At 37.1% G+C, this 144,179-nt stretch overlaps 5 protein-coding genes across 11 annotated transcripts; 1 reads left to right on the forward strand and 4 right to left on the reverse strand.

Annotated features, from left to right (window-relative positions):
• Nucleotides 1–768: 768 nt before the first annotated feature.
• On the reverse strand, nucleotides 769–52,120 carry LOC109095698 (cytoplasmic protein NCK2-like). 3 transcript variants are annotated; one of them, XM_042763384.1, is made up of 5 exons: nucleotides 51,909–52,120; nucleotides 50,573–50,655; nucleotides 10,730–10,971; nucleotides 3,466–4,256; nucleotides 769–2,356 (listed from the first exon to the last, which is right to left on the reverse strand). In XM_042763384.1, exons 3-5 carry the CDS (start codon nucleotides 10,953–10,955, stop codon nucleotides 2,162–2,164), a joined length of 1,212 nt encoding a protein of 403 aa, XP_042619318.1. In that variant the 5' UTR covers nucleotides 10,956–10,971; nucleotides 50,573–50,655; nucleotides 51,909–52,120; the 3' UTR covers nucleotides 769–2,161. The 3 variants fall into 3 exon arrangements, with proteins under 3 accessions (XP_042619318.1, XP_042619319.1, XP_042619317.1); XM_042763385.1 differs by lacking the exons at nucleotides 50,573–50,655; nucleotides 51,909–52,120 and adding an exon at nucleotides 44,248–44,591; XM_042763383.1 differs by lacking the exon at nucleotides 50,573–50,655 and having other exon boundaries at nucleotides 770–2,356; nucleotides 51,909–52,119.
• Nucleotides 52,121–65,181: 13,061 nt separating this feature from the next.
• On the forward strand, nucleotides 65,182–72,987 carry LOC109095905 (four and a half LIM domains protein 2). Of its 2 annotated transcripts, none has more exons than XM_042763387.1 (6): nucleotides 65,182–65,333; nucleotides 69,291–69,467; nucleotides 69,657–69,831; nucleotides 70,862–71,031; nucleotides 71,294–71,480; nucleotides 72,417–72,987. In XM_042763387.1, the coding sequence occupies exons 2-6, from the start codon at nucleotides 69,312–69,314 to the stop codon at nucleotides 72,566–72,568; spliced, it is 840 nt and encodes a 279-aa protein (XP_042619321.1). In that variant the 5' UTR covers nucleotides 65,182–65,333; nucleotides 69,291–69,311; the 3' UTR covers nucleotides 72,569–72,987. The 2 variants fall into 2 exon arrangements, with proteins under 2 accessions (XP_042619321.1, XP_018965113.1); XM_019109568.2 differs by lacking the exon at nucleotides 65,182–65,333 and adding an exon at nucleotides 67,559–67,910.
• A 671-nt stretch (nucleotides 72,988–73,658) lies between these two features.
• On the reverse strand, nucleotides 73,659–76,490 carry LOC109095906 (ashwin). 2 transcript variants are annotated; one of them, XM_019109570.2, is made up of 4 exons: nucleotides 76,327–76,490; nucleotides 75,953–76,104; nucleotides 74,632–74,986; nucleotides 73,659–74,517 (listed from the first exon to the last, which is right to left on the reverse strand). In XM_019109570.2, exons 1-4 carry the CDS (start codon nucleotides 76,459–76,461, stop codon nucleotides 74,461–74,463), a joined length of 699 nt encoding a protein of 232 aa, XP_018965115.1. In that variant the 5' UTR covers nucleotides 76,462–76,490; the 3' UTR covers nucleotides 73,659–74,460. The 2 variants fall into 2 exon arrangements, with proteins under 2 accessions (XP_018965115.1, XP_018965114.1); XM_019109569.2 differs by having other exon boundaries at nucleotides 73,659–74,520; nucleotides 76,327–76,487.
• A 2,513-nt stretch (nucleotides 76,491–79,003) lies between these two features.
• LOC109096145 (high-affinity lysophosphatidic acid receptor-like) lies at nucleotides 79,004–83,270 on the reverse strand. 2 transcript variants are annotated; one of them, XM_042763388.1, is made up of 3 exons: nucleotides 82,952–83,270; nucleotides 81,703–81,854; nucleotides 79,004–80,644 (listed from the first exon to the last, which is right to left on the reverse strand). In XM_042763388.1, exon 3 carries the CDS (start codon nucleotides 80,521–80,523, stop codon nucleotides 79,396–79,398), a length of 1,128 nt encoding a protein of 375 aa, XP_042619322.1. In that variant the 5' UTR covers nucleotides 80,524–80,644; nucleotides 81,703–81,854; nucleotides 82,952–83,270; the 3' UTR covers nucleotides 79,004–79,395. The 2 variants fall into 2 exon arrangements, with proteins under 2 accessions (XP_042619322.1, XP_018965359.2); XM_019109814.2 differs by lacking the exon at nucleotides 81,703–81,854.
• A 12,562-nt stretch (nucleotides 83,271–95,832) lies between these two features.
• On the reverse strand, nucleotides 95,833–98,837 carry pou3f3a (POU class 3 homeobox 3a). Of its 2 annotated transcripts, none has more exons than XM_042763389.1 (2): nucleotides 96,975–98,837; nucleotides 95,833–96,760 (listed from the first exon to the last, which is right to left on the reverse strand). In XM_042763389.1, exons 1-2 carry the CDS (start codon nucleotides 98,199–98,201, stop codon nucleotides 96,650–96,652), a joined length of 1,338 nt encoding a protein of 445 aa, XP_042619323.1. In that variant the 5' UTR covers nucleotides 98,202–98,837; the 3' UTR covers nucleotides 95,833–96,649. The 2 variants fall into 2 exon arrangements, with proteins under 2 accessions (XP_042619323.1, XP_018965116.2); XM_019109571.2 differs by having other exon boundaries at nucleotides 96,575–96,760; nucleotides 96,935–98,837.
• Between the last annotated feature and the right edge of the window lie 45,342 nt (nucleotides 98,838–144,179).

The raw sequence follows: 144,179 nt of genomic DNA on the forward strand, positions 1-144,179 counted from the left end.
ATATATATATATATATATATATATACATATATATATATACAATATATATACACTTAATGAAATATATATTATGATACTGAAGAGATAGCCACTCGCAAAAAAACAAAAACAAAAAAAGAGGGGGCCCTGGTAATAGATGGTACTTGTAAAGAGAAGATAGATTTCCTGCATTTCCATCTTTAAAGACCACATCAAAGACTGCATACTGCGAGCAGTTCAAAGGTAAAACTCCGTCCACCATCACAATAAGTTACAGCAGATATCACAGGACCACCTGCATTATTGTCACTATTCGATAAGCAGCAGCCATTATTACGATAATAATTCAAACGTCTTAATATTTCTGACACAAGAAGTGAAATTAACTGTGAATAAATACCCGGTAAAGTAACATTGCATTTGCTTATTACAGTAAAGTAATATGATAATGGATGCTGTAACTGTTTAGATAAAAAGATGGCGCTTGGCATGTCTTCATTTATCGCTGACAATAGCATAAAAAGGGGTGACCTGGCTGAAATCCACTGGTGAACTGCACACATGGCAAGTATATTTTGTAAAAATGAACATTTATTCAATTCACAACAGAAATCAGAATTGATGAAAAATGAGAAAAATGACCAGCACTGAAGTTCCTTTTAAAAAATCAAAAAAGATCATTATACATTTATTCAATTCACAACAGAAATCAGAATTGATGAAAAATGAGAAAAGAAAGCACAGGCAACAGCACTGAAGTTCCTTTTAAGTTATTTAGCAAAACTTTTATTGAACAAAAGTATTTCAATTCTCACCACACTGTCCTCAATACAGTACCATAATGCTGGATCTAAACGATTCATATATGCACCATATCTTTTTTTTTTAATATATATATGTACATACAGTGGAAAGAGGAATTAAATAACATTGCTCAATAACATTCAGACAAATAGAAAAAAAAAAAAAAAAAATTCCTTGACCAACACGCTTATTGGTAAACAGACTTAGAGTAATTGACAAAGGTAAAGAAATAAAATCATTTTTTGTTTATTACTCTTGAATTAGTGTTCACAATCAGCTATGTGTTACTGAGAGCAGAGAAGACGTGTTGGTGAGGTGTAATAAGACATCAATAGTAGCAGAACTGGAAGTGGGTGGCACATTTGGCTGAAAAGACACACATTCAAACTCTGTCTACAGAAACTATTCTCTTAGAAGCTACAATTTCTCTCTTTTTATCCCCATCTCTTTTAACTCCTGTAATAACTGTGGCATTTATCTCCCTTAATGAAGTACCCTGATTCTGTGGAAACCCTGAAGCGACTCGGATCCAAGAGAAATACCTGGAAAGCTGTGCATGTTCGCATTGTAGGAGCAGAGAAGTCCAGACACTGCCTTCATGTATGCAGGATGGGAGTGTAGATGCAAAACAGTGTTTATAAAGGCTCAGAGGATGGGACAGCACTGTTTTACTTCAGGGTGAAATCTGACTGTCATCTCAGCTGTTAGTTTGGATTCAGATTCAGCCAGTGTAATGCGATAGGCAGCTGCAGTGTGAACATACATAGAGAAGTTGCATGGCCTTCGGATGAGCTCTACGAATGAAGACATATCATCTGTTGGGAACCCAATCACACTCCTTGCTCTGATGGATCAGGGTTAAGACATGCATATGAATCTATTCCCCTCTGTTAATTCAGTACAAGAGTAACAAATGTACATACTGTAATACTCTTTTGGGCAGACAAAAAAGTAAACCAATATAATGTGGGTTGAGGTTGTGGATTAACCAGCAACAGGAAGAGCAGAAGAACAGCTGCCCAAAGGCTGGGAGAGAGTTCAACAGATGTTGCTCAGTGAAATACCATTCTGTTTTTCTTTTGTTCCAAAATCTCCAAAACTGTAAATCATTAAAAAAAAAAAAAAAAAAAAACGGGGACGTATATCAAGAACGGACATCTCTGTTTAAAAGAATGACAAATTGCTATTGCTCCCTACAGGAGTGGAGGCAATTCTGGGCTCTGTAATGTCCAATAGTCCTTGAAGTTGCTTCTGAAAGGAGCTTTTTCCTCTCATTCAAGAATTTAGTAAAGTCAGAGGAGTGTGCAGAAAGAGAAAAAAGAAGGGAACCAAGGTGCACAGACGGAGAGGTAACGTCTTGTTTGAAAAAGCGACAAATTCAGGCAAGGGGCTTGACAAGATAGAGTTTGTCTCCTTGCTCACTGGTGAAGATGGGCGCTTTCTTGTAGTGCTCTACAAGCTCATCCATACTGCTAAAACGCCGCTGACCGATGCAGTACACTCCGTCCTGCAGCTGCACCTTGAAGTGCTTGTTCTTCCCCACAGCCTTCAGAGAAATGGAGAAATCACTGGGCTGAAAAAAAAGACAGAGAGAGATAAATTGACATTGTTGCTACTGCTTTTCCATATCTAAACACCAGATGGCAGCATTGATTTGAATAAAATAAGGCCTGACACCAAGTCACACAGTAGCTGAGAGGATATCGTCTTTTTGGGCAGTAAAACTTGATCCAAGATTTCCTTATTGAATTAAACAAAAAATATTTAATTATTCTTTGTGATTTCCAGGTTTTATCCTTCTAAGATCTTGATTCTTGTTCCTTCTAAGATCGATTTCTTGCTATGATCCTTCATAGGGGCCTTACTGTATAGCCATGTAACATATGAACAACAAAAAAAATCACATTTGGAAGAACACACGGGACAAAGACTACAAGCACAAAGCAGAAACACACAACCCCCGGGCGATATTAGTGTTTATCGCAAGACAGCAGAAATGTCAACTGGTGGAGTTTCTGCTTTACCATATACCACTGCATGATTTTAAAAATCCCACACTATTCAGAAAAAACGTCAAATATTGTCGCAGAAAAGTTATCTGCCTGGTTAATTATAATAGAAATTACTTAGTTTTTCATATTGCTATGTGCCACACACATCTTGTGTATATTTATGGTTTCCAAGCAATATGTACCAACTTTGAACATATTTATTTGTAATGAATTATCTTATCTTTTCATGCCTTTTCACGTTCCAGTTAAAAACTCCACAAAATGTTTCAAAGAAAATAATAGAATGAAATTCAGTACCTTTCATTCATAAAGTATTTGACCACATTATTAAAATGCTTATGCAATATTAAATATTTTTGGAATTAATTTCTATTTGTAATAAGTACCAAACATATATTGCATTACCATATATATATAAGTACGGTTTATTCAGTAAGTTTAGCAAGTTTCTGGTTTGTTCAACACTGTCCAAATTGGTCACACAGTACACTCAGTGGGTTGTGCAAGTAAACTGATCCACTATCCAGTGGGTTGCACAAATAATTGGTTCTCACTGTGCAGTTCAGTTGGCTAGTGAAGTTTCTTTCCACTTTGGTTTATGATACAGTGCATTACATAACTCAATAAAGCAGCCTGGCATGCAGATGTGAGGGAAGTCGGTTCAACTTACCGATGATTCACTGTCCCGTATCAGAAAGTCCCCTTCCACTCCTCTCTCATTAAGTGCACACTCAGCTTGGTGCCGTGTCACGTTACCGTAGTACCAATCCTTTCCAGCAAATTTTCCTGTACGTGACGGAACTGTGTGACTGATGTGAGGAGAGCCATGACTTGACCCCAAGCCCTTCGCAACTGGCCCATCACTGAGCACTACAACATAGTTCTTGGGCACAAGACCGACCATCCCTCGACTGTTTTTACACCTCCACCACTCTGGGTCATTCTCTGGCTTTTCCAAAACTTCCATCGTCTCGCCCTTCTCAAAGTTCAGTTCCTCCTCTGTGACTGAGCTGAAGGGGTACAGAGTCTGGACCACATGCAGAACGGAGCTCCCGGAGCCTCCCGGCCGGCCATTGGCCATCGCCGCCCCTTGCCCCACCCTCAAGGACCTGAAGCCCCCCAACGAGTCCCCAAAGACCCCATCATGGTCTGTGTATCCCACCTCCTCTTGGACGTAATTGGATGGGAACCAACCGACATGGCCGGCATGGCTCCCCCTCCACCAGCCGTCACTGCACTTCTCCATCACGACCACCCTCTCCCCTTTAATGAGGTTGAGTTCATCTTCACGCTCAGCTGCGTAAGTAAACTTCACCAGTGCGGGAATGTTCAGGTCATAGATCCGCTCGGCCCCGCCCACTCCACCTCCTCCTGAGCTACCATTGGATGGGTACTCTGCCTCTGTGCTGGGTGTGGGAGATGGATCACGAGCACTAGTCTTCCTTTTCGTTTTTCCCAGGCCTAAGAGGAATAGAGAGATACAAAACAGTAAGGAAGTAGAAATGTGGAAGAAAGCTGTCAAAACAGAAATAACTAGTGATTCACTAGAGACATGACAGATCATTATACCAATGAATCATTAAATCAATTAGTCTAACATTTCCTAGTCTCGTGTAGCCAGACCTTCAGATTGACGGCAGAAGGTCTGGGAACCTTGGCCGCTTTGAATGGCTAAGGACCACCAAAGAGGACATATGACTGACAGATAAAACAACCAATCACGTTTCGTTTTGTGCTGCGTCATGTTTAGGGGTGTGGAAATGTCCCCACAATAACAGACAGTGTGTCTCAGTGTGTTATTTTTTTATTTTTTACATTTATTGGTTTAATTCCAAATGCCACAGAGGACAAATCTGGTGATGCAAGTGACACAGAAATCACACACAACTGCTTTAAATTCCCTTATGCTCCCTGATGTCTTAAAGCATAACATTTTCTCCTACTATAGAAAATTGCTACCACTTCTGGGCAAATAGAAGCTGATCTACTCAAGGCTAGTGATCTGAGAGAGCAGACTGTGTTAGAGGCCAAGAAAGTAAACACTTGAGTCCTAGGGGTGCACTGGGAACTGTGAAAGGAAAGAGAGATTAAGGAAGGAAGACTTCCAAATTCAGTTTTAAAGAGAGATGGGATTACTCTGATCTGGTTATCTAACAAAAGAACAAGTAACCTAAGAAACAGACAATGGTTTGAGTGCAGAAACTTCTGTCTCATAAATACACAGACATATACTTTCACCACTAGTAGAAAAAATAATCTTTATGAGTTTAAAAAATAAAAACTAGGGAACGAGTCAAAAACACAGATCAGTACACATATGTCATTGTCCACCAGTCCAATTTTGCTCTGCATGTAAGACTTTACCAGCATTCTGGTGGCTTATTCAATGTGTGTATGTCTTCTGCACGACCCAAAACCAAAAAAAACCTTATGGTTTCAAAATCTTGTTGAGTTTTTATAATGAGCTGATTTTTGACAGTTATCAGCATTTCGTTGTACGTGTAAACACATTCATTCTCTAAATGCCAGTGAAACAGACAGGTGCCCTGCAGTATTCTAAGTAGGACCCTGGTTTGCATCTCAGTGTCTTGACAGGCAGCCAAAAATAAGCCCTCTCACTTGTTCCCAGGTAACAGAGGAGATCTGCCATTGCCAATGTTCCTGCCTCCTGTACTGATCCCATGTGGCCACGTCAGAAGCTTTATGTGTGCATATGCACGCTTGGTGTGCCGTCACTGCGAACAGAGTATACAGAAAATGAAGTGAGGTGTGGACATTGAGATGAGGCCTGGTAACTCCTTGCAGACTCCAAACCCCAGCTGTCTATGAGCACTTCAAGCACAATTGGCCTCCCAGCCAACAGAGGCAATATGCTGGAGCTGCCTCATACTGATGACTGGAAAAGGTGCAAGAGGAGGACGAGAAAGCACTCGAAAGAAACTCAATCTGACGTGAGCTGACAGGAGAAAGAGTATTCAATCTGGCAAGAAATGACACACATTAACAGAGCCGTGGGAATGCAAGAGAACATTTGATGTCTGTGACAGTTCTATATGAACGGCAAAGCTTTCTCACATGCATCCATGCGTGCTTGCACACACAAGCATCTCTTGCACACACAAGCATCTCTTGCACGCGAGCCACTTTCTTAGGCTCTAACAGATATGTGTGAAGACCAAAAAAGAAACCATTTTCCATCAGTCCTCAACTCCTGGGACCTTGACCACTGAAGTACACTTAACAGGTCCTTCCCCTAGGGATTGTCAGTCTCACACCACATTGCAGATTAACCTGAATATACCCCTACCAAAGGCTTTCTGAGGTGAAAATTAGGTGGGTTTGAGTACCTGACCACTCGAAAGAGACTCCAATAATCAATCATGATATAAAGTTATTAACATGAATTAAGCTTTAAGCGAATGTAGGTGATGATATACAGTATATGTTAGCAAAGTATTAGCATCAGTGCTCTACACAGTGACTTGCTGTCTGGAGTAGTTACAGCACTCACAACTCTATAGCCCCTTTCACACTGCGATTCTGGAAAATACACGGGTAATGTGTCCCGGCAATTGTTCCCGGGTCACTAGATTTTGCCCCTTTCACACTGCCAAGGATTTCCCAGAATATGTGCGTGCATTCACACACAACCGGTAAAGGTCCCTTAATGACACATGACATCTGGGTGTGATGTGTAATGTACGCAAGGCACATTAACTTTCACTTAACCCATTGGTTCTGGTTTTTGTTCACACAGAGCTCGCTCTGGGACTGAACCCGGCAATGTTACTAGGTCCCCAACCTGGGATCAATCCCGGAATCAATCCCGGGACATGTTTGCGTTCACACTGAAGGCGATCCGGCAATTTTCCGTGACCAACGTGCAATGTGAAAGGGGCTTATGAGAGTGACCATGACTGTAAACAAAGGGAGCTAAAAGTCAATCTTCCAGTTCAAAGGGAGCAGAAACTTTTTCCCTATGCTGGAAATCTGAGACTGTGTTGGCTGAGAGTGGTGTGTTCTTCTGAGGCTCCGGCTGACAGGGAATGAACACTGCAACACAAACAGAACAAAGATCTTCTGGGAAATCTAGAAATAGAAGCACGTACCACCACCAGTGACAAATACGTGAGAGGAAGGCCTGAGAAGGCTTAAAAAAAAAGGAGAATGAACATGTACCATGACAACCACAATGAACAATGAACCATGTACAAGATGACACAATGTGAAGCCTCTTTTCAGAAGTCCCAGAGAGTGATGAAGCTGTTGACTTGAGCAGAGGAGATTTGAAAAGCTGATCTCAAGTGACCACAACTTGGCACCCCAAACTACTACAAGCAATACAATAACGAAAACTCCCGCATGGCCATTCTGATAAATTCATTCCAATACAGCCAGACACGCATATTCATACACAATTGCATAAAGGGACTCGCACAACTGCACACCCACAAGCTCTCATACTTCTTTTCCTTCCTTCATTTAAAAGCTGGAAATATAACCGTCCATTAACTCACATTTCCGTTAAGCAATCACCCCTTTCTCCTTAACCCTTACACTAACAGTTTACCTATGTCCAATATAAAACTGACTTGTTAGCAGGTAAAGTCATCCAACCATCAAAGCTGCAATAATGGCGCTCCCCTACCATTATGCTGTCCATTAAGCTCCATTCCACAATAATACCCAAATATCCCTTCATTCAGTTAACTCCCCATCTATATAATTAGCTTGGAACTTAACCCACAGTAAAGCTTCAGGCTCCATTTGCCATCCATTGCCTCTCGCTCTATTGGGGAAATACAATGTTCCACAATCAGAATGTTTTCAGACAGGGAGACTGTTCATATCATATACCTCAAGGTCCACATATTGAGTTGCTGATATTTTAGAAGTTGACAGAACCCCCAACAGTATCAGTCAGAGGAACAAGCTAAAATAAATATAGGAATATAAAATTTGTAAGATTTATGTCAAAAGTAGTGCTAAACTTTAATAGTCGGTATTAAAGTTAGGAAAAATGTTTTGCTCTTGAACAATCACATGTATGTGCGCGCACTGTGAAGAATGCTCAAGCTGTGCGATAATGCATGTGAAAACGATCAAATGCATTTCTTCAAAACGCCCCGTCTTAATGTGGTTTTAACGTAAACACAGTTGGCTGCTCAAATGCCGAATTTTACTATTTGAAATCCATGAGACCATAGGGTGTCCCATCTGTCATTTTATGATTCATAAAGCTAGTCATGAGTCTGTTTGAGACCACTTTGCACCCTTGAAGCATCCTTTTGTAGACTCCACAGCAGACAAAGCAGAAGTCAATAATGGGAGACATTTTAAACAAGTAAAGTTGTGTTTCAAAATATCTGCCATTGGTTGAAAAACAGATATTCCTGCCAGAAATGTATGTTATTGTTGGATCCAAGGGGTCAAGGTTTGATGTTGTACCTACACCATTATAGGTATTATAGGTTTTTCAAAAGCATCTTTTTCCACTGACAGCCATTCAAAAGTACCCATGTACATCAGCTGAGTAACTACCATTAAAAAAGGACAGACTTTCTCAGTCAAGCTAATTTTGCTATGTTGGTCTGGTCGGGATACCCAAATAAACAGCTATTAACACAACAGAGACACATTCTTTGTACTTTATCTTTGTTCTCCTGATGGAATGGTTTATTAGGAAATGCCAATTCACAGCACAACTCGTGTGAGATGCAAGTGTGTGCGCGTACTGAAACTCAGAGTTGCCAAGAGGAAGTGTGTGTATGTGTGTGTGTTTGAGTAAGCTGACAGATCTTTAGCGAGATCCTCTGATCTTCAAAGAGTGACAGGTTTTGAGCTCAACAGGATGGAGAGAGGGTTTGAGTGCAGGTATCCGTGACAACCACCAATCAGAGGTCCCCTGTGGCCTCTCAATGGGAATTAATTCCCAATGCAGAATTAACTTAGAAGGTCACTGGCGCATATTCATGACCTTCCTCTTGGTACACAAGTAAATGGTCCCATTTTCTTTGTTTCACAGATTATTTAGGAATACTGATATAACCAGAACTCCAAATAATTTCACAAATAAAAAAAAAAGTTAACCTCATTACATTAATACAATACTACTGTTCATTATCCCAAAGCCAAAGGCTTTGCTGTGGATGGACAGATTAAATCTGAATGAGGAGTTTCGTTTCAACACTTGTCTAACCTGCTTTAACAATTCTACAGTTAACCTACCTGGAATTCACACACATTCACTCACACACAATAGAACACAATGGAAAGAGAGCAAATAAGTTAAAAGTAACACCATTTTCATGAAAGCTGAATGATGGCTGAAAGGTTGTCTCAGCGATCTGCATGGGGAAAATGCATTGCATTTAACGGCTTCAGTAGCTATTAAACCTCTCAGCGTCTCTACCCCATCCAGCCGAGGAGGCATTATCGATCCACTGCTTCCTGTTGTTCAGATCTCATTAACAAAATAACAAAATGTTATTCAAGCTCATTAACTCATGATAATCACATATCGGATGCACAAAAGCATAAACAGGGATAAGCATGCTTTTTATGTAGGCCTACTTGTGATTTGTACTGATTTAAAAGTATACAAATATACATAGGTCAGAGTGTGGATGGAATTTTAGATATAAGACAATCCAATGAAATCCTGGCCTGACAATGCAAAATATTTTTAAGGTTTCCATATTCTCTTTCCAAAAAATTCCAAGTTATGTTGTCAACCAATACCCATCAATTATTTTCCTCCATCTGCAGCACATGGAAATGGAAATGCTCTGGCCTAGAACTCAGCCATTTCATGAGAAGGAAAAAAAAAAATGGGATGCACAGGAGCTAGAAATCCATTAATCCTCACACCTGTAGTGTCTCACCCATATGTAGGTCTTGAAATGGCCCATGGGAGAACTGACGGATAACTTGCACTTGTAGAAAATACTTGCCAGTTGTGGCAAATATGATTCTGCACATAACAGGATAAATATTAAATAACTGTTTAGCAAGATACCACATAAAATGTAACAAGCATCTCTGGATATTTCCAAACAAAAGGTAAAGCGTATGAGGATATTAGGGGATTTGCTGTTGGACAGCAGGGGGCACCTGACTTTCAGGCCACACCAATTTGACTTAACCAACAAAACAATTCCAAAGAATCCAATCCAAAAAACAGTGACCTTTTTCATTTAAATAATTCCCAGGAATCCTGTCCTAACAAAACAATGTCATACTGATCAACTTAAGGCAGGAGAGTGTTGAGATGCTTCACTTGCCTTTGGTGTTGTGGTAGATATTGTGTCATTAAAATGTTTCATTGGAACGAATGAAGGAGGGCCCCACAAGGTGATTTTTGATCAAAGTATCTCAAAAATAAATTCAGATTTTTAAAAATCATAACACATGCAATCAAAAGAACTCCACTGGTTCAGCTGCTTCCTAAATCCCAGTGTTCGTTTTGTGTTGTTGGCTTATACACAACTTGCTGCAAAAAAATGACAGTCCCAGGAGTCTTCCTTAGTGCCTTGAGATGACAGATTGAGCGTTAAAGGCATGAAGCTCCGGAGGCGTATGGGGGAAGTAGGGCATGGCAACTGCGAGGGCGTTTCATACACATCATCTACTGAATAGTATGAGGTCTAGACCTGCGCAGGCTCTTCTCTATGACATTTAGATCAAAACAACAACATTTACCTAATGACCCAGCCAATCTTAATTATAACCTTAGATTTGACTGGTCTACTTCGCAAATGCCTGTCGTCAAATTCAAAACTGAATGAAAACAAAAAAAGCAAGTTTTTCAATATTCTACTTCCTGAGGGTGATGCCAAGATGGCTGCATAAACTGACTTGCCATAAAAGGACTTTTCTAGTTTGGCAAGACTGTGGATTGGTGAAATGTTTCACTGAGCTGTGAGACTTCTTACCGAGAGTGTCCTTCAGGTTCTTCACTAGAGAGGTTTTCTTCAGACTGTTTTTGCGCTCCACGTAATTAGAGGGGACGTAGCCGGTGCGGTTGGATGCGTTGCGGACTCTCCACCAGGTCTTGGAATCATCCAGCAACCACAAGCGTTCGTTCTTCCGGATGTCCAGTTCCTGGTCTTGCTGAGCTGTGTAGTCCCACTTGGCTATAACAATCACCTCCTCTGTCATCTTTCATCGAGTCCCACTGCCAAAACAGAGTCAGAAAAAAATGATATAAAAGATTGTAGAAGAGCTAACTCAATAAAAAACTTTCGAGAACCAAAATAGTTTAATAAATAACAAACTGACCAATTATAGCATCAATTAAGTGCCAAAGAAAAACAGATATCGAAAACCAAATATAGTTTTATCCATATTTAAAACTTTATAAACAAACTGACCTTCCGCTAGAGACGTACATTCATATTTGCATTTACAAAAAGAAGCTGTTCCAGCAGATGAATGTAGGACGTACTGTAGGATAGCTCCAGTGGGAAGTGATGAATGTGGAAAGCAGAGATAGAGCAAAACACTGGTCACGAATAAGACGTAAAAAAAGAGGATTTGTAAAGAAAAAGAATATAATAAATATAATAATTTAAATAATATGTCATTAAAAAAAGCTAAGAGGAGACTGATTTCCTTTGTTCAAACCAAAGGCTTTGCTTCCTTTGCACCTTTAAAAAAAAAAACCTATTAAAATTACGAGATTTTTTTTCACTGGAGCTTGTCGTCAAAGCCGGAACAGTGCTCTCTTTTGATTACAAATTTATATTAATTTAGAATTAAAGAGATTACAGTTTATAATGTTTTAAATATGGAGTTATTTTTCTTGCATCGATTCACTTCAAGAGGCTTTTATTTACTTTTTATTAAATTAATTTTTTTTATTATTATTTTGTCTTAAAGAAGAAATTCATATACATCTAGGATGGCTTGAGGGTGAGTAAATCATGGGTTAATTTTCATTTTTGGGTGAACTATCCATTTTACAAAGGTCTGGACCTTCTCCTGCAGTAAGACATTAAGTCAAAACTCTATGACATATGCATGACTCAGACAAGAGACAGACATGATTACATATGCTCTATTTAACACATCTTAATCAGCAGGTGAGCTCACACTCCCTTCACCCAACCTATTAACCAGAAGGAGGAAGAACACGTGACAGACTGGAGGAGTCAAGAAAACAAAAATAAGTTTGGAGGATAGAGTAATATTTCATTTAAAACCTTAATGGTGATAAATAGTAAGCCATTCACATGTTCTTTTCCCTAAAAATTGTAAACACTTCAGCTCTGTAGTGCTATCAACACATTGTTCTGTTTGTTTGAGAAGAGGTGCGTTCTCCGTACAATGATGCAACTTGCTGCTTAACTAACAGTACAATGTATCATTGGAGAAAATAACTAGCTAGTCACAACTGTTTCCTGAAACCACAGTAACTTTGAATCACCTGTTCAAACCAGTTTTTTTTGTTGTTGTTGTTCATTCAATTAAATTTGATACATACAGTATATGGAATGAAAGCTCTAGTTTGCATTCCAAATGATGCACTATACATTATGCACTTATGTCAGGGGCTCTCAACTCTGGCCCTCGAGGTTCACTTGCCTGCTAAATTTAGCTCCAACCCTAATCAAACACACCTGAACAAGCTTACTCAATGTCTTGAGGTTTACCAGAAAGTCAGGCAGGTGATTTTGATCAAGGTTGGAGCTGAAACATCAAAGTACTACAACACCAACTTCACATAAATAAATCATGCAACATCACAGTTTGACAGTCCTACTGTTACATAAAGAAAGCTGTCATAGTTGAGTACATGAAGTGTCCAACATTCCACATGTAATTTTGGTAGATTCGATAATGCCTTTTTTTCTGGGTATTTGAAGTGTGCTTTTTCTTTCTGGTATTTTTAGTGTGAAAACACTGCTCACACTCTTTATATTATAAAATGGCATAGAACAGGGCATAAGTATGTCAACTGGGACACACCTATAGATTGTGCTATTTTGCTCAAGAGCATGATATATTAAAGTCTACATGTCATACTAACAAGAAACTACTTCTTACCACTGGTTAAGAGCTGTAGTTCTGACCACATGACTTTGCAATGCTGTTTGAGAATGTTTGTTGAAAATATGGTTTAACTATGTTGCTACTGATGGAGACTGCAACTATAGTTGACTAACAATGCTTTAGGAAACAGACTCCAGCTTGATACACCAACAGTGGCTCAACAAATGTTTGCTGTAGTGAGTTGACCAATAGCAGACAGGGTTAATTTGTTTGAAAATATTATTTTTGCAATTCCAATGAACAAAAGCAATTTTTCAAGTTTAAGTTTAAATTACATCAATATGTTAATAAACTGAGATAGATATTGCTTAGATCAATATTTGATCATATTTGATTATATATAGATCAGCGCACAATTACCTTCTTGGATGATATTTGGCTCCCCTTGACTATTTTTTTATTTGATTCCAAAACTTCAATGTGTGCATTATATCACATTATTACATTATATCGACCTGTTCTGTAGATATCAGTCTTAGCCATTAAAAACCCATAATGGTTGACCTCTAAAACTGATAAAAACTTCCTCATTCCATGAAACGGTGAGACCAGATGCTTCAAAATATAGCTGACAGCAGCACTACCCTTACGTCACAAAAATATATGGGAATATACAGCAAAATATAATATGATATATTACATAATACATTTCCATATGTGGGAAACTAGTGCTTATATTTTTCAATATACATTAATACATGCATTGACAATGTATGGCTATATGATACATACAAAAATATTTTGAAATAAAGACAAAAATACATCTCATGTTCATAAAGTTTGTTCCTTTATTGAGTATATATTGCACATACAATTTCCCATATTAATGTGAATGTATGTACACACATAAACACACATATTCACGGAATGAGTTACAGCAGATTTCTAGTTCCCAGCATGTTTTGCTTCTGACTGTCAAATGTAAAATTATTTCATGTTTATGTTCATTATTATTATAGTAGGAGAACATCTATTATTTAATAATGTATTATTAAATAAATAAATAATTCTTTCTGGTATGTGTAATGCTTGTGGGGTTACCATTGTGCTGAAGAGTAGAGTCTATGGCTAGGTACATTATAAGCAAAACAACACTACAAATGAGTAAATATACTGTATGAGTAAATATACTGTATAAGTGCTTTAGTATGAGCAGGTGTGCTTATGCTATTGTAAACTAGCTATATTATAAAATATGAAACATGTATATTGTAAATGATCGTTAAACATGAGAAATATATATTTCCATGTATGTGTGTATATACTGCATGAGTAAATATACTGTATGTTCAATATATGTATACACATGCAGTTCCATATTTTATTGCATGTGCATCTATATATTATGAAGTGTATTACTGAATATAAAATTACATATACTGTGATATATTGATATTTTTATGAAAGTGGCAATTCCTTATGTATTATTCAATATATTGTTATATATTTTACACAATATATTATTCTGTACATACCGTCATATAATTTATTATATATTGATCATTCATATATTAGGAAATATATTTTCTTTGTGTATGGGTAACAAGCCTCTAAAAACAAAGCAAACAATGAATCTGAGGATTTAGAAAGAGTGTGAGTAAAAAAAGCAAGCGATATAGGCAGGAAAGTATTTTCGTTTACAGTCGCAATGGTTAAGCCACTTAATCCATGCCACTGGTCTTATTAAATAAACAGCCAAACCTTCAGACAGAAAAGCCATTAAAAATGACTGACACTGACAAAGCCTGAGCAGAAGGTTTCAAAATACATGAAGCGTTCTTGTTCCTCCGAGCAAAATGACAGAAATGATAGTAGGCAGTTGTTAAACCCATAAATGAATAAGTAGGCGGGTTTATTGGCATGGCTGATTTTAAACGCCTAGTCTGAGATGTGAGAGAGAGCTGCCGAAGGATTAAATATGCACTGAATAGTAATGGACTGATTAAGAATTGATGGTGTTTCAGGCAAGCGCACTTAAAAGCTCTGTGCTCCGGCTTTAGGCACGGCTACTAAGTCAAATGCACAGCCATTAGAAGAGAAGGGCAGACCTAGTGAGTCTGAGACTGTATGTGTATGTGGGTGTGTATGCGTGAGCAACAGCTTTCATTTCATGCTTTGCCTAAAAAGAACAAGTGATGCAGATCCCATATGCATACAGTAGCTTTCTCATTTCTGAATGCTGTAGTGAGACTACACTTTTAGTGGTATTCTTTACCACTCCTTTAGTGTTTGTCTATAAATGTTATTCTCCTGGTATACTTTCATAAATACAATATTACCCTAGACTCAGCCTCAGGCAGCACACCAACAGACCGCCCACTGTATGTCCACTGACCATCTGATGCATATTGCACATAAAACCGGCAAGCACTATTGAAATGCACATCAAAACAAAAACAAAGCATGGTTCAGATGGTCTCCTTCTAACTGAATGGGAGCTTCTTGGCCAGAGTAAGCTGCAGTGTGGACCAGACCTTATGTTTAAATCAAACATCTGGCAACACAAGACTAATCTGACCCGTGAATTATGGGCTCTAATCTCAAATGCAGATAAACACACTGTAAATTGATCTACAGAGGACAGAGCAGCTACAGCTTCTTTTACCTGTTTTATGTATTTAATGAAGCGACAATTCTAATATTAACACCCATCACACCTGAGCACATAACACATTAGATGCCTCCCACACACAATTACACCACATAAAGGATTTCATTACCTCTGGTGAGATGAGTTTCCACGCTGGGCTGTATTTCATAAATGCAAATTTGGCAACTTAAAGGCAGAGCTCGTTTTCTTTAAAAGCGGTCGTTAAATGACAGTTCAATTAGGAAAGAGGCTGGCCATGACAGTGCAGCAGCTGGATAGAAATGTCCTTGTGCTTTAAATCAGTCATTCCACTCTGCTGGCTGCGAGCTTCGGGTTCATTCATTACCTGAAGCACATGACCTCACTCGCTGTGTTTCGGTAATGGGTGGGAAAGATAGCCACGGAGAACAAGGAGCTGCTAAACGAGATTCTCCATCGGGCAAAAACAAGGGAGGATGGGAAATAAGGTGGAGAGAGCAGGTTAAAGCTTGTCACTGAACTGAATATTCTGCTGCAGTGAGAACTGATATCAGAACAATTGCCACATTCACGACACTGAAATGGAAAAATTAAGCACAGTGAATGATAACATGAAATGATGTTTGTAACACCATCTGCTGAGATAAGATAGGTGACAGATTTATGGATATCAGCTTCTGATATAATCACACATTTACTAATTAAGCACTACACTGCTATCATCACTCAGTGGTTCTGCGGATCAGGACAGAATCGTGGTCATTGTGTCAGAGGACGCTGTTAAAGGTCGCCGTCCATCTCCTTCCTCTCTGTCCTCTTCAGAGAACACAGGAGGTCTCTGTCCCGGCAGCGCGGTGATAGATTACACCCATTTCGCTAATCGGAGCCCCGCCCCCTGTAATATCCACACAGCTTAGACCTCCTTACTAATCAAGGCTGTTAAGAAGACCGATGGCTCTGCCACGGGAAAGCAGATCAATCCTCAAGACTCTGCGTTCGCTCAGACGCCGGAAAGCTGCTTGGTAATGATCAATCTTACCCAGCTCACTGTCAGCTTACGCTCACTTACACGTGTGACGAGAGAAGCCTTTTAACCGAGAAGAGACAATTAGCCGGGTTATAAACATTTCTTACCACGGGCAGAAAAAAAGTCATACTCCACTACCTATAAATGGTTCGGACTTGCAAACAGAGTCTGTCTTACATCCGGCGGCCATGATGATTGGTGTACAATGTTTGTGAAGACAAGAACCGAAGGAGGCCACTCTCTGGCCTTGAATTGATCTATTCTCAGCCAAGATGTGTTCCCATAGTCCAGATGCACTTAGCACTCTGAGCCCTGCTTTTGAGGGGCTAAAAGCATTTAATACGAATAATACATCTGCTAGGCAAAAGTCCAGCTCACATTCGCTTAACCCAACTAAACATGTCTCGCACGCAAAGCAGTTGCCAAATGTCAGCTTAAAATGTGCAGAATACACAACAATTCTTGTGTTATTTCAATGTAACTCCATTCACTGCAACATACTCAATGTGTTTCCAAAATAAATAAAATTAATCCAAGATTTAAATTACTTTATAGTAATGGTGAAGGGCTGGTTTAAAAGAAACCAGAATTGTATTAATTTTTTAGTAATTTAGCAATTAGACCTGCATTTTTTATTTAAATTATGCTTTATATATACATACAGTACTGGTCAAAAGTTTAATTGAGTTTACTGGTCAAAAGTTTAACCATTTTCTATTTGAATATATTAATATTATAATGTGACTGATTTATTCTTGTGATGCAAAACTTACTTTTTCAGCATCATTACTTCAGGCTTCAGTGTCACATGATCCTTCAGAAATCATTCTAATATGCTGATTTGCTTAAGAAGCATTTTTTTTTTTTTTATCATTGTTGAAAACAGTAGTGCTGCTTCATATTTTTGTGGACGCTGTGATACACTACCATTCAAAAGTTTGGGGTAAGAATAACAGAATTATTTCTGCAGGATCATGTGACACTAATGTCTGAATTAATGGCAAAGTAATTTACTAGTAATCATGCAAATTAGCCTGTGCTATAATCTCTATGTACAATGCATCATTATTTTTTGCACAATTCCTATTCAAATAAATAAGTCATAGTCAAGTCTTTCTCTTTAATGTCTCATTTGTTTGTACTAGAAAGCAATGAGATGACATGGCGAACAAATCTGCTACACTTTCCTGAGAAGAAAAGAAGGAAGTAACAAGAGCAAAGAGAAGAAAGCAAGCACAAAATAAATCAAGAAAGTGTTGGTTAAAGATGTGCAGTTGCCTTCCCAAAATGCATCTGGCCTGGCCTTCCCCCTCGAGTGGGAATTTTGAGTGGGAATTAAAGAAAGGCTTCTGTCCAGCTGCATCAGCACTCTATAGAGACTCTCTTGAGCTCTTTAACCAGCACAAAAACACTGAGATGAAGGGAAAAGAGGCAGCACAAAGAAAGAGAGAGAAGAATATAAAAGTCCCACCAGATTCTTCAGTACAGAGGTTAAGAACGAATCTAGCAGTCATGCTTTCCTGGCCTCTTTTGGATTTCTGTCATGTCTGTAGCAACAGTTGACCGCCACATTCATCTCCACCCAGCAAACATCTCCTGTAACTTGCACAGACTCATTCAGAACCATTAAAATGGACTCAAGACTTAAGCCAATGTAGTGGAGTGTGGAGCAGGGCAAGGAGTACATTTGGCGCAAAGTGAAATCAGGTCAGGGCCTTTAATAGGCAGGAACATGTGTTTTCCCATTGCTGTTGTTAATGATTAGTCTAAACCAGCAGTCCACCCATCATCGCACACCTCCTCTGTGCTTCTCTCACACACACCGACCAGGCTGCTCTGATCTCAGAAACACGAGACATTACATCATATAACAGTGAGAAATGGACTAGCAGCTTAAAATAGAAAGTGGCGACAAGGAATCAAGTTTGACAGTGACGAGACACATTTCAAACCGGTTATTTGTGAAAATGAGAGACTAGGAAGATGATGAAATGCCAGTGGACTGTCAACACCAGTTACACTGAAGGATGACTTTACTCATCTTACATATGGACAAAGCAACTGCATGAATCTGTATTCAAATGGTCTACGAATAATGATAAAAATTAGAATATTCATGAGATTTACAGTAAATGCCACGAAGAACATATGCACATAGTACGGTATGAGAACTGTACATAAACAATATATTATTAAACACATAGCTATAATCATGGATGCTGATTGATCTATGCAACGTTCCAGCTAAAATCACATTTTAATCACTTGAAATAAAATAAACATTAACTGAAATCAAATCAAAAAAAAAAAAAAACCTAAAACTAAAATCACATTTTAATCACTTGAAATAAAATAAACATTAACTGAAATCAAATCAAATAAAAATTAAAATAAATTGCACTAATTTTATTTGGGCTAGTAACCTAACCCAACATTTCAAATTTTCATTAAGTTCAAGTTGAAGTAATAATAATAATAATAATAATGATAATAATAATAATAATAATAAAAGTGCTAAAACTAAATGAAGACTATATTAAACTACATTAAAATGACACTGGTCCCTGCACCCCACATATAGAAGAAAGAAGAATTATTACTACATCTTTTAGCTAAATAATTATGGTTAATAAATTTACTTAAATCCCAATTTATGCTCTTTGTGTTGCTTACCAAAAGTAGTCTGTCACAAAGTCATTCAGTGATTGTAATGATCCGTCATAGAAAGATTTTTGGAGCGATTCAATTTATCCTGTTTTTGATTGAATCTGAACCCTCATACTGTTGACTAGTCTCCACTGGGTGATTATTGTGAGTAACAAAAGTAGTGTTTTCTGCCAATATATTCCAATTCTAACATTCTACCAAATGCAAAATATTTATTTTCTGTAATTTTACAGTGTGCTGCATTTCGCTGTAACATGCCAATAAAGACACATGCACGAGGCTCTTTAAAAAAAAAAAAAAAAAAAAATTGCAATCCGATCTCATGAGAAAACAAAACTATTTTACAAGTTGTTGATTTCATATAAATTAATACAATACAATTTGTACAAAATATACATATCTTAGAAAAAAGCAAGCATGAAGGTTTAGCTCTAAACCTAACTCTCAGAGGAGCATAAGCAGATTATACAAAAATGTACGTATTCTCATGATTCAATTAGCCAAAATGTAAAATAGTTGCCTTATTGATCTGATCAATACAAGGTCTGAAATGTTTTGGTTGGTTGGTCCCACACTAATATCTATGACTCACCAGTTCTGTTACAATGATGTCATTTATTGTATGAACTGATATCCAAAGCAAACAACAGCGTCCTTAAGCAACTGGCATTAAAGCATAATCCTGTAATGTCTCTGATGAGGTTAGCGGTTGCTCCTCTTCAGTAAGCAATATAAGAAATTGAATGACTGTTTGACTGCTTGGTGACTTCATCCAAGAACCTTCACGCAACTGGCATTAAAGCATATGGCTAATGGTGAACAGATTTCCAATGAGGTCCTGCTTTCCTAACAAACATTTAATCACAATGAAAAGAAAAAAAAATCTGTGACTGATTGAACCACGTTACTGAGCAAAACCTTTAAAAAGCTACAGCACATGACTTCAGCATGTCCCAAGTTGAAGTGATTGCATGCTACATTTTTCTTACAACCAGCAACCTAGTTTGTGTCACAACCAAATCATGACTGTTTCTGTCATCGCTTTGCATAATGAGAACGATCTGAATTCAGACTTTGAGTGCAGTGAAAAAAGCATGGAAAGTTTGTTTGTCTTTGATGTCCGCCATCAACGTGGTTCCAGCAGCGCTTTTCCACAAATGAATTCAGCATTGTTCAGCAAACAATATTTCCATTGTTCAACATGCATCTCAGACCTCTGCGTAATAATCTAAAAAAACCCTTGATCCTGAAATGACCCCTGAACCCCGACACAGAAAGAAAAAAACCCACACAAATGTGCACCAGTCAAAAGAAAATCTTAATTTCAGTGTTCAGGGGTGCAACAGAAAGTACCACAATTCAGGGTCTAAATACACATTTCTAAGTTGACAAGGCATTTAAAATATGCAAGATGCTCATAAAACAATGCTAAATAAGGCTCCATCTCCAAAAAATCTAAAACTAATCAACCTCACAAATCGACTAGTCAGTTTTTGGACAACTAGTTGACCATCTTGACCCGTTCCTTATGCATTTATTTCAAAAAATGTTGACCAGACTACTACAATGATACCAACTGCTTGCTTATATGACCATGTGGCAAATGTAGAATTATAACACAAAAAGATATAAAGGCTCCATGAAACTGCTGAATGGTTTCATTGGTGAAATTTCATGTGCAAAAAATGTCTACTGATCACTGTTAATAAACAGTATGATCTTACAGAAGTCACTTCCAAACCAAGCAGTTTTCTGTTGGTCAGTGTGGTGGATTCGCATGACCAACATGAACCCGTTGCAAAATCTGCGTTGGGAAATATTTTGTCCTCACACAAAATTCCAAATTGTGTGAATTCCTATTGAAAGGACTCATATTGAAAAGGAATGTGGGTAACCTGTGGGTCTTGTGCTCATCTCCCCAGGACAGATGACCACGCAATACAGATCTCCTTTTCCATGCTGAGCATTCTTGCTCAGCTTTTTCCTTTCTTTCTTCCCTCCTTCCTAAGAGTAAAGGCCATTGTTTGCTGGTTTCCATGGTTGCAGAGGCCAAACCCTCTCTGTTGCGAGGAACAGACAGGCAGACGGGTGTCTGGAGCTGAACAGAGAGTGGAGACTGAGCCTGCATACACTGAAACAGAAGGGTTTGCCATGCCCAGCACGCCAGAGATGCACTGAACAGGTGGTCCCAAATGGCAAATCGCATAGTTTGGAGTCCTTTTCCAAAAAGATTGCTCAATCCGACACATCGGATCTCACAAGATCTCGTCACACCCCTAGGAATATTTTTTATTTTAATTTTTTTTATCTGAGCTGTGAAAAATGAAGTAATTTTATATGATAGTAATGGCAGATGGTATATGACAGTATAAGTGATGAAAATTCAATGGGAAATACATACTACTATTGCTCAGTAGGATAAAGAAGTCTCTTATGCTCACCAAGGCTGCAATTATTTGATCAATAATACAGTAAAAACAGTTATATTATTACAATTTAAAAGAACCATTTTCTATTTTAATATATGGTAAAATATAATTTATTCCTGTGATGCAAAGCTGAATTTCCAGCAGCCATTACTCCAGTCTTCAGTGTCACATGATCCTTCAGAAATCATTCTAATATGCCGATTTGCTGCTCGAGACACAAAACACCATTTATTTGAAATAAATAAATAAACAATGCTTTAAAACATGATGTTAATAATATTACACTATCTTCCCTTATTCTGATTCTTTTGTCAATACGATCTCTTGGTTGTGCTCTTCTGAGATTCCTGCACTTCCTTCAAACGACTCATAGTTCTTTCTCATGCTGCTTGTTTGCTTGGATGCTCCTCAGAGTGAGGTTATTTATTTTCGCTTCCTGTTTGTGAGCTCAGCAATATTCCCAGTGCGTGCACTAACAATCTGGAAAGCAGTGTTATACTGAGAACAAAAGCTTTGAAGTGTAACCCACTTATGATGTCTGTCTTTTCCCTAAAGAAACAGTGTTGCGTGTATCTGTATCTATAGGTTATTCACAGAAAATGTCACAGAGAGGTCAAAGCCCACATTTGTGGTAACACTTGCTCTATGGCACGTTATCTCCTTCAGCTTCACTACTGGGGTCACATATCACACAACAGACAGGATATTGTAAAAGATCTACAAGCCCATCCTGGTGTACAACTCAGCGAATGACATGCATTTCAACTAAGTCTTTATCTATTATAAAATGTGGGTGAACTGCAAAACAAATTAACATTATATAGTTTGGATATTTGCTACTGTCAGCTTCAGCTGATCTAGAAAACCAACTGTGCTCAAGCTACATTAAACTTGCCTTTAATAAAGCATTCGGCGTATTACAAATTCAGCTCAGAGATTCTTCCCTCCCTGTGGTGTTTATTTCTTCTGTAGTTTAAAGTCGCTAATCAAATCTCTTGCCGATGCATCGCCCCAGGGTGTTTTCCATGTGAATCTGAATGGAATCCATCAGTCTGAGTACAGCTGTTGCCTTAGACAAAGACAAAGTTGAACACCGAAATTTCACAAGGGTGAAAAACAAGTGCTGCCATTAAAAATAAATAAATAAATAAAATCATAGTTTAATTTACAAAGCTAAGGGTACCTACACAGAGTTTACACTGCATCAAAGAACACTAAGAATCCACTGACGTCAAAGGGGACGGTGCATTACAAGGACGATAGAGGAAAAACTAAAGTTTGTGAACACTCAGGCATGCGACTCAGTTTTAAGGAAATCCTTACTTGCTGCAATATGCAGAGTTTATTGACGACTAAGAGTTATGGCTCATTGACAAATTGATCCATCCATGATAAAGACAAGGCCAGTTCTTTCAAAAATCTAAGTTAAAACATGTACGTCAGTTGTGCTTTAGCATCATCCAATATGCTATATTCCCAACTCTTTCCACAACAAATCAAAACAAATCTTATACATTCATTATCAGTCAAATGCTCCACAGGAGTTTTGTCTAGTGTGTAACAACCACACACAAGACTTGGGTTGATGGATTCTCTAAGAGAACGATCAACATCCTTCAGCAATTACAGTCAGGGAGGTCTTAAGTTCATCATAGGCCCGCAGTAAATCAGATCAAATATTCTGCAAAAAATTCACAATACAATCTCAAAGTAAACCTGCTGTGATCAAAATAATTTGTGGGGCACCAAGCATGCCAGCAATGCCCTACAGCAGGGCATGCATAATAAACAGACATGTTGAACAGCGCATGTACAAATCATACCATTTACTCACTCATACCGTCATCACAAAACAAGTATGGACAAAAATACAAAAGGCCCTTCAGCAAAGAGCCATTTACAGAAAGGGCAGGATGTCACATTTTTGTGGTGTCTCATTACAGGCTCATCTCTCTTGTGCTGGAGTTTGACCTTGCCTCTGCTACAGGGCAGGCCTCTGACAAGCTCTCTTCGTGACTTCCTCAGCGCCAGAGGCAAACCGAGGCTAACCAGCGTTCACTAACCTGCATGGCTCTCAGCTACAGTTACACTGCGCACAAATGCAGTGCTACTGAAGGGCTTCAGCACCTGTCAAAACAAACATGCCCGGCACACATGTCCGCTGAGTCAAACCAAAAGAGAGCTCAGTCAAGCTGCACAATGAATTCTTTTATGAGACAATTCAAGCCTGCCCACCAAATTAGGCCACTTTACTGCTCACAAATGCTCAGCTTGACTCTCCCTCTACCCGTTCATAGTTTTCGGCGTGCAATGGTGTATATCAAGACACTTTGAGCTGAATGACAACTATTAGTTAAAATGGTCCATATAACACGTCATTCAAAGTATTCTGAAGCTGTGCAACAGCTTTGTGTGAGGGACAGACTTGTGTGTGTGTTAATATTCTAATATTATTATATTTTAAATTATATTTTAATTTTATATTTAATTGTTTTTTATTTTTAAATATGTCTATATATTTTTATTTAGTTTAAATTATTTTAGCACTTCAATCTAAACAAAATCATAATGAGAAATGTTGCCTTGGCAATAAAAAAAAAAATTATATATATATATATATATATATATATATATATATATTTATATATATATATATATATATATATATATATATATTAGGGATGGACCAGAATATTCGATTATTCAAATTATTCAGTGGGTTGGCATTCGATTTTCAATTTTGGGATTCAAATAATCTTTTTTTTTTTTTTTTTTTTTGAGCACCTGGCATCCCCCGCGAAACAGTCTTGAGACAGTTTGGCCTGTGGAGGAAACATCTGCGCTTATTGATATTATACCCTTCGTCGCCTTCTGTTTATTTCATTTTTCACATAGAGAGTTTCCTTTTTTTCTGTTATTGAACAAAGTAAATATCAGATAAAAAAAAAACAAAAAAGAGTTCCAAAAACAGAAATATCTGATTATCGTCCATATTGCTGTTTATATTACACTTGCGTTACCAAGGCAAAGACTGGCGCATTTGTATTGCATTCCAAAGAGCTCTGTTATAAGCGCCACAGTGGAAATGAAACCGTATCTGTGCTGACTGGCACGTATCGGCACGGAATGGAACGGTTAAGCAAAAAGAACCATTCGGCCCGATAGTAGAAAAGCTGCTTATGAATCGCCCATGAGTCATGATTCAATTAAACAAGAAAAAAATACAAAAAACCACAACACCTCAGCAGCACTTTAAAACTATAAATTGAGTGAACACAACACAAAAAAAAAAAAAAAAAGAGCTGCATTTATCTGCCATGTTAATCAGTAATTTTACACATGATAAAAACATGCACTTAATTTGCTTGGAAAATACTTGCGAATAAGGCAGCCATTTTTTTTTTTTTTTTTTTAAAGTAACGTAGCCCAGCCTAATAATAATTTGTCTATATTAAAAGTATTGTATGGAATTAAGTTTTGCAAAATAAAATAAAGTTTTGCGTTTTTTTTTTTTTTTCAAAAAAAATTAAGTTTTGCAAAATAAAATAAAGTTTTGCCAATGAAAATTAAAGTATCGAGGAAAATAATTTTGCTTTTTGCCAAAAAAAATAAAGAATTGCAAAACATAAATGATACCAAGTGAAACCAATGATTTTGCAATACATATTTTCCATGGTCATATCTATTATTTTATTTGCAACACTGATTTTATTTTGCGTGTCAGTCTAGTTTGAGGTTGCGCTGCAGTTTTTCCTTTGCGCTTCATTTTTCTGCGCGTCTCACTTTGTGGCGCTGTTTTGATGTGGGGGTGGAGTCAAGGGGCAGGGGCGTGTACAACATGCCTCCCTGGAAGTGACATCATCGGCCCGAGTGGCAGCTCCCTGATCCAGGTACTGTCATGATGAGCAGATGCGTGCGAGTGGATCGCTTCCTTTTATTCACTAGCATTAAAACATGCATGGTTTCGTTTATTAACAAATTAACTTTATTAACAAATGTATATGTGTATTAGCAGCGTTCAATCGCGTCAGTTGCACAACCCTCAACTGACGCGACCTTGATACTGTCAATACATTATCTGTTATTAGTCAAACTTTCGGTGCTGCCCTAGTTATTGTTTGTTATTAAAAATTTAATCAGGTTACTTGTCCGGTCGGGCAAGTAAAATTCTCTTTCACTTGCCCCTTCACAAAATCCACTTGTCCCGGACAAGTGGACAAGTGTTAATGAAAACCCCACACTGTGCTCACACACTCCCCCTCTCACCAACCACAAAAAAAAAATAACACCCAAAACAAACACACCAACCAAAAAGAAAAACTTATCAGCCAATGCCGATATTTGAAAAATGCCAAATATCGGCCGATATATCGGTCGACCACTAAGTTTTGCACATCTAATAAGTGATAGAAATGAGAATCAGAAATAGATCTGAGCGATGAAGCTTTAGAAACCACCAATCCCAAAATTTCCTATGACCTCTGGCCCCAGTCTGCAATGATCTTGGGATTACAAGTAGTCCCAAACTAAGACTTAGACAGACACAAATGAAATGCTAATGAACCTAACTGTATGGCAGCCCTAACTAGACTGGCACAAAAATATACTTCAGGCTCTCAGTGTGTTTGTGTGTGTGTGTGTGTGTGTGTGTGTGTGTGTGTGTGTGTGTGTGTGTGTGTGTGTGTGTGTGTGTGTGTGTGTGTGTGTGTGTGTGTGTGTGTGTGTGTGTGTGTGATCCAGCTGCTTCCACTGGGACAACTAATGACTCAATCTGTGCCCCGGCGGCGATGTATCCACTGCATGCTTACATCCAGCTCTCACGGATACGCAGATAATATATGCTCCCACACACACTAAAACAAACATATATCTCTCACAGCTTTAAATCAGAACAGACATGCGTCTTCCCACACACACAGTAAAAAGCCTGTGGTCTGTTATACACACACACACACACACACACGAGTACACAGAAAATAAGATACCTGCGGTCCAAAGCCAGAGCAGAAACAAATATCCAAAGCGACACATGCCTACTGATCCCGTCTCATTTCTCTGTGTGCATATGATACGAGCGGGGAGATGGCAACTAAACAGACAGTCATGATCAAACATGGGGCTTCAAATCGAGCACAAGATTACAAGCAAATGCTCTGGGGATGGAGACAAACGAGAGCCCACAGCTGTGAGAACCGGAAAAGATTTCATTCACTAAGATTGAAGGCATATCTTTCTCTGGTTGAGGTAATGAAAAAGGGCTTGTGAACATGAGTCTTCCGGCTGTGAGAAAGGGGATTGTCAGGAATAAGAGAGGAGAGGATGTTTTCCAGAGCCTGGCGCAATCATGGTGGTACAGTAATAGGCCTACAGCCATAAATCTCAATCTATATCTAACAACCGCGCTACACATTCACACACACAGATACATCTACATTACGCTACACTGCTAGTCTTGGGGAAGCAAAACATGGGCATACTGCAAATCTGCAAACCACTGAGTAGAGACATTATAAAAAGGAGAAAATGGACCACTTGTATTAAAATGAATGGGAGAAACACTTAAAGGGATAGTTCACCTTCAGTTGCTGGTCCCCATTGACTTGCATAGTGTTTTTTTCCCCATTCTATGAAAGTCAATGGGGACCAGCAACTGAAGGTGAACTCCCCCTTTAACATGGAGGCTCTAGGAATGGAAGTCCTAGCATTAGTAAACCCAATTACCCGTTCTACTTACTTGTGAACACACTAGCTGAACATAAACAATCGGTCGAAAGATTTTTTGAAAGAAATTAATAATTTTGTTCAGCAAGGAAACATTGAATTGATCAAAAGTGACAGTGAAGACATTTATAATGTTACAAATAGTTCAATTTCAAATAAATACTGTTATTTCTGTTCATCAAAGAATTTTGGATGAAAAAAAAAACAGCACTGCTTCCACTTAAATATTAAGCAGCACAACAATTTTCAACATTGTTAAATGTGACTTGAGTAGCAAATCAGCACATTAGACTGATTTCTAAAGGATCATGTGACACTGACGACTGGAGTAAAGGCTGCTGAAAATTTAGCTTTAACATCACAGCAATAAATTACATTTTAAAATATATTCAATTAGAAGAGAGTTATTATAAATTGCAATATTATTTCACAATATTGTTGTTTTACTGTATTTTGATCAAATAAATGCATTCTTGGTGAGTATAAGAGACTTTAAAAAATCTAACCCCAAAATTTGGAACAGTAGTGCGTTTTAATTTTGTATTAAATTAATTCTATTTTTGAAAAATAGGCATAAACACATAATTAGGTAATGTATAACATTTTTAATTGAAATATCAGCAAAAAATAACTGTACTGTAATATGCAATGCTATGACATATGCTGTATAATTTTCATACCGCCCACCCCTCTGAAGGCCTATTAAGCTCAGAGAAAATAAAGCTTAACTAGAATCAGTGTGAAATTCAGAGGCGTTGAGGAATCCCTTCAGATCTTCAATTTCCATGATAAAGCACTCAGGCGTGAGCTTTCTGATGACTTGTATGTGGAGTACCGCAGCTGCTCTGTTTGGCCTCTGCCCAATTAAACCCCTGTGTGATATTATCAGTGGTACTATAAACCCCCTTGAACTGCTGGGGTTGGCTCTCCCTTCATCTTCGCTCCATATGCAGGTCTCTCATGGCACACAGTACACAAACAGCAGTACATATCTGCTCAATTTCATTCCATCACAGTCCCTCTGAGACGTTCATATTGAGGGTCTCTTTCCGTCTTCCTCTCTTCCTCATTACTCCATGTACCGAACACCCCAGCTGGAGCTTGTCGGGCATAATCCCAGGCTGTAAGCAGACATGTGGGTAATTTCTTTAATAGGTTAGCCTGGGTTTTACACCTCCCTCCCTCTCATAGGGTAATCCAGAGAGAGCCACCACAATAACCCTCAAACATCATCAGTATGCATAGAGTCTAAAACACAGGATGGCAAGGACGATGGAATATTCATGGTTTCCTAATAACTGGATGTGAAGAATTAATCAAATAACTCTATAATTTATTAATGCGATCACTTTAAGGCGGGTTATTAGCTAGAGAAAATGCATGTAATGAAAATGTATGGGATGTACAGTATGTTCAACCACAGGGGGTTTCAGTACTCTCTGGTGGCTTTCTTGCTCATAAAATTATATTTCTGCTGATAAAACCACTCTTATATTTTCTGCAAATAAAACTGCCTCTGTTACCAAGTCAATACTAATATACATATATGGATCAAAGACGAGACTACCCACTTCGGTGATCATATAAACATAGAAAGCAAGTTTATAGCAAATGCAAGTAAAAAGTGTCTGCTTTAATGTTTCAAATAAATTTTGTGAAAATAAAATGTCAAAATATGAGTGAAATAATGTTCCACCCTCATTCAGTGTAAGAGATATGTAAAAATGAAACAACATACTTATTCTGACCTGTACTTATTAAAAAAAATCTAAAAGAAATAGTAATCATACTAATTTTATTATATTTAAATTATTAAAAACATCTTGCTAAAATGGGCTCTGGGGGGGCTGCACTGTGATCCTTAGTCTTTCAAAGTCAACTTTAAATATTCCTATACTTCATCACCGTTCACTAGATTACTATTTTGAAAAATGCAAAGCAACTTTTACTTAATTGAGAAATACTTCAAGGCTACATGTTTGTAAACATATTATATAAAATTTTCTAAGTGTGTGTGTAATAGCATATTAGTTTGTTGTTGTTTTTTCTCTCTGTGGTATCAAAATTGGTACTGGAATGGGGAAATTTTACTGGTAACAATTACTAAAGTTTTGGTATTGCTAGAGATGAGACATTACTGTTAACTTACTGTTAAAGAGTTATTTTTGTTTTCTTTGCGCACAAAAAGTACTCTCGTAGCTTCATAAAATTACGGCTGAACCACTGATGTCACATGGACTAGTTTAACAATGTCCTCAATACCTTTCTGGGCCTTGAACGTGTCAGTTGCATTGCTGTCTATGCAGGGTTAGTCTCGTGTAGCCAGACCTTCAGATGAAGGTCTGCAATTCACGGAAGTTTTCACTGGCCAAGGCCCACCCATGAGGTCGTTTGACCAAGATGTCAAACAACCAATCACAGTTCGTTTCGTTCATGGTCATGTTTCAAGACGTCGCAAACTTTTGAAAATTCAGCATTTAGTTGATCCTGATAAGTGCTCGTCGTCACAGTTATAAACACTACGGCTTTCTTCTTTCGTGAGGGGGGTTTGGTGCCACGGTATCTTTGTTTCCAGGCAGAATGTTAAAGAATGCGACACACGTCTCACGGAAATCCTGTAGAATTCAACTAATGCGATGACGACTTCGACACTCTTGAAGTGTTTCCACTTTTGTGTCCCATATGCATCAGACATTCAGCCAACGGTCCGTGGTTGTGACGTCTGAGGCTGAAACTAATGCAGGGTCAGAAAGCTCTCGGATTTCAACAAAAATATCTTTATTTGTGTTCAGAAGATGAACGAAGGTTTTGTGGGTTTGGAACTAAATGAGGGAGAGTAATTAATCACAATTTTCATTTTTGGGTGAACTATCCCTTTAAGTAAAGAAGGTTGACATGCTGAAAAAACCCTTCACAGAGGGAAGATGTCAACATATCAAAAAAGAAAACATTAGATAACCACAGGACAGTTCTTGTAGATACAGTAGACTGTTAATAGTTTAAGGATCTCATATACAAACACAACTACAGATGTGCATATGGAGCAGAGCTTAATGAGCCGTCCGATGAGAACTGCTGTTTACTCACACTGAGTGTGTCCTTCACCTTCCCTTTGTATTATAGAGCTCCCTCTCTGTTCACTGCTGAATTATTCCCTTTGATGCACCTAAACACACACACACATACATATACATAGAGTGTGCAGAGTGCAGACCTGCCAAGAGCCCCTCTTCCCTTTTCACGGTTAGACCTCAGGGTCCTCATCTCTGAATCATGTGCTCATATCAGTGAATGAGCACATCACTTGACCATGATTAATGTTTATCAAGCCTTCAAGGGCATTTACAATCTCAATGTGTTTTTTAGATCAGTCTTGAGAAAATGCTTCCAGAAAATCCCAATGGCTTTAAAATAAACTTTTGTAATGTTAAAGGTAGGAGTGTGAATATTTAGGCACCTCACAAGCCAATAGGATTCTAAAATGTACTTTTGTAAAACAAACTAAATAATAATAAGTGTACGTATAAAGTACTTTTATAAATAAATACAAAATTATAATAAATCAAAACTCTAGCACACACAAATGTCATTGTGTATTTGTCAATAAAAAATAAGCTTAGAATCGATTCAATGTAAAAGTTTTCATTTTTGTGTGAACCTGCCTCTTTAAAATATTTTCTCCCAGTTTGATGTGCAGGAGTCAACTAAAAATAAGCCATTCAAAAGATTTGAAAAAAGTAAATATTTTAATCAGATTTTTTTTTTTTTTAATTATGTTTTTGACCAACGGCAGATGAGGTGAATGTTCAGGAGAAGCCTTTTTAAAATATATACTATATAAAAATATTCTTATTATATAATAATAATAATTATAACAACAATAATTTTAATTATTATTATAAAGGAATGGCAGGTTTCATGGCAAATTCACGTTCTGATTTTTTATTTTTATTTTTTTTGTCAGTAATTTACCCTCATGTTTTTCAAAATCATATGACTTTCCTTTGTCTAACAAGGTTAGAATCAGTCATCTTCACTTTCAATGCATCTTTTATCAGTATAATGAAAGCAAATGGTGAACGATGCTGTCATTGTGCTAAACATCTCCTTTAGAAGATGGAAGAAATAAAGTCAAATGAGTTTGGGTAACATGAGGGGGTAAGTAAATGATTACAAATTTTTGTTCTTGTCTGAACTATCCCATCAAGTCCTTTTCACTTGACTTCATCAGGGCTCTACCACACCTTTCAACACAAGTGTCATGCAAATATTTGCAAATAGTGTGATGAATGGGTGATTTTTTTCATGACAAGCTTTTGAATGACAATCACATTATGCAAAAAAAATCTATTGAAATGAGTTGCAAGTACACTATTAAAAATCGCTGTAAAAAATGGCCAAATCTTGACAGTAACATGCTGTTTTCTATTAAAGCAGTGCATTCTGGGTAATATTTGTCATATTCGAGAAAGTAGCCTGCTGCTATATATTGTGAATTGACAGCGTTCAAAGTCTACACTCAGATGCTATGTTTCAAATCCTACACCCTCATTCACTATTCCCTACATGAGTTTACTAATACAGTCCACCTGACAGAGAATGAAAACTACTGAGTGAATTCTGCCAATCATGAACACCTGCTGTTAACGAGCAGATTCACTGAAGGAAAGAGAAACAAGAACTACAACTGAATTCAACCACAGATGAAATCCACTGAAGATTTAAACAACTCAATAAACAGCTTTACCAGCTTCACGCATTACTAGCCAGACTGACTTTATTTCTGTCAGACATCAAGTTCTTATCAGGAATGAATAGAGGTTTAGATGATTATTTTTGATTGTGGTTACCATTGTGGAGATCAGTGTTTGTTTTATTTGAGCTCCTGACCCTTGACTTTTGTTTAATTGCTAACTGTCTCTTTAGAATGCATAAGTTATAGCAAAATTGTTATGGTTGGTCAGGTGATGTGGACTGTTTCTAATAGTCCTAAACTGCTAGACTGACGTAGAGTCTTGGTGGGCTCTTTCAGAATAGAATTATTTGAGTTTTTTATGTTTTGGGGTTTTCCCAGTGATTGACCGGTGTAGTGACATGCAATAAAAAAAAGATTTCAAAACAGTTTGGGTTTAAAATATTTTAACTACCATGTCATTAACACTCAAAGAGAGACATCAAGTATCACAGACACTGATGTTCTGCTGCTTGATTTAAAGGCAGTAACTGTGGCGTTGCTGATTCAGTGACAGTCTCTTTACTAAGCATTTTAGTATATTAATGTGTACTATCGCTAGTTAATGACAGTCTACAAAGATTTGAGTAAAAGTCATGTTTTGGTTGCTTTATAATAAAATTTTAAATGTTTACAGTTTTATGTTAAGAAATATTTCTTCTTAGTGGACTCGAATGAGATAAGTTCACTCCACTAACACCATATAAACACTAGCTTTTTTAACTCAAATGGTTTGAAGCAATCAGTTTCCAAAATTAAATGAGTTACCACATGGTATAATAACGGTAACATATTGTAAAAATGAAGAGCTGTAATTTAACGGTAGAAAACTGTAAATTAACAGTACAATGCTGGCAACCACAGCTGCCAGAAGATTACCGTTATTTTACAGCACAATTTTTTACAGAGATTGACCTGCAAGTATGCAGCAGACACATAAAAGAGTCTTTAGTCTCCAAAAAGCAGCATAGAGTCATCACACAGAAATTCAGGCACACAGTCCTCCATTTACAGCTATCAGCTACATGACAGCTCCACTCTGAATGGAATAGTTTTTCCCCTTCATTTTTCCTTGATTGAGCAAATCACAGGGGAAGTAGGCAAAGACTCTGAAAACTCACTCACTCACCTAGGCAACTCGTGAAAAAATTACTGGCATTCACGAACCTTTTAAAAGCGAACCCCTCCTCACCTGCCCGGCATATCTCCTCTCCGCTACCTTCACTACAATACAGCCCTCATCCAAAAATAGAACACTGCGTTTTTACAAGAACTAGGATGACAGCACGCTGCAATGGGAATAAGGCAATTAGAGCTAAAACAAGAGAAGGTGCGCTTAAAAACGAACTAAAGAGATACCAGTGAAAGAATGCAGTGGTATATTTAGAAACCGAAGTACTGTGAAGTTATCACAGAGATAAACAGTCTCAAATGAAATCTGTTTCTAAGCTCCGCTGTGACAATGAAGATAGGACTTCAAAAAGCACAGCTGATATGTGCACTTGTCAGAGCAGAGATGCTGTTATGTGAATATCGCAGCACTTACCCTGTAGCCATCAGTGAGAAGCATTCATGGAGACAGATGCAGTGTGTGTCTGTCCAAAAGTATATATAGACTACACTTGGTCGAGAGCCATAGTTAAGATGATAAAGTGTATACAAAGGACTACGGCTGTAACTAACGACTGTACTATTCTGATAAGAACATCTTCTAATGATTATTAGAACAACTAATCGACTATTTGACTAAATTATTCTTTTTCATCTAACGCACGTGCACAGCAGTTATAGCATGACTTTAGAACACAAATACAACACAAGAGTCATGCTACATTTATGGAGCTTTTTGTCATTTTGAAGCCTAACATCCCCCATTCAATAACTATTTGACTAAAACTATTATTAATACTTAATTTTTTAATTGTTGACAATCTAGTTGCCAATAATTCATTTTGGCCCTACAGAGCACTACAGTTTCAGATCACAAGAGCTTGATGTTTCAAAAGTGCTATTTTAGTAAATTAGTCTGCCTTTCCCTCAGCCAGTTGAAAATTAGCAGTCAGGAAAGTGAGGGGGTGGAGGGCAAGAGTTAATGGTGTCGCCTAGCTGATGCTTGAAGGTCAGCACACTGGCAGTGCATTTAGCACAGTGGCAGAGAAAAGGCTAAGTCACAGAAGCTGGCAAGGGACTACCGCATCCCACAATGCAACAGTGCATTTGTGTGTCACTCTGGCCTTCCATGCTGACCGATGGGGGACAAGCTTAAAGGGGTGGTGGCTCATTATGTAACCCCTGTGCGTTATCGTGACAGAGCAGGCGGTTCTGGAGAGTGAGGTTAGGGTCCAGAGGAAAGACAGGAAGCTTCTCACTAAGAGCAGATCGCGTTCTGGGCTCCTGAAGGGCAGAGCCTGGCAGCGTGTCCATGCACAGCATATGTCACGGCGAGTCAAAACACAACTTGCGGCTGAGACAGCAAAAACTTATCCTGCACCTCCCTTTACCTCCACCTATACATCTACCTTTCCATCCTTCATTCAATAACTCAACCAGAACAGGGCTGCAAGCTACCATAAATGACTAGGAAGCCACTGACTTCTATAATGTATCATTGAAAGTGAAAGTGAAAAAAGTGAAAGTGACGTGACATACAGCCAAGTATGGTGACCCATCCTCAGAATTTGTGTTCTGCATTTAACCCATCCAAAGAGCACACACACAGCAGTAAACACACACACACCATGAACACACAACCAGAGCAGTGGGCACAAAAATATGCTGCGGCGCCCGGGGAGCATTTGGGGGTTCTGTGCCTTGCTCAAGGGCACCTCAGTCGTGGAGTTGTCGGCCCGAGCCTCAAACCTACAACCTTAGGGTTAGGAGTCAAACTCTCTAACCACTAGGGCACGACTTCCCCATTGAAGCCTAATACAGTTGTGTTTATACAGTATACAATTAAACTGATGCCAGCAAATTTCAGGACTCACAGCCTCATTCTTATTTAGAAAAAAATTTAAATGGCAAAAGTTATGGTTATTTATATGTGAGTTAACCAAATAATTAATCAACTAGGCTAATCATAAAATAAGTGTTAGATTAAGGCCTATCTGAAAAATAACTGCTAGATTAATCAACTGAAGAATAATCATTAGTTTCCACCCTAAATATTAGTTATATGTCTTGCTTTTTTTGCTTTCTGAAGCAGATAATATGTTATATAATACTATATAATATCTTAATATATAATATATTAAAGGTCCAGACAGTTAAGAATTCAGAAACAGCTCGGAATGTTTTATAAGAGGCATTTGTTTGCAAATTACATGACTCACACAGTGTTCATTCTACATGAAAGTTGAGAATAGCAGTGCCGGAAACACAGGTATGAACTCTAAAGATCAACTATAGCTCAACTAAATAACTTCTAGTACAACTGCTGAAAAAGTTTTCCCAACAGTCAACAAATGTACTAAAATACCGATACAAAAAAACAAGTCTAAAACAATAACCATATAATTACCTACAATTGATTTGTTTTAATCTAAATAAATGCAAAAACAAATCAATAAAAAAATTAACGCCACAACAAAGCCTAACAAAAATTTTCATCCAACTAAAAAAATCACCCAAAAATCCTTCAAGTGAATTTAGGCCTCATGTGAGCGTTAGAACCATTTTCATTGTAGTCTAAAGCCTCGCAAAAATATTCATCCAACTTCATCCATCGCTCATCCCTCGCTCTCTCAGTCTATCAATATGTACTACTGAAAGTCTGTCTTTGGCTTGTGCTGGCTCTTCTTCTGGGACCCAATTTCCATCTTTATCTCCCCGCAGATGATGTCATTGTAATGCCCTGTGCCAACTAAACAAGGGCTGGCAAGGGACAGGATTGTGGGATTTTGGAGCATGGAGCACTAACAAGTATTCACACATCCTTCTGTTCACTGTATGTCCTCTTCTGTTGACATTAACTCAACACAGTGATGGCTTAGGCAATGAAACAGAACTTCAATTACACACTCATCTGGTTTGGCCCGAGAGGTTCTGGGGCAGCGAGGACACTCGCTCTATGATTGTTCACTGTGCCCTCCCCCACTCCCTCCCTCAACATTTCCCGCTCAGCTTGGTGGTGCAATGCAGCTGTCACAGGCCTCTATTCCCATTGCCTAATAAGCTAGTAATGCAAAAAATCCCTATATAAAAAATCCTCTGCCAACCAAATGTCTGTGATGGGTGAGGGAGTCTTTTTATTAGAAGCAGCACCCCATAATTACCATTCCACTTCACTGAGTACCGGTCCAAGCAATTAATGTGTCATCCAATTAGCCCACTAGGGGATCTGTAAAGAGCCCACAATTGTTAGCATGCAGATGACTCAAACCCAGGTGACGCTCAACATTTGCAAGCTTAGGTTAGCCTACAACTTAACGTATGCTTTATAGTTTATTAACTTAAAACAAAACATTTATTTCAGGGTGCTTCTGATAAATCTCTTCAGTTTTAAAACGCTATAATCAGCAACCAAAAGTGAATGAATTAGGAAAATTTAACAGCCATGAAACAGTATTTAGCATTTTTATTTAAAGCAACACTATGTAACTTTTTCTGTTCAAAAAATTGCTCCGGTTAGAATGTTCTTCTGCGGGATGTGTGCAGTTCTGTTTATTAACTGCTAGAGCGCCAACATTTACATAGTGTTGCTATAAAATATATTGCGATTCACAACAGAGTTTTTATATTATTTTTTTTTGGTAGATGGTCTGTTTGTTTTATTACAGTTTTTCTTCTTCTTTTTTTTCCTTTTTTTAACCTGCTAATGTAAAAGGGCAAGAAAAGTGATTAAAGACCTGGGGAAATAATAACAGCATGCACTCACACTGCCAAATCCAGCACAGGAATGTGACACTCAAGCAAATGGACAAACACACTTTTGTACAGGAAGCGGTCAGGTCAGAGTGCACATCATTTCCTCTGTAAACAGAGGGATGCATTTCAGCAATGGATTACAGAATGTGATGGAGAGCCACTGGAAAAAGAGGGTTTGTGAATTGCAAAGGGGATTCGTTCTGGCAAACAAATCTAATGATGCAGCCTGAAACTCTTTACTCTACCATGTCTCAGAAGAAAATATTTCACCTTGGGGAACCAAACTGGCTTTCCATCTGCTTTATGAAGTCTTTACTCAAAATAAACAAAAGGTCAACGGTCTCCAAATTATAAGATGAAATACTGGAATGTTCTTACAAACCTTTCTTAATTGGCAGTTTATGTAAGAGCTAGAACTTACGCAATGTGATATTAATGAGCGCATTGTGTGGGATAATATTACTGCAGCCTCGAAAACCTGCAACATTGAATTATTAATTATGATTCTGCATGCTGATTTGTACTAGAGACCAAATTTTTTTCTTCAGATCTTTCTCATTAAATTGCAAGTTTTCTTTTCAAAGGTCCCTTGATACCTTTTACATATTGTGGACCTATTCTGACATCAAAAGCTTCTGGGAAGCCAAAACGAATGTCCACAGCTATGGAAAGACTGGCATAACCTATATGGAATTATAAGTTGTTCAATATGATAATAATGTTCAGTTTATTTATCAATTGTACAATACGATAATAATGATGCAAATGAGGAAACAGGCCTATGTGGTTGACTATTGACTAGTCAACAACACTCAACACACATTATCAAACTCACAAAATCTGGGTGTGAGCCCTGAAAATTATGTAACCTGCTGACAGAATATGCAATGCTATGAATGTATGTTGTAACAATATTTTCTTATGGAGCGAATAATGCATTATCAGGGTTACTTGTATTGGTTGACTGTCTAAAAAGAAAAAAAACAAATCAATAGTTCAGAAACAATGTGACATGCAATTTACATGATGTAAGCACATAAAATCTAATTCAAAAGCTAAGGCATTTTAACTATAATGCTTAATAACGAAAGCATGTCTGCCATACAAGCTTTACTGATTAACCTGTGCTTGTCCACTCCCTTAACACAATGCTAATGTATGTAAGGAATTTATTTGAATTAGCTTTTGTTTAGTTTCTGTTAAGTTTGTGACTGTGTACGTCTAAGTATGTGTAGAAATAAATAATACGCTGACATATTACACTGCTCAGGCTCCAGTCAATCAAAATAACAGGAGAGTTGGCAACAGCCCAAGACTCTCGTCTCCACAGTGCAGGTTCAGGTCATTTCTGTCCCTTGTCTGTCTGCCATTCTTACTCATTTTTTCCATGCTCATTTATACCTACAGCACCGAGGTTCACCGAGGTTAACCCCTTGGCTTCTAATCTGTTACATCCATCAAAGCTGTGGCTCATACTCACATTCACAGCTGAACAGTTCCAGGTTTGATGCTGTGCTGTTTAATCTCCAAGGCTAGAACTGCAATGTGGAGCTGTCTGAAAACACATCTAAAAACATCATAGGAAAACGTCTCATCATAAATCTATAAACAGCACTGATGCATGTCTTTTTCGCCTCACTGAATATCAAGGAAAATTCCCACCGACGACACAAGCTGGATTCTCCATTTGAGGCAGAAAGCCAGGCCAGAGTGTGAGGAAATTACGGCAGTGTAAAACTACACAGTTCACTGACATACAGTACAAGTGTGTCCATGATAAAGACAAGGAAAAAAATCTCACTTAAAACAAATGGCCCAAGTTTTTAGAAATGTAATCTTTGTATTCACGTTGGTTTCATATGGTTTTTTAAAACGTCTACAGCATCTTTAAAAAAAAATAATAATAATTTAATAACTGTGAAAATGTGGTGTAACATTAAGTAAAATGTAATAACATATTGCCCTTATATCTTGATTAAATGTAAGAGCAGATTTAAAAATAAACTATAATTTTAAGTTTGGGCTTGTTTTTGAAAGATGTCTTTTATGCTCACCAAGACTGCATTTATTCGAACAAAAATACAGCAAGACAGTACTACTGTAAAATATTATTTAAATATAAAGTAATTGTTTTTAAAAAGTTTTCTAAATATATTTAAAATGTAATTAATTACTGTGGGGTCCTGTCTATATCATTTCTTTGAATCTGTTACAAAAGTGGTCCTTTGATGGCTTTCAGAGAGGGTTTTATACCATGCTAACGATCTAAAGCCTCTTCTGTCTCTTTTATCCTCTTAGTTAACTGGTTGATGGATGACCAGTTGACTACCCTGACCCATGCTTAGAGGCACTGCCTCAAGCACACCAGTGGCATCGGCCCAACAAACACAAGCCACAGCTTCATCAGCAAATACCTTCATGTGCTTCCATGAGAGAGTGCCGTGAGAGGGAAAGTGTGTGTGTGTGTGTTCTCTTTCTCTGTAGGACTCCCTTCCTTTCATGAATAATGAAGAAGTGTTTTGCACACTCAGCCGACATGCAATTCACACTGCAGCATAACCAGGGCAAGGCCAGTGAACACACTAGAGAGAGCAGTGGGCTGATGGGATCTACCACTGGGACATGGACAAAGGAGAGTCTTAAAAGTTTAGCTCAGATCAGACACACAAACACACAATCTCCAGACATTCTAAGACAGCACACTTACGGACCACACGCAGCCACACATGCTTTCTTAACTACTGTTTTCTCACAAATGTCATTTTTGTTCTGTGTTTATTTTATTGAGAGAAAAGCACTTCCATGTTCTGAAGCTTAAATCTGGAACATCAAAAAAAGTAAACCTAAATTCTACTGCGGAGTCACAATGTTAAGCTTTATAAAGCACAGTCAATTTAAGTCAAGTAACCTTTATTTATATACCTCTTTATACAATACTGTCAAACAGGAAAATAGTTTGTGAATAATGCAAGAAGACAATAACAAAAAGTCATTTTTCCAGCTAAAGTCAGTTCATTGATGATTCAGTGATGTCATCATCCAGTTCTCTTCCAATAGTGTCTGTCTAATCAGTCAAGCGTCCCCACAGTTTCCAAGCATGAATCTGACCCTGCAGATTATGGCATGAATGTAGTTTGGTTTTAACATGATATATGACAGGCTCCTAGAAGGTAAAGAGGTAAAAGGAAAGAGGGGGAGAAAAGGAGGCAATAAAAAGAACTGTGGAGGAGAAGAAGAAAGTGCGATAAAAGAAGTGATAATGGGATTGTCTATAAGGCCCCGTAACAGTATCTAAGAAACTAGGTAAGAGTTCAAGCTGTTTTGTCTTTGGAAAGGAAGGAGAAATTTACTGGAGGAGAAATTTCACGGAAACTCTGGCACTGCTGAAGCGATTACAACCTCACCCAAGTTCAAAGTTCATTTATGAGAGGGAACAGGTCCGGAGATGGAGAATAGGTAGGATCACATAACTCTTGATGTAAACACAGCTTAATGATAACTTGTGCTGGGTCCGTCTCTACTGTATATCCATTCCCATTTACTCTAGCTTCCGAGAAGGGATTCAGGTATCCTCAGAAATTTGCTATGGTTTTCTCAATATGCAAGAGTGTTTAATTAGTATAGGGACCAGGGCGGAGCAAGATATTAGATATTAATCATAAATTCAATGTACTGATATCGTCAATAAAATAATAATGCACTTTTTATTTGCCCATTAGTGTTACCCAATGGTTTACTCATAACTCACAGAAGTATGAAAATAAACCTCTACAGTCGTGGCCAAAAGTTTTGAGAATTACATAAATATTGGAAATTGGAAAAGTTGCTGCTTAAGTTTTAATAATAGCAATTTGCATATACTCCAGAATGTTATGAAGAGTGATCAGATGAATTGCATAGTCCTTCTTTGCCATGAAAATTAACTTAATCCCAAAAAAACCTTTCCACTGCATTTGATTGCTGTCATTAATGGACCTGCTGAGATCATTTCAGTAATCATCTTGTTAACTCAGGTGAGAATGTTGACGAGCACAAGGCTAAAGATCATTATGTCAGGCTGATTGGGTTAGAATGGCAGACTTGACATGTTAAAAGGAGGGTTGATGCTTGAAATCATTGTTCTTCCATTGTTAACCATGGTGACCTGCAAAGAAAAACGCGTGCAGGCCATCATTGCGTTGCATAAAAATGGCTTCACAGGCAAGGATATTGTGGCTACTAAGATTGCACCTAAATCAACCAATTTATAGGTTCATCAAGAACTTCAAGGAAAGAGGTTCAATTCTTGTGAAGAAGGCTTCACAGCGTCCAAGAAAGTCCAGCAAGCGCCAGGATCGTCTCCTAAAGAGGATTCAGCTGCGGGATCGGAGTGCCACCAGTGCAGAGCTTGCTCAGGAATGGCAGCAGGCAGGTGTGAGCGCATCTGCACGCACAGTGAGGAGAAGACTTTTGGAAGATGGCCTGGTGTCAAGAAGGGCAGCAAAGAAGCCACTTCTCTCCAAAAAAAAACATCAGGGACAGATTGATCTTCTGCAGAAAGTATAGTGAATGGACTGCTGAGGACTGGGGCAAAGTCATATTCTCTGATGAAGCCCCTTTCCGATTGTTTTGGGGCATCTGGAAAAAGGCTTGTCCGGAGAAGAAAAGGTGAGCGCTACCATCAGTCCTGTGTCATGCCAACAGTAAAGCATCCTAACACCATGTGTGTGTGGGGTTGCTTCTCATCCAAGGGAGTGGGCTCACTCACAATTCTGCCCAAAAAACACAGCCATGAATAAAGAAAGGTACCAAAACACCCTCCAACAGCAACTTCTTCCAACAATCCAACAACAGTTTGGTGAAGAACAATGCATTTTCCAACACGATGGAGCACCGTGCCATAAGGCAAAAGTGATAACTAAGTGGCTCGGGGACCAGAATGTTGAAATTTTGGGTCCATGGCCTGGAAACTCCCCAGATCTTAATCCCATTGAGAACTTGTGGTCAATCCTCAAGAGGCGCGTGGACAAACAAAAACCCACTAATTCTGACAAACTCCAAGAAGTTATTATGAAAGAATGGGTTGCTATCAGTCAGGATTTGGCCCAGAAGTTGATTGAGTTCATGCTCAGTCGAATTGCAGAGGTCCTGAAAAAGAAGGGCCAACACTGCAAATACTGACTCTTTGCATAAATGTCATGTAATTGTCGATAAAAGCCTTTGAAACGTATGAAGTGCTTGTAATTATATTTCAGTACATCACAGAAACAACTGAAACAAAGATCTAAAAGCAGTTTAGCAGCAAACTTTTAGAAAACTAATATTTATGTAATTCTCAAAACTTTTTGCCACGACTGTAGAACAGAAATAATAAAGCAAAAATGTGAATAGAGCTGAGAAACTTGATTAATTTAGACAAATCAGTTTGTTCTAATGTTTTAGCAAAAACATACTCCGTCTTAAGTCATAAGTCTTGGATCAGTAAGATTTTTTTCAAGAAATGAATAGTTTATTCAACAAGTACACAAAATTGATCAAAAGTAACAGTAAATATATTTATATACAATATAAAAATATTTCTCACTGTGTACTGTAGTACTGTAAATATTGGTGCATACAAATGAGTAAATATCATGTAAAATATTTAAAAAAAAAATTTTGAAACTCTTGGGGAACAATTCCTGTTTGGTCAAAATTTCTACCATTTCAAAACAAAAACATAAACATAGAGAGTAGTGGTTGGCTGATATTGTTTTTTTTGTTGTTTTTTTTGACGGCCGATGCCGATATCTTGGAAAGCAGGGTGGTCGATGGCCGATATAAAGCTGATGTAATTGTATTTATTTTAATTAATATTTAAGAAATTTGAAATCATTTGAAAATGGATTAAAAAATAAAATTGTAAAATAAACATACTTTTGATGACAAAGTATTTTCCACAAATAAATAAATATTTAATAAACATATAATTACAAAGGAAGTAAACCGTAACCAACAGTACACTCAGTTTGTGTGCAGTAGGAATCATATTTATTCAAATAAAGCCAGGGTAACACTCATTTTACATACAGCAGTGAAAATGACATGAATATGACAGTGGGCAAATGCATAAAGCACAACATAATTTGAAATCACAAATTTAATGTTTAAAGCATATAATTTGCACGGACCGAAAGTCACGCAGAGAACACGTGATCATGTAGGTCACATGAGCCCCTTTCACACTGCACTTTGGTCCCAGAAAATTGGCGTAAAATTGCTGGATCGCCTTCAGTGTGAACGCAAACACGTCCCGGGATTGATTCCGGGATCGAGCCCGGGTTGGGGACCTAGTAACATTGGCGAGTTCAGTCCCGGAACGAACTCTGTGTGAACGAAAGCCAGAACTAATGCCATAAAGGGTGTGTCGTAGTGATGACGCACGTTATCGTGTGACTCTTTTACCAGGTGTTTTGAAGGCAGATCAACATTCGCGACGAAAAAATATGTGCAAACTCTAATGAAGCAGAGATCAGGTAGTTCCTCACTATCCACGCTGAAGCTGAGATCGTTCGCCAGCTTAAGTGAAAGTTAACGTGCCTAGCGCTTTCGACTCGTACATTGCACATCACATACTGATGTCACGTGTCATTACGGGACCTTTACGGGTTGTGTGTGAATGCACACACAGATTCTGGGAAATCACTGGCAGTGTGAAAGGGGCAAAATCTAGCGACCCAGGAACAATTGCCGGGACACATTACCCATGTATTATCCGGAATCTCAGTGTGAAAGGGGCTATGCACACTTCACAAGATCTCACAACTGGATTCGACTAAGCTTGCAAGGTTTTTGAAACTATTTGTTTATTAGACATTCAAAGATTTGTTTAAATTATGTAAATTATGCGTATTTGCTAATTGCGTAAGGCAAACGAGAAAGTATTATAATGGTTGCCTTTCTATGACTAATAAAAGCAACCGTTATAATACTTTTTGTATACATTTTAATTCCTTTGTTTAACAGTTATCGGATTATTAGATAGACTAGTATAAACAGAACTGTTAACGATGACAGCGAAGAAGAGGGATAGTGTGAGATCACTGCCGTTCTCAGCGGCGTTAAAATAAAAGTCCTGCCTCGAACAAATCGGCCAAACAGAAAAACTTATAAGCTGATGCCAATATTTGAAAAATGCTAAATATCGGCCTTGGAAATACATCGGTCGACCACTAATAGAGAGTTGAATATTGTTAAAAGGACCTCTGAAACATCACTCCGAAAAACACAACGGCTTATTTAGAGATGCCAAACACTTTTACACAATTGGATTCAAGCAAGCAGATAACCAAGTTAATTAAATTAACTGGAGCAACAGCCACCAGCACTGCTCCAAACAAACCCTCTGACAAAACAAAGCAGCAAACACTTACTGCATCAACAGAATGAAACTTGACAGTGACAGCACATAAAGCTCAACTTCCTGCCTCTCGCTCTCCGTCCCTCAGGTACATCTTTGTTTTGTGTGTGAATTTCTTATGTGAACTCCTCCGTTCTTCCTCCTTGTATCGCTCACCCTCCCTATAGCTCGATCTCCCGTCTCTTCTTGTATGTGGTTGACAGCACAAATTTGTGGTCATGACCTTTATCTCAGAGGCTGACTGTGAGTGGTCAGGCCTTGGGCTGTGGAGCTCTGAAGCAGTCACAGATATCCACACACAAATACACATTTTTATTTAAATGCATAAAAACAACTTAATTTATTAATTTTACAGAAATTCTTGTGTATATAATAAAATATTGGTTATAAAATGAATGCATAAAATAAATTTAATTTATCTTTTAATTATTGAAAATTAAGCAAACTTCATTTTTTGGTAAACAAAGGGGATTTACTATTAAAATTATAACATGGAAGAAATGTTGTGTGATTATTCCTTAAAAAAATGTTTGTTTCTTTTTAGTAGTAGGCTATGTACATTCTGCTGAACAGTAGTAATACATTTGTGGAAGCCTCGCTTCTGTGCCATTCATTAACAGACACACGCAGAACATGCAGGATTCATATTTAAATCGACTTTTCCAGCTTAATATTTACAGATATTAGTCCATATCGTGATTTAAGTGTAATGTCCTACTTTTGATTAATTCATTTAAAATCTGACAAATTCCGTGACATTCCGCGTTAAACTGTAAATTCTGTTTTTATGACTGGATTCAGCGATTCTATCCGCGTTTTCCGCATCGCAGATATCATAGGGCTCTAAATATAGTAGCATGTCAATAACACCAAAATTTATTTGACCTTGATGTTAAGTCATATGACACACAACAACCAATGAGGTATGATGTTATTGACACATTGGCATTTTGGATTTTGCCATGAGTATACATGAGGTTTAATTTGATTTGAGAGTGAATAAACACTTCTATTCATCATACAAAGTAATCATATCAATTCAGAAGACTTGTTAGGAATGACATGAGGGTGAGAAAATGATGACAGAATTTTCATTTTTGGAAGAACTATCGTTCTAAGTGCAGGTCTCATATCAGTTACGCAAGAGCCATGCTCTTCATATGGACAAAGAAACTCAAATTCCCATGACTTCTAGCTACACCAGAGGCTGCGTTCTGCTCTTCAGCACGGGACTGTGTGAGCGAGGGGGAGGACAGGAGAATGCTCTGAATCAGTAGGGGAGAGGGGCCAGCAGGGCCCAAATCTGCTGCTCACTCCGAGCTGCAATGAAGCACTTAGAGGTGGTGTTAAATTTCACACTCCTGTCCTGCACCACCCTGTCCAGTCCAGAATGGCCATTTCACTGAGGAAATTCAAAACCAGTCATGCCGATAAGAGCAGGAAACCCTTAATTACAGCTCAAAAAGCCCTTCACAGGGTGTTTATGACTGGAAAATGAGGCCCCGTCCACACGGAGACGCGTTTCTGTGAATACGCACCAATTTTTTATCGGATAGGCATTTCGTCCACACGGATCCGGCGTTTTCGTAAGGTGAAACCGCTATTTTTTGAAACCGGGTCCCAGAGTGGATAAATCTGAAAACGCCGCCTTAGCGTTTTCGTCTGGACGGCTAATCCGTATAGTTTCTGAAACGATGACGTCATCAGCCCAATTCTCCCCCCAGTAAGACACCTCTACGTCACGTAACAGCAACAAAAACATGAACAAACACTGAACGATTGTCTTTTTATTAACTAACATTAACACAGATTAATAAATGTATTGTTCCATGTTCGTTTGTGTCCCACGCGCCAGTCATTATGAGCATAGTCCAAAGTCTTCTTCTCCGTTTTTAGTGTATCTCTGTGGCAGAATTACAGCGCCACATACTGGTCTGGCATGTATACTACATCATTTAGCGGTTTCGAGGAAAAAAAAGATCGGATTGGGGTAAGCTCCGTCTCCGTGTGGACGGGGCCTGAATTAATGATCAATGAGCTAAATATGTTGTGTCTGATTATGTTCTTCCCAAGCAGAAGGGATGCATCTGTGCACCTTCAGGAATGTGTGTGCATGCAGAAGAAAGAGCATATATAGGCCTATTACAGAAGAGATGGCAGAACCTTTCATAAGGAAGATTAGGTCTGATATCTGCTAGTATGAGAAAACACAATCACCTTGCTGGACCAGCTGATGGCGTGACACTGATAGAGGTTATAGACAGAACAAATAGAGAAGAGTTCATCTTAGTTGGCATGGTCACAGATTCGCTTCACTGGCCGCCTGACTCATATTGCTCAGAAAACTGGAAAGCACTTGCAAAGATCACAGGTTCCAATCAGATTGGACTGCACTAGAACTTCCGCAAGCCAGGGTGTAAAATGTTTTATCAGTCTGCCAGGAAACAAAAGAACGTCAATAGTGTGATGATGATTTTTTTTTTTTTATGATATGAATATAAACAAATTTGATGTAATAAAAATTTAGATTCTTTATTTACTCTTATTTTTTATTCATTTATGTGATTTAAATTTCATTTTTATTATATTTTTGAATCATAAAGTGAAATGTGTCAGGCTAACTGCTCTGATATCATTGATATCATAATAAAGAAAAAAAAATGAAAAACCTCATAAAGTAGTATGTCGTAATATTTTATCATCATTATATATCAAAACAAAAGCAATTAAACATTTTTGTTAATTAATTTTTAATATTTACAAAATTGTATTTGCCAAATTAATTTGGAGCAACCTACAAACAAATGCTATGTAATTATATTTTTATAATATTTATATAATACAGAAAAAGATATCATGGAGAAGACCACTGTAGATCCTCATGAGTTTGTCTCAAGGTCTTTAAGTCTTATAAGCAAGGTTAGTTCATGTTGTATTGTCATGAAAAAAGCAATCAAATGAATAAATTAAACATAAACACAAAACAGTTGCTTGCCATCTTCTAAGTCAGTCATATAGTGTCTTCCTTTCAAAGTGGGGGCGGGGGGGTTACAATAACCTGCAATACAAACCAAACTACTTTATGCTGGCAAGTCATAGTTCTGGCTAGAGGAGGTCTGACACTAAAAAGAGTGATCAGAGAACAGATGGAAGAAGCAGCCAGGACATCAATCCAGCAAAGACAAAACAAAGCCAGAAAGAGAAAGATGCTCTATGCAACTATGCAAGTCTGTGATAGTCCCTGGAAAGCTTGTGAAAGAAAAAGGTTCAGCCAAGGGACAAAGTCTAGTTCAATTTCCCATTGAGTTTTCACACGATGTAGAGCTCCTCTGTAAAAATCTCCTTAACTGCTAATAGTTACTCATGAGAACATTCCCCATGGTCAAAAAACCTTGTTCCCTTAATGAAAATACAATTAACAAAACAATGCCCTCGTTAAATAAATTGCCCTTTTTAAAGGATGCCACCACAATGGCACTGCACGCCCAGATTGCAACCCACACAAAGAAAGTCTGCATGGAAAACAAAGCTAAAGGAGGCTTTTGTGCAAACGCAAAAAAAAGCCTGACCATGAGTAATCAACTTAATCTTTTGTTGAGAATTTTGTCATATTTAGCATCTTGTCATAATAATATTGTCATGCCTTCAAGCAACCAACCACAGTCTAAATGCTCTAAAAATCGAATACAATCTCATGGAAGTTCATAATTATTTTATGCTTTGAAGAATATAAGTCTAATTCGTATGAATTTGTTTTTGTACAATCTGCTTACATCCCAGTGACTTATGTTTAGAGGTGGACCTTCATGTTTCTACAATTTTTACATTTTTGTACCATTTACATCATAAACATTGATACAAGATCATCAAATCATAAAATAATTATATCAATCTAAACTACTAAGTTCAAAACACATTCTACATACACTGTCATCTTTAATAGTGGCTTTACAGGCATTGTATATTCCATGAGGAAGAGTCTCTGGAATAATGGTCCATGATCACTTTCACAGTCAAATCTCTTTGGTCTCCACACATGACCTATAAAAAACAGTGCTAAGGTAAAAAAAAAAAAAAATCATGCATGCCCTTTCAATCCCATCCAACCAGAGGAATAACACATTTCAGGAGCGCTGTGTGCAGTGCAGGATAAATCCTCTTTCTCACCAGAGGCACATCAACCAATTCAGTTCCATCATTGCTAAACCAGCTGCATGCATAATGGCTGCTCCAGATTACAAATGATTATGGTAAAAATAACAAAACTCCGGTCTGACCTTTAACCTTCATCTGTGCGCTCTATTACGTCTGTACCCATGTCTCCAATCCGGCCATCCTCTCCCTCTCCCTCTTTCTTATTTTTGGAAAAGATTAAAATTTGCTGTAGGACAGCATGTCACAAAAAAGCAATTTCCAGCTCCAAGCCACAATATCCACTGTGACGTGATGTTGCAGATGTTAGCCTTTCTCTCCACACATGATTTCCACAATCTAAATTTATGGGACGATGACACGTGGGACTTTTGTTTCATACCATGCAGATCCATTTTGCAGCTATAGAGTTTAAAATAGAGTAATTTCACAAAAATGTGAGCACCATGAATATCTACTACACAAACTGACAACATTTAGCGGACATCCACCCGGTAAGGGAAAACGGGTAGCCCTAACCACCAGTATGTGATAAATCAATGCATTTACAAAATACTAAACTGCAAACTATCTGCGGCTACGCCAAATACTTGCATGACTCTGCCAAATCCATAAACACTATAATTACAGCCTTTTATAAAAAAGTTAAAGTACATTTAGGTCAAAGTTCTGAGGGAGCCGGTTGCAGAGATGTTGGCGTGAACCAGCTGAGAGACGCAGAAAACACTCGCCTTGCAAGATTTCTAAGCTGGATGCAATTACCAACAAACATAAACTATAATTTCAAACAAATCATGTCTGGAACTGCAAAACCAAACATGTCTCTAATTGACTGATTCATTTGTAAATCGCCACGTACGACATTTCTGAACGAGGGCTGACAGCACTAATAGATTTAAATCTCTTGCCTTTACAGACTGTAACTCAATAACATGCAGAAAACAGCATAAATGATAAATGACACTCCATAATTCGGAGACCGTGAACATACCAATGAGCTTACACTGAAAGTTATGCCCATGTGCTAGAGATGGCAAAATGGCTCAAATGGAGAGAAACGCTTTGACTGAACAGTCTTTTGTTTGGGGACTGGTGGCTGGTACTGAGAGAGTACCGTGTGCACAGCACATTCCAGAGGCCCGGTCCAGAAAACAGCACATTTGTAAATGAGATCAGTAACAAGAGCACTCGGGGCATTTTGGACTATTTCAGGACTAAAGGAGTATTCAGATCCCCTCCTTATGCCACTGGAATAAAAGGAGGAGCACACTGTGATGGCAGTGTTGTATTCAAATTTTAAAAAGAAAAGTTCCTTTACAAGTAATGAATTTCAAAATCTTTTATAGTTGTTGATAAATATGAAATGGAAAAGTTTGCTTAGAGAGACAGTACACCCCAAAATTTAAATGCTGTCATTTACTCATCCTCAAATTTGCCAAAACTGTATGAATTTGATAAGATATTTTGAACAATGATGGCAACCAAACAGTTCCTGGCAGCCACTGACTTCCATAGTATTTTTTCCCTGCTATAAAAGTCAATGGCTTCAGGCAACTGTTTGGAAAAAAAGTAGTGGAGGGTGAATAGATGATGAAAGAATTAAAATTTTTGGGTGAACTGTACATTAGAAATCATTTTAAAGACTCCACTAATAAAAAGCTTTTTCTATCTTTTGGAAAAATCTAGAAATTTCCTTGCCTTTGGGGTCATGTTTATGGGAGAATGTGCATGGTGCATTACGTAAGCTCAATTATGTTGTCTTTTGTTGCACAATGACAGACACTACGTGACACTTACATATGGGTTTCATAACAGAAAATGCAAGCAAGTTGCTACCACAGTCGTCATGCCTAAAATACCACATACCTGTCAATGCAAGACAGAAACGCTACAGATCATGACCCGTGAAAGAAACGTCAGTTGTGGGTGTGATCCGAGCGAAACTGAAAATCCACATATCATGCATTCAAATCAATACATAACTCATACAGGAAATCCAACATACTGTATGTTCAAACACACGCGGTTCAATAGTTTTGTAAATGTGACGGGAATACAACAAATGTACCAGTGTTGTGTAGTAAGTATAAGCAGGCTAGCTTTTCCAATCCTCTAAGGATGTTTCATGAGAAACTATAAAAATAGGATTATTGTCTTCAAAGAAGCCCGGTTGTTGAGCCACTTACAGCACGTAATCCGAGCGGGCGAAATCCTGACTGGTGTAAAATTCAATTATCATAATGCTGGGAAGTATGCAAGTACCAAGAGTCTGTGAAAGGGAGATGGAAAGGAACAGTATCAAGAACCTGACCATAAATTAAAAAAAAAAAAAATATGTAAATGACAAGATGTGCCATTTTGTACTTTGGGCATGAACGAATCATTTTAAAATAACTCCAGCAATCAGACAGTGTATTAAATGCACTAAACCTTTCTCTGGGAAAGATCTTTTACTGTATGTAGCAGTTTCAAGTGCCATCATTTTAAGCAATATCTTCATGTTCGGATGAGACTGTCTATGCGTACTTTGCTATAACAAAGGATCCTCATATGTAACCAAAACCCAAAAGTCAGACATTATTGAACTTTAATTCCACATTCTACAAAATACAGTAAGATTATTTCTGTTTAGGGTGAACGAGTCCAGTAAAAACAAGCATTAAAAATGCAACAGAACTAACAAGACTGCATTGCTATACTGTATACCAGTTTACCTCAACAAGGGATTTCTGGGACCCAAAACAGAAATAATGTCAAATTATTCTACTGAGGATATGTAAAGTGTGTCCTTAAGTTTACATTTTGTTTACAGTTCTCATAAGATTAAAAAATAAAATAAAATAAAAAAGTCAATGGGAAGTATGTTTGAGCATTTAAAATACAACATGAGGGTTAAATACCATTTAAGCCAATCTCACATCAAGTTTCATTCACTTCCAGTGAGGTAATGTGCACTTCTTGCCATGCTAATAAATTCATAACACTCTCACCTCAATGAATAACATTTATATAAAAACAATAAACAGCGCCTATATAATTATCCCTCACGGCACTAGATAGGCTATATGTCAGGGAAATAATGACTGCATGGCGCTTGCACACAACATGTAGTGAATGACAATAGACAATCTCAGCAGCCATCATTTCATTCTTTCTCTAATACGATGCCTTAAAACAAAAACAAACCAAGAGCGGAATTTAATATATATATATCGATCAACAGATGATCCTCACTGTTACACGAATATGTGTCAAATCCAGCAACTTGAGGCGGCTGTGATCTCTATTGTGGAAACAGAGCTGCTACAGACAAAAGACGAGCGCGAGAGAGACAATCACTCAAAGTGCTCCGGTTTCTTTCTCATTTTGAATTGCACCATATACACAGATCCTTTCGATACAGAAGCAAAATTCATATAGAGGTGATAGTGATCACAGGTTTTGCTTGGAAAGCACACCAATGCAACTTTAAGCAAGGCTTTTTTTACTCTAGTTGACATTGTAGTGTGTTGTTCTTCTTACCTTGCTGTAACTCCTGACAGATCGGGCTTTAGGAAAGCAGAAAACACTCTCTCTGTGCAGACTTTGATTGGTAGGACGACACGTAGCGAATGTAAATCCTTTTCGGTGAGTTTTTGTCCGTGGGCGCGGGCTGCTGCTCTCTCTAACCCTCGGTCTGTTCAATCTCTCGCTCTCAGCCAGCGCGAGTCAATGCACGCGTGACGTCACCGCTGCCACTGCGCGGCGCGAGCGAGCGAGCGAGCGAGCGAGGAGGGAGGCGCGCGCGATGATGGTGGTGATGTTGATGGAGGGGCTGCTCAAATATTGAAACACTTTGTACTTTTTAATAGTGTATAATATACTAATAATAAAGTATGGTGAGGTTTAGAAACGTGTGGAAATTATTTCGTGCATAAAAGCAGCCCACTTGTCTAATAAATTGCAGTGCATTTTAACTAAAAGTGAAAGATGCGTGCTTACTGTCTGTATTTTACAGTTAAATAAAAAATGATGAGTAATACTGTGGTGTCATGACTTGCGTACAAAATCTTCAGTACAAAAATAAACTATTCCCCAAATATATAATGCAAAATATTTTACAAAAATATAGCACTGCTGCTTGTTTTATAATTGTGAATTAGATAATTCGATTTTATTTTTTATTATGTATTTGATTTTTAATACAAATAGTAGGCCTATTTTAATTTAAAAAAAAAATTAAAATTAGCATATTTAATTAAAGTTTTCATTGTATTCAATATTTTTAATTTAATAAAAAATAATAAAATATTTGTATTAAAGGATACTTGAGTAGTACTATGTATGCAGCAGTACTATATATTTTGTCAAATATATTTTTGCAGTCTAAACAAAATAGAAATTTCACATTTATTGTAGTACATGTTATAAAAATTTGTACCACAATATAACTTTTGCAGCTTACTCTACCAAAACAAAGAGCAAATGATAGTCTGGATGTCTCACAGGCTTATAAAATCATTCTTGACTCATAACAGGGTCATGTGGTGACACTGACAGGCCATATCCTTCTTCTGTTTTCCTTCAAGCTTTTAGTGAACGCTGTAAATGTTTTCAGCAATGTATCATTGCACTGAACATTTTTATTCTGGAACTATTGCATCTGCTGCCAAAACCTGACGGGAACTACAGACTACACTGTAGTAGAATGTCATCCCGTCGTTGTCACATGAAAGAATGAGTAAGTCTGATTCACAGCTGAGATTTTTATGGTTTCAGGAAATGGAGGGGGAAAAAAACACATATTTATTGGATTTTGATGAAGGTTTCTCTCAGGCTGGAGAACAATACTTTATTGGCTCAATAAGTGCCTGCAATGCAAAGACCAAGAGTGCTTTCATCTGAATAGTTATCTACAGAGTACTGTAGCATTGTGATCCTCTACATGTTACAGACTGAAAACATGGATACTGGCCCGTTCCAATCATGGATTTGTGCCTGGCACATTATGATTTCACATGGTGAAGCGAAACACAGTTTCACAATATTTCAGATTATTGATTTAGATAATAGTCTATGGCAAATATAGACTCAACAAGACCTGATTAATGAATCAGAAATATTGTATTACACTAAAAGTTAAATTTATGCAAACTATTACATAAATTATTACAAGTTATTTGAAGCCATGTGACAATGGCTGTTGGAAACAATTATTGTTCCATAATATCTACTGTTTCACTTACAATTTGAAAAAAGAAATAGTATGCAGTATACAGTGCATAGTGTGCAGTATTCAGTCAGCATAAGCTAATATTCCATTCTGAACACTGCAGGCTCTATGAATATTACCCTGCTTCATCAGCAGAGCACAGCTGCATCAGATCTACAACAGCCTTGCACGTCACATTTATTAAACTAGCCTGCATAAACAGGATACTATTTATGCAGTTTCAGCAAAGATGGGTGAGCCTAAGAACACTGATGGCAAGATGAATATAATAACTCCTTGAGACTTTCAGAGAAACCGCTAAGAAACTAGAAAATGAAGGCTCTGTCATATCACACAGTCATGACTTGCATGATTAATTCTGCCCTTCATATCCTCAGATCTAAATACGGTAACAATATCTACCATCAAATATCCTTTTTATACATACATATATATATAGTATGTGTGATTGGTACCCGAGCGGTCACAAGAAGGATCTCATTGTGATGTAAACAAGGAAGCGATGTTGGCATCAAAAAAGGTATTTAGAGCGCACATGCGAAATGTGCAAAAAATATGTTCAAGAGCATAAAAACAAAGGTTATTAATAAAAGAGTCTAAAACTAGAACTGCACTGTACAAAAAATATACTAAAACAAAAAACAACAACAAAAAAAAAACTTTAAAAAAGCAAATAAACAACCTCACTCACTCTCAACTAACCCACCAACTACATACATCTCTCAATTAAAAAAAACATAATATATATATAAAAATTTTTTTTAACAATAGTTAGTATTAAATAAAAAGTGTGTGTGTGTGTGTAAAAACTCTTCCCTAACCTTGAGTAAGTACATTAGAATTAAGAACAAGAGTTAGGATTAAATATGACAGATAAAACCAAAACATATTTACACAAGCATTTCCTAAAATAGAGCACTTCGCACAATTTTGAGCTTCCATTAAGGCAATGCCCACTCAGCTAAAACAGGAAATAAACACCAGAACAGTAAGAACACAATAAAAACATCGATGGAGGACAACTTTAAGGTCTCTCCATTACTCTATATATATATATATATATATATATAGTATTAATGTCTGTTTGATGCCCATTTTTATAATACTGTGACAGTTTCACCTGTTTTCTAACAAAAAATGACAATGACTCACCCTCAATTTGAAAATCAATTTCAATAACAGAAGTGCTTTGGATGTTGTCGTTCCTCTAATGGGAAGAAAACAAAGTAATTGAGGTCAATTATCCAGTGTTTTCTCTCTGTGATGAATTATTGGGCTGTGCACAGAAGCAAAGTAATTCAAGTGACAAAGTTAACTGATTAATGGGATCATGTGAGGATTTGGAAAGAGAGCATTTCTCACAATTAAGACCCATTAAACGCAGTCACGATTAATACTTTGAATAATAAAGATGAATTTTGAATGAATGTTTGGTTACCTTTGTATGTTAACATATCTACAGGTGGTATAATGACTGAGGTGGAGGTCTTCTACAAAATACACAACATCTATTCATGCAAGGAAAGGTGATACCATTATAGGTACACTTGCTCTGCAACCACACACATAAATTTTCACAATGTTCATAACAAGTGTTCCTATTAGTCATGGACTCGAGTGCATTGATAATAGCTGCTCGCAGGCAGCAGAGGATTCTGGAAATTGAGGAGAATACTGGAGGAGAGATTGGAGCCCAGTCAACATTAAGTGGGAAAAGTCAACAAGACAAACACTATGACGGAGAATAAGACTAAATCTGATATCAGGCTGTTGATGAATACATCTTTCATTTGGTTATATGAGTAAGGAAATAACACGATACAACTTTCTGAAAAGTATCGATGTAATATCTATTGACGAACCATGGGCGGTATTTTACGACTCTTTAGCGCCCCCAAGTGATTGATAATAGTATTACAGCGTGCATTTGCACCAACAGAGGGAGCTTTCTTTCAGTTCTGACCACAGACACTGATTTGCAACGTTTCATCTTGTTTACTCATTTGTGCTTTGGAGGGGTAAATATATGCCTCATTTTATTTGCTTTGCATAACTGATAAACAGTCATGGACTGTGATTATCGATAAAGAAAGTGTTCCTATTCAGTTTGGACAAACCCATATGACCAACGTATGTATTTTATAACATAATGGTGAAGAATTAAAGACCAAAAATTAAATTCCAAAATGGCAATGTTTCTAATTCTTGAACTCACGTGGTTCTTGTTATCCTGGAGTAGGAGCACGGTCTAAGAAATTATAAATAAAAAAAAAGAATATATATATATGAAGGTACTTTCCATGTCCAGCCAATCAAAAAACACTATAATAAAATAATAATAGTAAACTATAATAAAAATAACACGTTCATCCCAACGTTTCTTTTTCCTGATAGATCTGAGCCCATGCCTACTCTTCATTTCAAAATAAGCTACTGAATAAATAAACCTCCTTGAATGCCTTAATTATAAACTAAAAGGCTAAAAGAGAATCAAATGGTTTCATAAAAAAACAGCATATTGTTATTGTTTACCAGAACACGATTCATGATTCATGTACCTGATTGTCTGTAAGTACTGGCAGGACGGTGTGACATATTTCTTAAGACACCACATTCATAACCTACCAGTCAGCTAATGGTTTTTCTCTTCTGCTGGGATCCACCTGTTTCTTTTTGCTTTTATATGGAAGTGTGCTGCATTTATGGGGAATGGGGGCATAGAAAAGGAGGATGACTCTTTGCACCCTGGGAGACAGTGAATGGGGTTGTTCAACAAAGCCCAGGCACAGAGAAGTCAAGTGAATGTCTGTCTCCATGGCAGTCACTTTGTTAAGACTGTCATAAAATTAAAATAGTGAACTATTGTTTCAAGCCAGCTGTTGCATAATTGCTATAGTAAAAGTAAGTATACAACCCGTTTAAAAACAGTATTTTTTGTAAAAAATAAAATAAAAAATAGCATATACCAAAATAGCATGCATTCAGTATTATGATAATTTAGCTTTATGCTTTGTATGAGGAAAAATGATCTGAATAGCCTATATAATCTTTCTGCACTGTAAAAATGATTTGTCAAAATTGTAAATAAAACAAAGAGTATTGTATTACAGTAAAAAAAAATACTATTTCAAAATTTCACATTTAATAAAAAAAATTTATCCATATAACGAATTATTATTGATTGTCAGTCAAAAAAAACTCTTAATCAATCACTTTTTTTGCCTAGCATATTCTAAAAAATGGTGTTTATATTCAGTATCCATTGAATGAAGTAATAAAAATAGTGAGAGCAGATGTTGTAAAAGATGACTTCCGTGAGATTGAAATATGAGATCATTTACTCAGTCACGAGTCAATCTATACCTTAAAGCATAGCATCTTAAGGTCCAAACATGCACATTAACTGTGAAGCTTCCTATTCAAATAATCATACACAATGCATTATTTGTATATTTGTTATTGAAAGTCTTTTTTGTCACATAATATATAATGAAAATAAAAAGATTATCATTATTCCTTTGAGGTTTGTCTGAGTATGCACAGACTCTAGGTGCAATAGATACTCCCTGTGGGTTGTGTTTAGAGAAAGTTGCTTCATATTGTGTAACAGTAATTATGATGATGACATTTGTGCTGCTGCTGCTGATGATGATATGATGGATGATGCATCTCCAAAACATACAAGTCAAGATGATGCAAAAATACATCTCCAGAATTAGAGCTTATTCCAAAGAATTCCAAAGATGTAAACTGGTATGCTGAGTCTCTAATGAATAACCATGGAAATTTGATTAAATTATTCGTTTTTACAATTTATTATTATTATTATTAATGATGATAATAATAATAATAATAATAATAATAATAATAATAATAATAATAATAATAATAATAAATCAAGTGCCAATCCTAAAATCAATGTTTTATCAGCATTGTAAACAAAGTATTTTGTGAAAGACAGCTTCTTAAATTAATTTTCAGTCATAACTGTTTTTTTTTAAATAAATTAAAATATTGCATATTAAATATTAAATTCTACATATGTAAAATAAAAATAAACAATAATGTAAATAATGATGATCAGGTGTCATTAAGTCCTAAAACCAATTTTATCAGCATTCTGAGTATTTTGACAGCTTCTTAAATTTATATATTAATATATATATATATATATATTTTTAAATAAATTAATAGTAGTAGTAGTAGTAGTAGTAATATTACTCCAATTCACTTAAATCAATGTTTTATCACCATTATAAACACAGTATTTGGCAAAAGCTTATTAAATTTATATTCACAGTCACCTCTGTGGTGTCATTAGTAAGAGTAAATAACTAGAAAAATCATTGCATCAGCAAAAACTATGAACAATTATATGCATTCTTGTTCTACAAAGTCAGCATTTCTGAATGCTGTCCAGCAGCCGCTAGTTTTAATGACTGAGCTGGTGGGTGAGCTTGACAGGGACAGCAGAGCAATGAACCCTTTGGAAATCTGCATTATCCTCATTCCACTCCCACCAACCACAACCAATAACACCAATAATTTCAGGATATTAAATCCATTCATATCCATGGTCCCAGTGCCTTTGTGTTTAAATGCTCAGTCCCAGCTGCCTCCACCTCATCAGTACTAGATTTGCTAGATAAACACTAGACTGACAGACTAACCCCCTGCACTATTAATAAAGAAGATCAAATCTCACCGCTAAGACTGAAGACAGCTCTGTTCCGAAACTTAGTGAGCTGCATTGCTGTCTACTGCATAAATATGCAGCCTTCTAAGACATCATGCTAACTGGCCATTTGTTACTAAATTATGTCTTACTTTTAGGCTAAATCTTAAAATAACCTCAGGATCATTGGTCATTTGACCCAAAAACATCCTGGATGTTTCCATGGGTGATGTGAACTATGGACAGCCTGGAGTGAAAGCAGTTTCTTCTATAGCCCACTTCTTTAAATAACCATCTCTGCTAGGATACCAGGGAGCACAACCATGCAACAAATATTCACAAGGCTTTAGAGACCTCGGCACAATGCATAGCCAAGACACTCTAGATTTTACTGTTTTGGCTCCATGTCCAATGAAGAAACATGAGCTTCTGCATGGTAACGCAAAGTCAACTGCATTTGACAAACTTAGAAATCAAGTGCACTTTTGAAACCTACTAAGATCAGAGCTACATTGACTGCAGCGTTATTATGTAAATTTAATAAATTCAATCACCAGAATAAAATCAAATGTAAGTTATGATTTTATAACATTAGGCTGATAAAGGACAGCACCTCTGTAGAAAACATACCTCACAAATTTAATTTCGAACAACACATGGACTGAAAAACTAAATCATGAATAGGTCTGCACAGCAGACTGTATTGTTTTGTACTCTGTCCTTACAAAAAGAGAGTTTAAGCATCCATTTGTCAGACTCAAGAAAGAAAAAAAAAATATATCTTTATGGAAATTGACTCACGTAAAGTTAAAGTAGCTCATTTGAAAAAGAATTAAAAGTAACTGATATTAAAACTACTTGAGAATCATGTGTAAATGTAGATTTTTATAAATATAAGGCACAATCGATTGTATCTATAGCAGTGGTGGATTGCTGATGTCCCTCTGAGGATAGGTAAGAGTTAAAGGGATTGTGATGAAAAATTGTGAAAAATCACTCACTCATCCTCATCTCTAAAATTCCCATTTCAACAGGAAGTCCACACAAGAAAAAAAAAAAAACAGCAAATCATTTTAATGGGTCTTGATACTATTAGATCGTGACACACAGTCTGAATAAAATAAAAATATTTTTAAAAAAAAACACACACACACACAAAAAAAAAAAAAAAAAAAAAAAAAAAAAAAAAAAACACACACAAAAAAAAAACACACACGTTTACTTGCTGTAGCTACCTAAATGGGGACATTACATAAACAAAACCACACATAAACATACACACAACATAAAAGCTGCATTTTTACAATTTCACAATGTCAGTACTATGGAGTATGAATTTAGGAAAACAGAAAAAAAAAACTTTGTTTACTTTATTTTTATACCAGTTTTACAAATGAGTATGTCCCCGAATGGAGTTTTTTTTTTTTTTTTTGCGATTTTGTCAGGTTTTGCTCACTTTTGGTACAAATTTGTCCCCAAAATATGGTTGAGTAGGCACACACACGCACCAATGTTAAGCTAATAATTAAAGGACAATTTACCAATAAATATACATCTGTCAGTGATGCCCAAAGTGTGTCTCTGCTCATTGCATCAATGCATTGTTTAGATAAGGAAGAAGTATAATATCATTATAAGAGAAATGAATAGTAATACTCAGCAAAACAAAATATAACAAACAAAAGTACATATACTAAAAAATATAATGCTATATATTAAATAAGACATTTCCATATGGGACACTAGTGCTTATATTTATGCATGGAACATGTATGGCTTTATATTGATACAGTACATATAAAAAAAAAATAGCTATGAAGGCAAAAACGGCACTATATTTTTAGATGCCATAGCTTTACTGAAACACAATTTCATTACTGGATTCATTTCTCTTTCATGAGTAAATGCATGAGTTTACATAAAGCTGAATACATATGCATAAACTTTATTTCCCTTTGTTTTTTGATAGTTACCTATTCAACATCTTGAAAAAACTATATAAATACAAATATATGGTACAGTAAAACTATAGGCTACATCTCTAGTATGGCAACACAATGTTTATTAAATGTCAGTACTATGGAGTATGAATTTAGGAAAACAGAAATAACAAGCACAGTAAATGCAGCTTTATTGGTGTGGATGTACAATTACTGTTTATAAATCTTACATCGCTACGCCAGTAGTGTCCTTATGAGTGAATCATTGAATCATTGATGCAAGTGATTCAGCAAAACATTGGTTAATTTAGGAAAGAAACAAGTGACTGGGTGCTTCCAAGTCCAGTTCTTCTGAGACTTCAAGGCTGGAGTCCTGCTCAGCATTAAACACTAGAATGAGATGGTCAAGTGCACAAGGACACGTCATAAATGTTTCCACCTCACTGTCACGAAACGAAAATACTGTTAAATACTCAGAAAATTATCATTTGTACTTAATATTAACAGACTTTCTGTTAAGGCAATACAACCGTTTGTGGTCCCCCAGTGGTTTAAATTAGGCACAGTTTAGCATTATGTGATTCACTTACAACAAAACAAAAGAAAACATTATGCCTTTATCCAAAATAATTTTTTTGTCTACATTAAATAATGAAATTGAATGAGCTCAGTACCAATTCATTTTTGGGTAATTATTTTTTCATGAATTGGAATGTGTGCAAAGGATTGTTGGCGATTGAAGGAAGCAAAGGATACATCTGATGCAACCTTGAAAACAAGTCAAATAAAGGATACGAATCTAAGAATGTTCAATAAAGAATCTTCAAATTGAGATGTCCGTCGACGTGGCAGCCGAGATATACAGCCTTAGTAGGATGTATACTTCTGATTAAGTATCACACACAGTGAGTCATTAAATCATTCACTCAACTGATTAATTTCACAAAACACCATCATTGCACCTTTTTGTAACTTTTTTGTTGCTTCAGGTCATTAAAGTAGGCCTGTTAGCATTTACACAACACAGCTTTGCTTATATTATATTTGCATATTGACTGACAAAGGATATGCTTCAATACAAGACTGTTGAGTTTGAGGTTCCAATGAGCAACAGCTTCAAGCTAAACTCTGAGTATGTGTAGCTGTCTAACTTGCTTGCTTTTGCTCTCTTATGTTTGGTTGTGCTGGCACACTGAGGAGAGGAGCAGTCTTTTGTAATGTTACCTTCAGGCTGGTAAGCCTCTCTTAACCCTGTCATGGAATGAGATGCTATAAATATACTCATCAGTGCTGGAGGCGAGATTGGGAGATGAGTGTTGCCCGGTCTGAAGGAGACTCATTGGAAAGGGTTGTTGATCTCTTGTTATGCAGAGGAGGTTTATATGAAAATGTGTTTGTTAGGACTGAAATGTAGAAGGGGTTTGCTTAATGGAAAGAGACGTTATTACAGCATGGCCTTTTGATTCAGTGGCTCGGGTATGCTAGATTTATGGATGAGGTCGGAAGTCTTTGGATGAGATGATTAGGAATAGAAACAACAATAAGCCTACTATCTGTACTTGGTACAGTCTCAAAGGCAATACACTCTTTGTGAACTAAACTGTGAGAACACTGTAAAAAGTGTTAACATGCAATGTTTTACTATCTCGGGATCTTTTTAGCCATCTTATATGAAAAAAATATTCAACAGGTGATATCCAGGACAAAACTATTTTTTAAAAGCACCCTGCTAAAGTCTCAGATCTGCACAACTACAAGAGCAAGGTGGTAGTGTTTTTGTACCATTGTTTCTTCAGGATAAATCTTGATTTGTGGGTAAAATTCTCCTTCTTTCTTTGAAGGAGATTTTAGCATGGGAAGAAAAAAAAACGGGTAAAGGGAAAATAAATTAGATCAGACAAACACAAGACGCACTCTCCCACTGAGTCTATGAAATAACTCAGTGAAGGGCCGTATTAAGGACAAACATCTGACTTAAATTTCCTGCTCTTCCAAACAGTTCAGTGTGATCTGTTTACCTTACATGGTCTCTCCTCAAATGACATCCTTCCTTAAAATTATTTGTCTAATTTTGACTGATTTGCTAAGATCCACTCCAGAATGCCAAATAAGATTCACTTAATGTGAATTTGGAAATTGTCTATAAAATCTGCTCATAAAGAGATATCAATAAATGTTTTAAAGTTTTCAATTTAACATTGAATAACAAAAGTTAAAATTATAATCAAGTCAGCACGTCAGCATTCTTTAAAGCACACACACACACACACACACACACACACACACACACACAAAAAGACTTAAAATGTACTTTAAAATAAAACATTATTTTGACATTATTACAAAACACACTTAAAGTTGTACTCAAGTGTGTTAAGAAACATAGTATTTAAAGTGTGCTCTGGCCTTTTATTTCATTAATAATATATTATCTGCAAGCCAAGTTTTGTAAAAATGTACTATTAAGATTTATGAAGTACATTGCAAGTGCACATTCAATACAATTAAGCACACTTCTATTTCAGACCATTCTAATATGCATTCTCCTGTTTAATTCATCATCTAAATACATCTGATGTAGTTTGAGTCTTGATACTAGTATGGTAGCAACACACATCTAGTCATTTAAAAAGGCAAATGTTGAAGATTGATGGCAGTGAATATATCCAGACTGCATATGAAACACAAGCTGGATGGCTGGTTAATAGCTTAAGCTTTAAGTTGACAGATGTGTTTGCCGTCATTAGTCCATCTGTTGCTATGATGATGAGTTAACTTCCCAAACTCCACACCTGCATCCTATTGAATATCATCGATAATCACTTTCTTTCTACAACAGAGGGAATCCCTAACTGATTTTATCAGTGTTAAATATCACAGCTACTTATAAATCAACACAACAGAAATTGTTTGATAAAATAGATGTATAGATGTCGAAAATTGTGTACAGTAGCAGATCTGCTAGGGCTCCAAAGTTGCATGGATCAGGATCACTCCATAACTGAGAAAGAAAGATAAAGGGCATGGGGGAAGGAGTTGATGGTGTGTGATTAAAAAGGAGAGAGGTGAAGAGTGAGAGATGGAAAGTTGCAGAAAATAGCTCTACAATATTCTCAGAGACCAAACAGGGGGTCTGTTATCAGGATGCATGGAAAACATCCTCAACACAATCCCCTAAAGCGACAGAGAGGTGGAGCAGGACCGAGGGCAAGATTTAGGGTCAAAGTATATGGTATTAATTAAATAAGAGGAGACAGAGAGAGAGATACTTCTCGAAAGACTTACAACCTTGAAGAATACTTCCCGATTGCACACTGAATATATATATACATTGAATTAAAAATTGACATGGATTTCAGCATTTCTTAGTATATCCCTTCTTTTTAATTTCACGTGCACTGAAGCCACATGATCCATTATGTCCTAATAGGATTTAAGAATGTCCCAAAGAACATCTTGTGCTTCATTGTAAGCAAAAAAACATTAGTGTACAAATTAGTTTAAATGGTCAGTATCACAAATTGCTTGCATGAGAGACCATTTGTAAGCATATTTTATGTAAAATAATTCTGTAAATGGGCTTTAACAATGTGAATAAATCTTTCATCAGACTTCTTTAAATCTGAGTTAAAGAATCATAACTAAAGGCAACTAAAGTCACACAAGAATGTGTTTTGTCAGATGAAAACTGTTTCAGTAACAGTTGCGAAAAACGCCTATTGCAAAAGAAGAGGTCTGTAAACATTCCCCAAGTTGTTTGTTTGGTCTGGCTCACTTCTCTCTCACAAATGCTTGAGGGGCAGATATGAAGCGAGGGAATAAGATGCAGATGATGAAGACAAGAGTTATTACTATCAAACAGAATTTCTTACATAATATACTTTTTGGTCCAAACACTTTTCTGTCTTATATTTTGCTTTCATAAATTGTGACCCTGGAACCACTCATAATGGTCAATTTTCTGAATAAATAAGCTTTCCACTGATGTATGGTTTGTTAGAATAGGACAATATTTGGCAGAGATACAACTATTTGAAAATCTGGAATCTGAGGGTGCAAAAAACTATTTTCTATTGAGAAAATTGCCTTTAAAGTTGTCCAAATTAAGTCCTTAGCAATGCATATTACCCAATCAAAAATTAAGTTTTTATATATTTACAGTAGGAATTTAAAAAAATATCTTAATGGAACATGATCTTTACTTAATATCCTAATGATTTTTTGACATAAAAAAATAAAAAATCAATCATTTTGACCCATACAATGTATTGTTCGCTATTGCTACAAATATACTCCAGCTACTTAAGACTGGTTTTGTGGTCCAGGGTCACAATTAGTTATGTGACAATGGCATGACCCTTTAAAATGTAAGATTTAATACTCTGATACATAAAAATGAAAAATGGCCAGATTTATACCTGTAGATGAAGAGCAGCTGCTTTTTACATTCTAAATTATAAACAAAACACATAAAAAAAAAAAAAATATATTTTTTAAAATAAAAAAAAAACATATACTCAAAAAACAAGAAAAAAAATGACAGTGGACTAAGAAAAATACATTTAATTCAAGATATATTATCTGAAAATAATAAGTCTTAATATCATCAGACAATTTCGCTTTTCAAGCATTTTTCAAGAATAGATATATTTTCTACTAGAAAACAAGACAAAAATAACATAATATATATATATATATATATATATATATATATATATATATATATATATATATATATATATATATTTCAGAATGAATGTAATTATCACAAAACTAAATGAGGCCTTAAAAGGACACTGGAGTGAAGAGGTAATATCTATTTTGCTTGTGCTTTCATATTTGCTCTATTGTATTTATAACTGTGTGTGTGTGTGTGTGTGTGTGTGTGTATGTCTACATAGGCACACGGGCTTTATCTTGTGTGCTGGTGCTTTCAGAGTTGCTCTATTGTATTTATAACTCATCGTGATAGAACAAGCCTGCCCAAACCCTACCACTCCAATTAGTCACACCATAGGTGGAGTAATTTAATCAGAAGAGCATACAGCCCCAGCAGAGAGCCTCCACGCTCAGTCTGGCCAGAGTCTTCACACAGACAGACAGACAGCTCTTCTTCTGAGGTAAGAACCACAGGCGCTTGTGTCAATACAGGTAGATTACTAACACCAAATCACACTCGTTAGCAACGATACAACTATCATCCATCACTAAACCTGTGTTCTCTGCCAGAATCACTCAAATTTGAGCTAGCATCTGTCATGTCAATGCCTCTGTCGTCATGTCTGCTGCTTATTCTTTATGGTTGTTATTCTGTCATTCTGCATGGTTGCTTGTAGCTATTAAGTAAATATGTCACTCTTCTAGACCAAAAAACATTCACAATGAAAAATACAGTAAAACTTGTAATGTTGTGAAATATTATTACAACTTAAAAAAACTGTTTTCTATTTGAATTAATGTAATTTATAAATTTTAATAGTAATTTTTCAGTGTCACATGATCCTTCAGAATATACAGAATATGATTATACGTTTGTTATTTAAAAACAATTTTCTTATTATCATCAATGGTGAAAACAGTTGTGCTGCATGATATTTTTGTGGAAACATGATACTATTTTTTAAAAGATTCTTCAGTGAACAGAAAGTTCAAATGAACAGTAGTTTTTAAAACGGAAATCTTTTGTAACATTATAAATGTCTTGACTGTCACTTTTAAACAATTTAATGTATCAATGAATAAATAAATCTATTAATTAAAAAAAAAAAAACATTAATTTGAATCTACTAACAAACATCTGCAACAGTAAAGAATTCATCTCACAGTGGCTTGGTATTGTGTGAACAGATTACCATAGCCATTATTTGTGACACATCAGTCTCTCTTAAAACATTTATGGAGAAGATAAAAGGCACGGTGGGCATTTATAGAGTCATGATGGGTGGTCAGACTCTTGTCTCACTCTCTCCATGGATATGGATTGAGCTGGAGCAGGAATGGGGGTGTGAAGGTTGTGTGTGGGGCGTGAACACAAGGTCTTAATCTCAGAAGGGTTAGTCTTCCATCCACCTGTCTGGCTTCTCTTTTTAGTGTCATCTATAAGCTTTCCATTTATCTTTCCAACCTCTGCTTTACTTTTAATTAGCATTGTGTGATATGTTTGTGTGATGACACTCGCAAATGTCTCCAAACAGAGCTGAGGATTATAAAAAGAGAGATTAGGGAAATACCAAATCATGCCCAAGAGAGATCCTGCCGGAGGAGATCACTTTAAATAAAGTGTGCTGGTGGCAAAATTTCAAAAACAAAAGAGTATTAACTTAAAAGAGGGTTTTATAAACTGTAAGAATGATTCAAATGACATACAGGATAACTTTGACATTTAGGCTTCAATATATATGCTTATCCATCTTAATTCTTCATCTGAATTATTGCAGTTATCATCAAACTTGCTTGAATTAATGTAGTCTTGTCAGATGTTACATCATAGAGAGAGTTCTGTATTTACTGGATTGAAGAGGAGACTGTTTTAAAAAGGGCAATAAAAAACAAATAAGATTAGAATAACAAGATTTCCTTTGACAACATAAGAGTAAACAGAATAATGAACTATGAAAGTAAAGCCAAGTATCATTATTTAGATCTATTGCATGATATTTTATGAAGGAAAAAAGTTTTCTCTCCAAACATTGTTTTCTTTTGCTTACTTTAGCACATCAGTGTCCTACATTTAGATATGTCTAATGCAAAGTTGTAAGTAAAACAGCTCTGGATTTGGAGGCTTACAGAAGTGGTTCTCAACCAAAGGGGCTCAAGATGACTTTAAATGATTTAAAATAATAAGTCAAAACATTGAAATAAGGGAAAAGGGAAAACAACTATACTGAAGAACCAGTTTCCTTTGATAAAAAAAAACAAAACAGGTTCTTATAGTTTTGGAAAACCACTGGTTTACAGAAATCACACATCAGAGTGATTTGTAAAGCATTTCAATACTTGGACTAAACACTACAAAACAATTTTGTTTTTCTGATCTGTGTCAAACCAAGGCAAGATTTTGTCTAGTTCAGTACGATGGGAGCAAAAGTGCTTTTTTAAAAAAATAAACGTTAGTATTTAGTCACACAATATTCTACAGACTCATTATACAAAAAAATATCTTGACCAGTCATGGTCAGGCTTGTGCTTAGACCCATGGAGAACCTTTTTCCACAAGAAAATATGGTCAGAATAACCTGCCGTATGCTATTTTGATAGCGTGAAAAGACGTAGAAGGAAACTAATGGAAAGAATTGAGATATCTTGCCAGTTGGATGGAGAAAGGGAGAAAGCCTGAAGAAGTGAGACAGCAGAAAAGGGCAAGACAAACAGGAAGCAGAAGAGGGGGGAGTGAAGGACTGACTGTGCAAGTCAAAGAATTTTCTTAGAAGGATTTTAAGCGAGAGAGCCGCTTCTCCTGGTTTCCATCTGCTGCCTTTTATGGTAAAACAGTTGAGGGGGATTTGGTGTAGTAGTGAAGCCCGGACTGGACGAGGGTTCAGTTCGACACACTCACAACCGGATAGCAGGGGGCTGAGGAGCAGGGAGAGAGCGTGTGCGGGACACTGGGGACGCTTGAGACGGCGGCACACAGCATCACAGGGCTCATGGGAACAATACGCAGAGAGGCTTAACAGGTCCAGGACTCAGACAGACGAGTGAGTAGATGACTCGTTATCTAGAATAATTTAGAAGAAATCACAATCTCTCTTTCAATAAAATTCACATACGATACACACTGGACACCAACGTTTCTTTGAATGATTTGCTTTCAGATCAGTTTTAAAATCAGACCAAAGTTATAACAATAGAATAATGTGACCTATTACAGGAAAGATGGAATATTCTCAGAAAAAAAGTCCATTAGTGATGTTTATTCAGTAGGTAATTGCATCCATGCCAGCAGAGGCACATTTACGTACGCACACTAACACATGCTGATACACAATATAATGGCTGACAGCTGGAGGTGAGATAACAGGCTGGTTACGATGCTATGATGTACTACACTGTGGAATTCCAGTGTGCTCCATCCAGCACTGAGAATGACTGATGCTTGAGGTTCTGATGTTATGGATAGCAACATCTGATATCTCGTTAAACCAGAAGACATATTTACTGTATACACTCTCAGAAAAAAGGTACAAAAGCTGTCACTGGGGCGGTACCTTTTCAAAAGAGGAGTTTAATATATGAAATGGGCAAACATAAAAATGTTACAAAATCTATGAAATGAGCAAATTCTGAGATCACTAGAAAAATTGCATAGAATTTTCTCAATTAGATTATTATTATAACAAATTTGAGTAAGATGTTGAATGGGAAATGTATTTATTTGAATTAACCAAAACCAAAACCATAGAAATTAAAATAAACATTAACTGAAATAAAATCAAAATAAATAAATAAATAAAAAATTCAGGCCATATTTCTCATTTTTGTTTCATTTAAGTTGAAGTACTAATTTTTTTTTTTTTTTTTTTTTTGCTAATTTACTAAAATAAACAAACTAAATGTAAAACTTAATTCTAACTACATAGAGATACTTTAAAAATAAAAATGCACATAGAAAAATGAGAAAAATGCTAAAACTTTAAAATGAAAATATAAATAGAAAATATAAATAAAAATCTTAATAAAAAACTATAATAGCATATCAAAAAATAAAAATAACACTGCTTTAATGATGCATGAATTCCACAAGTACAACCTGAAAATCATGTTCTCCAGCACGATTTGAGCAGATCCAAATAGCATCTTGAGCTTCAGTGGAAGCAAGAACATCTGGAAATAATTTCACAATCATTGCATAAGTGACCTAAAAATAGTCAGGAATATGTATTTCTATATAAATGTATTAAACATGTTCAGTTTATTTACAGGTTACAAGACAGTGGTATTTTAAAAAATAGATATCTGAATATCTCACAACACAATGGTTAATTATGGTTTGAGCCAAATAAACAAAGATTGCAATCATCTTCTCAGAGGTTCTAGCATTTTCGCACATCCCCTCATACTCATACTCTTCACCACAGGACTGAAAGGCAGAAGTAAAGATGACAGAGCGTTATGACTGCCACTACTGTAAGGAGTCTCTGTTTGGGAAGAAGTATGTTCTTCGTGAGGAAAACCCATACTGTGTGAAGTGCTATGAGAGCCTATACTCCAACACCTGTGAGGAGTGCAAGAAAGCCATCGGCTGCAACAGCAGGGTAACATCACTTAAACCATTTGCAGTGCCATATATAAAGTTACATAAAACCAGCCAATCAGATTAAAGCTTGCAGATCTGGAAAGTGCATCAGATTGTCATCAAACAGACTTTAGGTGGTCCTTAGGTATACTTTTCAATCTCCAATTCAACCAGATTTGTCATCAAAGTATGTCTTTGGTTGTTTTAGGATCTGTCCTACAAGGACCGTCACTGGCATGAGGACTGTTTCCACTGCTTCCAGTGCAAGCGCTCACTGGTGGACAAGCCTTTCTCCACCAAAGACGAGCAGCTGCTGTGCACCGAGTGCTATTCTAATGAGTACTCCTCCAAATGCCATGAGTGTAAGAAGACCATCATGCCTGGTAAGACATTCTTCCCTGTGGGAGGAACCTTTCCCTAAATATCAGTACGTGTGTGTGTGTGTGTGTGTGTTTTTTTTATATACTCATGCACTCCCATAAAAACATAATTATTCATTCAGCGACACATTCTTTCCATTAAAGCAAAAGAAAACTGCTTCCTTTCACACAGAGTCAATCTCTGCCCAGATCTTGTGAAGAAAGAATAACTGTCATTAGACAGATATATCACAGGCCCATCTTGACGTCAAAGCAATAGATTAAATGATCTGCTCAACTTGTAAAATAATATTAATTCATAAATCTTCAAAGACAAGTCTTCATGACCATGTAAAAATGACACACTCTTATAAACTCAACATGTTATATGATCAACCACCCCTTTTATCGTTCAATCAAAATGAATAGATGGAACCAAGGTTAGATTTATTATATGTGTAGATTAAAGCTGGTTTTGGGTGTTTAATTGATGTGATTCAGTTTGTGCTCACAGTCCTGTGGAATGTTCCAGCACTCACTGAGTGAAACGTACAATATTTCAAATCCGGAGCACATGGACTTAAAAGATATGAGCCAGACTCTTTAAAACAATGAGACTCTGTGCTGTCTCTGTTTACACCACTGCTGGCAGTTTGTGTCTGGATGTGTTAAAAAAAATTCTACTTTGTCTTCTTAACAGCTAAACTTTCCTGCTGCATTACAGATCAAATGGGGAGTACTGTAAACCTGATAACAATTATCCATCATCTGTAACTGATAAGACTATAAAATCAATATATCATGCTGTAATGATTAATTTTATAGAATTTGGGTTACAGTTTTTTTAATTTGAATGGTAGTGTACGTCACAAAATACCTGAGTTAAATATTAGAACTGGATATAATTATGCGGGCATAGAAAATATCTGATTATCCAGTGTAACGTCATTATAATTTTATAGTGTTATGGATCTCAGTATCATTATTACATGCTTCACTTCATTAGCAGAATGTTGTTGTATTTGGAATAAGATGGCTCTCCTCTCTCCCTCAGGCTCCAGGAAAATGGAGCATAAAGGAAACAGCTGGCATGAGACCTGCTTTACCTGCCAGCGCTGCCAGCAGCCGATCGGCACCAAGAGCTTCATCCCCAAAGACAACCAGAACTATTGCGTGCCCTGCTACGAAAAGCAGTTTGCCATGCAGTGTGTTCACTGCAAGAAGGTAGAGTGCACAGTTGAAGTAACCTACATACTACAACAAGCTAGGCTACAGGAATTAAACATACAGGCTACAAGTACATTAAACGTTTTAAGACTCCAGTCAGCTATGAGTGAAATAGTGTTCTGTGCAGTGTGCAACTTGTATACTGCACATTTTGAAAAATCCAGTAATTCTATGCATAAAGATAATATGCATACTGTACAAAGAGTGAAGATATCTATTAATTTGATAGTCAGCGTCATCTCCTTCCTTCTCCGTGTAGCCCATCACCACTGGCGGTGTGACGTACCATGACCAGCCGTGGCACAAGGACTGTTTCCTGTGCACGGGCTGTAAGCAGCAGCTCTCTGGCCAGCGCTTCACCTCTCGTGATGACTTTGCCTACTGCCTTAACTGCTTCTGCAACTTGTATGCCAAGAAATGTGCCTCCTGCACCACCCCCATCAGTGGTATGTACAAGCTAGCAAATAAAAATAGCTTCTATACAGAAATGCCCAAATTATGTTAAAACCGATAATGTATGGTGGTTTGAAATGAGTTTTAAATTCTTTGAATATAAAATGGTGTAGCACAGTGTTATTATTGTTAACTAAAATTAAAACTACTATAATTATTTGTGTTAACTGAAATACAACTTTAATATAAATATTAGATTAAAAACTTACACATAACTTAAAATTAGAATTGTTGCCTTCAGTGCCTTGGCTAAATGGGACTATTTAAAAACATGAATAAAAATGAAAAAGCACTAAACTAAAGTTACTAAAACAAACACATTAAAATGAAAACTAAGCTGAAAAGGTTAAGCTAATTAAAAATATTGATATATACTAAAATCTTATATATAAGTTATGCTAAAATAACACTGATGTACAGTAGCAAACAGGATGTGGAATTATAATTTGAATTTGAATTTAAGGATGTTAAATTGAAAAGGAATTAAATTTAAAGAAATTTATAAAATAATATATATATATATATATGATATATATATATATTAAGGATATATATATATATATATATATATATATTTATATATATATATATATATATATAATATAGATATATGAAGTAATATTTAATGACAAATTTCCTTTTTCAGTCTAAATTATTTATGTATTGTTATGTATTAGTATTAGTACTTTTAAAGTCACTTTAATAATCAATTGTATCATTATATTTAATAAATTAATTTTCATTTAATGGACCAGAATGTTCCCAGAAGCTGCAAAACTTCTCACCAAAAATTCCTATTTTTTGAGCATCCCGTGGCACACGGCCTATTCAAATTCCAAAAACTGAAAGGCATGAAATTCTCAAATTCTGAATTTTGCTCGACCCTGTTTCAAAAAGTTGCTAGCACTCAAAACTTGTTTGTCACATAGGACTCGGAGGAAGCAAGTACATCTCCTTTGAGGAGCGCCAGTGGCACAACGACTGTTTCAACTGCAAGAAGTGCTCAGTGTCTCTGGTGGGCAGAGGTTTCCTCACTGAGAGAGATGACATCCTGTGTCCCGAGTGTGGCAAAGACATGTGAAAGCATGCAAGGAAAAATGCAAGCATGCATGACACTTAAAATGTTAAACCAAAGCATGAAACAGTGTGAGCAATGAATACATTTAGGCACTCCGTGGAAACATAGTAAGCATTGCTAAAGCAAAGATTCTAACAGTGTATGAATAGCAAGAGGCAGATTTTCTTTATTTCAGGAGAGATATTTCAGCTTGCTTTAACTTGAAGACTGAGGAAGAGAACTGATTCTAACGATTAAACTGTAAATGTGAGGATAATTACCATTATTATCTCTTTTAAATGTCTAACTGGCTCTCTGATATGTTGGATAACCCTAACTTGCTAAACGTATTTTGGTCTTTTTGTGTATCTAACAGTTAAGGATGAATTCTAAATGAAGTACATTTAATGCAATATCAATAAAGCTTATTAAAACAAACTGAATACATGTTGTTTTTTGTTTCTCTAATTGAATGACATGAACTGGATTATTGCACTAGCAAGCACACAGTACAGATCAAACAATAAAATAGGACAACAGAGCCACCTAGTGTTCACAATGCCCATGTGCATCCTCTTATCATGACATAGTTTGTCAGTCATGATCTTAAAAGCTTTTTATGTACAGTAGGCTTTAAGTTCATGGTTTATTGCTTTAAATTAGTTCTGTAGACAAAAGTAAATCGTGTCTAAGTACGAATTTCTTGGAGTAGGAGCACATAGTGAAGGGAAAGCAGTCAAAAAGTGTCCAGTACACACTACAAAAACCTAAAACTCAAAATCAATATCAAAAATTAAAATGGCTGAGTGCATGTAAATAGGACGAACACATGGAATTTAAACAAATAAACAAATGTTTGTTCCACAAACCACTTGGTTACAAATAATTCATATCCATTTGTACCATTTTATAGTTCTGATGATTAACAATATTTTCAGCACTTAAGAACAATAGTATGTAACAAAGCAGGGCAGCTATGGAATTCATATACATATTTTTACAGTACATTTTAGCTTGACTGATCCAGTATTAACTTGAGTGCATTATACTTCCTAGAATTTTAATTTTGGGGTAATTACTGACTTAAAAAATAAAAGAATTACAAACACCATGATCAGTGCTCTCAGCCATTTATTTTATCAGGCTTGTTGTCAGTGAGGAACATTCCATGCAGTTCAATAAAAACTCAATTCATAATGTCTAGAAAAGACCACCACTAAAACACTGACACGTGAAACATCCTTTATATTGCTTTCTCACTTAAACACATCAACGCATGATGCAACACACACCAAAAATTTATTTTGGCCCTGTGGGGGCTATAAATACAAAAACTGGCAAGGAATTTACCTGATATTGGCCAAAGCACTTGGACAGGCCTATCCTGATCTAAAACACTGATCAATGCAAACATTTTATTGAAGAAATAAGAGATTTCTTCAAAATGCCACGCAGTAGTTACTCTGAATACTCCTGTGTCAGTAAAACACAGCAGACATCCGACACAGACCAACGGAAAGCATATCCATTTTTCATTCATTTCCTCATTTCCTCATTTCCTGGGTTTGATTCAACATGATTCACTCACAATGGAAAGTTTGTTTATTTCTATAAACAGATTGCTAAAAAAGTGAAAAACTGATCAGTTTAACATAAAACTGCTAGGAATGTCTCAGTTCCTTCATCACACATCAAGTCAAAAGCCGATGCGTTGCCTAGTGTGGAATTAACCAGAGGGTCACATTTAACAAGTCACTTTTCCAGAGGCTGGTGAGTAAAGATGAAAGTGACAATTTGAGATGTGTGACAAGAACCCATCTTTCAAATTCATGTCTCATCACGAGTCTCTCTTTGCCTCAGAGACCCAGCAGACGACGTCAGTGGCGTTAACCGTCCATCCTAGATGACTTCACAGATTATGGCCATGTGATATGTTGAATCTTTTTCTTTGTATCAGGGGACTTAATGTCCTTCTGCTGCAAATAAATAAATACATAAAAAATTAATAACCAAAAGATTTCTTTTATCTACACCACACAACACCTGTCAAGTTAAAGAAGCACTTTTTCATGGTGTTTGATACTCACACTAGTGATGGGTTCTTCATCACTGGGGGACGTGCGCTTTAGTTTCGACGTGGTGTTGTTTGAATGTACTGAGGAGTTGGCAGTTTTGCAGTGATTACAGGGGCTCTTGGGACAGGCCCCTGGTGATGACACTGGGGTCTTGTTAGAGGAATCTGAGGAAGAGCAGTTTGTGGAGGACCCAGAGAGCTTACGTATGGGGTTTGTGAGACTGATGCTGGAAACTGGGGGCTTTAGTCGGTCTGTGGTGACAGGTGCTGGTGAAGGATCAGATTTCTTCAGCTTTACACTGCCAGTGTTAGTAGAGCTGCCGTCAAACACAATCAGCGGCCTCTTCCTGCCACTATCACTGCTTGAACTGAAACCAAGCAGAGTTAGAATATAAGAGAAACCACTTTGGACATTTTCATTCAGGTGCATAACAGCCATAAATAATATAAATTATATATATATATATAAATAGCCATAAAAATGTCAAATATTATATTATTACTCACAATTACTTCTCTAATAAATTATTATTATTATATTTTTCATTCTGCATATTCTGAGCTGTGCATCAGGTTCAGTTAAGAAAATTGCAAACCAATCAAGTTTTTTCATCAAACAAGCAATGGCAATGAGATTTCAAAGCTTCAGCAAAAAGAAAGTTTACCAGTTATTATTACAAACTGTCTAGGGAGTTAAATATTTCAAAATAATGACCATTGCACATTTGTATGCATATATGTATAGCACGTATAGTATGTACTTGAATAAACTAGTGTTCAAAAGTTTGGGTGGGTACTTTTTTTTTTAAACACGTTTTTGAAAGTCCTCTGTATGTTCGCTAAGGCTGCATTTATTTGATCAAATATACAGCAAAAATTATTATTAAAATTTAACTGTTTTCTATTTTAGATATTTTAAAATATATTTTATTCTTGTGATGGCAAAGCTGATTTTTTAGCAGCAAGTCTTCAGTGTCACATGATCCTTCAGAAATTATTTGAATATGCTGATTTGGCAATCAAAAAACATTTATTTTTATCCTCATTGTTAGAAACAGTTGTGTTGTGGAAACCATGATACAATTTTTCAGGATTCTTTAATGAACAGAAAGTTCTAAAGAACGGCATTTTAAAAAAAGAATGTTTTTGTAAAACTGTTGATCAGTTTAATGCATCCGTCCTGAATAAAAGTATTCATTTCTTTAAAAAAAGAAAGAAAGAGAAAAAAAAAACCACGATGGATGGGGATCAATTAAATTAAATTCAGTTGAATAAATGAGAGAATGTTCCTTCAAGCACTACAGCATTATGTGATGTGTGAGAGTGTGCAGCACCTGCCGGCGGAGCTCGGACGCGCTCGGCTCCGCTCCATCCTCCTCCCCCAGCGGCCGCAGGGCAGATCCCTCTGCGGGAGAGGAATGACATGCCGCAGGTACAGATCTGTGAGCCGCTCGCGGTCCTCACTGTCACCCACTGCAATCTTCCTCTGAAACACAACACAGGCTCTATTCGTTTGCTGCTGTTCCGCTACTGTTTCCTTCATCATTCCTTAGACTTCAGGATTACTTACTAGATCTGACCCACTTATACTTTACAGAAAAGCATGAGCTCACCAAAAACAGCTATATATGATGTTGATGATTAACAAGCACGTTATGCGATGTAGCCTATAATAACCCGACAGGTTTCATGTGGCTCCTAATCTCACCTCGCGTAACATAAGCTGAATAAACTCGTGAGAAAGAAGTTCTGGGTGAAGCAGAAGGTCGAGTTTGGAAATATCTCCAGCACTTGATGTAGGTGGTTTTGCTCTGTCTGCCCTGCGTGAAGCCATGTTTCTCATTGATTTCCGGATCCGGAGAGCGCAGGAAGAAGGGCTTTTGTTCTGCGCTTTTGTGAGAGGCGTTTAACAGCGCATGACCATTACTGCCACCTCCAGAAAAATGTGTGTTAGGACAGAATGAAACAGATTTTTCAAAGTTTTTTCATATTTACACCTGCTTTTGCACATGGATGTTCAGCCCCAAAAGAACTTCAATCCATGTTACTGATGGATTGAATGAACAGACAATTAATAGGCAAATATTTGGCCATTTACATATATTAGCACTGGGTGATAACCATATCAACTAAACATTTTATTTATTTGTTGTGCATATTGTGTATTTCACTTCATCAATTTTGTGTATAACTTATTAGTTAACAGGATATGTTATTACATCTATAGGCATTATATTGGCCATCCGCCACTCTGCTCTCTTGATACTGGTATCAGCTTTGGTCACAGGAAAACACATATTGGTCAACCAATTTTTTAGTATTGACAGGTTTCTATATTGACAGTATTTATATAGGTGTATAGTTCCCAAGTTACTGATTAATAATAATAAATAAATAAATAAATAAAACTGACAATCTGCAATTGTGGCTTTACTGACAATGCCACATTTATAAAAAATAATGCATTACAAATGAAAGATTTCAGGAATGGTGAGAGTGTCTATGATGTTTTATGCTAATTGCATGTACAAAATTCTTCAGTCAAACTGGTAAAATGAATGAAAACAGCATGTTGAAATCATACATTTATTATAAAACCTAAAACTTCCATATATATATAAACTTTATGGACAACAAGCATGCAGTTCAACTCCCACCAGTCCTGCAGTTTCACTTTGGGTTCAAGGCAATCTCAAGGTGGTTAAGATTACAGACAAGTATAGCTTGAATGTGTGAGAATATATCATATATTTGAAATTGATATGAAAAAGGTCATGGGTTTGTTACCCAGTAGGCTGCACAGACAGACAAAAATGTACAGCTTGAATGCACTGTAGGTTGCTTTGCTTAAAGGGGTCATATGATGCAATTTCAATTTTTACTTTCTCTTTGGAGTGTTGTAAAGTTTTTTATAAAGTTGCAAAGACTAAAGTCTCAAACCAAAATAGATATTCTTTATAAAAAAATTAAGAGTCAACCATGCCCTCCTAAAATGTGGGAAGATTTGGATAACGTCACCCAAATGTTCACGCAAAAAAAGAAGAAAGAAGGCGTAACTTTGATTCTTGCTGTTGCCGCCGTCATCATGTTGTGGAGACGCTGTGTGTTTCATTGTGAAAGCAAAACTACTTTGTTTGGCCTTCCAAAAGAGGACACAACTAGAAATCAGTGGTTAAGTTGTATTTACAACACTGTTCCTGAACAACTGATAGCTTTCAGTCACGTGACCGGCTTGAAGACCTGGAGGGCAAAATATCCATAAAACTGCAGCACAAAACTATCAATTTTCCATCTGTTTCACAGCTGCAAATATTTAGATCGCTTCTCAAAAGAATATAACAAAGGTATGTGAACAAAATGCAAGTTTTGGCCATTTGCAATCCATATTAAGCACCCGCGGCGATATTTCAATCATTAAACAGTGCGACGAACATTGTAAAAACTCTTAAAGTGCCTTAATATATTTAAAATAGTAATATTAAAAGATCAAATTCAGTAATCACTATATTAATAATGCATAGTTTACATAGGCAAGCAGATGAGGTTGGAATATGAACGCAATCCGCTTAATGGTTCAGTGTTTTCCTTATAATGCTTTTCTATGGGAAACCATTTAACGTTAAACTTTGCACATTTGATAAATTCTGGCTTCATCATCTGCTTGCCTGCACAAAATATACATCATCAATAAGGTGTTTACTGAATTTCACCTTTTAATATCTGCATTTTACCACATTACTACTTAATGCAATCTGCGTAAAAAAATAACTGGCGGTCAGTGGAGCAAAGCTTCGTTTTGCCCGCCAGGTGGGCGTTCCTATGAGTGTGTGACGTCACATCAGTTGAACCCAAATATTCAGATGTGTGCAGCGCATTTTGAAGAGGACAAGGACTGTTTCCTGGGAGAATAACCTACAATGCTGGTGCCTGTTTCTATAAAGTGGGGCAATTCCAACTTTGCAAGGACAGTCTGGCGCTTCTTACTCACAGCCTGTAAGAACTTTTTCATATTTAAAGGATTTGCAACTGATGATTCATACGTGAGTTTTGAGCAGAGTAGAGCAGAGTAGAGTAGCGCTTGTTTGTCATTTCTCCGATCACAGATGCAGACATGGTTTTATGTTTATGCAGCGGGATATGCAACGCAATGCATAAAAAGACAGTATAAGTCATTATAATCAGTAACTATGTCCCCACTGGATGCAACAAAATGCCTCGTATATAATGGGTTTTATTGTTTTTGTCTTGTCACGCCGGTGTTCTGACTGGGACATGGCATGGCGGGGCATAGAGGAGCAACAATAATTTACATTAAATAAAAAATAATTTGAATCCTTAAACCTAAAAACAAATAAATCACATAAACACATTTCATTACACCAAATACACAAAATAATGTTATTTTTAGCAACGTCATATGACCCCTTTAAAAATGTCTGCCAAATGCATAAAATATATTAAAAAAAATAATAAATTATGTCAAAAATGTCCAGTAAATCACCAGTTTAGTTACTTTATTTGCCAATTTTTCGTTTTTGCAAAATGTCATAACATGTAAAATCTTTCCAACAGAAAAAAAAATAAATAAATTACCTCATTCAGGAACATATATGAATATTGCTTTGATGATTTTCAGACAGCAGATGCTGTTTCCTTCATCACTGCAGATTATGATTGGAGGAGTTATTTGTCAAGTATTCAATTCATAAGTGTCCCCATCATATCTAAACATCATCTTCCATTCTCGGTCAGTTTGAAACAGACTTTGGTGCTAATCCTAGACAGAAGACTGGGTCTCACTGCTGCACACATAGATGTTGCTGGGTCTTATACGCCTGCGACTTCGCCCAGGAATCTTGGGACAGAGATGACAGGTCTTGGGCATGAACTCCAGGCAGGCTTCACGAAACTTTCGTATTCTCCAGCAGTATATCACGGGGTTGAAGACTGCTTTGAGGTAACTCAACCACAGTGCCCCGATGCTGATGGGGTAAAAGGCAGGGCTGAGGTAGAAGCGTCTACTGAACACCGCCAGCAGACTCACCACAGTATGTGGCAGCCAACACACGGAGAAGCCAATGAACAGGATGAGGATGGTGGTGAAGGCCCTGGTTTTGAAACTCATGTCCACGTTGACTTGGGGTCGCTGCAGACCAGTTAAACCCAACTTGCTGACATGGCTGATAGCAACGCTGCCTTCGCTGGTGTGATTGTGGATGCGCAGTGCATTGCGTCGAACTGTGTTGAGAATACACAGATAGCAATACAACATCACACCAAATGGCACAAAAAACACAGCGACCGCAAGCAGAACCGTGTAACTCCGGTCTGCCAGTGATTCACTGTATCCCAGAATGCATTGCGGTACTTGCGCCCCGATCCCAGCTGTCCTCCAGCCGATGAAAGATGGTAGAGACACGAAAAGCGACAGAGCCCATGACGAGGCAATAAGGATTTTCGCCCGATGGGGCGTTAGCTTGTCCTGTCTCTGAACTATAATGAGGAACCGATCAACGCTGATGATCAGAAGGATGGACACACCTTCTAGAACAAACAGCCAGTACAGCATGATGGATATGCGGCAGAATCCCACTCCAAAGCTCCAGTCTGTAGTTGCGAGAGTGACGGCGGTGAATGGCATGCATAGTAGCGACAGCATGATGTCAGAAAAAGCCAGTGTGGCCAAGAGCAGATTAATCGCTGAACGCATGGCTGGCTTCTGATACACTATCAGACACACAATTGCATTGCCAAGAAAACCAATGGTGATCATGAAGATCATGATGGCAGCCAGTGCCACCCTGAGAGTGGTGGGCATAAGGGCAGTATCAGACTCTTGCATCTCAGTTTCTTCTGGTTCAAGAAGGCCACACCCCTCCAATGAGCTGCCATTACATTTAAACATGGCAGTTATAACCAGTTATCATCTATCCAAGGCTGGAAAGTCATAGCTAAATCTTTGCCATTGTCCTGTGAGATCCCATTATTTGAATTCCTCTCAAAACTGAAACCCTGTAAATCATTACCTGCAACAGAAGACCATAAGTGTGTGGTATATTAATAATATGCATACATTCATTTACACTACCGTTCAAATCATTAAAGAATCCTGGGGAAAAATGTATCACAGTTTCCACAAAAATATTAAACAAAACAGCTGTTTTCAACACTGATAATAATAAGAAATATGAGCTGCAAATCAGCATATTAAAATGATTTCTGAAGGATCATGTGACACTGAAGACTGGAGTACTGATGCTGAAATCAGCTTTGCTAACACAGGAATAAATCAAATAATTTACACTTTAGATAAATTGCTTTTTAAAATATAATCAGATAGAAAACAGTTATTTTAAATTGTAATAATATTTCACAACACTACAGTTTTTACTGTATTTCTGATCAAATAAATGCAGCCTTCGTAAGCATAACACATTTTTTAAAGGAAAAAGTCACAAAATGCAATTATATTATCATCCAGCTCCATATAAAAGTTGGATATGCCTGCAAACATCAAGTATCCTTCCGTAGTGCGATATATACTATATAGCAGTTCTTAATGGCAATCACAAAATGTTAACTATATTACCGCTTAGCTCTAATCTGCTTCATGCAACTTTAGGGCATGATGATATGACGATATTATAAACATCAATATCGTGATTGTCTTTAAAGATGCTTTGAAACAATTGAGAAAAGCGCTACACAAATAAATTCGACTTGAATTGATTTGAAAGGTTTTTCTAAACATCTTTTGTGTTCTGCCAAAGAATGAAAATCATACAGGTTTAAATGATTTGAAGGTGAGTAAATAATGACAGAATTTTCATTTTTGGGTGAACTATCCCTTTAAGAGCATAGAGGTGCTGTCTGTGACAGGATTTCAGTGAGTGACATTTTTCTGACACCACATGACAATTGCATAATCAGTAAATAGATATGGTGAAAACATTTTTGTAACAATTACATCTTTTTCCTTAAACACCTGTAGAGCAATCTGCGCGCAGCACAATATGAGCAATATGGGGAGCACATACAAACCACAATCATCATGTTTACAGATGAAAGAGGTAATGATGCTCACTCAGAGGATGATGCTGTTGCCATGGTTACACTGGGCTGTTCTTTGCTAAGGATAGTGCAGATATAAAGGGGAATGTAAATTCCAAGAATTCATCACACATCTCTGCATGTCATCCTTTGACACCTCCATTGTCCTAGAAAAGACCAGAATACCTGCAAAACACACAGCAGGACAGTTACACATGCTAATTTTAGGGCATATTTCTAGCCTTATTTTAAGTAGCGATCATGGGATAGCCAATCAGATTTTTATGGTTAATGAAATATCTTTCCTTCTACATTCCGTTTATCAAATTCATAGGGACGGTGGACATTAGGGTGGCAGATATTGGGATTTTTCTCATTCATCTTTATAAATGTTGGTGTCAATCTATTTAAAAAGTAATCGTAAGATTAATAAGATAAATCATTATAATATCAGCAATATAATCATGTATATGACTATAGCCTATATGAACTTATTATTATTATAATTATAATTAGCCTATTATTATTATTTTGTTTAACCTGTTTAATTGCATAATATAGATGATGGCCTTGTTGTTTACATTCATTGCACGCTATTGCCATTAAAATTCTTCAATCTTGTTACAATATATAATGTTACATGCTATATGTCTAGCATTTTTAACCCATTTAATTTAGGCGCTAATGTTCATATGTGAATGGTAATGACAAGTAAGCCAAGGTGTTTTACTACTGAACATAGCCTATGCTTTCATGTTCATATTTGGTGCTATTTTTAGGGACCCATAGAAAATTCATCTTTACGGCTCCTACTACAGAGCCAATTAACGATTACGTGTAACTTTCAATTTAAACTACTGGTGATCTTAAAAAGAAGCCACGAAATAAAAAATAAAAAATAAAAAAACAAGGGAAGATATTCATAGGTGATTTAAATACAAAAGCAGGACGCAGTCTTTGCAGTGTGGATCTGTTCTCAGCCAAAAAAAACCCTGCTTGCTCAGAATTAGAAGTTATGTTTGGATTGAAGCCAATCTTAATAATTGCACCAAAACATTCAGAATTTAATGTTTTAACTGCAATTTCTACCGCACGATAGTAATTAGGAAACAAATATATTAGAATTTAAATGTTTTGAAAATGTCTAAGAGTGATACAGTATGCATGATTATTGTTATATTAGTATCGCACCCTTGTAATGTATGCACTGATCACACGATAGAACTGATGCAACATTTGACAGATGTGATGTGATAAACAGCCTGATTGTGCGCTGATTTTACCTCTTATTCACTGAAGTCTGTGTAGTTGTTGGGCCGTGAGCCGTAAAAATCCAAAACAGGTGAAGGACGAGATGCTGGAGCGGCTGCCGTTGTAAGAATCGCTATTGTTTCCACACTGAAGCGACTTCTTGCTACATGAAACCCATCTGTCGGAGTGTGTGGAGCTCTGGAGGTGTGACAACGGCGATCAATCACGCCTGTAGTACGAGCTTCATTCTTGAGGGTTTCGGAGGTACACGGATGACAAAATGCATCAGGAGGTCACTGACGTAGCCTACACTCTTAAATATAAAGCTAAGCACGGCACTGGCTGTCAAGAATGCTTTGGCTGCGCAGGGTTTTTGAGTTTGCTTATTCTGTATGACGAATTGGAGATCTAAGTTCATTGCATGTTCAGTGTATTGGTTTCTGTGTTCTTTAAAGTACTAGAAATGAGCTGCAGAAATGTTCTCCTGTGGCATAAAACCCTTTATTGATTCGAATTGGAACTTTTATTTACAATTTCTTTTAACAAATATATTTTAAATATTATTATTATTATTCAGTATATATTGTTGAGTATTGACAATAATAAGAAATTGTTCTTGAGCAGCAAATCTGCATGTTAGAATAATTTCTGAAGGATCATGGGACACTGAAGACTGGAGTAAAAAGCTGAAAATTCAGCTTTGTCAACGCAGGAATAAATTGAAATTATAAAAATATATTACAATTAAAATCAGTTATTTAAAATTGTACAAAATGTTCACAGTATTACTGTTGTACTGTATTTTTTGTAATGACTTTTACTTTTTCGTAAGACTTTTTTCAAAAAAGTGGTAGGGTGTGTGTGTCTGTGTGATGTGTGTGTGTGTGTGTATATTAATGAATGAATGACACAATGATTTCACAATGATATAATTTCTAAAATGAGGGTATGTACTTTATCCAATTCACACACAAACCTGTTGATATTAGATGTGCAAGAAATAATAAAAACTTGTTGATTTATGAGAATGTCAAATCAGCACAAATGCTCTCCTATGTCACTGCTGCCTTTCACTTTTTTTTTTTTACTTATATTTAACAATATTCACAAGGACAGTTTAAAATATTTGGTATTCTTACATAGTCAAACCTGCACAAATCATGCAAACAAGCAGCGTGTGGTGATTTTTATGGAAAGGTTGTGAAATGTAGATGCCACTGACACAAAAACACAAATCCAATAATGGAACACTCTGAGTTCTATAGACCCTTGCTCTTACTCTATGATGCTCTCTGAGACGGCACATCACAAAATCACAACAAGCCCATTAGTAAATAATGCACCAACCACTTCCACTAATTGATTCTAATAAAAGATGACTTTATTTTAATTCTAATATTAGAAGATTTATGTACTATCAATATTTATTGTTTTGTTAGTTTGTTTGTTAGTTTATGCTTTTATCATAATGCATGCAGTTCTATGTCAGAACAGATGATGGCAACATTGTTGTACAGTTCAACAGCAGCTTCTTCCTCTATTTACATGTCAATTATACCTTAACACAGAATGTATATAAGCAAAACATTGATTAATAATCATTAATGAATTATCAGTATCTTTAAATATCATTAAACACAAGTACATGTATACATAATCTTTTTTTATTATTAAAATGAGACAACAGTGTCTTGCTGAATAATAATAATAATATTACAACTTGTAAATGTAATAAACCTTTAATCAAGATTTATAACAAAGTTTTAAACATTCATAAACTGCAGGCCCCTTGTCCAGACTGCCCAAGATGATTTCTATGTCAAAACTATGGGACTGGGACTCATCCAAAAATGAAATTTCTGTCATAATTTACCCACTTTCTTCTGTGGAACACATAAGGATTTATTTATACCAGAATGTCAAGAGCTGATTTTTTTTGTTTGTTTGTTTTTTAGTGAATAACAACTAAATGTTTCATTTGTTCCTCGCACAAAGCTATTGATTGGTTTCAGAAGACTTGTAATATACTGCATGAGTCATACTGACTGTTTTTGCTGTTAATATATCTTAGCAGTCTGTGGTCCTCATCCACTTTCATTGTGGAAAAGAGCAGCTCTGACATTCTGATAAACATCTTCTTTTGTGTTCCACAGAAGATGATTCAATGAAATTTTGGGTGAGATATCTTTTTAACATAAATATAACAGTCAAGGTTTTTTTTTCATATAGTGTGGAGTGTAAATTGCACTTCTTATATAGACCTTTGCCTGTGTGTGAGGTGACTACAAAGGCACAGTTGTCTAAATTGGCATCAGACCAGTAGTCTGATATGCCCATCAAGCTTTACAGAGCACACACCCTATATCTGCTGCTGGCATACAGGTATGCTGCTAATCATGCAGAGTGACACTGGCGCTCATCTCCCTGTCAATTACCTTCCAGATGTTTGCTCTAATGCCATCTCAACAGAGCTTCTCTAATCCCCCAACCCACACTCAAAAAAGCACATCTGAGGAACACAAGAATTTTCCTTAGTATAAATGGATACAGGTGAAGCGATGGAGACACTAAAGGATAGATGGCTTTATGAATGACTGAATGACATGTCATTTTTAATGGCAGTCAATGTATAGGGATATAATTAATTATGCTGGGCTCTTAATCAGAGTTCTGTATATCATTTTTTCTGGTGTTTCACAAGACTTTGTTCTTATAAAGCAGTTTTGCATCTGTAGTATACATAAAATAGCCTTAGAACAAGGATAAAGGAAATTGATTGCACTTTTCAGTAAATGAAGTTGTTGACTGATTGATTGATTGATTGCCCTCCAGGACAGAATTTGGTGACACCGATTGATTGATTGACTGACTGATTGATTGATTGATTGCCCTCCAGGACAGAATTTGGTGACACCTGTCTTAAAGAAGTGGGGTTCAAAAGTCAGAAACTTCATTGTAAATCTGGGTCTATGTTTATATTTACATTTATTCATTTAGAAGAAACTTTTATCCAAAGCCATTTACAATTGAGGAATACAATAATTCAAGTTCAACAATTTATCATAAAGATGCAAATAAACTTGATAAGTGCTTGAGAAGTGTACTTAGAAATTTCTTTCTTTCTTGCTAGCTTGCTTGCTTGCTTGCCATAAAGAAATACAGTGAGGTACAAAAGTCTGAAACTTCATTGTAAATAAGTTTAAAATCTACGACACTGAGAAAAAGTTTTAGGCTTTTGAGAAAAAGTAGTTATTCTCAATGAAAAAAGATGCTAAATCATAGTATGAGAATTGTTATGTGTTTTACAGTCTGAAGGAAATATGCTGCTGGGGGCCGAAAGATCTTAAAACATCTAAAAAAAAAAAAAAAAAAAAAAAAAATCTGTTATGTGGACATACAAATTTTTTTTTGAATTTTGAGAATTTGTATGTACATTTTTCAACCTTAAAAGGAAAATGGGTAACATTTTCTATGAAGCCCATTTTTATAATACATTATACAAGTATTCTTAAGGCATTATAATGAATGCATAATGCATTATAAAAAAAAACCCTTATCATATGTTGTATAATCTCATAAATAATCATATTTATTGCTGTTGACATGTAGTTGCAAAGTTTCTTATCAGTTGTTGTCTAAAGGGTACCATCAAAATAACCATACTGATATTACAATAAAAATAGTTTAAAGCAAATGTGAACCCATTCATCTGATCTGATATCTGATTTGTTGGCTGTTTCAGGAAAAATCTATCTATCTTTGAAAATGGTCAAGTAGTTTAAGACTTTTAGAGTCCACTACAACTGTTACATATATGGGTAGCACTACACTGTAGAGAAAAAAAGATTGACAAATAGAGATGAGGCTAGATATCTAAGATTAATCCAGCAGTAAGCAGATCCAAACTCCTACACTTACATCTGCCCCTCATCTGGTGCTCATTTATCAGTTCTCTTCACAGGCCACGTCAGAAGACAAACGCCTCTCTCAGGTGTGGGTGAAAGGGAGGAGAGGTGCAGGTATTAGTCAGTGTTTTGCACCATCTAATCTGCAATCTTCATCAGCGCAGCCACAGTTCCCAAACTCAGTCGCTGGCTGACAGCTGCGTCTCTATGACAACTGTCCCTCTAGAGTTTGACCGCAACCCAGACACTAAACACTTCCACCCTCAGTGGGGCCTATTGGGCAGGTGCCAACTCGCTCTCCGTCTCTCCAGCTCTGAGGTGCCATTACACCTCCTGCTGTTTTAACACTGTCCCTTTTCCCTGCCATCATACATCTGGCAGAGCTGTGCTTAGAGTCACTTTCACTTAGACACGCCCCCTCCTAACGAGTCCATTCATTAGCAGCCAGCGGGTAAAGGGAGAAAACGACTTGAGGTGACGAGAAATCGAAACAAATCGGCAGGCTGTATCAATTAGGGGCAATATTTCTGCTCTGTAATTGCAGATGTGATTAGAGACAGAGTGCTGGCCGAGGAAGTGTAATTCGGCATTTAACAAACCACTGAAGGGACACCTGCCTGTTGTGGCTGTGTAGGTTAATCATTCCTGCACTCTTGTAGCTTGATTGCACGGTTAAAGGACATATGCAGACATCTTTGCCCTCAGCTGGAAACTCATTAATGACTTAACCTGTAGCATACTCTCAAACAGAGGAACAAAGACCCATGTGAAAACTTGACTTTGAAAGTTCAAAGCTTAAACACATTTAAAGGGCTAGTTCACCCAGAGATGAACATTTTGTCATCATTTGCTCACCCTCGTGTCGTTTCAAACCTGTTGACTTTCTTTCCATTTTTGCAACATAGTGTCAGTGGAAAAATCTGCCTCTGTTTTTATATTAACTTCAAAAATAAATCTATACATACCACTCACTGCACGGAATAAACAATGTCAGTAGAACACAAACTACTTTTATTTTTCTATTATGATTATTATTACAGGGAGGATTATCAATTAAGGAGTTATTTTCACATGATTCCTTACCCAGTATGTTATTACTCAGAGAGGCTTTCACCATAGTGCATGATTTATAAATGGTTACATTTTGACATGTGCATGATATAATCAGCTACATATGTAGGCCTGTGGTTTTTCTGACGTAGTAAACTTGCTCGGTAGCTCACCTGGTATGACACTGCACATGTGTTGTAAAGTCCTCTGAAACACTAGTCAAACTAAAATAGCATGCTTTCTTCAGCAAGCTTACCTTTGTTAACACTATTAGTTAAATTTGATTTGGTAATAGGTTGATTTTTTTTTAAAAGCAACAGAATGTTAATCTTTAACACCATTCATCGGACATTTAATTTCTGAACTGTTTCCAAACTTGGGTGGTAACTTGGGATGTGAAGCTCCAAAAATTAACACCATAAACGTCATCCATGTGATGTGCTACATTTAAATTTTCCTTAAGCGGTGTGATAGCTTGAAGGTGAATAGCCTAAATGACGGCAGAATTTCAGTTTATGCGGTGAACTCTCTCTTTCAAAATGTACTTTAAATATGCAAATACTGCTTTCTTTGTATTAAGTGACACTAATCCCAGCTGTTGTTGTCTTGGTATAAATCTATTACTAAATCCTTTGTAAAAATTATATTATTAAATACTATACTCTAAATGTCTACCATGAACTACAACACTTCTATGCTATGCCCTCATATTCCCTAACGGCTTTGGCGGCTTGAGATGGAGAGCTCTGAATATTACTATCATGTGTAAATGTAATTTATTCAGCATAGCCTCTTTTACAAATCCCTGTACAGATATTCTTACAGCTTGTGGCCTATAAGACCATGATTAAACTGTTATGCTTTGTCGGGTTGCTACAAATCCAGTTTTAGACTCATACAGATGTTGAGACGACTTTGATCAGATAAATCTTTAAAAGATTGTTGAAAGAATAATTGAATTATAAGTAGGCCTGCTCTATGTAACATCCATTCCATGTATTGGAGAAAAGTTCATGTGAGATGTTCTCACTGAAGGAGGACATTACATTGCTTTCCCTATAACTGAACTAGAGAGGTGCATCTTGATAAATCGTCTTAATGATTTAGCAATGGTCGTCTCAATTTCATAACCAGCAGGGGGCAGTGATGATCAGTGTGTGGAATTATCACTGTATATCACAGTGACATGAAAACAATACAAACCAGGGATCTATTCTACACATCAATATGATGAACTTGTTAATTCAAGCACTTCCGCTTCATTCAAAACGTCCGGCCCTATCAATAACACCACCTCTGATCCATCTGGCCGTGTTCAGTCAAAAGTTATTTTGTTATACGGAAGGAATTCACTGCTCAAAAAAAAATACTCTCATATACACACATGTGGCAGACTTCAGACACAGCAGGTGAAACATGAACCTTTGAGACTCAGGAATGAGACAGGAAAGAGCCACATAGACTTCCTCTCCCCCTTCCCATGCAGCCAAAGTGCTGAGTCTGAATATAAAACAGTAGCACTGCCAGTCTGCTCCACAGCAATCTGCATTCAGATGAACTGGAATTAGAAAACAGGTTAAACCAATAACAAACGAAAAGGGTGTTGTGTTCTTTATTGATCTTTCTTGATTAATTGTCATATTATTTGCATTTTAGCTCAATCAGCAGTATCCAAAAATAAGAATTTCCACTAAATATCTTTAATAATAAAAATAATAATACAAATATGAGAAAAAAGGTTGGAGTGAGCGATGTATGAAATTAAATGGGGCCAAATTTTAGAGCAATCAAAATAACTATCTATCTATCTATCTATCTATATATCTATCTAGTAACTATCTATAATAAATAAAAATATAAAACAATCAATCTATATCTAAAAAAATAAAAAATATAATATATTGATTTTTTCTCTAACAATGTAAAAGTGTTTGCTGTCAATTTAATGCATTGCTGCTGATTAATTTTTATCCCCTAAACAAATAAACAAACAAATAAATCTTTTTGACCCAAACTTTTGAATGGTAATGTAAATTATGTAAATTAATGGTAATGTTAATTGATGGTAATTTATTTATTTATTTATTGTGCTGTGAAGCTGTTCTTGTAATTTTCATGGTCAATTTAGGTGTTATGTTGTCATGGCAACAAAGTTGTAAAATTTGATGTAAGTTACACACACACACACACACACACACACACACACACACACACACACACACACACACTAATATCTTGTTGACATATTGTTAAAATCATGTGGCTAAACTGTTGGAAATTATTTTAGTGCTTACGAATTGACCCCATTCACTTCCAATGTAGGTGCCTCACTGTAACTAAAGAAACCATTTTTTTCACCATTCATTTCAACATTGTCACAAATGCTGTTGATTGAGCTTAACTTGAACCCAGAATATTCCTTTACTACCATTCTCATTGCAATTTCAGAAACACAAACAATTGCTATCACTTCAGATCTTGAATTACTTCAGATTATACGAACCCTAGACATCTTTTGAAGTATTTGTCACTGAACGGGCTCACAAGGCTCAGAGGTCAAGAGGGCAAGACTGCTGGGGTGAGAGGGTGGGAACAGTTCAGCAATCAACACACTTCAACCGGACTGCAATTCTCAGCAGGCCCAATCACGTTAATCAGTGTTTGTTTCCTGTAGAGCTCTGAGTCTGGTGTTGCAATGTGGCAATAATTAACAGCAAACACAGGATAACATAAACCCCACTGTTATAAATATGACATCTGGGAGAACATTCGTACCGGAGCATGTGACAGCAGAAACAATAGGGCCATAAAAAGGTGGGACATAGATTGCCAAAGTTTCTGTTTATTTCTGTTTGCGTTTAGGTTACATGCGGCTGGGGTTAGTAGGGAGGAATGTGGCACTATAACGCATTATGTCATGATTATGCGTGTACATTGTGTGTTCGTGCATGATATTTTTCCCTTTCTGCCACCCTTATCATGGTGCTTTGATACAGAAGCCCTAATGAATAAGCCAGAATAGCAGGATTAACACATGATGCATAATAACAGTCTTGTGTTCATCACTTCTGAACAAGGTTTGGAGAACAATTACCAGCAATTAAACCACGCCAGTTATTCAAAGAGATAATTATGTCCTTGGTGTATTGCATCAATTAGCTACTTTTATTTCAGCCCGCAAACTCTCTGTTACATCGTATGTGACATATTTGGAGAGATTTGAACAACAGGAATTCCTGCACTTATCCCCTATAAGTACAGTGAAATATGAGCACAGAGAAATTGAAAAGTATCCTCTCATCTACAACAGGATTTTGTTGTTCTGTCATTTTGTCGTCCGTAATAATAATGACGTGGTCCAAGGAGAAATCTCTCTGAAGTGACAATTTGGATTTGACAACCGAATCCTTCTGAATTCTTGAAAACAGAAGATTAAAACCAAACAATCCTGAATATGTACTGAGGATGATTTTCTTGAGCTGCCATCGTATAGGCCCCTTCACTGAATTCAGTCTCCGCGACGGGCCGAGGCGCATACTGTAATAGCATTTCAGGAGAGGCCTGTTGGGGCAGTTTTCTAATGCCGAGACCTTATTCGATGGGTTTAGGTCTACATTTTTTCCATTCTTTCCAAGGGAGATTGAGGCTCTAAGAGCTTAGCTGAAATTCAGATGTGCCCTTGAAGAGATATGGCTTTGTGCTTTTTGATGACCTCAATACAATTCTGACTCAATCCATTCAGACAAAGATTTGACCTTAACAAATTGTGCCGTGACTACAATGAGTTGAATTTAAAAGAGCTTATGCTTGAAAGGGCTCTTGATAATGTGTAAGTGTTCTTCAGAAACAGCAAAAACATGCTAATGCAAATATTCGCAGCCCTGCCGTGCTCATTTGGAAACCACGAAACGAGTATGCTAGATGAACATGTTTGTTTTAAAAATACACAAAGGAGTTGGAACGAGAAGCGGTGGCGGATTTTGTTGAATTGTGATGTTTCTTTTAACTTTTTTTTTTGAGCCTCGGGTATAATGGCTAACTCCAAATACCTGTGTTCAATTGTAAGTAATCTATTAAACCACAGAGCCCACAGCTTATTTCCTCTCTGCTTCACATCCTCCAGTTAATGTGATAGCTACAACAAAAGCAGGAACACCTTTCACCTCCTGTTCTCTACTTGCGCCATTCATTCTCTCTCACACACTCATATCCATATTTAAGATTGTTGCCTATTGAATTAACTGTTATCATTCAAAGCAGTTCTAAACTGGTGACGTCTGAGCTGGAAAGTGTGTAAGACTCACTTAGTATCACATATTAGCACTAATGTGGAGATCCTAAGGATTCAGGCATTGGTGCACTGGCCCTTGCCACGTGTAGAGTCAGTTTGTTGCTAAGCATTTGAATGTCTGTCTTCGGTCCCCCACTTCCTCAAGTTCCAGGGGCCGGGCAGAGGCAGCGATGCATTGGCTGTCAGCCCTCCATACTCCTCAATGGGCAGGCTCTGACATGCTGTCACCTTGGCAACTGCTGCCAGGGTAATGTGCCTGGTGGGCTAACTGACCTCAGCTGGCAGTGTGCCATGGGTTTGCAGCAGGTGTGTGACAGTTAAGGTTCCTTGGCCACTAATCCAGCCGTCTTGTATAGCCTCAGACGTTGCTCGACCACATCTATTGGCCAAAGGTCTGATAGGAATTGTGAGAAAAGAAAACATTATGCTGTGTATTGAGACACACTTAGATCACTGGCTACTCTAGAGAGTAAAAAAATAAAAATAAAAATGCTTTTAAGAAATTGATATATATGAATAGATCACCAGGAACATTTTGATTATCTCTCTGTATCTCTCTAAATCCCACACTTTTGTACACTTGGTAAACATATGCAGTTGAATTGCTTTATAAGAGGCATTTAAAGGTCTAAGGTTAGCTTTAGGTATAATGACTTTTTTGCATTCCTTATTTTAACCCCTTTATTATTATTATTATTATTATTATTTTGTATTACTGTGTACATTTTAAATAAATCATGTAGCCAAAAATGATACATAGACTGTAACAAATTATGTTGAACGTTTTCGGGCTTACTTCTTTACAGATTTTTTTCTTATTATAATCAATGTTGTTTTAAAATTTCATTCAGGATTGTTTTATCGATAAAATGTTTTGATATTGATACTCTGTTCTTGCGGGATGGAATTCCAAAAGATGGCGCTAAAGAAATATGAGAGGGTAAGATTCCTTTCCTATGGTCTATATGTGTTTGGGTAAAATTAACTTTTATAAATATGATCTAAAAATGCAGTGTTGAGGAAAAAAAAAATTCTTGAAAATATTTAAATTTGACTTTTAATTGACATTTTAATTGTTATACTTTTAGTTACACAAATTTGACTCGTCAAAAAAAAAAATTCCGAGTTAAAATATATTTTTGTTATTATGACTGCATAATATAGTGTATATACCCAACACAGAACAAAGTTACCAATTATAAAATAAACAGAAAAGGCCTATAGGGTATGTGGAAATAAAAATAAAATTAGTTTGCACACTATAGTAACATGTGTCCGTGTACTGTTTTTTTTTTTTTTTTTTTTTTCATTTCTAATACTTATAGTTTTAGTATGTTTTATTAGGTAGGCTACAATATATTTCAGAGAAGATAAATAGACGTATATGTATTTTCAAATTTAAAGATAGAAATTCTCACAGTTTTCATATTGTGCAATTCAGGGTTTAACACATAAAAGAAGAAGAAGAAGAAGAAGAAGAAGAAGAAGAAGAAGAAGAAGAAGAAGAAGAAACCATTTTCATCACATCACTCAGAATTATTACAGTCATCATCAGATGTTTTTTTTTTTTTTTTCTTTATTTTATTCTTTTGAATGTTGATGGACAAGCTCTTTTTGATGTTTGTTTACTTTGCAACCATTGAAAATATACTTTTACAAAAATATACTTTTTTATATATTGTAAAGCCCAAAATTAAAACGTGATAACAGTAATATAATCAACCTATTAGTATTGTTATGTTCATTTAGTTTATTACTGCTAATCATAAACTTTGTTATAAGTGCATTTTAGATAGTTTTAGACAGAAACTGAAAGCTTTACAACTCTGTTATTCTGGGTGTGTGAGCGATGCTATTAACATTGAGTATATTGCATGAACGGTGGGGCGCGTGCTTATAACCACAGGTTGAATTTCGTTGCCACGCAACGGATGTACGGTAAATCATCCGCGAAATTTAAATCTTCAAGAGATGGACCGTGTGTTTGGCTGAATAGTCACTACAACACAAAAGTTCTCGAGAGAGAGAGAGAGAGAGAGAGAGAGAGAGAGAGAGAGAGAGAGAGAGAGAGAGAGAGAGAGAGAGAGAGAGAGAGAGAGAGGAATCAGCTGCACTCTCAAGTCTCAACAGAAGCGTCGTTCAGCTGGAAGGTTAGTGTTGCGCCTTAGCTGAAAGAGTGCAAAGCCAGCTATTTCAAACATAGCAGAAATGAATACAAATGGGAGAAATTGCCAAACTTGTCTTGATGAAAATTAAGGGCCAACAGTTGTGCTATTCCCCAGCAAAAACGGTCGGTTTACAGAAAAAAAAAGCAATTCAGTCGTTTTTGCACGCTTTTACATTGCAATCTGACGGAAGGATCTAGGCCCTTTTTGCACTCAGAGAGCTACGTGGCAAGCATACGAATTTCCATGCATACAAATTCACTCCTGCTTGAGAGCGTGCACGGAATAGATTGCAAATTACGTCACTCGCTGAGCGGGACGCTCGTGCTTTTTTCAAATTTAAATTTGAAAACAAATAAAAGCATTTTACGCATTGACCGTTCCCAAAATGAAGTCAAATAAATCAATTGTTTGCTGAAGGCACACCAGTTTAATATGATGTATTTGAATTGCAATAAATGCGAGTTTGCAGTTTGTTCTGTGCTAGGATATTGCAAATGTTTTATTCAGTTCATCCAGTTGTTTACTGAAATGACCCGGACTAAACATAAAATAATGTTTGCATGAAACTCTACAAAGAGAGCGGTAAATGCTTTGTCTATTGAGGCAATAATCACGTCGCTGTAACCATGATTTATGTGTCAAATACTTATTAAAACAAGAAGGGGAAAAAAAACTTAGAAACTTCCAAGTCATTCTAGTGGGACGTTACTACAAGTTAAACAAAATATGGAAATTATTACCCTGGTTTAATGAGGACAATAGTTTGGAAAAGGAAGAGTAATCTGAATAGTGCAACACATTTCCATGTCTCTTTGACGCATCATACATTATACCTAGAGACATTTCTTTGTATTTTGAGAAGCAAGAAGGCCTCAGAACGTTTTGATAATTTATATTCAGTTGAGAGGAAAATAATCTAAATCATAATAGTGTGTGTCAGATGGTATAATGCATAATAAATAATTGGTACTATACGAAAACAGTAACTGTTCAGGTTTAGGACTATTCGGAGTCTCAGAAAATCTTTATCATTGACGGGAAACGTTTCATAATAAAATGTAAAATGTATTTCATTTTTTGTTTTTGCAACGACGACGTGAAACATGTCCTTATTTGTTATACGCCGTTAATATAGCAGATAGATAATATAGAAAGTACGTTATGAGTGTTTCTTTTGTTTGAAAAAAAAAACATATACAGAAACACATACTAACAGAAAGAAAATCATAAGACAATAAGGAAATAAGACAATGCAAGGTGAAAACATTTGGGAAGTTTTCAAGGGTCAGAAGATCGAGGAAAAAAAGATAGGCTACTTTTCTAAATTCTTTTGAAAAAAAAAAAGAAAGAAAGAAAAAGAAAGAAAGTTACAACAATTACATTCAATTTAAAAAGAAAGAAAGAAAGAAAGAAAGAAATTTAACAAGAAATAAAAAAACAAAGAAAGAAAGAAAGAAAAAGAAAGAAAGAAAAAGAAAGAAAGTTGCACCGATTGCATCTGAAAGCTATCAGATTTATTGTTCTCATCCACTTCTCGCTGAGTCAGTACTGAACTTAAATAACAACCACGGGGGGAACGGTTTGACAACGGTTTGTTTCAGCTTCGTCAATGTGTTTGTGTACAATATCTGTATATAATAACAAGTGTAATACTAACAGTAAAAAATATAATCAATATTGAAAAGCCAGGGGGGAAGGCCTACAAGAGATGCTACTAGGCTGAAAGTCATCACAGCGCGCAACAGATCTGTCATTGCTCCTGAAAATATTTGAAATTGATTTTAGTGAAAAATATAAAGCAAATCGTTTGCACCAACACAGAGAATTCATATTGCCAAATTTAAACAGACTTATTATCAAAACCCACCAAAATAAATCTGCCTGGAAAAAGCAGTGAAGAGAGGGCAATATCCACGATTATTCAGCCAAACAACAAAAAGTGTTTACAAGGGGTCGGCTGAAACTGGAAAATAAGTGCAGCTTGAGAGTAATCAATCTTTTTAGTTTTTTTTTCTTAAGAGTTTTCTCTGTGTAAAAGCTATTCACAGAAGTGTGGTCCACAAAAATACTATGAAATAGAAAAGGTGTAGTTTGTTGCACACAATGCTCCAACAGTAGACAAGACAACTCCGTTTTGTTAAAATGAGTAATATAATTCCTGTGCGTAAAATTGATACGTGTCCTGGGGTAAATTCTTCCGCTGTGTAATATTTAATGTTTGTCTGCATTGATCCATGTCCTTGGGGGTTCTTTTGTAATTTCAATCCATAAAGTCTATGTTGGCTTTGGGCTGGTTCTGATTTCGGGATTTCGGTGTCAGTGCACCAGAATCTCCTGGCCATAGGAGCACGCAGATGTCACGTTGTGGTTGCTGTCCGGTTCATCTTTCAAACTTGCACCTTTTAAGTAATCTACCACAAAACTCCCCTGAAACACAGAGCAAACATAGTCATTTAAACGTTAGGGACATTGGAGGATAAAACGAAGAGCTTTTAAAGATTTCAGTTTTGGGTTCTCTCGTTATATACATGAAATATTTGTAATATCTTGCTGACTTGAAGTGTATATAAAATGATTTGTTCTACGTCTCAGTGAACATACGTTTGCAGTCCATGGACGGAGGCGGTGTGTCTGCACTCACGTTGCCGGCATGGCTGTACACGTCCTCGGGCGTCTGAGGGACCCCGGGCGGCGTCATCCTCTTCTCCTTCTGCCTTCGGTTGCAGAACCAGACCCGAACCACCTCCTTTTCCAGCTGGAGGTTGTCCGCCAGAGAGGATATCTCCTGCGCTGACGGTTTGGGGCATTTCAAAAAATGGCTCTCCAAGGCTCCCTTCACGCTCACCTCGATGGAGGTGCGCTTCTTTCGTTTCCTGCCTTGAGCTGCTTTGTCGATGCTGGTGGGACTGCCCGTGGTCGAGTCGGCCTCCTCCAGCCACTTGTTCAGCAGCGGCTTGAGTTTGCACATGTTTTTAAAGCTCAGCTGGAGAGCCTCGAACCTGCAAATGGTGGTCTGCGAGAAAACATTTCCGTAAAGAGTTCCAAGCGCTAACCCGACGTCGGCTTGAGTAAAACCCAGTTTGATCCGACGCTGCTTAAACTGTTTGGCAAACTGTTCCAGGTCGTCGGAGGTCGGCGTGTCCTCGTCTGAGTGCGAGTCGTGGCTGTTCACTCCCGCGTGGTGCTGGTGGTGGTGGTGGTGGTGAGGGTGCTGCTGTTGATGATGGTGGTGGTGATGATGGTGATCCATTTCTGGCGAGTCTCCTCGCATCAGCCCCGGGTGGACTAAACTCCCGGGAGGGTTCAGCATCCCGTTAACTGTGAAGCCACCCGGCTGGGAATAAATGAGAGACTGCTGGGACTGCTGCTGTCCTCCGGTGATGGTGGGAATGTGGGAGGCTGTGGTGCCACCCCATGCGCTTTGGTGCGACTGGTGAGCCCCTAAATGCGAGGGTCTGTGGTGCAACGCGGTGCCCGAGTGTAAATCTTCTCTGTTTGAGCTGTTCTTCACGTCTTGTTGCTGTGGGCTACCGGCCATGCCAACTGGGCTGGAGGACCAAGGGGAGCCGGCTTCTGCTGCTGCAGCGGCTGCGGCGGCGGCGGCCGCGGCAGCCGCATGTGGCAGTGAAGTGACCCACTGATGGGCATGGCTCAGCATGTGCCCCCCGTTACTGGCCGTCATGGCTCCTTGCATGAAGTCACTCTGCACCATCTTGACCACGGGGTCTCCTCTGTATCCTCCCGACACCGATGTTACTGCACCGCTTCCCGGCTGCATGCCACCACCTCCGGACTCCGAGTGCACGATCGAGGCTGATGAGAGAATGCTGTTGCTGGCCAGGTAAGGATTGGAAGCCGCTGTGGCCATCCCCCTCACCACTTTGAACAATTCTACTTATTATTCCCCCTCCCCTTATTGTCGTAACTTTTTTCCAAGCCTGGAAGGCACGCACTATTTCATGAATTATTCAAGATGGAAAAGTATGCGTGGTATTTTGATTTAGTCCACCGACAGCACAGCAAAAGATGGCAAAAATATATCCGTCAAAACCTCCTTTTATCATAAGCAAAAGGAGAAAGAAATACCTTCTGCGTAGAAATCCACATTATGCACGTTAGTGATTTTTACAATTGCATTCCATTCTTAATGTCATTGACCAATTATGAAACCAAAAAGTCTTATTAGTTCTTCTTCTCATCAACTTCACGTCACGATTACACAAATCCCACACCGAACTTCATCGCGCGCTCTTTTGACTTGATGTGGAGGCTTATCAGGAGACGCTCCTTTGTAAACTTCTCTCTTGTCCTGCAACCCACAAGGCGTTTTCTTACCGAGTCTTGCTTCTCATATTTCTTCTTTTCACCATCTGACTTTAATCTTCAATACGTTCAATTGCACACAACTCTGTTAAATGCACGCGCAATGGAGAGCTTTCGCTGTCCTCGCTCGCTCCGTTCCTCTCTCTGAGCGCGAGAGCACGCGAATGTTTACGTTCAGCCCCCGAGTGCGCACACCATCCACATCCTTCACCCAATTACCGCGAGGAAGTTTTTGCGAGGTCGATGCTCATTGGATAGCCTCCGGGAGAGTGACAGATCTTAGGGCACAGCTAAGAAATCACGTCAAGGCGTTGCAATTTGCTATGTATAATTTGGAGATGTCAACACACGAATAAAAGTGACTAGATCTTCTATCCGAGGAGGAAGCTTTAGTTGATATAATTCTAGTGCGCTGGACTGCATTATTGGCTTCTGTTAATGACGCAGTAGATGTTTTGTTTTTGTTACTGAGGAAATTGTTCGACTTGTTTTCGTCTCAGCGTTTGTTTTATTTACTTTATGTTGGTATTTTGTCTGAAACAGGCATCTAAATGTTAAAATGAAATTTTAATTGTGTATGATATTTTACCTATGGACTTGCAACAAACAAATAGGGAAATTAGAAAAGATACAGATAACAATGCAAACAACAGGCATTTAAAAACATTAAGTATTTCATCTTTGGCTTTGGGGTACAAATGAGTAAGCATAGATTAGATTTTTATCCAGAAAATGTATGTAATCTATTATTAGCACCATGTGAGGACTGACAACTTAACGGAAAGCATGTTTCATAGTTTATTCAGATTTATTCTTAGAATAAACCAGAGCCATTTCAAAGAACAAGCCGTGTAAACTTTTAAACTGATTTATTTATTCAATTTATGAATTATCTACAACTCTCTTGCGCAACGAGGTAAAATACAAAAACAAAGCACAAATAAACAGTATTCATAAAACACCATTTCATGTTGTTTAGTTGGTTTAAACTCTACATGTAAACTGAACAAATGTAAATCAGGCCTTTCAGATGAAAAAGAACAATCAGATGAAAAAAAAAAACACGTTTTAATCCCTGAGTGGTGATTTATTATTGTTGTTATTATTGTTGTACCTGTAGACTGATCCACCCCGGTATAGCCTACATATAACCTATTGTATAGTTTCGAGGACATGGACAGTCGTGCACTCTGAGCGATGAACAGTTAGTGCTGCTTTTCATTTGCATAAATTTTCATATGTTTAAGTGCAAATAATAGCGGAGCGGAGGAGAGCGGGATTCACTCGAGACGGAGCAAGAGAGAGAGGGAGCTGCGCTGGATTCATTCCTGCGGTAAGAGATATTCCTCTCCCTCTCTTTCTCGCCCTCTCTATCTGAATATTTTGTTTTAATAGCAAAAACTGTTTGTTTTGAATTTAAGAGCCATGCTGTAGCTATTGCGTGCTCGTAAAATCTTCAGTAAAATTCTATATCTGTGCAGAGTTCCTCAGCGAGGCCTTGCGCCGACTGTGATAGTCTACAAATTCTAAAAATCACATTATTTATATAAAGTAAATGCAGTTTTGCTCGAGGGCCAGTTATGGTAGCAAATGCATCAAAGCACAAGGATTCAGAGGGTTAAATGACATCAACTCCTTGACAATTTCACAAGCTTCTTAGCTTCTTAAGCAAAGACTTCCAGGACTTTATATCAAGGACTTGTAAGGTAGACTTCTTGTTTATTTTTTTTTATTTTTTTTTGAAGTTCCAAAGATTAGAAACGAATTAGTTATTAAAAGTGTAGTTAATCGAGTTTTACTCTATCTGCAATTTGAAAAGAAATAAGTTCGTTTAGTTTTTTTTTTTCTTTTTTCACGAGCAGCCCAGTCAAATGTATTTAAAACTTTTTAAAACTACGCGTTAACAGCTGTAATTTCTGCTTGTTTGAGAATCTGCTATCTGATTTCAGTTTCTTAAAATGTAAAATAAGATTGATCAATCAAAAAGCCTTGTGAAGTGGCAGTTAGATATTTGCCGTAACAGCATTCTGAATTTATTTGCACAGACTAACATGACCCTCCCTATAACAGCTCATGCAAGAAGTTTAGAACGGGAAACATGCAGTCCATCAGCAGGCATGGGTACATAGATGATCCATCAGTCACTGCCTGACAAAGTCATGCTTAACAATGGCTCAGTGTGTCATTTGTAAATTAAGATACTTTATTTCTTGTTACGCCTTCATTTTGCGCACTAATTGACGCTTGTTATATAGAAAGGTTGTTTTACTTGAGGTTAAAGTCGAGTTTTGCATGAAAGTAGCCATGAAAAAGTCAGGACCCTTTACACCGCCAAGACAGATAATTAGTTAACCTTTTAATATACACTTTTGAAATACAAGACATTTGCACTTTTAACTACATTATACAAACATCTTTTCTCCAATTAGAGATTTAATAATTAGTCGTTTTTTTAATAAGCAGTATTACATTATGCTGTCTCCTGATGTATGCTGATTAAATTGTTAATATATGTAATCACCATCACCAAGTTAGACAAATTCAAGGGACCTAATAGAAATTTGTGTAAGAAATTAAAAAGCAAAGTCTTATTGGCATCATATCTAAAATTAGAACTTTGTAGACTATATTCCCATAGTTTCTTAAAGTTGATGCAGTATTATACTTGTTTAAAGAAATATATGAATAATGAAATACATAATCAGTTTATAACCAAATCATTCATATTCTGATTAATAGAGGTCTAAATAAAAATGAGTTGTTTAAATGATGAGAATAAGTTTCCCCCAAATGATTCTATTGCTTAACCCAACACACACACACACACACACACACACACACACACACACACACACACACACACACACACACACACACACACACACACACACACACACACACGCGCGCGCACACACACACACACCTATTTCCCCCAGTCCCTGTATTACATTAATCAAAGTACATATTTCTCAAGGGAATCCACACATGGACACAGTAAGTCCTAGTGAAATTGAATCACACAGAGGCCTAACTCAGCAGCCCGGCCGTTACTTTCCATACATATTTTTGAGTGATTTCTTGTTGGAGAAAACATGGGAAATATTTACACCTATTGACATTCATTACTAAATAAGCTGCTATGAATGGGCTAGACAAGGCATTGGCAGCGCTATAACCAAACTCATGTTTCCCCTTTAAAGGAGCAACAAAATGTGAATTTGGTGCTTATATTTTGTTGAGGTGGATGATTAGAAATGTTAAACCGTTTCAGATGCCTCACTGCCCCTTTGAAATGACATCACATACTGTACAGTAGATGTTGTGAACATTTCCAGCTCTACAGAGCTGAAACTGTTCAGTCTGAGGAAAGTTTCAAATGTACTATTCTTTCTTCTGCAAGTGACTGCAATTTAAATCTCTTTTCCCCCTGCAGGTAAGAGCAAGTCCCCTGATAAACACAAGACACACAAGGCCTTCTTTCAGTGAAAGCTCCTTTATAGGAGCGGGATGGCTAGGATTAGCTTTCCTTCTGTCCTCGTCTCTCTTTCTCTCTCGTGAGTCTCTCTCGAATATTCTAGCAATGTATAGAAAGTTGTTTTGGAAAGATGTTTACATTATATTCTAGATATGACCACATGTTGTGTACCGTTCTAAGTCGCCAAAAGCAATTGTCTGACTCATTGAGAGATTTTAATAATTTCCTTCTAGAAAGATCACTACAGCACCTCTAAAAGGGTCCAGCAAAGGTGTTATTCGGCTATGTTTGAGGTTTTCTGTGGGTAAAGCTCAAACCAGCTAGAGCAAAAATCACAGAATTGTCCTCTCCTCCTTTATTTCTCATGTGCGGCATTTGCATTTTACTCAGCTTAGCAAAAGAAGTAGCCTGCAGCGAGAAAACTCTATCCACTATGCACATAAGAAAGAAAGAGAGGGAGAACGAGAGAATAAAAGACGTGAAAAAGAACACAGACAGGCTGACTAAAAGGAAATGAGAGATAATCTTGACGCTACTGTCCATTTCCAATATAGTCGCAAGCCATCATCTGAAATGGGAAAAATGCATCAGCATGCGCCACTAGACAAAGTGCAATCCACACGTTCTTTTGTCACCTAACCACGGATATCTTCACTCTATGGTCTTAAATAGTCTTTTGATGATATCTCAAGACCAATTTACAGATCTTTGCCATTATTACCATAGAGCAGACACATCATGTCAGCCCATATTTTAGGAAGGGGAACTATCTTCGCATGTTACCTGAGGACGCCACAGGCTTGTTATCCTCCTCAGACCCTGCCAACTGTATGTATCCCCATCTCTTCTGACAACTAAAGGGACCCATCAATGTTTCAGCCCACAGAGAATGACTCAAAGGGCCTTTAAAGTGAGTAAAACCCATTCTCTTTAATTCTGATTACACTCTGAAAGTGTCTTTAGCATGTGGCGGCTAAATTGGGCTATCAGCGCTAAGTAGCGGCGGGGAAGAAAAGAGCCAATTATGCCAGGCAAAGCCAGATGATGATTCTCATCTTCACTCTCTCTAACACACACACACACACACTCGCACACAAACAAAAGAGAGGAGAGGAACACGTGTATTTTGTTCTAAAATATAGAACACATAACGCCTGACACACCTTTGTACGTCTTCACAGTAATGAGAGACACCTACAGATCCACGATTTCACTCTTTTACTGACTTCATAATGAGTCTCTACATCTGTTTAATATAAATAGCCAGAGGCAGTATGATATAAATTCACATTCATAACAATCAAGAATCCTTATAGTTTAAAAATAAAGCAATACTTTCTAAATCAACTGTGTTATTTTATTTATTTATTTCATGCATGGAGGATGACTCAAACCCTATCAGATGTTTATTTGTGTGGGATAAAAGCAAAACCTGTAAAACCTTCAACAATGCGGTAAGATTGAACTTAATTCAACTGACTATATCCTGAGGGTAATTTGTGTCAGATCTGAGCTTCGCGGTGCCTGCGTGATTAATGCGCATAGAGTTTATCCCTTCAAACACATTCACTGTTTTGACAATCTAGCATTCTTAGAATAGTAAGGTGCTGTTCGACTAACGCACAGTCCATTAACTCCTGATACACTCCTGATCTCCCACTGTTTCTGCTGGATGTCGTGGATGTGAGTTCATGTGCTTCCACGGTGAACTTTTATAGGCTAGGAAGGGATCTGATGCTTTGTGATCACAACATTAGGACACTTGGAAGAAATGGCTGAGAGACTAAAGAAGAGATCAAAAGTTTGTTCTTCATTTCTTCGAGAAGAGAGAGGGATGTACTGTATCCTGTATCAAAATCCATCAATCGGTTTACCTCAGCAGACTTGAGGGGAGAAGGATGTTGCTGGCACACTGGAAAAAGAGACATCAAATTAGAGATGTATGGAAGCTTAACACAGATAATAAAAGCATATTAAAAAGTGTTGCTATTGTCAGTTACAGTATCTTTAAAAGTTTGAACACTTTTATGTTTGACTGAATGTATGTTTTTATATGTATATGCTAAGAAATGCTAAATTAAAAATGTAAAAAAATATATTTTGTATAAATGTTTACAAAACATCTACAAAAATGTTATTTAATAGATGGAGACATAAAGAAAATGCTGCCAATGAGTGTGGCAAAAGTTTAAAGTATGAGGTTGGAAAAGCATCTCAAGAAGCTGTTTGAGAGAATGCCAAGATTGTGCACTTTGAAGAGTCTAAAATATATGTATGTGTTTATTTATTTAGTCATGGCAAACCACAATGACATATACTGGTTGAAAATTAATTTTAAAGATCTGTCCATTGTGAACACAAGCATAACAACACAACAGAAAAAGGCTGGTTCCGAGTTGAATCATTATTATATTTATGTTTAATTTCTGATAATTTTCCTTTTTATTATGCTTATTATTACATCATTGTCAGGTACATGTACATGAACTAATAAAATGTGTATCTTGAGTAAGTTTCTTTGGATAAAAGGATCTGCCTAAAGCATAAATGTTAAATAATTATTTACAGTGACAATGTTTCATCACAAACCCAATCATTTCTGTATAGAAATACTTGAAACTGAGCACACATTTTCATCCTTTATGATGTTTTAGGACAAATGCAGCATCTCTTTTACCCCCTTCCACCCATAATTCCACAGAATGTCGATTCTGCAAATTCCTGGAGGCAGATTCCCAATCAACCCATGCCTCAGAGCCACAAAACTTCTCTGAAGATCAACTGCAGTTGTAAAGCTGTAGTAAAAGAAGTTGAAATAAAGCTTTCCTTCTCTTTCTCTCGCAAACTCTTCTGTTCTGTGGTTTATTCCCCTCCCCGCACTTTTCTGGTCTTTCTTCACATCCCTTATCTCTTTCTCACAAGAGCTTCCACAGTCTGTGGTGCTCAACAGGCTGTCACTGCTCAAACACTGCTTCATAAAAGCACCAACATCACACAGAAACAAACATACATACACACACACACACACACACACACACACACACACACACACACACACACACACACACACACACACACACACACACGCTGTACACCTCAATAGGGAAACATATACACAGCTACCCATACACACTTGTAAAAAGTCTAAAGTCATGCAAACTAACAAAAATATCTCCAAATAGACAGACAATCACACATATAGTTACCGCATATAGGTATGAGTGTTATGTGTTTCTTTTGTGTCTGTTATGTCTTCTTTGTGTCTGATGTTGCATATTTGCTATCCACAGTACAGTAAAGGCACATCTTTTAGGGTATTTTATGGGCAAATGTGAATTTGTGAATTTAAAAAATTGTCTACAATGCCACACTATGTTGTATTAAATTAGTCTCATACTGTCTGTACAAAGTATAATAATGTAGTTCTAAGTTTAAGATAAACCCACAGTATAATCACATCATAATCTCAGTTAATGTGATGTATGAAACTGTCAATATACAGATACAGTATCCCATTTAATTAACACATATTATATCTCACACATACTGTAGGCAGTTCAGAAGTCTCTATCATGATTTCAATTTATATAAAAGATTAAAAAAATAAAATAAAAAAACAACACTTTGATGTTTTCACCTTATTGAAAAGTGCAAATGTTTGTTAGTGTGTAAAAAAAGCGTTTTGCTCTAAGTATCTTTTTTTATCTATATACAGTATAATATAATTGGAGGCCTACTTCATGAAATAGTGTCAAGACGTTCAATTAAACATGATTTACATAAAACAGGACAGGCTAAAAGTTATTGTTTTACAAAACCACTGGCACGATTATGGAGCTGAAGTTTTCCTCACAATGTGATAGTGGTTCAGAGTGTCAGCAGATGGCTTTTGTAGTGGCTGATGATTCTTGTTGTTCTAACACTGATTGTTCTCAAACTGAATGTTCCTGACATCCTAATGCTGATGATTAATTTCACTAAAGTAGAGTAATGCATTTTTACAACTGATAGAGTGTCGGGACATCATCAGTAATTTCAATGATCTTTAGTGGAATGTCTTACTGAACACAGGCCACTCTTGCCAGCATTGAGGTCTGCTGTTGATTACCACTGAAAAAAATAATGGTATTTTGTCAACTACAGATACAGAAAATGGCAAAAGACTCAGTTGCTTGGGTTGAGTAAGACAGATCATTCCCTGCTTGAGTCTTTAGCCATTTTCAAGACACAAATAAATAAATAAAAACTTGCTACGTAATACTGTGTTAGACTAACTGGGACTTGTCACAGCACATATATTGTTGTCCTTTTGTTGGTTTAACCGCTTCTGTTGCCCTCATCTGTAAGTCGCTTTGGATAAAAGTGTCTGTTAAATGATTAAATATAAATGTAGACACAACTAAATGATTGTAGATCTCTACTGCTAGCATTGAGGCCTGCTGTTGATTAGTACTGTAAATAATGTCATTTTGTCAGTAATTTTGTCACTAACTATTGTTTTTAAAAAGTGATTGAATGTGATTAGCAATATTGTTATGCAAAGTTATATCCAATCTTAAATGATCCTAATATATACTGTATATGGTGGCTATTTTGACTTTGTTGAAGATTCCAGGAACAGACATGGAAGACTGGACTAAATTTCAGGTAAGTGAGAAAATAGTGTGCAGCTGATGTTCACTGGTTGTTTACAGTACATATGCTAAGGAACTCCCTAGGCAGTGTACTTATTACTGACATAGGAGGTGGATATGTAGGTTTTTTTAAAAAATGAACTGTTAGGTTTCTTTTCAGTAAATATGTTTTCATTTCCTTGTTAAAAAGTAAAGAACAGACTGAATGTATTATATGTTGCAACTTGTATTTAACTCAGAATCTGCTTTTAAGATATGGGATGGGAACAAAAAATACTTGACAATAATCTACTAAATTTACTGGCTTCTAAACTGTAATTTGTGGTAATAATATGGTCATTGTTACAGAGAATGCGTATGCATATTCCTTAGATAGATAGATAGATAGATAGATAGATAGATAGATAGATAGATAGATAGAGTTTGTATGTGCACTTGCTCATTAGTGTGTGTGCATTTGTGTTCATACCCCTGCTGCTCTCTCTTCTTTTCTCTCAGTGTGTATTAAAGTTTGATAACCTGTGGACACAGGATCTTCTTTCATCTTCCTCCCTCTCTTCCTGTAGTGCAGACTGTCTGACTAGCAATCTTACCTGCAGTCACTGCATTAAAACGCTTATCCTTAAGTAGAATTTCATCTAAAGCCCATGCAAACTTGCCAGCAGTCAACACAGTTTAAGACACTAGAATTTTTCAGCACACCAGTTTTCACTGAATGAATCTGCTGAATCGCTGATATTTGGCACACGCCGCTTGCCATTTGGTCAGAAACGATGTACGGTTTTTAAAAGTTCCTGAAAGCAGGACATCTGGTGTGCTAAACATCACCACTGCCTCGTCTTCACACGCTGCAATGGCACAGCATCTCTGCTGCAACAGATTTATGGCTTGCCAAGTGTTTTCCAGTAATCCCTGCTGTGTTCCACTGGATGCTGCAGAACAGGAAGTGCCAACCTCACAGAATATCTGGCATCACGATGCCTGCGAGAAATCCTACGTAGGAATGTTAATCTTTTCTAGTATATGCACAACACGGACATATTCGCAAGCAAACGTTAAAATATTTGCATGAGCGAAATTATCTAAAGTAACCAAAAATAAGTAAGAGCAACAGAAGATGTCCAAGCGTGCTTAAGTACACAAAGTGGGTCTTTGAGCGTCGGTGTTTTCGTTGTGTATTTACAGCATGCATTTAGAGGGCACACCTCACTCCGTGTGTGTGTTTCGCAGAAATTACCAATAAAACCCCCTTGCCATGGCACTCAGCAGCCAGCTGGCCCTAGTAGCCCGTGTTGTCCAGGGACTGTGGAAAGCCGGGTTGGCAGAGGTAGGACAGCTCTCGGGTAAAGAGGACTGGCAGATCCAGGCCTCCAGGGGGTACAGAGATGCATGGAGTCCAGAGAGCAGTCACCCCATGCTGGAGGAGGAGGACTCGGCCGGGCAGCCTGACTCTATGGGGATTTTGCTGCTCTTGCCCCACCTCTGTCGTCTTGACCCGCTGACTCCCCATAGATACTGGCACGTTGCCAAGCCGTAATGGCAGACTGCACAAAGGCACTCTGCCAATGTCCTGCTGTGAGTTTGTGACTGGCAATGAATATAAATCAGCTATGCGTGCGTGTGTACGTGTGTGTCTTTTTAAGCTGTTTGAGTCTTAGTCCTCTAATCCATTGAAACCAAATGTGTGTATCTTTATGAATGTCAGTGCATATCACTATGTTCAGCACTTTTAGGGGTTCACGGGTGAGAAAGTCTGAACACGTTCGCACACCATCACACCCTCAAATAATTAGAGATTCAAGACGCACCTGTGTCCATGAAGATGAAATATGATCAGAACCATCTCTCCAACTGAGAACGGTGTGTTTCTTCATGATCTCATATCTCTGAACCCATCATCATGCTTCTGATCTTCATCATCCATGATGTTCATGGACTGGCACTGAGAAACTCAGCAGATCACCTGTTATTTCACCACTCATAATGACTGATTGTCAATCAATTGTCAAATGTATGGTGATGAGAAACATCACATGAATGAAAACACCAACATTAAACTCCAAAACCTAGTGAGCTGCCTTGTTTTCTAATGCCAATCGAAATAAATTTCACAAGTGACTGATTTGTAACACTCTATAGAAAGCAACAACTTTCAAATAGTTCTCAGCACAGAAGAATCAATGTTAGCATGTTGATAATGTTTTAATGTTGTGGAAAGTTTGTTGTTAACATGTTGTTAATCTAATGACAAATAAATCAATAGTACAAACAAATATTAGACAAAAAATATATATATATTTGTTAGATTTTATTGACACTTTTCTGTATTCTTTTTATGCAACATTATAACATTTCTCGCGTTCTCTCAGATTTATTTTCACTGAGCTCAGAGTAAGGCATTCTAGTATGACTTTCGTTACAAAGAATATATGAGACACTGTATTAGAATTGGGGGTGTTGTAATACACCACTGGTATTGATGTTGACTGTTATACCTTAAAACTAAAATACTGATGTTGTGTTTATACTATAAATATGATAATATCAGAAATAATCCAGTGCCAGGAGCTATCTGACTAGTTAACATTCCAACATAGTAGGTGTCAGGATTGCAATTTACTGCTGGTTGCCACCCATCATAAAACGGAAAAAGAAGACAATGGCGCAGTGGGTAGCTGCAACTGCGGCACAAAATCATGTCAATGAAGATGAAAAATGATTTTTTTTTGGTTCTGTAAAAAAAAAGGGGGGGGAGTGTTGGACACCCCACTCTGCAGGAAGTGCCGATCAACAAGCATGCTTTTGTACAGCTATGGTTATTTTATTTATTTTCCTTTTTTAAAAAATATTTTTTTTTATAGATATTGCCAATATATCATTACTGTGAATTCTTTTGGCCATGATAATCATGCAGTCTAATATCATGGCAGTCCTCATGAGAGTTTGACTGAAATGCTGTAAGTTGTTTTGCCAGTTTTCCTGTAGGTATCAATATGATGCCTTAAAATGCTGCCTATGTAGGGAATAAGTATGAGAGCATATCATACAGTAAATATAATGCAAATACTAAATGTAACAAAGAGCACCATGGTATCACAGGTTTTATTTTGGAATACCATGCAAATACCACGGTACTACCTTTCTTTACAGGAAGCCAAGTTTAGCATGTTTATTACGCCATAAAGTGTTGCTCACTAGGTTTTGCAACAGAGCACAAGCAGCAGAAGACCTGTTGCACTTTTACAGTATTTGCACTTATGTGTACTTACAGTGTACTCACCTAAAAAAGTACTGGGTAATATAAGGTAACTACATGGGTTAGAGTTAGAGGGTCAGTACCTAGTTATTGTAGTTACTATAATAAATACACAGTATATACGTGATAAACAGCACTGTAAAATAAAATGCTATCAGAAGACCAGAGAAGAAATGTACCGAAAATACCATTGTACCATGACAATACTTGCTCTCTTTTGGACTTTTACCATTGCAAACCAATGGCAGTGTTTGAATTACTTTGGAGTACAATGAATTTCAAAATTACTATATGATAGCATCATTTTTGTTAAGTTAAGCCTCTCCTGCCGCTAAAGAAGTTGATTCCAGTTAAAGTAACAGTTCAGTAACTCAGGTGCATGACTGCATGTTCTTGGTGCGGTTTCTGGGAATCTTCTTCATTGAAAACAGAGTATTTGAATTTCAGCGTTCATAGCATTTGAGTTTGAGTATGCGAGAGACCGTGTGTGTGTTTGTGTGTGTTTGCCTGTGTACTCCTGGAGTGCTGGCCTGAGGCCAAATGCTGTGTCTCACTGATAAAGCCTCCAAACTTCTGAAAGCCACGCTGTGAGTAGGCCTTCTCTATCACCGTGGCAACCCCAGAACATTCCCGAGGTTTTTCTCTGCCACCTCTTTTGGGCTTTCATCATGGCATTGAAGAGATTGCCTACCCCATCCCCCCAACTCTCTCACACACACACACACACTGACTGTCATTTCCTCTCTATTTTCCATCAAAACTCCTCAGTATGAAAATCAAGAAACTGTTTGCCCAATCCTAAGAAGGGAGAAAAAGAGAGAGCTTTTTAAAGTACAGCTTAACAACTCAGCATGACACAGAGCGCATGAGAGCACTCTCTCAGTTCAAATCAAGTGCTTTTAGATTATTTCTACTCCATTTCAACTCCACAGAGACTTCAAGACACTTTCGGCGAATTTCACTTTGAGCAAAGGCGTGTGTGTCCTTGCATTTGTTTATTGTGAATTTCTGCTTCAAATGAGCATGCTATGTGCGGGCACAGTGAATCTCGACAGAACGCATTACAAGTGTGAAATAGCGTCTTCCCACCCAGACACGGTTACCAGGAGCAATGGAAGTAATTGCATTGTGTGTTCCAGAACTCTTTCTAATGGCTTAACATTGTTTTCATGCCTGCGCTCCCTGATCTTTTAACTTGTGGAGCTTTCTCCTACGTACAAGTGTCCCCTTCTTTTCATGCGTGTGTGACCCCGTGCCCCTTCTCACACCCCCTTCCTCTAAACAATGATGTTCCACCAGAGCTCCGTCCCACACTTGCAAAAACTCCAGCTTGGCTGTTTGTTTAGCACCATCATCTGCAGTTACAGAGGATATTCTGCATTTGGTCAACGATGTACTGTACTATAGAATAACCTTCTGCCATGTTCTCTGTTTGTCCCGTTTCACCCCTGTCTTGCCAACCATTTCAACCTCTCCGACGGGTATTCACAATTCGTGAAGACTTCAGACAGAGTGACCTATTGTTTGGGGGCTGTGCCTTTGACCCAGTAGCTGAGCCAGACCATTCTCCTCATTGTCTGCTTGTTATAGCGAGCCCCTCTTAAAGCAGGGGCACTGCACTCCTACGTTCCCACGGCAACCCATCCACCCTGCCCCTGCACCGTGGTGAGAAGGAAGTATGAGGTAATGTTTACAGAGAAAACTATGATGCTTCTGACAGACCTGCCTCACTCACTAATTAAAAGATCCTCTAGTAGCTGCCAGCTGGAGTGACACACTAAGCCCCGTCTGATGTTCAAAGAAAAAGAGGGAGAAATACAGTAGAAACAGACAAGGCTGAGGGATTAAGAGATCGAGAGGAAGAGTTATGTGAGAGGGGGGAATGTTGTAAGGAGAGAGATGAAAGAAAGAAAAAAAAACTCTGATATGTTTGGAGTTTTATAAGTGAGGAGACAAGAGTTAAAGGGCCAATCAAAATGCTGTTTCTTTCCACATGCTTCCCACTCAAACCAGAAGTGTGGACAGGGCACAATTCACCGGCCACTGCGTTTGGTTAAACAGTCAATGCTTTTGTTGCATCAAAGATGTAAACTTAGTTGCTAGTGGGTTGTAAATGGAGGTGGGACATTTTCATTCTAGAGTGCATTTAATTGGACAAAAAACATGCAGTCGTTGAGCAGTATTACACAACAATACACCAATATCTTTATCTCTAAACCTAAAATACTCAAACAAACTTCTAAATGTAAATATTTCAATAATTTCAAAATTAAAAAATTAACATATTAATGTATGATAGTAATGTTTAACACAATATTATATTTTTATCGTTTTCATTTTTTTTTTTTTTACATTTCTTTAGATTTTTTAATTCTGTTTTATAGTCATTAGATTAGTTGCATTTATTTAATTGCTTTGAAGAAAAAAATCATATACAAAAATACTTATACTGAAATATTCCAATTTGAATTTATTTGAAAACATTCCCTGTATAGTTTATACATCTAACTTAATCAGATTTAAATTTGATCAAGTTACAAAGCTTAACTAGTCATTAGCAAATATTTGCATAATATTATAGTTAATACAAAAACCAAAAAAAACATGTAAGAATAACATAAGACCCTCATAAAGGGATCATCACATTTAAGAGTAAAATCGACATGGACTGAAAGCCACAAAATTCCTGTTCTGATTTCATGGAGTCTTTAAAGGTGGCAAAAGCAGGGACCGTTTACATAATTTGGAAAATGGATGGGTTTGGATAAGAAAAGTTCTAAATCTCATCTAATTTTTAACCCTCTTAGGTTTTTTTTTTTTTTTTTTTTTTGTCCACTGAAATGTTTTTTGTAAAGCTGATTTTTCAATTTTGCCAGACCTATTGAATAATATATGTAACAAAAGCAGGCTTTTTACTTTTTTCCAGCTTGATACATCAGAAAAGATGAGAAGAAGAGAAGCAAACTGGTTCAGGAAATGTCACAAGCCTGATTCCTGTATGAACACCATGGCTATTTGCTACTGCTCAACATATACATACAGGTTTATTGTGACATTAAATGAAAGTTACATCTCCACATGCACATCACAGTGGTGTGGCACTTGTCCTATCCATTGTCCACACACACAAAAACACTCACTCACCCACCTGCACACACACAGTGCTCCCTGAGGGAGACTGTGAGGAAGATGCAGTGAGAGTAAAGTAAAGAAGTGAGGCTGTAAGAGAGAAAAATGAGCGGAGCGACTGACACCGCTCTTCCCATCAAGGCCTGCCAGGCCTATTTTTAAAATGTTGATGCCTGGAGCTCAGACACACTCTGTGCAGTTCATCTGGAGTTTCAGTAGGAAAACACTCTGGAGTCTGAAACAGCTTAACTGACAACTGAAAGAATACTGAGATGCTCCAAAACAAACACAGTCTATTGCTACACTAAACTTGTGTGGCACACACATATCCATCTCTGTCTCTTTCTATCTCTGTCTCTTTGAAGAGAAGAAAAAAAAAACACATGAAACTAAAATCTTTCTGGTGGGTAGTGGTTTTGGTGCTGATCTAGCTAATCTTTTTGGTGAGACAGGTTGACTAATTAAATCAGGAAGGAGTATTCTGTCACCAATTATTAACACTAAAGTATGTTGGGATGAGCTATTTACTTTATTCACCTTCAGGCCATCAAATATGTTGATTTAGTTTGTTTCTTCATCGGAACAGATTTGGAGAATTTAGCATTACATCACTTGTTCACTAGTGGATCCACTGAAGCTAAAATATGAATGAGCCCTCTATCAGTAATATTCCTTTTTTCTAGTGAAAAAGTCATCTTGTCTGAATCAGGAGAGAGATATGCACAGATCAAGCATTGTTTACAAGTGAAAACAGTCAAAAAACAGTTCTAAACAAATATGTTATGGACTCATATTTGAAAGTGACGTGACATACAGCCAAGTATGGTGACCAATACTCAGAATTTGTGCTCTGCATTTAACAAAGTGAAAGTGACCCATTGAAAGTACTCACATAGCAGCCAAGTATGGTGACCCACCCCCGACTCAGAATTTGTGCTCTGCATTTAACCCCTCCACAACCTTAGGGTGCACAAACTCACACTAGGCCATGCAGTGAAAGCACACACATGACCGTGAAAAACACACACCGGATGGGCTGGAGTTGTGTGGATTACTTGTGGATCACTGTTTGAACTCTGATTCTGATGGTGGGAAAGTGATGTAATGCTACATTTCTCCAGAAACAAACTCATCAGTAGTTAAGCCACTTATGCAAGATACACTGCCATCTTGCCTGCATTTATTGAGAATCACTTCCATACATGAGTAATATTCAAACCAAGATATTTAAAGGAAAATAAAATTCATTCATGAATAATTTACTCACCAACATGTTGTTCCAAACCTGAGTTTCTTTTGTCTGTGGAACTCAAAGGAAAATATTTTTTGTCCATGCAAAGGTAGTCAGTAAGGTTCAATGTTGTATGGGTGAATAAATAATAAAATTATTTTTGTTTTAACACAAACTATCCCTGTAGTAGAGAGCTGGTCATTTTGCTGTTATAACAGTGTTCTCTCTTCTGACTCACATATGTTGTTACAGTTTGTCCCAAAGGTGTGGGAGGTCTGGGTTTTTATGCAGGCCAGTCTTGCTCTTCTAAACTAGACCCAATAAACCATTTTTTTATGGACTTTGCTTCGTGCACTGGTGCATTATGCACAAAATGAGCTTTGGTACATCCTATTGTACTTTAAAGTTGCATTCAGTATTTTGTGCTAATTAAAAAGTTTTCACACAATGAAATGAACAGCATTTTTCAGAAATTAAATTAAATTTAATAACATTCATATGCGATAAAGCCTCTAGACATATTAGTCTTTTACAGAAAGCTGTTTTATTCTACAATTCATTAAGAGGGTTGTCCCCTAATGGGCACCAGCAAGTTGAGACGACATGACCAGCCATGTCAAACAACCAAAGACTTTAAATATACCAACACTCATATTACTATGAATGGGAGAAAGTGAACTAAATAAAACTGATTAAAAGATCCAGTCGCCAATTGGTAAAATTATCACTGTTTGAAGCTCGAGTGCCTAAAAATCAACAAAAACTTATTGAGTGCACCTTAAAATGGAGACTTCATATCAGCATATAAACATTAAGGATATTTAATGCATGTTAGCAATGGGTTCAGCTGAAATAGCCAAACTTTTCCACATATTTTTGGCCATGTAGTGTCTTGCATAGCGATATAAAAAAGATCTTATCTAACATTGAAGGTATCCTTGCTTTGCTTGTTTTGTAGAGGGCATAAGAGAAAGCGACAAGAGAGAAGATAGATTGAGCTTTCGCAGCATGAGCCTGCTCCTCTTCATAACCCTCCATAGACTGTTTATTACAACCACCACAGAGGGAGACAACAGCACAAGAGCATCAGAGAAGCAGGTAGAAATGGAGGTATGGAGAGAGCAGAGAGTAGAAAAAACGAAGAATCAAAGACTGATCCAAAACAACTTGGAATACAAAAATATCTGGGAGAAGAGGCTGAAGGGGAATTAACAGATGAGAAAACGGGAAGGATACCGTCTCTGTCTCCCCCGTCCTCGGTGAACGGATGTGTACGCGTGTGTGAGCGCATGGTGGGCGTATAGAGGGGGTGGCGGCGCTGCCTCCGGAGGCACATGGTTGTTTATTCACCAGGAGATTTACCCATCTCTACTCTTCAAACAGCTAACTCTTCCTGTTAGCAGAGCTTGTGTAATTATTGAGAGAACAATCACGATGCTCAGTTTTGATCTCACTCTATAGGGCTTTCTATAAACTCAAAAACAAATGGTTGAAAGTGAGCACGACCATAACAGACGCAGACCCAGACGTGCGCTTCACTTTGAAAACCTCAAAATGAGAGGGAATCCTTTACACTAGTGTTCGGTCAGTAGAGCAGTGGGAAAACCCATAAAATAGAAAATGCATAAAACTCATTGTACAAATGTTGAATACATTTTTCAGTTTTTTACTGTCTCACGCCTGAGAGGTGAAAATATAACAGTACAGGTATTTGTCAAACAGCTCTGATAGAAAATGATTCAACACAGTATTTCAGGCAAGCAGTAAAGGGCAAAAGAAAATTTTTATTGTGGATTAGCATGACAGCGACCGCTCAGCCCCATAAAAATGTCAGAAATTTGAACAGGCAGTAAACAATTGGGGAGAAAAATAGTCTCCAACTGTCTGCTGACACAGTAGAAAAGGTGTTTGATAGAGCAGCTGCGCTGGCTAATTTCCCTCAGCCTCGTTCTTTCTTATCATGTCAGTGTGGCCTCTCAGCTAATAGCATGTTTTAATTAGCCCTTAGTCACCATGCTTCCACTGTCAGAGATATGAGCCGATGCAATCCCTGTGGACATTACTCATATTACAGCACTGCCACACACATACACTGACGTAAGAAAACATACCTTTCTCGTTCTAATCTCAGGGAGACCTTTAAGTGTCTGTTATCCATCCATTCATGAAGAGAGTGTATGCTGTTGTATCAGGCTTGGTGTGCTACGGCTACAGTAAAGAGCATTTTTTAACCCAGAACCCATCGCGTTGTCATAATACTAGAATTTCTTGAAAAATATGAATATTCAAATCATTTTCAATACTATTTTCGATAGCATAGTAATAAATATAATTATAATACTAATTAAAATATGTTACTATTGTTGCACTGTAAAAATAAAAATTTGAAATTAATATTTCATAATAAGTATACAACTTTTACTTCAGAGTAGTACAATTAAAATACTTATGAACTTGCAAGAATTAAAACCTCAAGCTTTTATTTTGAGGTCTGAGTTCCGTAAAAACAAGTCACGATGAAAGACTTTTACAAACAAGCTAAAATGACATGGTTGGTTCAGTGTTTTTTTCTCCCCATATGGTTTTAGTGTAGGGTTAGATGTATAATGATTGTTATTTTCAAATGCGATAGAGCATCAACCTTTTAATGTCACTCAATGTAATTTGAACACTGACGAGATACGATAAAGTACAACAACCAATAAAATATAATAAAATGGTGCCACATTCACATTAATTTATTGACGAGAAATTTAACGCTCTTTTTAGCACCACTCAATAATACCAATAATTATTAATTAAAACTTTAAGAGTTAAAACCAGACCTTTAAATAAAAGTGTAAAAAGCTATGAGACCTTTAAGTGTCTGTGATGACAGGTTTACAAACGCTTGTCGTTACAGCATTACATCTGGTGAAATGCATGAAAGGGTGAAACCCTGTAATCGTCTGTCCATAAAATTTTATTGTGCAAACGTGAAAAAGCATATCAAATACACGTTAAACTCACAGCACATGCATGTACTGCGAATCGAGAAAATATTATACACAAAAAAAAACAAATCCTGTCTCTGAAACATGCAATGAACTAAATTCTACTGAGGTGCATTGGACCAGTGTGCCGATATTGGAAAAATGTAATGAAATATAAATAGTTTTGACAACATTACACACTTCCTGTCTGAATTTTTTTTATTAGCAATAACATGTAATCAGCTCAGAAAACACACCAACCAAATTGTGCAGTTATTCCAGTTTCATGTTTGTCCACAAAACTAGCAAATCCAGGGCAGCTGACCGCTCCTGTCAAGTCCGTATGCTCAGATTCATGTGAAAATCGTCCTAAATCTTTCATTTCATGGTTCACACAAAGCAAACAAAGTAGAGAATTAAGGACTGAATGGATGGGCATAAGCTAAAAAGGGGCAGGCGGGGGGAGGGGGGGTGCATAGGTGCATGTAGGGGGGTGGAGTTCATTAATGTAGCCCGTCTTTGTTCTGATGTGTCCAGAAACCAGATAAGATGACTAACCTGTTCATCTCTCTGATTGAAATTACATAAGGAGACACCATCTCCCCTACCGAGCCCTAAATGAACAGGTCTAAAGGACAGGGAGAGCGGTTAAACGGTACTGAGGGGGAGCCCATTTTGTGAATGGGGGTGATTAATGTGCGAAAATGAGACTTGGCGGGATGCAGCGAGAGGCCAGGGCTGCCTCTGACCCTCATTCACACCCAGGCATTCACCCAAGTGCTCCGCAGGAGAGGAGGATTGCAACGAACACACACACACACAATGGTGTCTTTTCTCCATCTGATCTCAGTCCTCTGTGTGTGTATTGAATGTATATGTGTGCACAGTTTGTGTGGTTGAGTTTATGGTCCTAGTAAAGAGGGTTACATCATTCTGATCTGATCTGATCTGATCTGATCTGATCTGATCTGAGAAGAGAAGAGAAGAGAAGAGAAGAGAAGAGAAGAGAAGAGAAGAGAAGAGAAGGTGACTGAATGGAAGGTCTGTTTAACAGTATGCCTCACTAACTAGCACTGCTCTGCTCCAACACACACAAAAATAGCATAATGCCACCTATTGGCTGTTTTCCAGAAAACTATTTGAGCAACCAATCCAAGAGGGATACTCTATATCTACAAACAAAAAACACCTGCTTGGTGAACAGCTGCCCATTTAAAAAAAAAAATCAAATCACAACATTTAGCCTGAAAGCAATTCCTTTCATTAATTAGCACATGAATGTGAACTGTATGGCGTAACTGTAGCGGTTGTGGTACATTTAGAACGTGTTGGTTAAGGGCAGTGGCGAGCTGTTCGGTAACTGACTGTATAAATAGCAAAGAAGAGGTTAATCTGTGGCAGAGAGGAGCAGCAGGAAACACTTGCGAGGTCAAAGGTCAAATGATGAGCCAACACAAAGCCATTACAAAGACAGCACTCAGCTAGGCTCTGTTTGTGTAGGCAGTGCCAGGGTCAAACATGCATAGAGAGAGTGAGTCACTGACACGAACGTACACAAACACACACACAAGGATGCGCGGCCTCTTCTTTCTTGAGTTATGGAGTGATGACCAATTGTTTTCGGATGTGGGCTGACCAAGAGCTGTTATAAAAACAATATCAGTGTGCATGAATTTGCATAATAGCAGGTTCATGAGCCCTTGGTTTCTGCGGTTACTGAATATTGATTGACAGGGAGCCTGAAAGAGGAGCAAGTGTGGAGGAGGAAGCCCTTGACATACTCAGCAACAACCTCCTTCGAGCTGTGTGCAAATTTTCACACAGGAGCAGCTAGACCGACCCTCAAGTCCTGTTGCTTTTGACCACATATGGACATTGTTTGACACGCAGAAAAACAGTTATCTGGTCCAAAGTAATTATCGTTTCGCAGAGAATTGAACATGTTTATGCCTCTAAGCTACGTGGTATATTCGGGCTATGTTTAATATGGCTTCAAAAGTGATTATGTTCTTTAAAAGAGTAAAAGTTACAGTGCAGCAATAAGTTCTCCCACTCTCAACGTGACCTCTGATTGTTGACTCTGGAGAGATGACAGACTAATCGCTAAATAATCAACAGCGTTGTCAGACTGGTTTCATACTGAGTCTGTGGCAACATGTCAGACACAACAGGCTAGCTGGAGTTCTTGGCACTGCTTCCAAAGGGCCATTTCCCCCATATCCAGAGGGCTTTGAAACAGCAAAACCATGAGTCTTTGGACTCCAGCCCACGTCTGTGCAGGCTAATCCGCTAAATAAGGGACCCCATGCCAGGGACGAGGGACCGAACATGGAGCCACATGACACTGTGGCACAATGTGTACGCACAGCACACACAGCCAGAGACAGAAAGAGAAATAATGGCTGCTTACAAGGAATTAGAAAGCAATGCAGCAAATGGATATTGGGAAATGTTAGCGCAGAGGCAGGATACTTAGTGGTAATTAAAAGGGCATATAAAATCTCCCATGACTTCTCAAAAACACAGATCTGATTATTTAATTTAGCTGCAGCATACTAATTATATTGCTAGAACATTCAGGCCTACTAAATGTACATGGGAAGAGAATTACAAACAAATTCTTACATATAAGCAGAAACTCTATGAGTTATGAATCAGTATTGATGATTTAATATTTATGTTCAATGTACAGTTGCATGGAGTCAGATTTTGGACCAATGAGATGTCACGGTGGGCGGGGCTACCCAGTGAATGCCTCAGAAACATAGTACAGCAGTCATCTTCAGGATGTAAAAATCCCATTCATTTTCTCCACAGGGGAATTGAATTTTAACAATAACTTAAAGCCTTTAAAGACTGACCTACTGTGACTCTGTGAGGTACAAAGATGTTAATCAATGATTTATGCTTTTGACATTATTTAATTTTTCTTTTTTTTATATAATTGTTTTTAAAAGCAGGGATGTTGATGAAAAAGTATATTACACATGATTCTGCAAAGAATTCTGAGAGATTACACAATCAGAGTAACAAATCACGCCAAGCACAAAGTTTCCAGCGACAAGCTTTGTCTGTCCAACATAAAACCACTGCACAATGTGACATCATAACAGCCAATAAGAAGATATTTGTTATTTAATGTATACAACTATAAGGACTGAGATGATGGACCAGAAACCAGGCAATCAACTCAATTTCCTGTCACAGGAGACGTTCTGTGGTGGCAACTGGTTTGGACAAAAACTTATGTCACAGGTTCATTGGAAATATTTCTGCAAAATCTGAAATCCATTGCTCCGGGCACATTTCATTGCACTTTTAAGGTGACACATCCACAAGTTATCCACAATACACTATAAATGTATATATCCACCCCCACTCACCCCCCCCCCCCCAGCCCCACACCCCGGACACCCCGGACCCCCAATACAGTAAAACTGCACATTTTAGAGTATAAATACAATTATAAATGCAACACTTTTGTTTTTGACCCCATTTTTCATGAGCTGAACTCACAGAGCTAAGACTTTTTCTATGTACACAAAAGGCCTATTTCTCTCAAATATTGTTCACAAATCTGATTAAATCTGTGTTAGTAAGCACTTCTCCTTTGCTGAGGTAATCCATCCACCTCACAGGTGTGGCATATCAAGATGCTGATTAGACAGCATGATTATTGAACATAACTGCCTTAGGCTGGCCACAATAAAAGGCCACTCTAAAATGTGCAGTTTTATCACACAGCACAATGCCACAGATCTCAGAGAATTTGGCAGTAAATCCAACCAGCCTCACAACCGCAGACCACATGTAACCACACCAGCCCAGGACCTCCACATCCAGCATCTTCACCTCCAAGATTGTTTAAGACCAGCCACCCGGACAGCTGCTGCAACAATCTGTTTGCATAACCAAAGAATGTCTGCACAAACTGTCAGAAACCATCTCAGGGAAGCTCATCTGCATGCTTGTCATCCTCATCGGGGTCTCAACCTAACTGCAGTTCGTCGTCGTAACCGACTTGAGTGGGCAAATGCTCACATTCGATGAGGTGTTCTCTTCATGGATGAATCTGGTTTTCACTGTACAGGGCAGATGGCAGACAGCGTGTAGGGCGTCATGTGGGTGAGCGGTTTGCCGATGTCAACGTTGTGGATCGAGTGGCCCATGGTGGCGGTGGGGTTATGGTATGGGCAGTATATATATTGTAAGAACAACAACCAATGTACTATTAAATTCATTGTTGTACATATCATGGCAGTTCGGAAATGAAATTTCTGGTGAGTGGCACTAAAAGGTTAAAGCCCTGTTGCATTTGAAATTAACGTATCACCTAAATACAAACGGAAGATAAAAATGCATTTCTTAAACCAACCCTGCCACTTCAGTGAGCCTTTGAGCTCTGTTTTAAAGTGTTGTGACTCATGATTAGGGAAACTGCAAGTGAGAGTACACTAGGTGAGATACCGAGCAAGTTTACAACTTCAGAAAAACCATATACATGAAGTCAGTTATGTGATGCGAACGTCAAAATTTACTAGTTTACAAATCATGCCCTATGGTAAAAGTGTTTTGAGGTCATAACATAGTATTGTGCAAGGAATGCATGATTTTCTGCAAGATAATTTGCCATTGTACTCATAATGTGTGTGAAAAGGACAGATGTTAGCATTTTACTGCCTCTAGTGTTCACTTCAGTTGAAAAGTGCTGTGAAATGTATGTATAGGTACATTTTTGCAGTTTTACAGAAATGTAGCCAGTCACATATTTTAAATGCGCCAGATCTGAAAAAACGAACAAGCATGAACTATTTTATTACAGGACACAGTGTTAGAATTTGAGCTAATTTGTTTTATCAGTTTTAAATGAAAAAAATAAAATAAAAATAATAATAAATAAAAAACTCACACTGGCACAAATAAAAATATTTCTCGCTGTCATTACACACACAGAAGGAAAAACATATTCTCAACAAAGCCTCCATGGCAGAGATGTGGTAGTGTGTGTGGCTCTAATTGTGTGTGTAATTGCAGAGCATGAACCCATCACAGGGACACATAGAGAGTGACACTCCGTTTTAAGAGCCAGCTAAGTGCCTCATCTGCTAAAAACATTTTAATGTGTGTGTGTTTTGTGTATATGTGCAAGTGCACGTATGTGTGTGTATGAGTATAAATGATGCACCTGTGTTTTCCCCATGCTGCCACTGACACTTTTCGAAACCATGGATATGTTTCAAAAATCTCAGATCTACTGAATTGTCACATCTCATGTTGTTTTCCTGGAGAATAACAGCTAAGACCGTGAGTGTGTTCTGAACGTCAGTGTGCTGTCTGTAAGAATGATGCAGTCTGGACTTCAGATCCTGTCATACTGGTCTCCAGCCGCTCTCGCCGTGTCTGGTTCCTCACCTCCTCCATAGCCTGTGGTATCTCTTCCTGGATAGCCATTCACAGTTGCTTAGTGTGGTGAAGCTGAATAAATGTAACAGAGACAGGGCAATTAGGAGCTCAATTCAAGCTCCATTAACTTTATCTGGAGCCGCAGCCTTAACTGGCTGCTCATTATGTTTTACTGGAGAGACACCATCGGGTCATTCTCCACCGTTATACTTACATCTCAAATCAGAGAGAAATTGCGAGGCTTCTTACAGCTCTATTACTTTCATAATGACACAGTACAATTACTGTAATATTGGTATGACAGAGAAGACCTAAGAACTGCATGTTGTACCAATGCGTAGGTGCAGGTTATGTGTTTTTGGCGTATCCAAGGTAATATCTGACAACAATGCGTTTGAAACTGTGGTTTTCTACTGTTTCTAGAGGTGTGCGTGGTGTATAGCCATTTAGAAGACCAGAGAGGGAGGCAGGTGGATAGGACTCTTGACTGTCCATCTTTGGGTAACCATCAAACGGCTCTCATAGATCAGGGGACAACACCCCACTGGGGTGAAATTGGAGTGACCCCCTCATTTGATTAGTCCATGAGTGTTTAGCAGGTAACTGCCCACTTATTGCGCGAGGATAGAGGGGGATGTAAAACAGAGTGTCAGCAACTCTTGAAAGTCCTTGAAAGTTGGTGAAGCACTCTGGGTGGGAGACAGCTAGACAGTGACCGCTCTCATACTGGGCATGAAGCTCTGTCTAGGTCAAGACTTTTGTGGAGGGCAAAATAACAACATTTGTTTGTTTATGTGTGCGCTGGTGTACACAACAGGGTGTCAAAATTGTTTAACACAACAACTCTTGACAATCTCAGAATGCATCACTAATACCTTCGCTTTAAGTGGGCTGTTAATGGAAACCAACAAATGCTTGCCAAATAACCCATTTGTTTTTACTGTATGAGTAGAACAGATTGAGTGAAGTTTGTATTTATAAGAAAAACGTTTTAGAAAAGTGTTTAAGCACGGTAATACATACATTGATTCTACAAAATATGATAACGTGAATTGTATATAACTACTGCATTTACAATTATTTATGAGAACAATCCAACACACTTTCATAGCAACTCAAAACTAGTTTGGTGTTTTGGTTAAATGGTGGCTAGTTCATATGAATTTGTACGCGTTCTTACAATCTTCTGCCCTACGGATGGTTAGGTTTAGAGTTGAACATTCATGCTTATGTTAAAAAAAAAAAAATAATAAAAAAAAATACATCAGTTTCCATACAAATCATATGAAATTGCCACCTTACAAAATAGTTACATTTTGTCATGAGATGGGGCTCGCACAATCAACTGATAGATAAGGTATATTATATTGTGTATATAATGGAGGCTGTTTCTTTCACTATAAGTATATGATAGTTTGTAAAGCTGAAGGAGGGGGCACTGTTCTGTGATCAGCATTTTGAGGTGACATTAGTTAAATGTCAGCCCCAACTCTATTCAAGCTTCACATCCTAGGCTGCCCTCAGGGTTGCCTGCTGAAAAATGGCATCTGAGGAGAGTGGGACACAGAGAAAGAGAGGACAGAAGAGCATAATGCGCATTTTATGTGCGCTGATAATAGGAAGTTAAAGAGGAAGACTGAGAGTGACAGACAGTGAGAGAGTTTTACAAAAGCGAGGGGAGATAACTCTGTTGATCCACGGCAGCCACGGAGCTTGAGGGGGCAGGCGGTTGCTATGGAAATGCCACTGGCTTTGCCCAAGGGCGATAAGTCTTTATGAATCAGAGGAAGGTTAAGCAGGAAAATGGGGGGAGTAGGATGCAGATGAATGGCCATCTATTGTACACCACCACAAAGTGATGCTACGCAAAAGGACATCACGGATGAACTGAATCAAATATGTGAGGATTCACTGCTAGGAACTAAATATGTACGGCTCATGTTAATTGAGGGCATTCGAGAAAAAAAAAACTGAATGAGCAACAGAGGAAAAACGTGCAGTGAAGGATGAAGAGGCTTTTGTTTGGAATTTCAATCTGTCTTTCTTAGCCACATCAAATTTCCACCTATTTGTCATATAATCTTTTGTCTGTGTTCCAAGTGTGTGTTTGCATAAAACCGACTGAATATAGAAGGAATCACAGGGAAAAAAGCAATTTATAATTTTGTGATGATCACAAAACAATTGCCTGAACAAAAGAGATCCCGTGATATTATACATTTCTTAATCTGGTACCAATTTTGGATCTGCAAACTCCAAATAACAGACTTTTCAAACTGTCATTAGTTTGTTTAATTTGTCTAACAATGTCTTTTTTATGCACTGTACATGGATGGCAGGGGAATTCTGTCATTTTTGTAATTTTCTACACCATTATATGTAATTTCCAACACTGCTTAAATGACCATTCGATCTATCAAGATGAGGGTAATGACATTTAAATGTTGGGGTGAATAAACTGGTCGACTCCTTTGTCTTGTTTAGGCAAATTTACCTGACAGATGATATTTTAACAGTCTCTGCATACTGTAATTTGATCAAATTTGTTTGATTGGAAATAATATATAATAGAAATATTATGTACAATAATTAAATAATAATAATAATAATAGCTCTCAAAACAGTGAATAAATAAATTAATAAATGAATGCAAAATATTGGTTGAGTCAAAAATGGCACTGTGAGGACCAGAGGTAATAAATGTAAATAATTGATAAATTACTTTCAGCAAACAACAATCTTTTAACTGTTTATTTAGATCATCGTAGTATAAAAAAATTTAGCAGTCCATATTTTTATGATGGATTTTAACTTATCACAAATTGCTTGTGGTGTTTCTCATTTGTAAGTCGCTTTGATGTCTGCTAAATTAATAAAATGCATATTTTTTTAAACAATAAAATATTTTAATGTGACCCACAGTATGTAAAACAAAAAGATGGTTATTTATTAAAAATCAAACCCTAGGACATATAAGTACCTGTAGTTGAAGAAACACTCAGTGACGCCGTCATGGAGGTCACTGAATTCTCAAATGTGACGCTGGACAAACGTTACAGAGTCTGTGCAGACTACAGCCACACATAGTAAATGAGAATCCATGGCCAGGTGGTTCTTGAGAGCTAAGTCGGCATGAAGAGCGTGGGATGCAAAGAGATAAAACAGAGAGATGGATAGAACCTCAAACGATTCGCTCAGTAGATGAAAGTATAATCTATTACCGGCTACTCAAGGGAGACAGAATATTCCTCTCCTGCACTTTTTCCGTCATCTCGTGTCTGTTGGAGTGAGGGATGGGAATATGCTAGAAAGAAGCAGTTTGGGGGTTTTTCTGAAAGTCTGATGAGCTCTTCTGTTTGAAAGCATCACCAATTCGCACAGAGGTCAAAGGATAACGGTGGCCCTCATGAGAGTTGCTAAAGCATCTATGAATGCATGCATCTTTCACAACACTGCTGTAGATGGAGGATGTTCCATTCAATTCATGCGATTTCCACTTAGTCTAAACCCTGAAATCCGAACATACTGTATTGTATGCTCTTAAAAATAAAGATTCCAAAATGGTTTTTCACAGTGATGCCGTAAAAGAACCATTTTAGGACTTTTTACACTTATAAAAAAAACAAAAAACTTTTTGTGTAATGTAAAATTTCCACGGATATTACAATTTCTTCATGGAACAATGGATGTCAATAAAGAACCTTTATTTTTAAGAGTCTACCATGGATTTCCTGTTTGAAACTTCACTTTGGTCTTTTTAAATGCAACATTTTCTAACAGTTTGTGGTGTTTTTCTTTATAATACTCTGCTTTTTCCCCAAATTATAGCATTTGAATAAAAGAACAAACACTTATACTACCTACAGTGACGGATTTCCTATTATATCCATGAAAAATGTCTCCGTTTTAGAACCAGATGGTGGATGGCGCCTAGAAGCTCAAAAATATCCATCATGTCGCTTAAAGACCTTCCCTGTCGCATCTGCTGATATCCGCAGGTATCTAAGGTGTAACTGGCTTGGCCAAATGCAGTCTCATTAATCTCTAACATCAGATTAGCGTTAGCTTCCAGAAACTGGCAGAAATGACCTCCACGGTGAGAGAGCTCGTTTAGCCGCTGTGTTTCTGTGGTAGCCATCAATAAACAGTAGAGAGTCTCCCACCAGACAAACCAGCACTGATGAATGAGAGACTGGGCTTAATTGCTGGGTAAATTAAAAGCTCTCCATAGTGACAGCATACTGTTGCGCCGATATTTAAAAACTCATTAGGCATGTGGATGTTTTGTTTAGTTAAGAGTCAAGGAGAGCATTTCTGTCAGAATGTGACAAAGGACTGGGGCAAGAAATAGCACTGATAAAAGTCACATGAGATTTTTCTGAGGTGTTGATCAGGTTGCTTTTACTCCTGAAGTGCTAATTATTGTGCTAAAAATCTAAAAACATATGCATCCAAAAAGAGGTTTTACATCCATCTGCTTATCTATCAGGATCCATCTCCTTTATTCACAATCATCAACTTTTTTTCCCTCAGAATTCCTATATGTTTTCATTGCAATTGTGAGTTTATATCTCAAAATTTGTTTTTCTCTGCATGTGCATGCGATCAGGTCAGGTGTCTAAAAAGAAATGTAAATGTAAACTCGGAATTCTGAAAAAAAGTCAGAATTGCGAGAATATATTTTTACAATGTGACTTTATATATTAGATTTTTATTCCTCATGATTGTGACTTTATACGTCACAATGTTAATTTATTTCTCATTTTAACTTTTCTCTCACACACTGAAGTGAAAACAGACTTCCATAGTCACCAAAATCGACGTGCTTGTCTCTTGAAAATGTATCAGGTTAAATGGAGAGAGCACAGCCGTTCACATCCAAACATTAAAATTAATTGGAGGAGGATCAGTGTCGAATGGCTGATCAACTCCCTTGAGGAGGATCAGTGTCGAATGGCTGATCAACTCCCTTGTGTGCTAAGAACCTCTCCCAAGCAAAATATCTGCACATTTAAATATTTTCATACTGATTTGCCTTCCTGCATCTCCTGTGCTGCTGAGCTTCCCGCTATTGGGCTGTTATTAGAAATTATATAATGGAGCCTTTTGAAATTTCATCATAGACATAAGTCATCATAGTTGGGTAAATGCCTATAGTAGTGAATGGAAACAACAAGTAATATAATTTTTGCATGCTGTCTACATGTTTTAGGACGTGATTCACAAGAAGAATTAAGCAAATTGAGAAACAACACAAACATGCACACCAGTTTGTTTTGCATGGCAAGAGCTGTATAACATTTCTTCAAAAAAAAAAAAAAATGTATCCCAGAGAAAAATAGCAGCATACAGGTTTGAAACAAGACAAAGTTAAGCCAATAATGGTCAAGCTTTATTTTAAGGTCCATTTCTCACTATTAGCTAACTATTAACTATAATATTTTACTCAAAAAAACTCCTAAATTGCTGCTTAATAATAGGTAGTTGTTAGTTATGGAGTAGGATTAATGCAACTTCAATATAATCAAGCAAAAAAAACAATCAATATAAAATTAATAATAAACAACAAACATCCAATAAACTAGCAATATACAATCAAAATATTAGTAAAAATTGGTCTTTTGGTGTTACTCAAATCATTTTTAAAAGTGAACTATTCCTTTAATATTTCAGATATTTTGCTTTGCTGTCCGAGGCCTGGTAAAAGGTCAATATTAGTATTTATCTCCAAACAAACCCATCATTATATAGTCCACCGTCTCCATTTTAAGTTTGATTATCTCATCTGATTACCAGTGTGATACCTGAAACCCTTAATATCTAAAATATGCCCTCCAACTGAACGAAAAACTAGGGCACAAAATAAATCGGCGACCAAAATGAAGAAAAGCACCAACCCTTGCGACCACATCTCAACACAGACTCCCATGAGGTTTCACCAATTAAGATAGCTCCCTGAGCAGGGGAGAGGTCTCCTGACATGCTGTCATGTAGATGGAGAGACTGAGTCATTACGGAGAGACGGTGTTCCTGGCTACAGACGGTGAGGATATAGTGGCTTTAATTGGCAGAGCGTTTGTTTGGGAGTCCTGTCTGCTCGGCTTTCTTAAGGTTAGGACTGCTGGGATTTGCTCTTTATGCAAATGTCTCCCCAAATACTCAGTTGCAGCTGAGACTTGAGAACTATTTCGACTCTTCCATGACTCTGACATTCCAACACTGGTTCCTCAAATCAGTTCGATTCAATTCAAGACTCTGAAATCTGAACACAATGGGATGTTGTCTTATGGAGTAATGACAGATGAGGGTTGATGCTTTGGAATAACCATAAGGCCAGTAAATGCGGTGCATTATAAAGACAGACCAATGAATTATCTGAATTGACCTGTGTTTCGCCTTCGAGAATTACAGGGTATATAAAAGCAGAGGTGGCCTTGATCGTTTGACCGTCTTTCTCTTTTTTTTTGCCTTTTTTTTCAAAGGCTCGACGTTCTCAACTCAAATAAAGACACAAATATACTGGATCCGCCATCTCTGCAGGATGCCCGGATCAGCACTATCTGAATTCAACGTCAACATTTGCTTTAGGTCCATATGAAAGACAGAGAGAGGAAATAAAGAGGGGAAATACTGTATTTCCTTTCATTTCAGCACTAGCATGTGCTCTCTAAGCAGCCATAGACTACCTCAGAGAAATATTTGCTTTAGAATTACCAACAAAAAGAAATGGCTGAGCCCTTTGAACAGACTGGTGCAAAATCTCTCTGATCAAGCAAAGAAAAGCGCCAACATGTCAGCAGATGCAGCACAGGAAACACTGAGAATGGCCAACGTTAGCTCCACTTACAAGCATGGTTTGGATCAATGGATTTTGATACCGTGGTTTCCTTTTACCTGACGGCCGGTCACCTACTCTCATAGCCTCAGGGTTTGAGCGATATTCACAGAGAAATCCAGTGGGAATTACACCGGTTATACAATGCAGATACAAGAAAATAGAATGATGCCGGAGATGAATTATGTCTGACATGCATGTCTCGTACACACACCGGGGTGATGCGAGGAAAGTTATTTGAATAAACATTTCCAATGAGGACATTGTGTTTTTGTTTGTCAAATCGACATTAGCTTAAGGCTAGTGAGATTGTTAAAGTATGCTGAGAAAACTGACATGGATTGGTCAAAGGTTCACTAGTTCCTCATATCAACTCAAAACAGACCAGCACCCCAGGCAGAAAGGACATTTTACTTCATTGCAGGCAAAAAAAAAAGGGAAACAAGAAAAAAACAACAACGAAGAAGTATACAAAGGCTGCAAAGGCAACATCTGGTTTCATATTCAAAGGCTGTAAAGGACTTCTGTTTTGATTTATGGAATTATTTGAGAGCTCTCTCATCCTACCACTCATCCTGTCCACATTCACACTGTCACTAATACGAGAACAAACCTCGTCACAGAGACAGAATCAGGCTTGTCACAGATGATTGATGTTGGGATACGGATGGTAAGGAAGACACATAAAAAGGAGACAAACAGAAAAACATCACTAATATTCTATTTTTGCCAGCCTTTTTTCTCTTCGAACCATGCTGTCTCCTTGAAAAACATTAACGTCTGCTAAATGGTCCTAGCATTGCTAAACAAACGTTTGCCAAAAATCAGACTGCTTGTGACTGTAACTATAATGGAAGATCTCATATACAGTGTACCTGTTTTCTTTAAATTGCCATGGCTAGTCACCTTTGTAAATACTATCACTCATATCCATATAAACACAGAAGAAAGCTGTTTGCTGTAAATGTGTGGGACTTTTGATTCATAAGCTACTACAGGTATATAGCTAGAAGAATAACAAAGTGATGTAAATAGTAAAAGTATTTGTGCCAAAGTGTGTTTATGATTATGATGTAGGGAGTGAAATTTAATGTTCGAATACAATGTACAGATTGAGATTGCACGAGAGAACGCACCGAGGTGTTGTAGCAGAGGGGGGAGAGGAGATGCACGCTCTGTAATCATCTGTGGCAACTTATGTTCACCTCTGAAGGTTCAGTAAACAAGTGCTGTGTTCACCAGAGCTCCTCGTCTGTGTCACTCAGTGATAAACTGATGCACCGATCGAAGCCAAGAACCCACGAGACAGTGCAGGGTAAAAACTGTTAAGCACACGGTTGGCCCGTGCACGTTACAATGATAATAAACAAAACTTATTTTATTATTTAAAGCACGAGGAACCCTTGCACATTCAAAATGGCTGTGCTAGCTCTTATGTCACAGCTCAGTTCTTTTGTGTTGGGGATGCTTTAATCATTTTTATTGACAACTGAACCTAGACAGTGTATTTCTAGTTCCCATCATGCTTTGCATTACATTTAGAGTTAGAGTTAACATGGGCCATTGGATTCAGTTAATGTTCCTCTTCATTTATCTTTTCTCAGCTTAAACAGAACAATCATTATTTTAGTCAAAATAATGTTTAATGTCATTTAAAATATGCTTACACAAAACCCATTAGGGAAATCTTTTGGCAGTGGAAATATGACTCATTTTATTTAGATGGACTTTTGCATATGAAAGGCTAACAACTCAACCACGATTTTATTACTTGGTGATACAGCTTAAATGCTCCTTCCAGCTCAGTGAAAATGATTCAGTCTGGCTTGCAGCTTGTCATGACAGGTTATATTGAGAGTACATAAATATATGGAGTAGTAATTAAATGAGCAACCACTGCTAATATTTACAAGGTCACAAAAATCTCGCATGGACAAATTGCTGGTGGGCAAGATTCTGCAGGAAAACCAAACAATCTGCTAAGAAAGTATTTGACCAACTTTTTTAACACGACACCGCAAACATAAATTTATTGTGCATTAAAAAATGACCAAAACATTTAAACACATATATATAAAAACAATTAGGGATTTCAATTTGTTGTCCCTGATGCACCGTATCTCTTCCTAATATTTCATACGTGCTGCATCAGGCCTCATGGAAGGAAAAACATGGGCCGGAAATTCCACAGGAGCAGCACACAGAGTGGGGAACACAACTGTGGCCCTGTACCCCAAAACCCACCAGCGGCCAACTCAAACAGCAGCTCCCCATGAGGAAATGACTGGCCAAACAAAAACAGCAATGAATCTGCATGGCATGAATGTAAGGATTTCTCCATGCTGTTTTCAGGACCTGCAATCTTGTGTGTGGCTTTACCACCTCACTCCAATAGGAGTGGACCAGTAAAGAAGTATGCACTGGCATCGGCCGTATTTTCACATCTTTGTACTGAAATTATAATGTTGAAGCCAATTCAGTAATGTATTGCATGATATAGCACCTCGATGTGGTCATGTATAACTGCATGTTTCAGTCCATCTGTGTCTTGGCTCAGGTTTTCATCCATCTGAAAGTCTAAAGCAATTTTCTGAGACACACATCATGCCTAGACCTTGATTAAATTCTTTTGTTTACAGTGATTCTCCTCTAAGAGCATCAGACTTCACCTGTGTCCAAAAAGCTCATAGTCTGCTCTTGATAATGGTGCTGATTTCCAAAGGACCTGATAAGATCACACAACTGTGAAAAGAACAAACAAACAAAAAACAGTCCCTTTCCAGATGGGGGCAAACGAAATGATCCTAAGATCAATGTGGGCTCTCCTCTTGTTTGGGGTTTGTCTGAGTTTATTTACTTGTTTTCTTTTGAGCGTCTGTGGTGAATTATTCTAACCATATGTCATGTGGATACTTGGAGCCAATGTGCAACCCATACCTGTATCTTTGAACAATATGATTTGAAAATATTAAACTAATGTGTTTTCTTTAATGCTATTATTTATTGATCAACTGCATACACTTAGTTTCAGACAACTGTGTAACAGGACTGACTGTGCCACCAAAAGCAGAACTTCAGTACCTGATGCAAAATGTCAGAATAGAATAATACAGGATGTTCTAATTACAGTTTTGAATTGTTCAAGTGAATATCCAAATTAACCAGACACAATGTACAAACTCTATTCATTCTCTCCAACATCCTTTTATCCCAGTTAAAGGAATACTTAACCTAAATATTAAGCATTTAGAAATTTAATTTCTAAATCGCCTATAGAAATACATGTTATGCTTATGAAAATACCAGACAACGCTTGAAGAACTTGTACAAATCAAATATGATTATAATCATGTATTTATTTGGTTTCATATTTGCTCTGTCTCTTCCCCGTGGCTTTGTTGATACCATACTTCTGCATATGTCAAATTATTCACATTTACTTAAAATCGATAGTAAATAAATTATCAACAAATAATTCCCCACATTTAAAAATTCGATACAAATATGTAACTGGTAAAATTGTGGGGTTGTTTGACGTTTGCTTCAAGGAAGCGTGTTAAAGGCATACTCCACCCCAAAATGAAAATTTTGTCATTAATCACTTACCCCCATGTCGTTCCAAACCTGTAAAAGCTTTATTCATCTTCGGAACACAATTTAAGACATTTTGGATGAAAACCGGGAGGCCTGTGACACTCCCATAGACTGCCAAGTAAATAATAGTGTCAAGGTCCATAAAAGATATGAAAATTGTTGTCAGAATACTCCATCTGCCATCAGATGTGCAATCTGGGTTATATGAAGCGACGGGAAGACTTTTTGTAAGCGAAGAAAACAAAAATAATGACTTTATTCAACAATTCCATTGTCAACAGTCTCCTCTGTGTCTCTCCATATCACCGTATGCTGTGTATTCTCTATTGTATCATTCGCACCACAAGGATGAGAAAACAGTGCATCCTTGTGGAACAGCATACGGTGATATGGAGAGACACAGAGGAGACTGTTGACAATGGAACTGTTGAATAAAGTCGTTATTTTTGTTTTCTTTCATACCTTTTATGGACCTTGAAACTATTATTTACTTGCCAGTCTATGGGACAGTCACAGGCCTCTTGGTTTTCATCCAAAATATTTTAAATTGTGTTCCAAAGACAAACAAAGCTTTTATGGGTTTGGAACGACATGGGGGTAAGTGATTAATGACAAAATTTTCATTTTGGGGTGGAATATCCCTTTAAGGACAAGTATAAGAGTAGAGTTGGTCCTACAATGGAAAAGCAGCTATTGTATTTGGACGGAAAAGAGCAACTAGAAGATTCATCAGAAACTCTCCTTTTGAGTTTAAAAGAAGAAAGAAAGACACAGGTTTGGAACAACACAAGGGTGAGAAAATGACAGGTGTGAGAGATCTCTTTAAACCAATAATGACAATACAAAACTTTTTCAGGACAGATACAGCTCAAACTATTCTGAACAAAAACAAAACAAGAAACAAATACATCATTTAGCTACTTAAGGGTCCTAGGGTATATTAAGACCTGCATTTATTGCACGCTATCACATACTGTATTGCGGATGAGGATTTTCTCAAAAGCTGCCATCCACAAAACACAACAACAACATTGTCACATGGGGTTGAACTATGCAGGGACAGAGAAGAAAACCGCATAGCTCTTCAAAATGTCAGTCATGGCTTTTATTCTCTATTGATTGCTGAGATTTACATGACAACAAAAGGTAACATAATACCAGTTGGCAGAAGCTAGTCCCTCATTAGAGCGTCTGTCTCCCTGACTCACCAGAGTCTGATTCACAGCTCAAATCTCAACACAAAGATGAGCTTTAAACATCCATAAACCCACATGCCCATGAACACCGCAGCATTATGATGCGTATATAAACAATTGAAGATAATCACACTATGCAAATGTGATATTCCCCATGGGGGTGATACAACCCCTCTGTAAAACCACATGAGACAATAGGGTTCTGGCAATACCTCAGGTAGCCAAGCAATACTGGAAAACATCACACATTTTCAATAGTATCCTATGTGGTTTCCAAGCAGGATTACAGGAAGGACTGCATAAACCAGGACTGGAGTCACTTTAGGTCAACTCAATCAAATGCCGATCCAAAATGTGAGAATTTATTTATTGTTATGAATTGAATTCAGCTTATGAACTGCAGTCTTGAGTACGATTTTGGCTGCTAAAATAGCACAGCCTAGTTATTTCACAACATTTTAGCACTCACTTATGAGTCCTCACTTATGAAAATGAAATACGGATGAAAGCCATATTTAGGCAGGGTTTGGAAATAATGTGTGTAGGCTGCTAAAACAATGCTGAAGTGTGTGGAAAATATGCTTCGACATATACTCTACCTCTCAATGGAAATATCCAAGGATGAGAAGTAACACATTTTTATCACCGGCACTCTGCAAAAACCTGACCTGAACATCCAAATATTGGATCAGTTGGTTTTACAATCAGTCACTCATCTATATATGCCGTGTTTCATTTGGCATTTAATGGCATGAATAAAAATAATATAAAAAAACCTAATTCAGTCAAATGCTCATGATAGGAATAATATCTTAAGTCCACAGGGATTATACAGTGGAATAATAAGTAATTCAGACTGGTGAAAAACTGAATTGCATCCTTAAATAGTCTCCTCGAATCAAACAGTCTGAGGTGGAGATGTGCACCCTCTTCACGGGTAGAAAGCGGGAGAGAGGAGAGTAAGTTGGCGACTAATGAGTCTGGACAGGCCGGTAACTCTCAGGAGAATTGGGTTTCTCTGCTGCTATTGGGCTCTCTCAAAACATTCTACATTATCCTCCCACTTGAATAAACGTTTGCTGCGAAAACGTCTTTCAAGCCCACTTTCAGGAAAGGGTTCAATCAGCCTTCCATCAAACTATTACTGATCACAAATCTTAGCTAATGTGTGGCAGATTCTATAGTAATGCAAATCCGCAGGAAGCGTCAAACGCAGCATGCTCACAGGGCTCTTTTAGATGATATACCATTAAAAAACTGATTTGTTTGCATTGTCATGCCAACATTAATCATGAACACAGAAATCAAAGAAAAAATGAAAGCTCATGGTATCATTTAAGGGTACTTAAATGATAAAAACTAGTAGTAATACAGTATGTACCCTTAACTGTTTTGGGGTAAATAAGGTAAAAAATTGGGTAAAGTAAAAATAAGGTTACTGCCCCATTGTTAAATGTGAAATTTTTGAAGTAGAAAAACTGAAATAGTGTTTTCTTGTAAAACATACTCCAATAATCTTGTCTCTATTTACAACTTCTAAAAATAATTTTTACAGTGTAAAATTTTTGCATTTTTTTTTCTTTTTCTGAGAGTGTATGGAAATTTTATTCCTATTTTTTGGTCGCAAAATCTCTCTCTCTCTCTCTCTCTCTCTCTCTCTCTCTCTCTCTCTCTCTCTCTCTCTCTCTCTCTCTCTCTATATATATATATATATATATATAGAATACTAATGAAGCAAAATAATTTTTAAACTAAAACAATTATGTAAAGATATTTTAGCTAACTAAGAGCTGCTATAATTTCCAAGATTTTAATTAGCTTTATAATTATAAATATAAATTTATTCTGAATTTATTTGCAAATATAAATATCATTTTAAACATAATTAAATGTTAAATCAAATTACCTGAATCAAAAAACAGGTGTTTAGGAAGGTGTCATGGTCCTTTTTTGTTGCCATTTAGTGTTTTAAAAGAATCTGCAATAAAAAGCCCCTTTTATCCAAGAGGGCCTTTAGCCCCTATATTAATACTTCTAATAAATGTACACAAAATCACTATTGCTTGATGTGAAGAAAATTAGATGTTTTTAAAATAACAATGTCCAAACCTGTTCTCACGTGTACACTTAGGGTGTGTAAATAGCAAGGAATCCGACCACTTCTTCAGAGGCTTAAATGGGCAAAGAACTGCATATTTAAATACCCAAACAGAACACACACACACACACACACACACACACACACACACATACACTGTAGTTTGTTGTACTTGTGGAACCTGTCAGCAGTTACAGATCTTGCTCTGAGCACTTCACCACTAATTGCCTCTGGTGCTAAATTTAGAGAGTTTGTGAGTGAGTGATAGAGAGAGAGAGAGAGAGAGAGAGAGAGAGAGAGAGAGAGAGAGAGAGAGAGGGAGAGAGAGATAGAGAGAGAGGGAATATGCAGTAAGATGGAAAGAAGGGAAGCTCGAGACAGGCAGAGAGAAGGCTAGAGATAGAGTGAGATCTGGAGCTCCTTTGATCAGAAACACAGATTGTAGTAAGAAAGCACCCTCTCCTCCTCCTCTCGAGCTGGCAGGCAGTACAGCTCACTCATCAACCCCTCTCACACTCTCTCTCTTTCTTTCCCACCCTTTCTCACTCTTTCCGAGTCTCTGGAGAGTACCAGAACTATTCCATATGTCAGGCCTGTCAATCAGAGCAGAGCAGGGGATCCCACACTGCAATCCATCACCTATTCATGCGCCAAAGTCCGCAATTTATTTTGTCATCATGGGTGGTTTTAAACCTCCCCTGGACATTCTGCCATGGTATCCAAATAATCTGAAAAATTAATGATGTTAATTGCTCTATTTAATGATGTTGGATTGGCAGTATGTCAGAGCAATCAAAATCGACCCCAGCAATAGTGCAAGAGCAGCATATGGCTTGTTTCCGTGTGTACTTGATTTTTTGATGTTGTTGTTCCAGCTAACAATCTGCCAATCATTTTGTATCATAACAGAAGGAAAATATTGTTATTTATGGGAATGAATTGACTGACCTTTTGTCAAATGCTTGATTAACATCCTACACATGTGCATATGTTGCTCATGGCGTACATATTAATTGTGTTAGGAGGTGCATATCTATAAATAAAATATTATTTTCCATTGAGTATTTATGCCTATTGCCTGATGAAAAAAAAAAAAGCCTTTTTAACAAAAAAATCCTAGTCTGATTTGATGTCTACTTATGAAGTCTGAAAAACACATCCCATTAATATCTCAATGTTTCATTGTCACGTCTTTGTTAGGTATGTTGGAGTATTTTAAAAATACAAATGTAGCTAAAATGTTGTCAGCATTTTTACAGTCATCTTAAAGTTGTAAGAAAAACCACTGGGAGTTAAAACCATTCATGCAGTTCAATAATGCAAACATATCATAGGAAATTTTCTCTTTTAACACTTCAAAGAACAAGAAGGACATGACAATTAGCAGTCATCTCCTCATCAGCTGTCAGAGGAGAAATTAAGCACTCCACACACAGCCCAGTTGAGAAGTCCAACACTTCAAAGCCTACCAAGGTGTTCAAATACTGCCTGTCTAGCTCTCTCTTTCTCTCCAATATGCTGTTTTTTTTTTTTTTTTGTTGTTGTTTTTGTTTTTTGTTACATCACAGAATTTCATCTCAAATGATGGCAACAAAGATTTGTGGTGTTAATAGTATTTATAAAAATATAAGCGGTGAAACTATTAGCAGCCCTTCAGTGAGTATTGCCAGGAAAACTGCTGCTATTGTATGAAAACATAAAAATGACTAAATTATCCACTAAAGATATCACATTCTTATTTCCAAATTCTGCTTTTCAGTATTAAACACTTTCAGAGTCCATTTAACGTTACACTCCTGCTCTCTTTAAAAGCAGACTTAATAAGGTTCACTGAGTACAGTTGTAAAATTTTTTGCTTTTTGCTGTGCTGCACAATTACTGACAATAATAGATGCGTTTCTCTGTTTAATAAATGTCAAAAACCTAGGTAACTCTTGTTTTCTAGAGTTTTGGTACAGCTGCTGTAACAAATGCTGTAAAACTCAACTGAATAGATGTCAGGCCTACATTTAAGTGAGAATATTAACACATTTTATTTTTTTTATATTTTTAATCTACACATAAGTACCAGTTCAGTATTTGTGTGATTGCATGGTCTTAATCATTTTCACATTGGTGGAGGATAGCCAATACATTCAATCAGTGCTGTCAAACCTTGTTTTGATGGTTTTCTTTGCAACCTAACATGCTAGCAGCTAGCATGTCTCAAAATACTATTAAATTGAAGAAGACAAATCAACAATTATAACAGGCAGTATGTTTTCATAATCAGACAGGAATAATGATCTATTTACATTAAAAGATCCCTCTTGAATGTTTTTACAAAAATGTGAATTATGGGCCTTAAATGTTCCACGCAGAGAGAGGATGCCAATATAAATGTGCATGTATGATCCCAAACTGAATGCATGGCTGTACCCCTATTACAACTGTATCCAGTCTGCTGGCTGTTGTGTATGGAATACCATACTAAAATACACTGGCAAGTGTATTGTGAAATACTTATTCAATGGCATTGCAAAACTAAATCCACAGCATGGCCAGTGTAGATGATTAAGAACAAATGATTCAAAATTATTCTGTAATTCGATTCTAGGACAAAAGACTCTAATAGCGGTTTCTTTCTGCTTCTTCTTCTCCCCCTCCCCCACTCTCCCAGTACTTTTACACAAACACTGTTGTTCTTATAATATTTTTGATGACCGCAACAAGACTCCACAAGACATCATTATTAGTTCTATGACAACGATTCCAACACGTTAAATCTGAAGTTGAAGGAAAACAAGTAAAAAAAAAAAAAAAAAAAAAAAAAAAAAACATGCCCACCATGGTCCAGCCTGGTCCAGCCTCCAGCTATGTAATCAATCAAAGCAAAAGTGAAGTCACACAGAGGAAGCCAAGGATGGTACAGAACTGCCTGATACTGATGTGTTTTATCTGGACAGAACACATGCATGATTTACAAATTTACCTAAAAGTAAAATAAACAAAACCTGAAACACTGATACACTAAGACAAAAATTCACTCTGATATCTGATCAAAGATTCACTCTTCAATCTGATATCTGTCAAAGATTTGTTTAGTTCTTGTTAATGAAAGGGCTGTAATTTGTTTAAAGCAAACACAGATAATTTGACAGCTGAATGAAATGAAATGCTCAAGTGTTTTTATAATTTACATAGGTGGTTTGTATCTTAATTGGTCACAGCCATGTGTTGAAGAAAAGAAATATAGCAACCTGCAAAGACTTGATGTATATTCACTACTGTACATTCACACCTCTTTTTAATATTTCGTTTTACTGATGAATTTGAGAGATATATACAGTACATATATACATATATACAACTGTAAATGTTTTTACATGTGTCCACACATGCATTCACACACTGTTCTTGCATGTATCACACACACACACACATGCGCTTACACACACACCTTTTTATGAAATAGAAATACCTGACTCCTTGGGTATATAATAATTAATTACAATGTTCCTTTGACATTGACATACAATCAAAAACCCTTTTCGTTTCTCCTAATTAGACTTTGTTTCTGGTGAAGTGATTGGTCCCAAGGTCTTTTCGACCCCTAATTAAACACAGACAAAAGTAATAACAGCAAAAAGGACAGAAAAGCTCTGCTGAAACAATTAACAACTCAATGACTCATTTCAAAGGTAATCTGTACAAACCCAAATGGAACATATAAGAAAAAGAAATCTTACTGACAGGCAATACAAAATGTGTAGTCTCGTTATGATTCACCTCAATTAAAATGGCTAATACTAAGCAGAGAGGAGCCATTAAGTTTTTTTTTTTTTTTTTTAAATCTTAATTCTTTCACAACAGCAAAATGTTACAATTTTAATTTGTAAAAGCTTTAATTCAAAGCTTATTCCTGAATGTCAAATAAAGAAGAGGTCATCAGGTCTCAAAGCAACAGCGGTGTGGTTGTCCTAATAAATGTCTCTAATATCAGGCCATCATCTTCTTTTGTGTTCTGCAGGAGAAAGAAAGTCCTGCAGGTTTGGAACAATGCCTTGTGGACCAACAAATTGATAATTTTCACATTTCTGGGGTTCTAATAGTCATAATAGTTGCTTAAACTTCTATAGTAAACAGAAAATACAATAAATATATTTTTGTGTCCTCATTTGTTTTAAATGCATTAGATTTAAATTTCTGTCTGCATGCAGTACGCACAGACTTAACCAGGGGTCTCCAAACTCGGTCCTGGAGGGTCGTGTCCTGCGAAGTTTAGCTCCAGCTTGCCTCAACACACCTGCCTGGAAGTTTCTCGTATTCCTAGTAAGATCTTAATTTGTTGGTTCAGGTGTGTTTAATTAGAGTTGGAGCTAAACTCTGCACCGGGCCTCCAGGACCGAGTTTGGAGACCCCTGGACCAAGCTAATACAAAAACATAAAATTAAAACAAAAAAAACTAACAAAAACCAAATCTACTGTATCCTCTTTGAATTAAACTGTTTTTTTTCCTACTGTATCCTCTTTGCATATGAAATGAGCAACGGTCAACGAGTCGACATTTGGCTAGTTAGCTTTAGCAGTTAACACACCATTGGCATATTAGCACACAGTCGAGGTAAGCTGTCTGGGTGTACTGTGTCTGATCAGTAAATCCAGACAGAAGCAGTCTGTTTGTGAGCTCTGAGCTCCGCTTGAGAGCTCTACCTCTTCCCTATCAGCATCTCTCTTACTGCTCAGACTTTACATGAAACCCTCAGGGGAATGGTGGGGAAAAAGGCTCTCCCGCTCTCGTTTTGTTTCTCTACTCTCTGGTCATACCACATCACTCCCTCAGGACATAAAATCTCCCATCTCCTATGTCTCTCCTTCGAAAATGTCCTGCTACCTGTTCCCAAACACACACAATGGGCAGTAAAACTGTAAACTGTCCTGTTTCATGATGCCAATTACTGACCAAGTAACTCCTCAGGTGGAGTTTGACATTCAGAACATGTAGTGTGTCTTGTGCAGAGCCTTTATGTAGTCCAAAATGGCCATGTGTGACATTAGCGAGAGTTATTTTAGGATTTTTATGAAATAAATTTGATTAACAACCAATATCCTTAAATAGAAATAGTTTAAGAACCACTTCCATGTCCTCTATTCTTTCTTCGTGCACTGTAAATGTCTTGACTTTTTTCTGTATGTCTGACGCAAGCCTCTACGGAGCCTCTCGTTTATCTCTCCCTCCATCCTCTCTGCCTTCACAAAAGATCTTTTATTTCTCTATTGTGTTCTCTCACTCGGCACATGGTTCATGATTGCACGGGTAGGTGGCAATCCATCCACCCCAGAGAGAACGCTAAATTCTCTTCGGACCTTCCTTCTTGACAAAATGGCCCAGTACTGCCTCATGCCTCCACAGATTTGGCCTCATTCATAAAAGAGCTCTGTGTTAAATGGCTCACGCTTTAGAATTGCAGGTCGCTTGTAATAAGAAACAACACATAAGCAATTAAAATGAAGGTAGCCTTCTCTACCTGTCTCTGTGACGCTGAGGACCACCACCAGAACACACAAGGCTAAACTTGAACATTTCCAAACACTATTTACAGGTGTGGATCCCTCTGGGTTTGTGCTTCACTCACAACTGACACTTTTTTTTCTCCTCTCCTCTCCTTTTTTCTATTGAAATGTTCTTCTGTCTGCTGGTGCACTGGCTCTGTGTATTCACATTGTTCCGGGGTGGTGGCTGTTTATTCCAACACTCTGAAAGAAACATCCAGTTATTTAGATTAATGTTGCTTTGATGCCCCTTTTATTTTGTTCCAATAAATTATTACTTTTAACATTTAAAAATAAATGGCACTGATTATGAAACATTCTAGTATGAAGTAACTCTACACTGTAAATACTGTCACTGATAAAAATAGTTGTTAGTGTCTGCAACCGTCCAGTTGCATATAATATAATATAATATAATATAATATAATATAATATAATATAATATAATATAATATAATATAATATAATATAATTTTTCAATCAATTAAGCACCATTATTACACTTTATTAAAAGTCTTGGATCAGTATTAATTTTTAATTTATTTATATATTTAAAAAATCTCATACTCAGTAAGGCTGAAATACAACAAAGCAAAAATACAGTAAAAACAGTAATATTGTGAAATATTCCAATTCCAATTTAAAATAACTCTTTTCTATTCGAATATATTTAAAAGTGTAATTTTTTCGAGAGCAAAGCTGTACTATATTTTCAGCAAAAATAACAACATTTATCATAATCACAAAAACCTTCAGAAAATATAACAATATAAAATTCCTTACTGTCACTATTGATCATTGTAAACAACAATGTTGAAAAAAGTTGTGTAGCTGAATATTTTTGTGGAAACTAAGATACTTTTTTATATATATATTCCTTGATGAATATAAAGTTTTCAGTAATTTAATGAATTAATGTGTTGATTTATTGATTTATTTATGTTTTACCAGACCCCAAACATTATTATTTATTTTTTTAAAGTTCCCTAAAAATATTTTTATCTAATTATGAGGGAAATGTGCTTTGCTTCATATATCTTGTATTCTTGCATGATTGGAATGTTATGACCAATGAGCATCTAGAAATATAACTATTTCTATAGTATATTTGTAAATATACTATATATGTTTTATAATATGTAACATTTGTAATTTTCTCACACAATTGAGACAAAATCTATGTATATAGCAAACAGGGCCACAATAGTCATACTTTACTTTTTCATACAGTCTATTTGGGTTAAAAAGTTGTATCCAACACCTTGCACTGTTTTGGCCAGTCCGTGTGATGTACTGGAGGTAGACAGTCTGACCTTGGGAGGCTTACTATAAGCACACAGGGGGAGCAATTCTTTGATATGCACAATCAAAGACCTCCCACGTCCGCTGCTGTGAGGAAGGTTACTTTTGTAGTTGTTGTTGTTTTCTATAATACTCCGTATAAAAGCAGTTGACCATGACTTTCATACTAGCTTTCTGTTTGTGAAGGTCAGCAAGGAGGTTTTAATTACCTGGTAAAGGAACAGTGGAACTCAACAGGGGTTTCTCTCACAGGAAACGGGTGAAAACATCAAACATGCAACCTGTCCGCAAAGCACCCACTGTCTGTAAATGAACAACGGCTCATTCCAACTTTGTGTGAAAACTGAAATAACCTCACTTTCATGTTCACAGTAACTTATGTTCAGGGGTCACTTAAGGTGCATTTTTCGAATACTGGTTATGCCCCCTGTTTTGACCCCAGAACAGTTTGGAATGGAAACATTCCTTACAGATTCTTGCCTGTAGTGTCATTCCATTGCTGCAGATTTATCAGCTACTGTACATGATCAAACTTTGAATTTACTGTTCCACCACATTCCAAAGGTGTTCTGTGTCAGGGTTTTTTTTTACTTTTGAGGTGAAAATACCCCAGACATGATGATCCCATTGTGGGACCCCATTATATTTTTCTATTTTCTTGTATAAAAACCCATGGATATTGTATGAGAAAAAGATTGTGTGATATGAAGAAACTTTTTTAAGAGCAATAGCCTTTTCTTTAGTCAGTGTATTTATCCAAATTGTTAAATGACAGTGTAACTTCAGTTTAGTTAAGTTAATAGGTATTCGTATTATTTTTTAATTATATTTAAGTATATTTTAATTTATAAATAATTGTTAAACAT

Source organism: Cyprinus carpio, chromosome A9 (assembly GCF_018340385.1).
Source record: "Cyprinus carpio isolate SPL01 chromosome A9, ASM1834038v1, whole genome shotgun sequence".
Lineage (NCBI taxonomy): Eukaryota > Metazoa > Chordata > Actinopteri > Cypriniformes > Cyprinidae > Cyprinus > Cyprinus carpio.

What these genes read in the sequence shown, in the direction of transcription:
- LOC109095698 (XM_042763384.1), bottom strand. Translation starts at nt 10,955, where the DNA reads ATGACAGAGGAGGTGATTGTTATAGCCAAGTGGGACTACACAGCTCAG. An exon ending in GAACCTGAAGGACACTCTCG is followed by an intron (nt 4,257 to 10,729) that starts GTAAGAAGTCTC and finishes TATTCCTCTTAG; the next exon opens with GCCTGGGAAAAACGAAAAGG. An exon ending in TACGGGACAGTGAATCATCG is followed by an intron (nt 2,357 to 3,465) that starts GTAAGTTGAACC and finishes CTTTTTTTTCAG; the next exon opens with CCCAGTGATTTCTCCATTTC.
- LOC109095905 (XM_042763387.1), top strand. Translation starts at nt 69,312, where the DNA reads ATGACAGAGCGTTATGACTGCCACTACTGTAAGGAGTCTCTGTTTGGG. An exon ending in CCATCGGCTGCAACAGCAGG is followed by an intron (nt 69,468 to 69,656) that starts GTAACATCACTT and finishes TGGTTGTTTTAG; the next exon opens with GATCTGTCCTACAAGGACCG. An exon ending in AGTGTGTTCACTGCAAGAAG is followed by an intron (nt 71,032 to 71,293) that starts GTAGAGTGCACA and finishes TTCTCCGTGTAG; the next exon opens with CCCATCACCACTGGCGGTGT.
- LOC109095906 (XM_019109569.2), bottom strand. Translation starts at nt 76,461, where the DNA reads ATGAGAAACATGGCTTCACGCAGGGCAGACAGAGCAAAACCACCTACA. An exon ending in CGTCCGAGCTCCGCCGGCAG is followed by an intron (nt 74,987 to 75,952) that starts GTGCTGCACACT and finishes GCTTGGTTTCAG; the next exon opens with TTCAAGCAGTGATAGTGGCA. An exon ending in ATGAAGAACCCATCACTAGT is followed by an intron (nt 74,521 to 74,631) that starts GTGAGTATCAAA and finishes ATTTATTTGCAG; the next exon opens with CAGAAGGACATTAAGTCCCC.
- pou3f3a (XM_042763389.1), bottom strand. Translation starts at nt 98,201, where the DNA reads ATGGCCACAGCGGCTTCCAATCCTTACCTGGCCAGCAACAGCATTCTC. An exon ending in TGTACAGCCATGCCGGCAAC is followed by an intron (nt 96,761 to 96,974) that starts GTGAGTGCAGAC and finishes TCTGTGTTTCAG; the next exon opens with GGGAGTTTTGTGGTAGATTA.
- LOC109096145 (XM_019109814.2), bottom strand. Translation starts at nt 80,523, where the DNA reads ATGTTTAAATGTAATGGCAGCTCATTGGAGGGGTGTGGCCTTCTTGAA.